This window comes from Canis lupus, chromosome 7 (genome assembly GCF_011100685.1).
Source record: "Canis lupus familiaris isolate Mischka breed German Shepherd chromosome 7, alternate assembly UU_Cfam_GSD_1.0, whole genome shotgun sequence".
Taxonomy (NCBI): Eukaryota; Metazoa; Chordata; class Mammalia; order Carnivora; family Canidae; genus Canis; species Canis lupus.
The window spans coordinates 42,392,470-42,511,562 of NC_049228.1; the positions used below are offsets into that span (position 1 = coordinate 42,392,470).

The window sequence follows — 119,093 nt, forward strand, 5'->3', positions numbered from 1 at the left end:
GGGTCCTGGCAGGAGGCCCCGCTGAAGCCCCAGCCATGGAGGGGTTGTTTCCTCTTTATTCACTGCTTGGGTGGTTTAAGGGGTTTCAAATGGCAGCCTTGCGTGCCTAGGGCACCATAAGTCTCTTCTGGGGCATGGCAGCGTGGTGGGAGACAGAGTTCAGCACACCCGTGTCCCAGCGTCTGACAACTCACCTTTTCTGAGCTTTAGTTTTCCTGTCCTTTGGTGTTTTTTTTTTTATATTTTTTTCTTTATTTATTTATGATAGTCACACACACAGAGAGAGAGAGGCAGAGAGAGAAGCAGGCTCCATGCAGGGAGCCCGACGTGGGACCCGATCCCAGGTCTCCAGGATCGCGCCCCGGGCCAAAGGCAGGCGCCAAACCACTGTGCCACCCAGGGATCCCCTGTTTTGTTTTGTTTTTTTAAGTTTTATTTATTTAAGTCATCTCTACACTTGACATGGGGCCCCAACTCACAACCCCGTGATCAAGAGTCACTGCGTCCCCTGACGGAGGCTGCTAGGCACCCCCAGTTTTCCTGTCCTTAAAATGTGGAGTTCAGACTGGCTCACCGAATCCAGATTGCAGGTCCTTTGAGGTGTTCCTGCAAAAACTCAGAGTGGCTTTAGCAGAGAGGACGGCAGGGAGCAATCAGGATTCATGGGAAGCAGGTTCCAGTGGTCAGAGCGAGGTGACAGTCAGACCCACTTCAAATGCCGGCCCTGCCAGGCCATGTGACTCTAATTGAGGGATGCAGCCTCAGTCTCCCCGTCTGTGCTTCCAAGGGCTTGGTGCTTGTATCACATGGAGAACGCTGGACGCAGTGCCCAACATATAGTGGATCCTCAGTAAATGGAAGCTGGCTCTCTCTAGTCGCTGCCCCCACGTGCCCGGCCCTCCATTAGGCCCTCCCTGTCACCATGTACCAGCCTCTGTCCCCTGTGGCCCTGGGATTTGAGAAGCCTGCAGCCTTGGCCCTCCCCCCTCTCCCCAGTGGGGCCCCAGCTGTGTGTGCCCCTCCTCCCACAGCCTCTTCCCTGTGCCTCCAGGCATGAGGGTATGTTTCCCTCCACATCTCCACAGCCTCCTGGCATTGAACCATATGACACTGGGTTATACTGTCCTATCTGTGTTACTGAGCCCTCTTCACATAGGGACACATGCTAACTTATGAGCTCCTTGGAGGCAGAGACTGTCTTTGCATCCCCAGTACCCAGGCTCCACCCTGGCACCCAGCAGGTGCTCAGTAAGTGTCGATGGAATGGTGGGAATGGCTGAGCCTACCTTTGCGGTCTTGTCTCTGGGTGGGGAGCCCCGGAGCCCCAGTGCGCTGGCTGCCCTGGTTCTTTCCCCACTGCCTCCTACCCCACTTTTCCCTGCTTCGCCAGTAGGAACCTACCCACTCTCCACGGTCCAGCTGAAGTTCCATTTCCCATATTTTATGAATATAGAGTGGGGAGAAGACCCAGTGCCTGCCACCAGGGAGGGACTCATTCTTAGGATGCAGCTCACAAGAGCCACAGGGGCAGAGGAGGGGCCCTCAGCCAGGACCTGGACTGCACACTGCTAGTTAGAGAACTACGGTGGGATGGAGTCCCAAGGGTGTACAGCTTAGTAACAGCTTAGTAACGAGGCACCCCCTCCCTCCTGTCATCACCCCCCACACGGCACCACCTGTACAACCCAGACCTCATCCAGCCTGACAGCAGAATGTGACTGCTTCACCTGAGTTCCTGTCTTATGTCCTCCATCTCCTCTTCTCTCCGGATGGATACAGGGTACTGGAGCTATGTGTGGCTGCAGCACCTGCGACTCCCAGCCCTTTGGCTGTAGTGTTTTAAACGAATAAAAATAGGGGCACCTGGGTGGCTCAGTTGGTTAAGTGTTTGCCTTCAGCTTGGGTGGTGATCCCAGAGTCCTGGGATTGAGACCCCACATGGGGCCCTCTGCTCAGCAGGGAGCCTCTTTCTCCCTCTGCCCCTCACCCCCACTCATACTCTCTGTTGCGTGTTCTCTCAAATAAATGAATAAAATCTTAAAAAAAAAACCTATATAAATGAATAAAATAAAATTACCAAAGCATTATAAAGGAAACCAATTATATGGAAACACAGTTATCAAAACATTTACATTTTTTGGTATTGTAATATATCTACTTCTTTATTAACACATTAAAAATAAGGAAAGTCTGGGATGCCTGGGTGGCTCAGCAGTTGAGCATCTGCCTTTGGCTCAGGGCATGATCCCAGAGTCCCAGGATCGAGTCCCACATCGGGCTCCCTGCATGGAGCCTGCTTCTCCCTCTGCCTGTGTGTCTCTGCCTCTCTGGGTGTCTCATGAATAAATAAGTAAAATATAAAAAAAATAAGGAAAGTCTAACAACTACGATCCTTTCGAAGTAGTGATGAGAGCAAATGGTGTTTTGCAAGATCTTCAAAGACTATAATACAGCCTGAAAACATCTGTGATTTCTGTTGGGTACAAAGACACAAGCCCTCTGAAAACTATTTTGGCTTGTTGCCCAAGCCCGTTATAGGATGTTTAATTTCAGTTACAGGTGAGTGAAAACAAAGATGTCATGTTCTTCCTATCTAGGTTCACAACCCCCCGAAGCCCATAGACCCCAATCAAGACCCTGATTGCAGAGTGGGATGGGAAGGAAGGAGACACCATCCTGAGCTGGGTGCTTCCTCTGCCATTTCCTTATAGCAGCCGAGACAGGTGTAGCCCAGCTCAAGTTCTGAGTAAGATGTGAGCTTTGAGGAGGGTGCTTGACTTGCCTAAAGGCAGCCGGGCCTGCGTGACTGCTCCCTGTTGCTCCTTCCACACACAGTTGCCTCCTCAAGGGAGACCCATGGCACTCAGTTAACCCTTGGGCCCCAGAGCCCACCCCAGCAGCCCCATGACCTGTGGAGTATAACCAGTGTCCAGAAGGGCAATGGCCCCTGGAATCACACACACTTTGTTATTTTTATCTCCAGTTTATTTTTTTAGACTAAGAGCAGAGTATGAAAGTCACAGCCAAAGCACTTGAAAAAGGCCCAGGAGGATGGGTGGGGCCACAGAAGGAGGGCAGGGCGGGGTTGTGGGTTTGGGTCCTGGCTGGGGGCTGGAGGGGACAGGGCGTCGTTGTCTCACGGTCTCCAAAAGTGTCTGTGCGTTGCATAGGTCTTGTCTTCACAGAAGACAAAAGAGGGGCCAGGGGGTCCCCCGGTGGGGGGGCCTAGCCTGGTGGGGAAGGGGTCTGAAGCTGGAAAGGAGGTCAAGGAGGGCAGGGGGTTGGGGAGAGAGGGAGTCTGTCCGTCTGTACATTATATATAGAGATATAGAGTCTGTACATGCCTGCCGGCACCCCAATGCCCACCCTTTGTCACCTTGTCCCCTGCCCGCCCCCCCCAGGGGTGTCTGCTTGTAAACTTGGATCCGATCCAAACTGAAATCCTGGGAGCGGGAGTGGGAGGAGGACGTGCTTATTGCTGTAAACAGGGGAAAGGGGGCAGTAGGCGCTGCCACCCCCTCGCCCATCTAGTCCTCTCCCTGTGTCCACCCCTAGAAGAGATGATGGGGGTGCCTCCCACACTTGGACTGGCTCTCTAGGTCTCTGGTGGTGACAACAAGGGAGGGTACCAGGGAAAGGTACCGGAGCCAGAAGGCCATCCGGGACCGTGGCCGTCCCTGTGTCTGGCCCACTACTGTGCCCTACATGGGGAGCGAGAGGGCGAAGGAGATGGGCACGGATGTATGCTGCAGACCACACTCCCAGCCATCGGAGAAGGGGTCTAGCCCCACACCCAGGCTTCCCTCGGAGAGGCCAGAGTCTCCCCACCCTTTGCCAGCCCCACGTCTCCCAGCTGAGGGAGGGGGCAGAGCTAGGAGGCCAAGAGCGTCATGAGGAAGAAGGCGATGCCCACAGCCAGGGGCAGGTGTTCCCGCTTGGGGCTCGTCCCGCTGATGCTTTTCTCCAGCTTGGGCACCTGGGGATTCTCTCCCTCAAAGTCCTCTGCGGGCAGATGAACAGAGAGGGTGGTGAGAGCTGGGCTGCGCGTGCGGGTGGGGCACGCGGCGGCGGCGGCAGCAGCAGCGGAGCCAGGATGGGACCACCCACGGGGCGGGGGTGGGGATGGGGAGGGATCCGTGCCCCGGGGAGGCATGCGAGGTGAGCAGGCACCGGGGAGGGGGCTGCGGTTCCAGCAGTGGCCACCAGAGGGCGCTGCGCAGACTCACCCAGCACGTTGATCTTCACCTGGGGACCCATGGTGAACTGGGGGAGGGTGGGGGCCGGCTTCTCCCCGGAGTGCGATGCTGCGGGGCGGGGTGCGGGTGGGAGACAGGAGGGGGGGGACAGTCAGGGCCAGGACCCGCCCACCCCCGCTACGGCTGGGGAGTAAGTCCCCGCTCCTGCACCCCCCCACCGCCCCCGGGAGCCAGGGGAGCCCCGAAGCAGGGAGCCGAGGACGGGGTCGCGGCCGGGCGCCGAGGGGACTCACTGGAGGCGCAGCAGACGAACACCTTCATCCGCAGGCACTTCCAGTGCAGGCTGTGGGTGGGCGTGGCTGGGGACGAGACGGGGCGTGAGCGGCGCTCTTGGAGGTCACGCCCCTACGCGTCTGGCACGATCCCCACCCTGGACACGGGTCACGGGGCTCCGCCGCCAGCCCTCAAGGGACCCTGAGCCTCGAGCTCCAGTCCCGGAACATCCCTCACCGAAGCCGTGACCCCGCGACCCCGCGGGGGTCGGACTGTCACCAACCCCGTCCGGAGCCGGAGCCCCGAGGCCGCACCCCAGTGTCACGTGCAGGGACGGAGGCCCCACTATCTGGCCTGCACTCCCACCACGCTAGCCTTTAGGCCCACCTCTACCCGGCCCTCCCGGAACCTTGGCCCCACCCCCGCCCCACCCACTGGCCCGCTCTGGCGGACGCGCTGTAGGCCCCGCCCCGGCCCCCGAGACCCCAACCCCAGGCTCTCTCCTTCCTTTAGGCCCCGCCCCCGCCCCCGAGACCCCAACCCCAGGCTCTCTCCTTCCTTTAGGCCCCGCCCCCGCCCCCGAGACCCCAACCCCAGGCTCTCTCCTTCCTTTAGCCCCCGCCCCACCCCACCCCCTGCCCTCACAAACTATTAGCCCCCGCCCCTGGCCCCACCCCCGGCCCTCACGGACATCCTTAGACCCCGCCCCGCTCCTCGGGTCCCAGGCTTATCATTCACTCTCCTGGCCCCGCCCCAGCCCCGCCCCCTCGGGCCCAGTCCTCTGGTCACTCTCCCCAGGCCACGCCCCTCCGGCCCCCTCATGCCCAGTCCTTCTGTCACTCACCCCTCGGCCCCGCCCCAGTCCCGCCCCCTCGGCCCCAGACCTCCAGTCACTCACGTCCCCGCCCCACCCCCGGCCGTCACTCACAGATGTAGTAGTACTCGTGGCCGGCGTGGAACTCGTAGCCCAGCGAGAAGGCGCTGTAGCGCTGGAACTTCTCCGAGAACTTGATGGGACTGTGGGGGGCGTGCGGGCGGTTGCACTCCCAGCGCTTGAAGCCTTGGCTGGCGTTGCAGGTGCGGTAGCCGGCGTGGCTCACCATGTACAGCACGTACTGCTCCGCCCCGCCCCCGGGGCCCGGGCCCGCCCCGGGGCCCACCCCCGAGCCATTGTAGTGAGGACAGTAAATGTCCAGGTAGTCGTTGACGTTCACCTGCACCGTGTAGCCCTCTCGTCGCAGGCTGCGGGGGAGAGGAAGCGGGTCAGACGCCCGCCCTCGTCCCACTGCCGCCAGCCCTACGCGGGCCTTCCCGGCCCACGCCATGTCCCGTCCTTCTCCCGGGGCCACCAGAGGGCAGCAAAGGCTCACGGAAGCCCGCCTGCTTCCACACCGAAGGGCGGGGGAGAAGGGAACGTACGCTTCGGTTGCCACAGAAACGGCGCAGGCCTCGGCGACTCCCAGACCTGGGCCCGGATTTCCTCCGTCCCTCCCTCAGCGTCCCCCCCCCCCCCCCCCCCCCCCGAGGATAGTGACAGGGGAAGGGAAGGGTGAGTGTGGCAGGGATCCCTTCCCTCTCCTGGCATGCTTTCCTGCCGCTGCCGGGCCTCCCCACGGACAGTCGGACAGGACCTGACCTCACAGACGCGCGTGTGGAGACCTCGTGCATGGGCACGCACAATTCCGTGGCGCACAGGCAGGCGGCACACACATAGAAAAGCTAGGCTGCTTGTGTGTTGGGCTTGCATGTCAGTCTTGGTTGACCCCAGCCATCTCAAGCTCTCCCTTCCCTCACTCCCTGCCCCCCAGACAGACAGACAGACACACAGGCACATGCTCCCTCTACAGTATTAACGGCCATTTAGGTCCCCAACAACGTGATACAACAGATTGGGGAGCTAAGGGACTCCACACCAAGGCTCCACGTACTATCATGCCAACCAGCTCCAACTTCCTCAACCTGGCACCGCTGCCCCCTTCGTGGTGTTAGGCAGAGTAGTGGGCATAGTGCCCAGACAGCATGGCTGTGCCTCGTACTCCTTTAATCCTTCTATGGGACACAGAAGCAGATGCTCGGTCCCTTGTAATCCCCACCTGCCTCTCCAGTCACCATCAAAGTGTTGGTCTTAACGCCCTCCATGGTGGTGCTGAGCCATTGCAGGAATGGGAGAAACATCCAGATGGAGAAAGAAATTCAGAGAAGTGGGCAGAAGTTCTCCCCAGTTTCCTTAGGGTAGGAATGCACACATCCAAGCAGGAAAAGTTGAACACGGCAGATGCAGAAGGCATGGGATACCTGGCAACATGAAACCACTGGGGTCCTTGGTCCCTGGGAATTCCCTGAAGGGAGGGACTGGCTCCCCATGTCACCAGGCCCCTCCCAGTTCCACAAACAGTCATTAGATCCACTAGGGAAATAAGCTTAGAGGCCTCTGAATTGAGTGGAGCCTTGGGGGTCCCTCCTCACCTTATCCTACTTCCTTGGCCTCCCTAAGCACTGCCTCCCTAAGCCTGGCAGAGAGGTGAGTGCTGGTGCTGGGGCACCTCAGTAAGAATGGGCACAGCCTCCTTGAGTCATCAGGAATGCCACCAGTCCCACCTGGTTCCCACGGGAGCGATGGGTCACTTAGGCCCCTCCCTGGCCTTGGCACTCAGGTGGGCAGGAGTCTCGGCCCCGGGCACTGGGAGCAGGAAAACGGGTTAGACCAGGCCTGGCTCCTGGCGCCATCTGGGTTTGACTCTCTATCCCCAGCTTCCAATTCTACTGTTCCTTCCCCACGGGCTTTGAGGAGGGGGCTGCCAGTGATAGGGTGCCAGGCCTAAAGCAGCTGCACAGCCACCCAGGGACTCTGTCCCTGAGCCTGAGCCTCACCTAGGTTTCCAGCCCTACTTTGAAGTGGCCCCTCCCTGGGGCAGGCCCAAATGCCTGGACTACACAGCCCATTCCAGCAAGGAATAAGCTAAGGCCAGGCCTACTGGGATAGGTGGCCTCAGTTTCATCAACAGGGCCGGGACTGGCTTTCCAGAAAGGTGGCTGGGTGAGCACCAATGAAGAAAAGCTATCTTTCACCCATATCTGGGCAAGGTGGCAGAAGCGGCCCCTGAAATGCCCCCCAAGCTGGGCACGTGGGAGGAAAACCTACTCAGGGAATGGCTGCTGCAGTAGGTATCTGACAGGCAAGGGGCTGGGTGCCAAAGTTCCCAGTCACAACTCTTGGGAGGCCTGAGTGAGGTATCTGCTTGGCTTGGGCACTTTCATTGAATCTGTCACCCTCCCTGCCCTGGCTGCTGCTGCTACAGGTCCAACAGGGCCCCCGGCTCACCATCCCTGGGGGTACAGGTGGGACCTGGGGGTTGGGGTATGCCTGCCCTGTCAAACACTTCGCTGTTCTTCTGCGCTTCACCCCCTACTACATTTGCAGAAAAGCAAAGGTCGGCACACCCCACCTGGAGGAGGAGCCCCCTCACCCCGTTTTGTCGGCTCTCCAGGCTCCCCCGCCTCGGTGTGCCTCGGGTACACATTCTGACCCTCTGCCTGCGACCCTCTGCCTGCGCGAGCCTGGGGGGTGAGCGGTGGGGGAGCAGGTAAGGAGAAAACCTCTCCCCGCGGGGCAATTAGGGGCAGGTAAACAGGGTGTGTAACAAGACCAGGGAGGAGGGAAAGCATCCCAAGTGGCCCAGAACTTGCCTAATCCCCGCCCCCAGCCCTGGAAGCGGGATGCAGAGCTGAAGAAGCGGAGGAGGGATGTAAAGACCCGACCCAGGCTCTCCTCCCTCCAGCGCGCCCCCGAGGCGGCGCGCCGCTCGCTCAGGCAGCAGAGGCTGGACCACGTGCGCGCGGCGTGGGGTCCGCGCGCCGGGCTGGTGGGGGTGTTGGAGGGCTGGCAGGGCGGCTCAGGCACTCTGACACCCCTGCACCCCGCCCCACCGGGTCCCGCCATCCCCAGCCCCGGGGCCCTGGGCTTCTCGAGCCGGCGTTGGGTGGGGGAGAGGCAGCACGCCCGCATCCCCGCCCCCTCCCTGCGACAGCGGCGGGCGGCGGCGAAGGTTTATTGATCTGCAGCGGCGGCGAAGAGCGAAGGACCCGCCGAAAGCGAGACACACAGAAACGAAGTGAGAGGAGACGCGCACCAAGTGGGGGGAACAGGCCTGGGTCCTCGGGAGGGGACAGGGGCGAGACAGCGAGAGGGGTGCGGGATCGGAGAGCGCGCCCTGGAATGGGGACGGAGAAAGGCGTGGAGGAAGGAGGGACGTGGGGGCCGATCGGGGAGCCCCCCCTCCCGCGGAGACGGCTCTCAGAGGCGGGGAGGGGTGCGGGGCAGAGGCCGGGTGTCAGGGAGAAAACACGCACAGAGAAAGACCGAAGGGGATGTAGTACAGCCTCAATAAATATTTGCTGAATGAACGTGTGAATGGAAGAGAAACCAGCAACAGAAGCATTCCAGGGAGAAAGGCATGGACATGGCTGGAGAAAGATATTCCCGAGGCTGCTGGAACTCGGGGCAAATGACAGCACCGGGCTCCGGCCGCAGAGCAGCGAAGCACAGGCTGGGGCACACCTTTGGCCATCAGCAGGTCCTCCCGCCCCCCACCCCAATCCAATTCCGGGCTCAGGGGATCCCTCGACCTCTCAGATTCTCTTTCTTCCCCCCCAGTATAGTACCCCGCATCCCTAGTTTCTGGGCCAAGCTGGGAACCGCTCTCCCCAATTACAGCGCATCAAACGGAGGGTCTATTGGGGGGCAGGGGCAAAAGCGCGACCGCTGTTCAGGGCACTGCTCCCAGGTCTGTCAAAGGAGGCCTCTGCACGTGTCCCACCAGCACCCTCCCACGTGATCCCAGGAGGTGGGGTCGCAAGACCCTCTCCACGTGACCCCAAGGGGCAGAGACCCTCGGCACGTGATAGGGGGTGGGAGCCCGGCGCCCAGCTCACGTGACCGGGGGGAGGGGGCGCGGGAGCCTGTGGCTCGGCCGAGCCCCGCCCCCAGCTCCCTGGCCCTTTCCTCTCCCGGCTCCGGAGCACGTCGCTCTCACGATTTATGGGGCCGCGGCTGCCGCAGTGAGGGAGCCGGGGAGCCCGGGCGCAGCGGCAACAAAGGCCGAGGCAGCGAGGCGGGGGCGGCGGCGTCCTCCTAGCCGGGGGCGCGCTCCCTCCCACCGCTGCCGGTCCAGACCTGCGGGGGCTCGGGGAAAGCAGAAAGGAGGCTCCCGGAACCGGGCTCCCCCACCCCCTCCCAGGGCTTTCACCTGAGCCCAGGTGTATGCGGGGGAGGGGAGCCCAATCAACAACATCCTCCACCGCCGCCCCCTCCCCACCCAGGCCGTTCCCGCAGACCCCCGGCTCCGGCTTCCCCTAAGAATGCCGGGGGGCCCCGAGGGTGGTGGGACCCGGGGCCCCTCACCTGCGTGCTCTCCACTCCCTGCCAGACTCGTGGGGCGGGGGGCGGACGTGTGAGTCTGGGGGAGGGGGACGAGCTAGATAGAACGGGGACTCACCACCCCCCCTGCACCCCCCAGAGTTCCGCGAGTCCCGCTCCAGGGGGGAGGGGCCTCATCCCCCACCCCCGAGGTTTCCATGGGAAGCGAGAGGGGGGCGTCGTTGGCTCATCCCCACCCCCAGTCTGACACTCCGGGCGCGAGCAGGGAGAGGGGGAGGCGCGGAGCCCCAAACAACAAAGAGCGGAGCGGCGAGCGGCAGCCCCTCCCCCGGGAGGTTGGGGGGTCGCGGCTGCCGGGCCCTCCCCGGACCCCTCCCCTGGGGCCTCGCCAATTGCTCCTGGGTCGCCCCCCAGGGTGGGGACCCAGAAGCAGTGCCGCGGCCGCCTGGGCAGGTGTGACAGTGACCCCCGCGTCCCTAGGGATGCCCCCAACACAGACACACACGGAGGCACCGCGCGGAGGAGAGGGCAAGGGCAGCGAGGACCTGGCCCCGCGGCCGGCACCCGGGGAAACCAGACGGCCGCCCTGACACCCGCCCAGACCGCGGAGGCGCCGGCGGCCACCCCAACCCAGACGCGACCCGCCACGCGGACAGCGGCCGCAGCCCCCTCCCCGCCCGCTTCCCGCTCCCACCCCAGACGACCGCCGACGCAGACACACAAATCACACACTCAGCCATACACGCGCACTGACAGCCGCGCACGCCTGCTCACACTTGGAGCCACACGGCGTCCCCAGGCCGGGCGTGTGTGTACGTGTGTGACACGCCGACATCTGCCTGCTCTCCTCTCTCACTGGCAACCCCGTTTCCATCCCCGCCAAGCAGCACCTCCGGGACCCCCACCTCGGCGACCCAGCCCCAGCGCATCCCTGCGGGGCTGCTCCCCACGACCAGGGCGACCCCTTCGGCCTCGTTCTGAGGAGGTGCTCGACCGGACTCCGGGCTCAGCTCTGGACCCCACTTCTAAAAGCAGGAGTCCGACACAGAGCCCCTTGAAAGCCTCACCGCCGAAAACAGGTCATCCCTGGGCCCCCTGGTGCGACGGCCCCACTCGGCTGGAGGGGGCGAAGATGGGGGGCTGTGCGGTGGGGACACGCCGTTCCAGCGCCGGGTGCGGTGTCCCCGAGCCGCCTCCTCCGCGCGGCCCAAGTCCTCGTAGACCTCCACAGCCTCTTCCAGACGCGCCCCCCCACCGCGAGTTTCACAGACGCCCACGGAGCGTGCCCTCCCCCCAGCCCCCGGCTCCCGCCCCCAGCCGGGCCTCCTGGGACCCCCACCTCGGCGGCCCTGAGGACTTCCTGCCCCCCTCCTCGGCTCCCTCTCTCGCAGACGCGGGACGCACTGGGCTCCCCGGGCCCCCGACTCACTGCTGGTTGGAGCTGTTCCAGTACACCGCATGCCGGTTTCCCAGTGCCCCCCCGGGCCCCTGGGCCAGCAGCGGCAGCAGCGGCACCGGCACGAGCAGCAGCAGCAGCAGCAGCGGAGCCGCCGCCATCCCCGGAGCCGCCGCCGCCGCCGCCGCCGCCCCCCGACTGAGCCCCGAGATCCCGGCTCCTCGCCTCCCAGCTCCTGCCGCCGCCGCCGCCGCCGCCGCCACCGCCGCCGCCTCCGGCCCCGGAGCCCTAGACCACGCCCCCAGCCCATCCCTCCGCCCTCCGGGCGCGCCCCCGACGCCCCGCCCCGGGCGCGCTCCCGCCTGGCTCCGCCCCGCTTGGGCCTGGGGCGCGCGGCGCTCGGGCGGTGGGGACTGTGCTGCCCCCTCGGGAACGGCCGGCGCGCGCCTAGTCTCTTCCTATCAGGTTTACTTTCTGCTTCCGCGGGTCCCGGGCCTTCTGCCGCCGAGTCGAGATCCCTGGAGAAAGACGAGGGAGGCCGGGCCGGGATCTGGATCTCGTGTGAGCACATCCTCCCTGCGAGGGGCTGGGGGTGGGGGGGGTAGAAAAGGAGTTGGGGGCCGGGACCGCTTCCTGAGTAAACCTTTCTGAGCAGCCCGGCCTCCGCCCTCCACAGCCTTCGTCGCTCGCTCGTGAAGGACGAGGTGGGTGGGCTCTTCAGGGTGGTGGGGAACCTGTGGGCTTCCCAACCCCGAGACCCCAGCTGAGCAGGACTTGTTTCCTAGGAGATGAGGCCGAAACGCCCGGCCTGAGGGTGCTGGAGGCGCCAGGACCGTCAGCAGGAGCACCTGCAGAGGATTCCTCATTGCACGCGAGCCGGGCCCCTCCCCGTGCCGCCGCTGGTGTCCTGGGCTTTGTCACTGTCCGACACGCTGACAGGAGGACAGAGGGCAACGCATCCTGGCTTCCGGCTATCACCAGCCCCTGTCCCCACAGTGACACCCAAGCACAGACATTACACACTCACGTTCAAGAGAACAGAAATGCAGCGCCCGACACAGACATTTACACACACAGATGCCCCGGCAGACAAACACAGGGAGCGGTGCTCAGACAACTAGAGAGCTGCAGACACGCAGGCACCATAGCACAACCCAGACCCACGGGCACGCGCGGCAACTCACATCCAAGCCCACACGCACCCTGACACATGCAGTTCCGTGTTCTCCTCTTCTCTCTTGTTTGCCTGGGAAGTAGACATTCAGGGAAAGGGTCTAGAATTCAGGCGTAGGGGGTGCCCACCCCTCATCTCCTCTCTCTTGGAGAGGCTCAGACTGAGAGTGAACAGGTCTCAGATCAGGTTCTGACAACCCACACCAACTGCCTGTACGAGGTGGGGAATGGTGGGGAATGGTGTGGTGCTCTTTTCTTCTTTACTTCAGGACAGAGGACACAGAGGCACCCTTCATCTGCTTATGTTTGCAGGACAGGGGTCCTGACACAAGGCAGCCTCGGGTGCCTGGGTGAGGAGTGAGGTGGCAGTGTCGTTTAGCATGGGCCTCATGCACCTAACTGTGCCAGGCAGGAGCAGGCCCTGCCCCCCCTTCAGCTCCCCTCCACCCCAGGAGATCTCCTCTCCCTTCTCAGGAGCCAGAAAATAAATTAGGCCCCTTGGGGTGGGAATGGGGGACTTTGCAGACAGCTCTCTCTTCCCCCAGACTCCTCATCCCCAGGGAGATTTGTTTCACCCAAGTGATGCTAACCTGCCTTCTCCAGGTGCCACAGATCCCCGCCTCTCCCACCCCCCACTCCCTGCTGCACAAAGGGAGGTGTCTCTGTAGACCCACAGGTGCTAGAGGGGCTGCCCAGATAGATATGTATGGGTAGGACCTTGCTGGTTTGGTCTAGGACTTCAGATTTTGTCTGAGAAGCCTAAAGTCCCTTTTTGGCAACTGGGTCCCACTTATGGATGTAGGCCCGTTTCTATAGGACCCAGATACTCCTGTTTGGGAACTAGCACCCCTACACCCACTCTCCATTTATGACTGAGCCCTTCTCTTTAGAATCTGGAGCCCTTTCTCTAGGATTTAAGCGGCTCTATTGAGTTTTTAAGTTCTGAGGCACTCTCTCTAGAACCTAGGCCTCTGTCCGTGGGATCTAGTACTTGATCTGGACCTCTATCCGAATCAGTTGCTGGCTGATTTGGGGTTCTGTGTATTTTAGAATAAGCACCATATATGCAGACCTTTGCAGAGGCGCATCTCTTTGCATAGGGCCTTAGTGCAAAAACAAGCATGCTGCTTCCTTCAGCAGGAAGCCCCAGGTGTTTCTCCATCTTGGTGAGGGGGGTTTGAGCTGATGCACCCTTTCCTAGCCCTGTGGGTGACTCCTTTGTGCCATGCACAAACGACAGCTATGTGGCTGTCCTGATGTGGGCTATGGCCTTCCAGTTAGGACTCCTATGCCTGCTTCCTGGCCTCCAGTCCTGGGCTCTTGGCTTTTCTAAGGACTGGGTCTCTGTGTTTAAGATCAGGCCACTGTTCACATGGCTGGGATCTGATCTAAAGCCTGGGCCTCTTTTTGTGGCATCTGTGGCATCGATAGGTCCTAGGCCTCTGTTTATAACTGTCACTCAGATGTTTCCTGACTATGATACAGAGTATGATGTATATTTTATGATACAGCACACATATGCATGCACACGTGCACACACACACTCACATATAACTGACACAGTAAGGGTCATGAAGCAATAGCGAGTCTTTTTTTTTTAATTTTTATTTGTTTATGATAGTCACACAGAGAGAGAAAGAGGCAGAGACATAGGCAGAGGGAGAAGCAGGCTCCATGCACCGGGAGCCCAACGTGAGATTCGATCCAGGGTCTCCAGGATCACGCCCTGGGCCAAAGGCAGGTGCTAAACCACTGCGCCACCCAGGGATCCCGCAATAGCGAGTCTTACTACAGAGGATGCACTTTGGTATTTTTCTCCTCTAGTTTTAAATCTTTTTTTTTTAAGATTTTATTTATTTATTCATGAGAGAGAGAGAGAAAGAGAGAGAGAGAGGGGCAGAGACACAGGCAGAGGGAGAAGCAGGCTCCATTCCATGCAGGGAGCCTGATGTGGGACTCGATCCTGGGTCTCCAGGATCAGGCCCTGGGCTGAAGGCGGCACTAAACCGCTGAGCCACCGGGGCTGCCCTTAAATCTTTTTTAAAATAAAAAAAAGGCTAGTTGAGACCCATAAAATGTATTCTTGATTTCACCACCCAAAGATGTCACAAGCTATAGTTTGAGATGCTGGTGCCCAAGGCCTGGGCTTCTGCTGGGCCCGAGGTTCTCTCCATGGGACAGGCCCTTTTTGCAGGGCCTCAGACCTCTTTTCTCCTTACTACAGGTTCAGCCTCATCTCCTTCTGATCTTGCTGGAGTACCTCTGGTTGCCATGTTCTCTCCAGGGACACTGAATTCAGACCTCAGGACCAAGGATGCAGGGAGTAGAACAGGTGGGGGGCAGAGGGAGTCCTCAGGCTATGTGGCCCAAAGTGGCTCCCAGGACATGGGGTGGCAAGCACAGCACTGAGCTGTGTTCAATAAATCATGGAGGCTAGGGCCTGGGGGAGGGGGAGACCAGCAGGGAAGGTGGGGCCATAGATAAATAATTCATTAAACAAATAAACAAGGAGCCTGCGATAGGGAGGACTGGACACGCGTGTGCTCAGGGGAGGCAGCCACCAGCTTCAGTCATGAAATATTCACAGGTTCTGCACCTTGGCCAGGGCCCGGGCATGTGCCCCAGAACAGGTGGGCTGTTTATACGGTCTTAGCATGGAGACCTTGGTGCCAAGGGGGAGGATGGTGCGTGTGTTTTCCTGACACTCCCGAGTGTGTTGTTGGCATGGCCATGCAGTGCACAATGTCCTGAATTGACATGGAGCCACAAGAAGCACCACACACACCGCCGTGTGGTCCAGGACATAGAACCAGGATACAGGGCTTAGTGGGTGGGGTCAAGGTGGAAGAAGCTCTGGCTCTGGTCATGCCCTGGTCCTAAGGAGCCCAGCAGGCTGCACTACCTGAAGTGGGGAGCATCTCTAGGTGAGCACCTCTGGGAGCAGTACCTCTGTGGGAACATCTCTGGGGGGAGCATCTCTGGGGTGTTGTGAGACGTGTGTGTGAATCCTCTGAATGTGCTTCCAGAAGAGCTGGTTTAGCACCTACTTCTCACTGCTTCCTCATCTGTAAAGTGGGGAAAAGAATACCTTCCTGGAGAAGTTGGTTGTGATGAGGATTAGGATCCATGAGGGGCTTGATTCATGGGGGTCTCATCACCATGAGTTTTATTTATTTATTTATTATTTTTATTTTTTTAAAGATTTTATTTATTCATGAGAGATACAGAGAGAGAGAGAGAGAGAGAGAGAGGCAGAGACACAGGCAGAGGGAGAAGCAGGCTCCATGGAGGAAGCCCAACGTGGGACCCGATCCCGGGGCTCCAGGATCATGCCCTGGGCCGAAGGCAGGCACTAAACTGCCGAGCCACCCAGGGATCCTCTCATTTATTTATTTTTATTAAAGACTTTATTTATTTATTTTACAAAGATAATGAGAGAGAGCACAGGCAGGGGGAGCATCAGGCAGAGGGAGAGGGAGAAGTAGACTCCCTTTGAGCAGGAAGCCCAACTCTGGGTCTCGATCCCAGGACTCTGGGGTCATGACCTGAGCCAAAGGCAGATGCTTCACCAACTGAGCCACCCAGGTACCCCTCATTTATTTTATTTTTATTTTTTTAATATTTTATTTATTTATTCATGATAGATACACACACAGAGAGAGGCAGAGACACAGGCAGAGGGAGAAGCAGGCTTCATGCAGGGAGCCCGACATGGGACTCGATCCCTGGTCTCCAGGATCGCGCCCTGGGCCAAAGGTAGGCGCTAAACCACTGCGCCACCCAGGGATCCCTTATTTTTATTTTAAATTTAATTTAATTTATTTACTTGAGAGAGCAGGAGAGAGAGATAGAGCACAAGCAAAGGAAGGGGCAGAGGAAGAAGCAGACTCCCTGCTAAGCAAGGAGCCAGATGTGGGGCTGATCCCAGGACCCCGAGATCATGACCTGAGCCGAAGATAGAGGCTTCGATGGCTGAGCCACCCATGTGCCCCTCATTTACTTTTTAAAAAGGCTTTATTGCTAAGTAATCTCCACACCTAAGTCAGGGCTTGAATTCACAACCCCGAGATCAAGAGTCACGTGCTCCACCTCCACCTCCACAAGTAGGGCCAGCCAGGTACCCCTCATCACCATGATTATTAGGGGGTTCTCTCCTGAGGGCTGTCCACTGAGACTAGCCCTAGACTCACTTTTCCATTCCTTCTCCTTCTCTCCAAGCTTCTCTAAAAGTTGTCATGGAGACAGAGCTGGACCAGGGCTTGGGGAGTGGGACAGGGCAGGAAACAATGAGATGGAATCAGGGGGAGGGGGGAGTTTCAGCCCAAACCTGGAAGTCCTCATCTTTGACAGTGTGGAGGGAGGGATCCCTGACCTTCTCAGACCACAGAGCCTCTTCCTAACCCCTAAAACTCTGCCTAGATCGAGACTCTCTTCTCTCTCCTGCCACCAAAACTGAGCTTTCCAGGAAGTAGCTTCATGGAGAGGGAAGTGGGGCAGAGAGGTCTCTAAGCCTCACAACACACCCCCACCAGGTCCTCATGGCCAGAACTCAGGACCCCACCTTCTGCCTAGCGGTTGAGAGGATCCCTGGTGAAGATGGCTATGTCTGGGCAAAACCTAGAGAAGTAGCACCCCAGAGTGGGTGGGGGGAATCCAGGCTGGAGGGAGCCTCAGAGGGCCAGAGTAGAGTACTGGGCCTCTTGGGAGGCTCCAGCATTCCCCAGCCTTCTGGAATCCTCTGGAGAGGATCTGCTCCACAGGAGAGCCAGCAGACAGGTCTGAGCTGGCCTGCTCCTCTGCAGACAGAATAGGTTGGGGGAGGGGGCCTGAGATCTTAGTGGGGAGTGGTGGCTATAACCCCTATGTCTCCTCCAGGGAGTCAGGGCCAGAGGGGACTAAAGCTCAGGTACATGCTACCATAGCTTAGGGTCCAGCCCTTTGCCTCCCTTGGCCCACTGCTGCCAACTGGGGAGCCAAGAGTCTGGGCCCCCAAGTGTGAAGAGAGTGCCTGCCCACTCCTTCCCAAAGAGCCAACATCAGTTCTCTGTACTCCCCTCCCCTGGGCTGGGCAGGTCCAGGCTAATCTGTACAAGAGCTTCGTGGCAAACACTGATCTGTAATAAAACCACAATGTGTGTTCAGGAGAAGGGATTCCAGACACAGAGAGATCCAGACAACACATGTACACATTCTCACACATATATACACATATATACATACATAAAATACAGCTGTGGGAGGGCAAACACTAGCAGTCCTGAGGACACACCTAAACACGGACTCACACTGAGTCACACACACACAAGCATTATTAGTTCTACACATTCCCTCCCTGCTTTAAACTTTGTCTTTCAAATCCATGTCTTCTCTGACAGCTCATCTTCCCATAGCTACATACGCTAGATGTAGCTCCGTAGTAGCATTTGCACTTGGCATTATAATTATTTGTTGGCCGGTTTGTCTTCCTGAGTAAACTGAAGATTCCTTAAGGGAAAGGATCTTGTCTGATGCAAGTGCATATCCCTAGCATGTAGCATGCAGCCTGGTGTTGAGTTGGTAGGAGTAGGGAAGTGATTCACAAATAATTGTTGAATTGATGCACAGAGGAGTAAGTGCACTCAGCCAGCAGGGATGCCCATGTCTAGAGCCCCTCAGCAGCACACAGGATAACCAGTGCCTCTGGTCCTGCCTGCTGGTTTCCTGGCCTCCTGGCCCCCTGACCCCACTACCTCTCGGCTTCTTCAAAGGGCCTCCTTCTTGGTTTGGTGGAAGACCATGAATCTGAGCTCCACCTGAGGGCTGGCAGGCAAGCTAAGGGTTAATGACACCTCATTAGTATTTAATTGGAGGAAGGAAGCTGCCCTGGCACCAGACAGGTGGGCAGGCCTGCCCCTTGCTGGAAGCAGGCATCCCTAGTTCCAGCATCCTGCCGGGTGGGTGGGTGATTTGGCCCTGGAGACCCTCAACCCAGCTGGGGCACCTCCCCCCACCATTTGCTTTGCCAATGTAGTCTCTAGACCGTACAGACCAGCCCTCCCCATCTGTCAACAAACATCCAGAGGGAGAGGCCGACTTCTTTCTGCTTTAGCTAGGCTGTGCCCCCTCTCACTGGAGGAGACACTGGAGGCTAGAAGGGGGGTGGGTAAGGCACAGCAAAAGGAGAGATAAATTATGGAGCTGCTAAGGGATAAAGTCGGGATACAGACAAGCGACAGGACTGGGGATGTGGCGATGTCTGCTCAATTTGACCTTAAATGAAGAGAATGCAAATGAGATGCAGACGATATGCAGAAGACCAGTAGGATTTCAGAATTAGCATTCCCGGTGGGTGGGGACAGCTCCGGCTCCCACACCCTAGACCCCAGACCCCAACACTGTTGCCAGCACTCCTCCCCTCCCCTTCACTGGCCATTACAGTGAGAATAGGGATCTCTGAGAATTACAGGAGCTTGGTTGGGCTAGGGCTGCAGGACAAGGGAAACTGAGGTCCACCCCAGTCTCCCCACCCCCAACCGCAACAGCCACCCAAGCTGCCACTGGAGCTCAAGCAAAGACCACTCTCAGGGTTATGATGGGACACACTGTCGGTTGCTATGGGGACCCCCTCCTCACGTCCAGGCGAACCAATGGGCATCACGGCTGATGACCTCATGCCCAAGGCCCCGGGATTCAATTGGCTTTTTGGAAGCCAGAGTGCCCCTCTCCAAATGCGTCACCGCTGGGAATCCCCCCGACGACCCCAGCTGCTGTGGCCTGCTGAAAGAAGGGCGGCGTGCTGGGAGCTCACAATTTGATGAATGAATGAATAAGCAAAGGAAGAATTACTGAAAGAGAAGAAAAAAGGGAGGGGTCACAGAAAATGACCAAAGCTCCAGGGTTTCACTTTTAGGGAAAGAGGGTGATTTGCCACCCCGCTCTTGGGAGGACGCTCTTGGGAGGAGACAGAATGAGGCAGATGACCAGGGTTTTCGCATGTGCTGGGGAGAGACTAGGGCGGGCCCAGCGAACTGAGGGCCCCACCCTGGGTCGTCTAGCGCCTCTGAGTTTAGGGGTTTGGTGACGCCCCAAAACTCACAGGCCTGCCCAGCCTCCTGGAACCGCGCCCCGGAACGCGCCTCCAGGCCTTCTCATGGGTCGGGCCCAGTCACGGGAAGGCCGCCCGGGCCCTTCCGCCCGCCTCGGCCCGTCTGGGGGGCGCGCCCCGGGGCTGACCCTGCCGAAGGCGCAGGGCCAGCTGTGAGGAAAGGACCGGCGGGCTGGAGATTGCGACCGTCGCGCCCCTGCCTGGCCGCTGGGGCGTGGGCTGAGGCACCTGCCTGGAGAGGGCAGCCCGGTGAGGGCGCGCATTCCAGTGCCGAGTGGGAGACAGCTGCCCCGGCCTCCCGCGCCCCCCGCGCCCACCTCGTCACCGGGAGGGTTGGCCAGGGGGTCTGGGAGGCTGGCCACAGGGTGAGACTCCCACCGTCCCCAGTCGCCCCCGCACGCCCCCCCTACGGCTCCTGGTGGGGGTGGCAGCAGTGCTCTCGGTCTCCACGGCCACTCACGGACACTCCCCTGGATGACAGTAGGGGCGCAGCTCGAACCCGGGGCCAGAGGATGGCGCCGTAGCTCATCCTCCAGCTCAGACGCCACCGCTCGGAGCCCCCTGGCCCTGCAGTCAGCTAAGGACCCTAGCGGGGCTGCGGACGCGCGAACACGCGGGCAACACGCGGGCACGTGCACTTCCAGACGAGGCGCTTTCCGAAAGGGGCCTCGAATGGGGGAGGGGGTGCCGGCGTCTGGCCCGCCCGCGGTGGTGTCCTCCCCCCTCACCTAGAGCCCGGGAAGCCACAGAAGGAGCGGGATCCGACGGGGTGTGTCCGGGGTGGGGGAGGGGCCTCGATTTGCAGAGCTCCCGCGTCTGTCGACCTCCCGCACCCCCCCTCCCCCCCCCCCCCGGCTGCCCCGCGCCCGCCCCCCGCTTGTTCACACGCCGCCTCTCGCTGCCGCAGCCCGGCCGAGCTAATCAGCACAACATCCACCTATCGATCGCTGGCTCGGTGCCAGGCGGGCAGGCACGATGCCAGCCGAGGCTGCGGGGCCCTGGGGGCGGTTGGGGCACAGCTGAGAGGGCAGCGGCACCCCTTCCCCGGGCCCCACCCAGGACACCGTTCATAAGGAGAGATGCGGCTGGGCTTGGGGGGACCACAGCCTCGCCTGCCAAAGATGGGAGAGACAGTGTGGGGCTGAGAGCGAGGGGCCCTCCCTCTTCGGCCCCACCCCCTCCTCCTTATAAAAGCAAAGAACAAAGAAACCGCTGGGGAAGGAGGCTTTGATCTGACCCCACCTTCCCAGTTCTAGGCCAGGCGCCTCCCAGCCCGCTCTTGGGGAGGAGGAAGGATGCCCAGTGCTCAGGGACCCAGGCATTCTGAAACTCAGGTGCTGTCCCTCCAGCAGCGCTGGATTTTGCCCAAGCGCCCTGCTTGAGCTACCAGAGTTTGGCCAGTGCCCCAAGTAGGTGGGCTGTCAGGAGCATCTGCCCCCTCCTTGGCACAGGAAGCCGGCTAGGGAGTGGGGAGAGGGTGCCAAGGTCTACAGCTGCTGCTGGCACCCACCGCATACTGCCCAGAGGGGTACCCACATACTGCCCAGAGGGGTACCCACCAAGGCCTGGAATGGATGGCCTGGGCACAGCTGGCATGGAGGTCAGGCCAAGTGAAGCTGAGAGCAAAGGCCACAGGGAGTCCTGGTGCCAAGGAAGGAGCCAGAGGGTAGTAGATGGGGGACAGCAACAAAAAGTTGGGTGGTTTATTGAGTGTTTGGTCCAGACACTTATAAAAATACAAACTGGCATGATATTCAATCTCATGGCAAGTCCGTCTTCATAGAAGACAAGTGAGTGACCCCTTGGGGAGGGGAAATGCTGCCCACAGGGTACCGGACACAGAGAGCAGGCCTGGGCTGCTTCTTTGCCCTGGTCTGGTGATCCACCTGTGCCCAGGTCTTCCATCTTGGCCCCACAGACTCAAGGGCTAAATCCCACTAAACCCCAGCAATTCTAGGGGGCAGAATGAGAACATCAAAGCAGCTGACAAAGACCCTATGTTCTGACCCTGGGCTCCAGCATGCCCAGGGCTGTGTGCAGTTGCCCTGCAGCTCCTCTTCAGCCTGTAATAAAGGGCCAGCCCCTGGAAGGCTCACCTCAGACCCTCTGACCCACCCCCCCACTCTTCCATTGTTCTGGCTGGTTGACATACCAGCTCAAGTGGCAGTGGGGGGGTGGAGGGCAGCTCCTGCGGGGAGTCTTGGGAGGGCTCTCGCTCCTGGGGGTGGCAGAGGGGTCCACTTGGCTCAGAGAACTCGCAGGAGACGCAGAATTGGGAGCAGCAAGAGCAGCAAGAGACAGAGGGGGCTGAGAGCACCCCCCCCTTGCCACCCTGACCTGCCGCTCTCTCCAGGGCTTCCAACAGGATGGGCTGATTCTGACCCTGTGAGGGAGGGGCAGTGCTGAGGGACCCTCCCCTTCAGGGACCCTCCCCTTCAGCGGCCTCCTTCCTTCCCTGGCCCTGGGCTCTTCACTCCTGTCCCAGGGTCCCAGTTCAGCTGAGGCCTGAAAGCTGTGGCCCTGGAGATAGCATGTCCTTGGCCCCGCATGAAAGGGTACAGTGGAAGCTCCCACAAAGATAAAGGGGGGGGAGAAGAGGCCACAGCAAAAAGCCCCACTTGGACCCCACAGGGTCTGGTGCTCCCAGATTCTCCCGTGCCTCCTTCCCTCCGAGGGCCCCATCCTCACCAGAAGGGTTGCTCCCCATACTCCAGCCCACTTACTGCTCTCCTTGCAGCAGACAGACACCTGGAGCCTCAAACACGTGCCAGAACTCTCTGGAGGTGGTACCGCTGGATGGTGGGGAATTGGGAGGAAGACATTAGTACAGGCGAGTCTGCCCCCCTTGAGCTCCTTCAGACCCTTCTGATCTGTATCTTCTCTCGGGCTCCCTGGAAAGCCTTCCCTGACTTCTGCTCCACACCCTGGTGCCAGGCCCCACCCGTTCCCCCCATCGTGTCCCCTTTCCTGGCTCCTCTTGCTTTCTCCTCCTTGCTGTAGACTCCTCCCCCACTGGAAAACTTCCCCCCACTGTAGACCCCCTACCTGCTGTAGACTCAGGTTCCCCTACTGTAGACCCTTCCCACTGTAGACTCTCCCCCCATTGTAAAGTCAGGTCCCTCCCACTGTAGACCTCTCCTACTGTACACTCAGGTCCCCCACTGTAGAATTCCCCCCTCCCTTGTCAACTCAGGTCCCCTGTAGACCGCCCCCCCCCCCCCCCGGGCTGTTGAGACCCCCCTGCTGTGGACTCAGGTTCCCCCTTCATTCCCAGACCCCTCCTTTCTCCCCAGCTGGGGTTCTCTGCCTTGACCAGGCAGTGGCAGGGTGCCCCATCCCCCGCATTGTGCCCTGGTTACTCACAGATGTAGTAGTAGGTTTCTCCAGGCAAGAACTCAAAGCCAAGGGAGAAGGGTGTGAAGCGTTGAATTTTTTCGGAGAACCGGACAGGTCCAAAGGGAGCAAAGGGGAGGGCACACTCCCAGCGTTTGAAGGCACCTGGGCCCTGGGCCTGGCAGGCCTCATAGCCTGGCCGGTCCACCATATATAAAGCGAATGTCTCAGGGCCGCCAGGGGGCCCTGGGCCCTCGTAGTGTGGACAGAAGATATCTAGGTAATCGTTGAGGTCCAGCTCGACCACGGCGTCTCCTCCCAGTAGCCTGCAGGCATAAGGCAGGTAAAGCAGGTGTGGGCTGAAGGGGCAGGTGCAGCTCGCCTGGGGCACTAGGGTCAGAAAGACCTCCCCGAGATACCTGCCAGCCTCTCCCCCACCCACGAGGGAGGGAGCAGCTCAGGAAGGCCTCAGTTTCCCAGCCTGACAATTCTTGAGACAGAGCCAAGAAATGAGGGAAGTAACCAATTCGCAGGCATTGGGGGGTGTAGGGACTCAGTGCCCAGGACTGTGGGGCTCAAGGGTAACAGGGCCACTCAGCACACCCTACATCTTCAGGTTGGCGCTGCCACCAGCTCTCTGGCTCCAGTGCCCAGCAGAGGGCCTGACATAGCCTTGTGCACTTGCTAGATGTTTGCTGGGCATCTGCTGCAAAGACACTGGGGCATAGGGGCGGCGGTGTGATCTGGGCCCGCAGTGCAGTCACCGGCTGCAGGGACTGAGGTCTCTTCGACAGAAGCAGGGGGAGGAAGCCTACTTGATAGCTCTCAATCCAATACTGACAAGAAGACTGACATCAAAAAAAAAAAAAAAAGAGAGAGAGAGAGAGGATTGAGAGGGGGGGGGCTTGTTTTTTCTTTTTCCTTTTCAGGACAAGGAAATGTCAGACATGGAAGGGAGGCACCTCCAGATATCCACTCATCTTTGGCCTACTCAGGACTCCCTTCCCAACCTCTTGGGAATGGCCTGTGGGAGCCAGGATGGAAGAGCTGGGATAGGTTGCCCCCCACAGCATTACACATTATGAGCCTCCTTCCGCCTTCACTACCACACACAGTCCAGCCTGACTTATGAGCGCCCCCTCTAGCCATGCCACAATGGGTGGTCTAAGGACCACCTGTATCTGAAGTTCTGATCAGAAATGCAGATTCCTGGGTTCAGCTCAGTGGGATAGGACCAAAGCTGAGCCTTGGTCTGATGGTTCCACAGCATCCCGAGCACCGGGAAATGGGTCCTGCCCCAACGCTCAATAAATATTTGCAGATTGCATGAATGAGCCAGAAACCTCAGGGTTGGGGGCTAGGAACCTGAATTTCTAACAAGTTTTCCAAGGGATTCGGAGGCACTGGTCTGGAACCAAGGGGGATGTGGCCCTGGGAGCACAATGGCTGTGATCACGTGCTGCGGGTATTGTAATGACCCTCTTCATGCCTGCCGGCCCTGGGGGTCTCTTGGGCTCTCAGAGGCTAGAGCTGGGGTCCCATCTGCTATAGCTAGCATCCTAGCACATGTCCTGGCACGCGGCACACTGCGTCCAAACGCTGGTGAGTGAACAAATGAACAGAGTCACAGATTGGCTTCGAGGAGAAAATCAGAAAGGCAAGCAGATGGAAAAGCAGAGAGAGACAGGGAGAACTGCGCAGAGAAATGAAAACAGTCCAAAATACCGAGGTTCAAAGGCTCGGGAGAAAGAAATAATAGTTTGTATCTGAACAGCCGACACCTCTCTCCCACACGCGACCTCAGCCCGCCCGCCTGATTTCCCAGAATACCAGGTGGTATTAGCCCATTTTACAGATGAGGTAAGTGAGGTTACGGAGTCAAACGACTTGCCCGAAGGTGATTCAGCTGGAGGAGCAGGGCCGAGACAGGACAGAAATAGAAGGACGGAGGATGATGGAGATGAACGCAGAAGCGAATGGGATCAGGAGGCCGAGCGAGCAGGAGGGTACAGCACGTTCTTTCCCGAGAGTGAAGCCCCCTCCCTTCCTCTCCAGACCGCCCGCCCCAGCTCCGGCCGGAGGCGGGTGGAACAGCGGGAGAGCAGGGAGAAGCGAGGGGGCGGGGCCCGGAGCGCAGGCCAGGGGCCCCCCAGCTCCCGGCTCCTAGATCCCACTTTCCGCTTTCGGAGCGGGGGTCCTCCGCCCGCCCCCCAACACGCGCGGGCGGGGGGAGCCTCGGGCGCGCCTCGCCCCTCCCTCCCCCTCCCCCCGCCGGCTCAAACAAAGGAGCCCCGGCGCGCGGCCGGGCCCAGGCGGCGCCGCGCACAGAACCAGAGTGGGGCGCGCGCAGGGGCCGGGAGCGCGCAGGCCCGGGCCGCGGTCGGCCGGGTTCGGCCCGGCTACCTGGGGTTACTGGAGTTCCAGTAGACAGCGTGGCGGAGGCCGGAGCCCCCGCGCAGCGGGGAGCTGAGGAGCGCGGCCCAGAGGACAGTCCGCAGCAGGGGCAGCAGCCGCATCGCCCCTGGGGTCCGCTCTGGTCTGGTCCGGCCGGTACCGGCCCGCTCCGCCGCCGCGGCGAGAAAGGTACAAAGTGGAGGTGGGGGGGTGCGGAACGGGGGGTGGGGTGCGGAGACTCGCGGGCCACGCCTCCGGGTAACTTTCCACCAATGGGGGCGCGCCCCCGCCTCCCGACTCCGAGCCAACTCCTGTTAACCCTCCGTGCGCCGAGGCGCACGCCGGGCTCTCCACGCTCCCACCCCGGCTGCCCCGCGTCGCGAGGGGCGGGCAGGGCCACGCGTGCACCGTCTGCGAGTTCGTTTTAGGGAGGTCGCGTCTTTCGTGTCTGCGTTCGTACCGGGTAGGGAGCCTCATCACACATTTGGAAGATTTAATAGGGGCACGCCGCCTTTGGCCAGAAAGAGGAAAAGTGGGGCACGCGCGAGGATCCACGAAGCCCGTCCGGGGCCACCTTAGGGGGTACTGCCCATCTTTCCTTGACCATCCAGGGGTAGCGCGAGGGGAAGGGACACATCGCCTCCTGGGACTCCCCCACCCGCCCCCCTTCCAGAGCCTTCGCGGGGAGCTCGTGCCCACCTGAGGGTTGGCGCCTATCTCTTCCCGCCCCACACCTTCGTTCTGGGCTGGGGGCTCGCGCGGCCCCATTCCCGAAGCTGAAATAATGAGGCGGTGCGGTGGCGGCCTGTACAAAGCACCTTTGTTCCCAAGCCCTCAGGTGGGGCAGGCGAGGGGGAGGCGGCAGGTGCACGGCCTTGGGATCGTGGGAGCCGCCGCCCCGCTCCGCCCCGGCTCCGGGGCGCTGAGAACACCAGCCAGATCCACTTTTCCCAGCCACTGGTCGGAGGGTGGGGACGGCGGGTCCAACAGCTGGGCCGCTTTGTGGACAGCCGTCCGTGGGGTCGTGCAGCCTTGAGGGCGAGGACTCGGCGGCAGGGAGCGGCACAGGTCTTACAAGCTCTCTGCAGTCCTGGCTGCGCAGAGTCGTCGCAGACCAGGCAGAAAGCTACCGCGAGCGTCCGGGGAATACACGCGGACCCAGCCCCGGACGCTCGCCCTCGTTCGAGGCGGCAGCGCCTCCTGGCGGCCAGCCCTGGAACCGCAGCAGGGCGCGCGGCCTTCCCGGAGCGGAGAAAAGTCCCAGGCACGCTCCCCAGACCTCACGTTTATTGCACCAGAGCAGGTACCGGCTGTGGGCACCCCCTCGGCCCAGTCTGGCACCCAGCCCCTCCCCACCTCCCGCCACAGGCTTCGTGGGCGGGTCGGCGCGCAGGAGTGCTGGGGGTCTGAAGGTGCCTACTCCGCAGCGACCAGGCTCCGGCTCCTTCGGTCATCGCGGGGCACTCCCAGGGCCGGTCCGCCCCTGGAAGTCCTACGTCGGGGCTGAAGGCAGCGGAACCTCAGCAGAGGTCAGAGGTAGAGCGAGGAGGACGCTGCTGGGGGCGGCGGCGCAGGCCTGGGGTGCGGGAAGCCCAGAAAAAAGGTCAGAAGTCCCCCTTTCCGCAGACCATTAGCGCCCCTCCGCGCCCCTCCGAGCCTACCTGGACGGTACCACTAGAGGCGGGATTCCAGCTCCTGGGCCAGGCAGGTCACCCGAAGGGCCCCGGCCCTGGGGGTTGGCAGGCAGTGGCTTCCTCGGGGGAGGGGGCTTGGCAGGCCCCTGAGGGTGAGAGAGAAAGCAGGAGGCTGGCTTGGGAGGAGATGTCATATTGCCCACTCCTGTTGCTGGGGGACCCCAGCTTGTGGGGTCGGCTCCAGAGGTCACCTTTGTTTCCACACAAACCTGTCACCGTTAAAGGACACCGGGGGTGTGTGTCCTCACACACAGAGGGGGCATCTCGCCATGGCCACCACTGCCAGGACAATAAGCACCACAGCCCTGGGTGGGGGAGAGGCTGCACCCTTCTCTCCCCACACTGTTACCTTCGGGTGCCTCACCATCGGGTCAGCGGGCAGAGGGCGGGTGGGGGGATTGGGCCGGTCAGCCAGCTCAGCCTGGACAGAGAGATGGGCAGTGCTGTGAGAGCATGGCCAGGGGCAAGTGAGCATGCAGTGGTTTTCTTGAGGGGTTCAGTTCAACATGCAAAGTCAGCCAGGGGGCAGGAGAGAATGGGGACATGAGCACAGGGCTTGGGGTTCTGCCAGCAGAAGCCTCAGGGGAGGAAGGGATGGGTCACAGCGGTGTCCCGGGCCGGCTGCAGTCCTGCCACTGACCACCAGGTGGTGGTAGAAAACAAGGCAGGAGGCTCACCCTTTGCTGCTGCTGGGGCTCAGAGTGTCTGCAGGCCAAGGGGCACCCTGGTCCCCTCACAGAGAGCGCTACTGGCAGGGGACAGGGGTGGGAACTGCAGCTGGGCACCAAGCCTCCCACCTGCCCTGGGTCAGGGCGGGGCCTGGCCTGGATTTACCTGGAGTCTCTTGGGCACAGGGTCAGGAGGCAGCGGTCTGGAGGGGGGTGCTGGGAAGCCAAGAATACCAGCCTGCTGAGAGAGCAGGAGGAGCAGGCAGGCAGGGTGGGGTGGGGAAGGGGAGAGGGATCAGAGAGATGTGAGCAGAGAGGGGTTAGTGCCTGGGGAGGGGCAGCCAGGGCCCCAGGGGAGGTGGAAACTGTGCATGCGGTTATTCAGTTGCATGCAGAGGGGGGTGACCAGTGGTGGGGTGAGCATGCAGACCACCTCCACACACATACCCCGTCATCAGCTCCAGAGGGCTTGCGGGGCGTGCAGCAGCCCTTCTACACATGGTGACCTGGGCCTCAGCAGGTAGTGGCATACTGAAGGCCATTTTTGAGCCCCGCATCCTCCAGGGGCCCCTGCTGGGAGCACCCACAGACCCACCTCTCAAAGCCACCAGCTTGGCCAGCTCAAAGGACTCAGCAGACCCTCCTAGGTGACTGCCCCTCCCCACTCCAGGCTGGATTCTGATTCTGGGCCTGCAGCTGGGGCAGGGGAGGGGTGAACGTAGGGGGTGTAGGAAGGGCTGGCCCTGGCTCCTCTGGCTGACTCCTGGGCCCTGGGGGTCTTTCTCTGCATCTAGGGCCTTTAGTACCCCCACCCCAGGGCCCACGTTAGATGCCTGGACAAGGGGGGCCTCTCTCCTCTGCTATCCATGACTTACCTTGGCCCCTGGCATCAGCAGGACCCTCTGTGGGGGTCCTGGGCATTCTGAGGGACCGGACTGGGCCGCTCTGACCATGGAGAAAAGCAAGGAGGGAGAGGGTCCAGGCTCAGACTGTGCTCTCCACCCACATGCGACCCTTGGGTGGGGTGGTCCCTTTGCAGCTCCTGGGAGAGCAGCTCATGTGCAGTTTAGGGCTGATCAGATGTGGGGAGGGCTCCACCTACTTAGCCCAGGGGCTCAGGGGCAGAAGTGGCCCTGGCTTCCAGCTACCCTCCATGGATCTGTGCGTAAGGAGTTATGCAGCACACGGAGGGGACGGAGGGTGCATGGGGTGGTCTGAGGGACTTTGGCGGGGGTGGGGCCAGGACCCCAGAGCTATTGAGGGAGCAGGTACCTGTACTGGCAGCTGGGCCCTTTGAGTTGACAGAGTCGTTGACGCAGGCGAGCACGGTGCCAGTAGCTGGCACCAAGCAGTACCAGGACTACCACCAACAGGAGGCTGAGGGGCAGCCCTGTGGTCAGGGAGCTGGTTGCTGTGGGGTGAGGGCAGGTTTGAAGGTGGGCAGGGCTAGGAATCCTACACCAGGGAAGGGGGAGAGGGTGGACATGGAGGTGAAGTGGTCAGAGGATGGGAGGGGGTGAGGAAGAGGTCAGGAAGGGGGGACGGTAAAGGCTAAGCCGTGTTGCCCTCCCGGCTGCCCCTGTCCCCCAGCTACCTCTGACATGGCTGGTGCAGTCAGGGGGCGCCCAGCCCTCCTCACAGTGGCAATGTCCTTTGCTGTCACAGACCTAGGGGGGTGACAGGTTGAGCGATGAGGGGCTCTGCACTCTGGGGTCGCATTTCCCTGTCCCCAGCTTTTCAGGATCTCCTATGTCTACAATTAGAAGGTGTGCTGGGGATGATGGGGTGGGCAGAGGGAGCCTGTGTCCATGCCAGAGGAAATAAAATCCACCTAACTGGGTTAGCGCCTTCTCCAAGCCAGGTCCTATGCCAGGCGCTCTCATGCTCATCTCAGGGATCCTGGGAAGTGGGTACTGTTATCCGCCCATTGGATGGCTAAGAAAAGCTCAGAGGGGACCTGAGGTTAATTATCTGGCCCAGGTTACACAGCCAGGAAGGAGTAGAACGAGGATTGGAACATAGGTATGTGTGTGTCCAAAGTCCACCATCACTGGCCTCGTTGGGGGCTCCCTGCTCCCCTCCTGTCTCCCCCATGCCAGCTCACCCCGTGCCCGTGACATTTGCTTCGACATTCCTGGGCACGCAGGACGTCCACAGGCTGGCACTGATGGTCAATGCATACCTGCCCCAGGGAGAAGAAAGATCACATTTTCACAAAGCTTTCCTAGCACCATGAGGCCAGGACGGCTGAAGCCACAAGCTGGAGAAGCCGAGGCTCACAGGATGACAGAACTTGCTATCTGAAGTATGAGTCTGAACCCGCCCCCCTTGCTCCCCAGAGTCTGAGCCTTTTACACTGGTGGCCAGTGAGGCCACGGCACTGCTTTCTGTGCCCCAGAGGGCCCTCCCCTCTTGGCTCTGCCCACTCAGATTGCTTACCAGGTCAGGACCACAGGCTGTGCCGGGCAGCGCCAGGAGGGGCTGGGCCACATCGTCACCCAGGTCCAGGTGGACCCAGCTGCAGTTCAGCCTTGGCTGGGTCCCGTTGGCTTCTAGCACCTCCCAGTGCAGATCCCGGGCTGAGCCCAGCAGAGGCTGGGCCTGACCCCCCTGGCACTGGAGCTGTCCACACATGGCATCTCTGAAGGAAGGGATGAGGGACAGGGTCAGGTCAAGGCTCCCACACACCCAGAGGGGAACCCAAGCTCCACACTTACTTAGGGGCACAGGACATGTAGCTGCCGTTAGGGCTGCGCCCACAGCTCCCAAATGCATCCCCTCGAGTATTGGCAGCAATGAGGCAAAGTGGTGCAGTGGGCTGGGCTCCTGGTCCCCAGAGAGCCTGGCACTGCTGGGCGTAGGAAGCACAGCGCCCTTGTACACACACAGCCTGTCCCCCTGCACATGGCTCGCCGTCACCCAGGCTGACATCAGGAGGGCAATGGGAGCTGTCTCCTGGACAGAACTCGGGTAAGTCGCAGTCCCCTCGGGCAGGACGGCACTGCCAGCCAGCCGGGCGCAGCTGTGGGGTGAGGGTGTAGCAGTGTGTGAGTGCTGGGCGGGTCCAACCAGGGCCCTGGGGGTCACCCTTTCCATCCTGACGCTCAGCAGATGAGCTTCGGGTGGCCGGCCAGTCTGGTCTGTGCCCACCTGGCAGTTTTGACAGCAGAGCCCATTAGATGCACACTGTGCCCCTGGCCTCAGCTGGCAGGTGAAGTAGTCACAGCAGGGGTCAGTGCAGTCCTGAGGGCAGAGCGATCTCGTATCAGAGCAGGCTTGGGAGCCATCCCTGCCCATCCTCTGGGAGCCCGACCCGGAAGGGTACACATGGCGAGGGAAAGCCAGAGCCCCACACTCCATGTGCCGTCCCCACAGACAGGGAGGTGTGCAGAGGGGTGGCTGGTCCCTTTAGAGCCACGCGAGGCTCTGGCTTTCCAGAGGGGTAGGAGGGGTAATGAGCCCAGGGAGGGGGTCATAGAAGCCAGTGGGGTGAGGTTCTGGGGGAGGGGCTCACGTCCGGGAAGCCACAATCACACTGTTCTCCAGGCTCCACAAACATATTCCCGCACACAGTGGCCATAGAGGGCAGGCTGGGAAGCCGTTCAAAGAGGCAGCTGCCCATCCCATCCAGGAGGGCTTTCTCCAGGGCCTGCCGGCTGCAGTTGCTGAAGTTCAGGCCCGGCAGGAAGCTGGGGATGGTGGCAAGAAAGATTGGGGCTGTGGTGGCCTCCTGCCCCTGCCCCACACCCCTCTTCCTCCAACTGCTACTCACTCTGTGGAAGCTTCCATGATGCAGCTCTTGGCAGGGGCCGGCCCGGGGCAAGGGCAGCTGTTCCCGGGCAAGTCGTGGTCCAGGCCCAGGCTGTGGCCCAACTCGTGAGCTATTGAGGATGCAACTCCCAGGACACTGGTGGAGTGGTCCTGGCATTGGGGAGGGGACACCCCAGGTCCAGCATCAGCCTAACTGCTCCTGTTCTCCCCATCTCACCTCATGGGCACTCAGCACTGCCTCTCTCCTTAATTGCTTCTAAATAAGAGGAGAGCCCAGGCATGGGTGGCAAGAGCCTGGGGATCTGGCTCAGCTCTGTTCCCTTCCCTTGCTCTGTGACCCTGGGCCCCCTCTACCCTTCCCCACCAGGGAATGGGAAGCCCTCCCAGGTAAAGACTGGTGAGCTAACAGCAGGGGCCACATCCCACAGCCCTGCCCCTAGGCCCAGAGCTTGGGGGTTGGTAGTTGGTAGGGGTTTTGGGGAATAAGTGGACCCCCAATGAGGAGTCCACGAAGGGGAACAGAGAGGAGACCTGAACTGGCTCACCATATTCACCCCTCCTGAGAAGTCAGGAGAACAGATGGAGTTCTGAACGGCCATGCCCACTGTGGGCCCAGAGAATGAAGTAGCACTGTGGGATTGTGAGGTCGAAGGTCAGGCCCAAAGCCATGGCAGCCAGAGCCTCAAGGCCTCAGACAGGGGCAGAGCTTGGGGATCTTACGTCACCAGCTGGGCACTGTCATGGGGCAGTCGAGGCAGCAAGTCCACCCGGCGCCAGTGGAGGAAATTGTCCAGTGTGAGGCCTGGGTCCTGGCTTATCTCCACCAGGTCGTGCTGGGTCCAGGCCTCCAGGCCCACTAACACCACCCGGACATTCAGGGGCCGGAAGAACTGAAAGAACTGGGTTCAGGAGAGAGGCCCCCACAGCCAGAGGGGAGGGCTAATGGGGTGCTGCCCAGCCCGGCACTCACTGTGTCCAAGAGGAAGGTCACTTTCAGCATGCGGTTCAGCAGCTGCTGGGAGTCCGGGTACCTCTGCGTCTGTGGGTCAAGAGAAATGGGCATGTGAAACAGCGGGGTGGGCAGGGGTCAGGGGAGGACATACAGGGGCCAGCAAGCTTACCTCAGAGTGATCGGCCACTATCACCAGCTCAATAATCTTGGTCTCTGCCACCACGTCCCGCCGCCGCTGTGGGCAAGAAGGAGCATCAGGTGCACCACAGGGCTGCCTGAGCTGTGTCCACTCCCACCCTGTGTGGCTCATTTTACAGATGAACCACTGAGATTCGAGGCCAGGGACTTGCCCAAGGTGGACCCAGATGTAGGCCATGCAGCTGGGAGTAGAGCCCTGCTTTTTCGGCTCCAAATTCAGTGCTTTTTCCAAATTAAAATAATAATAATAGGGGTGTTTGCCTCAGTTGATAGAATGCATGACTCTTGGTCTTGGGGTTGTGAGTTCAAGCCCCATGATGGGTGTAGAGATTACTAAAAAATAAACTTTGGGATGCCTAGATGGCTGAGTGGTTGAGCATCTGCCTTTGGCTCAGGGTGTGATCCCGTGGTCCTGGGATTGAGTCCCGTATGGGGCTCCCTACGAGGAGTTGGTTTCTCTCTCTGCCTCTCTCTCTGTGTCTCTCGTGAACAAATAAAATCTTTCAAAATAATAAATAAAAAATAAACTTAAAAAAATAAATAGCTAACACCATAATATATTCATACCTCAGGCATAGTTCTAAGCACTGTGCATATAGATTCAATTAATCTTCACAATAACCCTGAAAGGTAGTTTTATTATCCCTGCCTTTTAAATAAATTAATTAATTAAAATATTTAAATTTATTTGAGAGAGAGAAAGTGAGAAAGAGTGCGCTGTGCGCTCACAAGCAGGAGGGAGGGGCAGAGGGAGAAGCAGACTCCTCACTGAGCAGGGAGCCCCACGTGGCTGGATCTCAGGACTCTGAGATCAGGACCTGAGCCGAAGGCAGACACCCAACAGACCGAACCACCCAGGAGACCCTATTTTCCCCGTTTTATAAATTAGGAGATTGGATTCATAGTGTTTCATGACTGGTAATTCTGTATCATCCATGGCCAAGGGAGGCCTCTCCGCATTCAGAATCATATGATGTGGATTTTAGGCCAAGTACCTGCATGTATATCCTGGACATATCATTTATTAGTTGAATGACTTTGGGCAAGTCACTAACCTCCCTGAGCTGGTTTTCTCACCCATATGAGCTACTGATGGCACATCCCTCCCAGGGTTGCTGGGAAGAGGAAAGGAGATGGTGTTCACACAGTGGTGTGGATAATTGCTCCTTAGAAGGTTCTGGGGATAAAGGGCTCTGAGGGTCTGGGGCCTGGCCCTCAGGGACAACAGAAGCCCAGCCTCTTGCTGTTTGTCCTCACCCGAGTGCAGCTGTGGTGCTGTCCCGGGGGCTGCTCCAGGGGAGCCTGAGTGGGCCCAGATGCATGCCGGCTCAGGGCACAGGTGTGGCCTGGCAGGAAGAGGTCCTGGATCCGGGAGATGTTTGGGGGGGCCTGCAGGTCCCCAGGCCCAAGGTCTAACATATAACTTCTCTCTGGGGACAGGATCACCAAACCCCTGGGAAGACCCAGGAAGTCAGAGAGCCTCTCAGCTCCGTGCCTCATGCCCCTCACTGCCCCCCGCCCCTCCGCAGGGGAGGTGGCCTTGGTACCTGAGCCCCGAGCAGGTGCAGACAGAGACCCAGGAGCTCGCGTGGCCCTGCACCCTTCCCTGGTAGCAGCAGTTCTCCTACAGCAGAGAAATAGCAGTGCAACCTTGAAGGCCAGGCCAGGCTGGAGACCAAGAGGCTAGCCTGTTGGTGAAGATATGCTGTGTCCTCCTGAGTCCTATAGGGAGGGCGCCCTCGAGGGGCACACCCTCTTCTTCCCCTCAGGCCAGAAACAGGGCACAAGACTCACCAGAGTGTGTCCCTCACTGACCACACGGATGCCATCAGGCTGGTACCGCATCAGCCATGGGCGGCCTGGGACTTGGTCCCTGTGACAAAAAAAGGCAGGCAGCGACAGTTGCCTCCCTGGGGGTGGGGTGGGGGTGGGGGTTGGTGGGGTGATAGACTGAGGCCTGGCAGGGGTAGAGGGGTGGCTGGGGGCCAGCCTTCCCCCAAAGGCAGCAGAGTATAGTGGTTTGGTCACAAACTCTGTCAGGCTACCTGGGTTCTAATCTGGTTTTTACCACATACTTACTAGCTGTGTGACCTTGGGCAAATTATTTAGCCTCTTTGTGCCTTGACTGCTTCATATAGAAAATGAGGACGGTAAGACACAACAGCATCTACCTTACGGGTGGTTAGGTGGTTATAAGGATTGAATAAGTTCAGGTGCTAGTACCCAGCATGTAGTAAATGCTGAATGGGGGTTAGCCATGTTATCAATATTATTAACGTCATCACTAGCATTGTTACCTGTTCTGTAGCAGCTCCAGAATATGACTGTCACCATCCAATTCTAATTTGATCCGAAAGGCCTCAGGAAGATTGGTCTGTGGCAGCAGAGGGCATGTCACCTCCCTGGCCCTGACCAAAATGCCTATCTTCTCTAACCAGAAAACCCCAGGCCCTTAGGAGAGCACCAACGATTAGATCACTGGGGGGAGGGGGGGTCCCGAGGGAGGGGCCAGGAAGCCCTGCCCGGCCTGGGGCATTGTTCTGGGGGGTTGTGTGGGGAGGTCAAGGAAGGTATCTGAGCCGCCCCTTCTCGGCTTCCTGCCCAGAGAGGAAGCATCATGGAAGACCCAGTGCAGGCCCCAGCCCTTCCTCTGACTCAGCTTTAGAATTGGGGAGGGGGGGTGTTTGCTGTGGCCCTGACCTTCTTCAAGCCCCCCACCCCCAAACCCTGAGAAAATGGACAGAAGGAGACCCAGGCAGCAGGTCTGGCCTCGGGAGTTCCCCGGTGGAGATGGACGGCTGGGGTGGTGACAGATGTGGGAGCAGATGTGGAGAGAGAGGGAGGGCATAAGGGAAGCCAGGTGCTGGCCTGTAGCAGGAGGGGCAGCCAGACCAGGGTTGGCCATGCTACCCTGAGATCCCCCACCTGCTCCTCAGCCACACTGCCTGAAAACCAGGCTCTGTGGGGTGGCAGGGCTGTATTTCTTCCCTTGAGGGGAGGGAGAGGCTCACCTGAAGCATCTCTGCTAGGCTGAGCATGGGGTGGTCCCGAAGGATCTGGGGCTCCGAGGGTCCACCCAGGGCCCTCTCTGGCCTTGCATGCTCGTCCTCAGTGCCACCTGCAGGGCCCCCAGGACCCCCGAGAGGGTGCTGAGAGAGGTGGCAGCCGAAGCAGCATTGGGCACAGCTGGTGGCCACAGGCCCCCCCTTCTCTGCTTGAAGGACTCCTGCATTGCATGCTGGGACTTAGAGGAGAATCCCGAAGAGAAGGGGCTTCTGTGGGGCTTCCAGCTTTCACCCCAGTGCCCCACCTGCACCTCCCCACCCGGGGTGCCCATCCCAGGTCCTCCGGGAGAGCCCCCTTCCTTCTCCCCCGCGGTCACCCCCTAGGAACGCTGCCTCTCAAGCCTGGGCGAAGCCTGGTGGCCCGGTGCCCACTCACAGCGGAGCTGCCGGGAACGCCCATTTCTGGGTGTGCAGTGCAAACACCCCTCCCTAAACAACCCCCTACCCTGTCGGGCACACCCGCTCGCCGCTCGCCGCAGCCCAGCTTCCTCCCTGGGCACCCCGGTCCCACAATGGCCCTCTCTCCTCCGCCCAGCCCACCCCGCCTGCCCGCCCCCCCAGCCCCCAGGCCGAGACAGCAGCTGGAAGTGAAACTTCCAAGGAGGAGTTGGTGTCAGCCTCTTTCCTGGCTAATTCTCCCTCCCCCAGCTCCTCCCGCACTCCCTCCCGCTCGCTGCGCCTGGTTCCTGGTGGCATCAGCACCAGGGTGCGTGTGCCTTGGCCGTTCAGGCCCAGGATGGGAGCCCGGGAAGCCTCTCCGCCAAACCCTACGGGCCGTCCCCACTCAGCGCCCTGGCACTGGGTGGAATGGTCAGCTAGGCCCCAGAGGAGCGAAGACGTCGGTCCCGGGGCGCAGCGACCCTGTCCCACCATCCCGAGGGGCTGCTGGGCCAGGCCCTTCGGTGCCCGGCCCCGGAGCCTGGAAATGCACGGGGGGACCGAGCAGAGGATGACCGCGGTGGAGGGGGGAGCGGCATCCCCCTCCTTCTTTCGCCACTCCATCGCCGGGCCCTCAGGCCAGGACAGCGAGCCGGGGCGGGCCGCGCTCTGGTAGGGGGTCTCCGCGGGTCTCCAGCCCGCGCCTCCTCCCGGTGCGTCCTCCCCGCTCCGCCGCCCACGGCGGGCCGGGTACTCACCGATATCTGCGAGGGGCCGTGAGGTCAGAGGGCTGCCCGCGCCCAGGAGCCCCAGGGCCCAGAGCAGCGCCAGCCGCATGGCCGCGGCGCCCCGGGCGGGGCGAGGGCAGCAGGTGCTGGGCCGCGCGCCGAGTAGCGGCGGCCGCGGGGTCTGCCAGGCTCACCCCGTGGTGCGGAGACGCCACCAGGCCCCGCCCCGTCCCGCCCCGTCCCGCCCCCGCCCCGGGGGCTCCGGACCAGCCCCGCCCCCGGAGGGGCCAGGCCCCGCCCCCCGGAGACCCGCGCCCCGCCCCCGCGGCGTTCCGGCCGCTGCGCGCGTTGGGAGCCGAGGCCGGTCCTACCCTCTTGGGCGGCGCGCCTCCACCCGGCCGGGCCCGGGCCCGGACCCCATCCCCGCAGCGTGGCTGCCCTCCCGCGTCACGTCGGCGGCCCGAGGCTGCGGACTGCCAGTCAGACCCCTGGGACGCGCGGGCGTCTGGAGCAGACGGGCCTTTACTCAGCGCGGGGAGCGGGTGGACTGGACGCCCCTTCACTCCGCGTAGGTGGCGTCGTCGTTGCTGTCGCTGTAGGCGGAGGACGAGAGCTCCTCGCGCGGGGTGCAGGCCGGGCACCGCCGACGCATGTCGTCCCAGCACGACTGGCAGTACACGGCCCCGCAGTCCGGCGTCGGGCACAGGTAGGCCTCAGGCGTTTGCGGCGCCTGGCACACCACGCAGCGCTGGCGCAGCCAGCGGCGCAGGAGCGGGCAGCGGCGGTCCAGGACGGCCGCCAGGCCGCGGTGCTGCGGAGCGAGGGCGAAAGAAGGGGTGCGAGGGGCGCTGGAGCGCGCGCGGTGCCTGCCAGGGCCCACGTGCTGAGCGCCCTGGACTGCAGGGGTGCTGGGGAAGTGGGTCTAGAGAGCCTCCCTCCCCCCGCTCGGCCATGGAGAGGGAGGGAATGCAGCTCCCACTACCCCCCAGCCCGGAGCAGCAGCCACCACCACCTGGACTTTCCCATAGTCCACCTTATCTGGTTCTCATGGTGGGCTCCGATTATCGATTATCGCTGCTAGGTTCATTTGACAGGTGAGAAGCAGAATCTCACAAGGGTTATGTGAGTTCCCAAAGTGCACAGACAGTAAGCAAGCAAACCCGACTGGCCCCAGGTCCCCTGATTGCAGATCCCAGTCTGATTCAGAATGCTTCCACCCTCTTGCCAGCCAATTGCCAGGAATTCTCTGCAGGCCACTTTATCAGGGCAGTTTTTGCTCAAGAAACCGGAGGCCCCACTGCATGTCAAAGGCAGAATCCCTGGCCTTGGCCTTCAGAGTTTTCCACACTCTGGTCCCTCTCCAGCTTCTGCTCTAACTCAGCCCACCTTGAACTTTGTGTCTCCTGTATCAGCCTCTCAGACTCACCCTGGCCCTTGAGAGTCCCTTTGGGGGGCAGCCCTGGTGGCGCAGCGGTTTAGCGCCGCCTGCAGCCTGGGGTGTGATCCTGGAGACCCGGGATCGAGTCCCACATCGGGTTCCCTGCATGGAGCCTGCTTCTCCCTCTGCCTGTGTCTCTGCCCCTCTCTCTCTCTCTCTCTCTCTCTGTCTCTATGAATAAATAAATAAAATCTTTAAAAAAAAAAAAAAAAAAGAGAGTCCCTTTGGGCTCTGAGTATTTGCACGTTCTGTTCCCTTAGCTCCAGAGGAATGCCCTTCACATTTCTACCTTCCCACCAAAATCCAGTTTACTTCATGACTAGGTCATGGAATCACAGTACGTTCACTTTTTCATCAGATATTCGTTTAGCTTCTGTGTGTCATGGGAGATCTAGGCTCCGGGTGGGGTGGGGGTGGGGGAGGGAGTCAAGCAAAGATGGTCTCTCACTTTTACAGCTCTGTTGGGGCTGATTAAGAATGGCTGCCATGAGCAGCCCTGATGGCTCAGCAGTTTAGCGCTGCCTTTTAGCCCAGGGCCTGTTCCTGGAGACCCGGGATCTACTCCCACGTCAGGCTCCCTGCATGGAGCCTGCTTCTCCCTCTGCCTGTGTCTCTGCCTCTTTCTCTCTCTCTCTCTCTCTCTGTGTTTCTCTTGAATAAATAAATAAAATCTTTAAATACATGGAGCCCATTAAAAAAAAAAAAAGCCCTGAGAAACAAAGGGTTGCAGAAAGGGAGGAGGGTGGGGGGATGGGGTAACTGGGTGACGGGCACTAAGGACACTTGATGGGATGAGCACTGGGTGTAATACTATATATTGGCAAATTGAATTTAAGTAAAAAATATATTTTTTTAAAAAGCCCAATAGCCCTGTAAAACAGGCTCCTTATCATTTCTTTTTCAGATGAGAAAACGTGTGGAAAGGCAGTCACTTGCCCTGAGTTACATGGTGACAGCTAGTGTGTGCATGGAGCTTGCTAGGTGCCTGCTCCATGAGAGTGAGACTCCCTTCGTTTTTCCAACAACCAGATGGAACAGTAGTTCACTCTGTGTTCCAGAAGGGAAAAACTGACGGCCAGCATTTAAGTAAGTACTCCAGATCACAGTTGTCATGGCAATAAAGAAAGGAGCCAGGATTCAAACCCAGGCCCTCTGGCACTGGCACCTCACTGGCACCCCACTGCCATGCTATTACTCATCTCTGCACAGGCCTTACACATCAGTGCTTCAGAGGGAAAAACTGAGGTCGGGGGAGGACCACCAAGGTCATGCAGCTTAATGAGGAAGTGTGGACTGGGAGCTGGTTCTTCTGCTCTGTGCTTGTTCCTTACTCCACTTGGCCCTTCCCGATGCCTCCCTGCCTCCCCCAAAGACACTGAGCCTCTCAGTAGAACCTGTGGCTTGTGTTGGGTCACTTGTTTCTGGGGGAGACCCTTGCTTACTTTTAGCCAGACTGTACCAAATCTGATTCCCCCTTCCTGACTGCCTCCTGAGGGCCCACTGAGTGTCTCAGGCTGGGCTGAACCCTGGGGGACCGGAGGTGGATGCAGCCCTGACCCCAGGAGCTGGATGACCAGGGCCCTTGGCATGCATCACTTCAGAACTTGCTGAGCTCCGTGGGCTGGGCCCCTGGGGTTGGCCAGCCTGCTGGGAGGCTCCTCTTCCACGGTCCTCACAACCACAGGAGCCACGGGAGGAAGGCCTGGACTTACTGGAGGCTTCTGCTGTTGTGCCCGCCTCACGATGGCAGCCCTCCTTAACTTCGTAAAGGCCGCCCTTTTCCTCAGCAGGTCATTGTAGAGGAACAGGATCCTCTTCTTCTCTCGCTGCGGCCGGCCGGGGACAAGGGGTCAGTGACAGTGCTGCCCCTCAGGGCGGGGTTGCTGGGGAGTTTGTGGGAGGGTGTACCTTGGGGAAGTAGAAGGCTGCGATGACCCTCCGAAGTCGGTAGGCGAAGGCCTGGAGCAGGCAAAGGCACAGCAGCAGGCCCGTGGGGAGTGCGGCCCTCAGATAAGCCCTGGCATCCAGAGCCATGGGCTGGGGCAGGCAGGCTGGGCAGAGGTGGGCCCATCAGGGGTCGGCCAAGGCTGAGGGCAGGGTACCCCGCTGGGATGGGGTGCAGTTTAGACTTCCAATGACCTTGCCTAGCCCTCCCCCTGCCAGGCTGCACCTTCCACACCATAGCTACCCGGCTGTTGAGGCTCTGCTCAACATGGCACAGATGTGAGAGGTTTCCATCATGGCAGAAAGTTCTGTTTGGCAGTGTTGCTCTAAGGCTGGGATCCTTTGTCCCCAAGGCCTCCGCCCCTACACTGCTCTGACTCAAGGCTGCCATCTTCCAGCAATTCAAGTCTGACCGGACGTTTCCTGCTCTGATGCCTCTAACCCCAGCATGCTGACTGCCCCCCCTTGCCACACCTTGGAAAGACCCTGGCCCCCGCCCTCAATTCCTCTGACCCAGACTTTCAGCATCACTCACGCATGTTGTTTGATTCCACCACTGTCTCCGAGGAGCTGTTCAGGGCTCCAATGGTTTTCCGAAGAAGCCGGGCAAGCATGGAGTCCCCCCCGACTTTCACTTCCAATTTATGGCTGCCTGAGGTGTGGGAGGTCAGGAAAGGGTTGCAGTTTAGGGGATGAGGCAGGATGGGGACTGGATGTGTGTGGGGGGGGTCAAGACATAGATATCCTCTGCTACCCAGGCCCTCCCATCCCTCCACTGAGTGCTAAGCCCTCCCTGTGGCAGAAATAAAGGAGACCTGGAGACAGAGCCCTCCAGTGACAGCTGTCAGATTGCAGGGTTGAGACCCGACCCTGAGCAGGTCAGTGAGGGGCTGGGCCCCAGAAGGAGGTGCCAGAACTAAAAGAAGTGGCCACATGTGGATGGGCATCACTCACTGCGGAAGGAGTACTGTAGGAAGGAGTGGTGGCGGATGGTGTCAAAGATTGAGTAGAGAGCCCAGTCCAGGCCGCAGAGGAGCAGCAGCAGGAGCAGAACAGGCACTGTCTCCACGAGCTCTCTCACCTGTCAGAGGAGAGCAGGCCCTGAGCTGGGCAGCACCACCCGCCCTGCACGGAGGCCTCCTGATGCCTCTGCCTTCACCCTGCATGCCCAGCCTACAGTTGGCTCCAGGGGCCTCCCCCCACTCTATCCTCACCACATTTTTTGTTTCCGAGGCCTGCATGGTGGGATTATAGGGGAAGATGATGGTCTTCTCCTCGGCTTTGCGGAGTGGCAGCAAAGTCCGTTTGCCCTGGATAAAATGTCCACCCTGTGAGGGACACCAGGGCCCTCTCCCCTTGGCCCTCTGCCCTTCTGGAGCCTGAAGCCACAGAGGGCACACAGCAAGGTGCCTGTGGTCAGGGCTGTTCCCACTCACCAACTTCTTCCTGCGTTCATCAATCTGACAGAAGTAGGTGCTGATATAGATGTTGTCAAAGCGGATGTCGCCATTGTAGCTGTCCACATAGGAGAAGGACCTGTGCATGAAGACATCTCCATGTCCTCCAAGCTCTCTTCACCCACCCCCAACCACGGGCTTCCTGGATGCTCGGTCATTCCCCAGACCACCCAGCATGGCAGAGACACTCTGTCAGCAGCCTGCAGTCCGGTGCAAGGTGGGTACCCATACAAGCGAGGAGACACAGGTGAAAAGGCAGGGAGGATCGTGTGCCCGGGCGAGAGGGGAGCTTTCCCAGGTGTGGATCCAGCTGGCCAGATCTCAAGCAGAGGAAGCAGCAGGAGCAAAGGCAGAGAGAGGCGGGGAGCCCCTCAAGGCTACAGAACCACCAGCCATTACGCTGGACTCCCACATCCACCTCTGGACCCACCGGCAGTACATCTGGAGGTCACTTCAAACAAAACTCATCCCCCACCTACATTTCCCTCCTTTCCCGTAAACCCTTGAGAAAGCAGTGTTTTCTGTTGTGTGCTGGTAAGGGGCTCTTCCGGGTGCACGTCCCAAAGTCCCACATGATGCTTCGGTTTCCTAAGGAAAAGATGTTAATTACTGGGGATGTGTTTCAAAGTGAAAGTTACTTCAAATACTCTCTGTAAACTGTGAAACATGAGTTCCAGCGCCGTGGTACTAAACCCTGTAAAAATCCTCTTCAAAGGCCGAAAGCGCAGTAAATGCCGAGGCAGCCCGTGAGCGCCCCCGTGTGGCAGCCGTCCGCTCGCCCGCCCCGCCCTCTGGCCAGCTCGGGCCTCGCCGCCGCCGTGGCCAGGGCCCTCGCCCAGGCTCAGAGCCTGGAAGCCGACTCTGCCTCCTCCCTCTCTCCCTCCCTCCCTCCCTAAACTGGCTTTGAGACCTGCAGCACCTTTCCTCTTCCTGCCGCCATCTCGGGCCAGCTTCCTGCCACGCCCTGCTCCCCCTCAGGCTCTCTAACCCCTGACCCACCTTGGCCTCCCAGCCTGCAGCCTGCAGGGCTTTCCAGACTCTTCTGGCCACAACTGCTTCAGTCCCGTCCTTTAGCCCAGCCTCTGCCATCTACACCCCACAGAAGCAGTGATCTCTGCCCCAAAAGAACTCCTTCCTCTCCTTGACCGTGTCTCCCCACCTGCAGCCTTTTGAACCCCAATGATGGCCGTTGCAGGGGCATGTCCTCAGCTCCCACCCCTGTCCCCAGAGCCAGGTGGTAGCCAAGCCCTCCAACCATCTGTGTTTCCTGGGTGCCTCTCTGGCCTCCCCTAGACCACCAGCGTCTTGAGAGCAGGAAGACAGTGCCCTCATCTCTGTCTTCGCACTGGGCCCTCGCCCTCGGCACACACCTGCCCCACAGACGGGGCTCTGAGCAGGAGCCCCACCCTCCCCGCACTCCCCTTGCCCGGCATCTCAGGACTCTGGGGGCGGAGACAGGAAACAGGGTCCAGAGGTCAGCAGGGAGACCCAGTGAGGCCCAGGGCAGCCCAGCTGGACACCCGGCTGGGTGGGGTTGAGGACTTTGGTCCAAATGGAGGGAAAGTGGCTGCCAACACAGCAGGCGGCAGAAAATGAAAGCAGGGTTGGACGATAAAAATGGGCAAAGTCAGAGCCAAGGGGAATATGAAGGGCAAGAGAAAAATCAAAAGTCAGAGCTGAGAGTAAAAGAAGTCAGTGCTGGGATGAAGGCCAAAAGAGGCAGATAAAGGGAGGCCGTCTCCCTTTCAAGGTGGTGGGAGCACCGGCAGTGGGCAGCATGTCTCTGTGCTGCTAAGCCCCCTCCGTGGGGGCGGGGTCTTCTGTCAGGGACCCTGGGGCATCAGGGATGGAGGGCTCACGCGCGGAAAACCAGCAGGAAAGTGCAGGACAACAGTACTCGCAGCAGCCCCAGCGTCCACTCCAGCTGGGCCTCCTGCTGGAGGACATAGTCCTGCAGCTCCGCGCTCACGTGTTCCCAGCTCGTGTTGAGGCCCAGCATCCACGCCTGCTTTTCTTCCTGGTGGAGGGCACAGGTGCAGGCACGACCCTCCTTGCCATCTGCGGCCAGCCGCTGCCCCACCCCATGTCCCCCCAGCTCTCCCCAGGACCTGCAGGACCCCCGTGTGCAGAGACCTAACGCCCTGGGGCGCGGCACCCTCCTCCGCCCGGCCCCACTCCCAGGCTGACGCCCTCTCACACCTGGCTGACCTCTGGAACCCAGAGTCAGGCCTGGGCAGACCGCAGGCTGGCACTGCCCCCTCCCTGTCACCCAGCACCAGCCCCGTTCCGGCCTCGTTCTCTCCCCTACCCCTTCATCTCCTCATCTGCTTTGGCCATGCCCTGTGTCCTCCACCCACTCCCTCGCTCATCCCAGCCCCTGCCTCCTACCTTGAGGTCAATAGTGGCTGAAAACTCCCCACCCAGGTCATGGATAGACTGGTTGACAGAGTCATAGGTCTGCCCGAAGTTGCCTTCCACAGGGATGCGACTGCGGCACCACACCTCCATCGCTGTGGGGCGGGGGTACAGGTCAGAGTCTGGGGGCCTGTGCCCGCTTCCCACCGCCCACGTCTCCACCTGCGGTTCCTCTGTCCAACTATGTGCCGGTCTGCCCATGACCTCCTTCCTCACTGAGGCTTTCCCCTTTCTGCCCTGCTTGGATCTTGGGTCCCGGGAACAAAGCCCAATTTTCCCTCACTTTTCTCACCTATTTGTAACCATGCCAACTATGAATAGTGATGGCAACATTTATAAGAGAATTCCTTTGTATGTTACTTGCTTCACATGTATTGCTCCCTTAAATCCTCAGAACCCCCTAAGGGGATGAGGACTATTATTATGCCCATCCTTCAGATGAACAGACAGATCTCAGAGCCTGCCTGAGCACAAGCTGGGGGGCAGAGCCAGCCAGCAGAAGGGTTGGGGGTGCTGGTGCCCTCAGCATCTGTGCCCTGCCCATTTCGGGCTTTCCTACCCATATGCCCACCCAGCAGTCCCCGGCCTGGTGTCCCCACCCTCCCCTCACCCCACCGACCCCTGGCAATGCTGCAGAAAAATTTGAACGTCATGGGCAGGCAGAGCAGGTGGTTGAGCAGCGGAACCCAGATGCGCTGCATGCACTGTTTGTGTTTCTGGTCAAACCAGCGCTGGCAGCTGAGGATGGCCTGGTCCACCACATCTGCAGGAAGGGGCAAGGAACAGGTGAGGCCCCAGCCCCAACCTGGAGCCCCGGCCCCAGCCTGCGTCCAGCACGACCCTCACAGGAGCAGCGCAGCTTGGTCTTCAGCTCATACATCTTCTGTGTGGAGAGGTGGTACCTGGATGGCACAGCTCGGTACATCTCTCCACCTCGGGCTGTACCCTCCAAGCCCATGGAGTTCTCCAGTGTGTAGCCAGTCTCGCTGTTCACCTGGTCATCCAGGTCCTCAAAGGACTTGGTGATGTTCTGAGTCTCGGCTTTCAGTGAGTCTTTGCTGGCCTGGGGTTGGAGGGCAAGGAAGGAGCTGTGGTCAGCGGGGCAGCCGAGGAGCCCAGGCCCCTGAGAGGCCTCTCACTCTGTGCTCCACTCTTCAGTCCTCAGGGACCCCCGCTTCCTGTCACCAGTGGCCCCGGGTCTGCCCCTGCGCAGCTCCCAGCTTCTTGCAGGCCCCCGTCTCAGATCCCTGCTAGTGACAGAGGATTCCCAGACCCTTGGACTTCACACTAACCACCCAGACCCTATGCCATCTCCATGTCCCCAGTCTCCCCAACACCAGCCCGTCCCCCCAACTCCCCAACTCTCCAATTCTCCCACACCCCAGCCTCCAGTCCTCCCAGCTCAATTCTGTGATCCCTGGGGCCTCAGAGCTTCCTGACTCCTCAGGCCAAGGCCCCCGGTTTCCAGCTGCCCAGAGTACTGCCTACCCAGGTGTTTGGAAACGAAGGGTGGGGGCTTGTGTGTCCCATGACTGGGGGTGGGGGCTTCCCCGGCAGTTAGTGCCCAGGGTACATCCTGCAATGTTTAAGGACTGTCCTGCAAAAAATGCCAGTGGTGCCCCATTAGGAAACTGAGTCCAGGATCACAAATCATTCCGGGCCCCTGGGGAGTGGGGCCCAGGCCTTGCCCGTGCAAGGTCCTGACCAGCAGGTCCTTGAGCACTGCCCGCAGCGGGCCCACGGAGACGCGCCAGGCCTTGCGCGTGTTGTTGATCTGCAGCTGTACAGTGCAGCCCAGCGACGAGATCACCTCGTTGAGGTTGTTCCGCAGGTTGGCCGCCGGTCCTGCAGGAAGATGTCCTGGTGGGTCTCCCTCTGGAGCCAGCCACTTCCTGAAGACCCCCTTTGTGCCTGCTCTGCATACATGGACTGCCTTCTAGAATTGTACTGTGGTAGGACCCCAGAGCCTGGGAGCGGTCATGCCCTCACCTGCTGTTTGTGTTTACCTGGGTGAGGCATGGGGACCCAGAGATGCAGAGGCACTGTCTGGGGGCACACAGCGAATTGGAGCAGCTGGGATCAGACTCCCACTCTTCCTCCTTCCCTGGGTCTTACCGGATGGCCCCCTGGGATCCTTGCTCAGGTCACAGACTGCTACCCAGGGACACAGACTCACCCTCATAGATAGCAGCCAGGGCGTATCCCAGCACGAAGAGCCTGCCCTCTTTGCCCAGCATCTTAGGGACAAGCAGGAGGCTGGCACAGCGGATGTGCGGGGAGGTCCCCCAGCCCACGACCCCCAAGCCTGTTGGGAGAAACCAGCGGGTGCTGAGGCCAAGGGAGGATGCTGCCTGACTCACAAGGCTTAGCAGAGCACCCACACCCCAACTTCTTTCTAGCAGCATCACCACACTGCCTTTACCCCATTTACCCCAGCTCCACTCATCTGTGTACTGAGTGAACAGCCGTTTACAGAGCTGAGCTGTGTGGTGGCTCTGGAGGGGCTCAGAGAGACACCAGAGGTCCAAGAGCCCTGGTCAGTGACTGAGGGTGTGTGTGTGTGTGTGTGTGTGTGTGTGTGTGTGTGTGTACATGCAGGAAGGGGAAGCCGTCCTCTGTGCCAGCCAAGGTGCTGAGGGAGCAGGGAGAGCGAGAGAGTTCTGCAGACAGTCACTGGTACTCGGAGCCACCTTGTGGTTCCCAGTTTCCCGTGCTCTGACCCCTGCCCCTCTGGCAATCCCCGTCCCTAATGTCAGCCCTTAATCACGTCCCTCTCTGTAACACTCTGTGTTAGCAGTTTCATGTGTGTCTCCCTGTGGTCTCTGCAAGGAGACACAGAGAGCTCCTTGGAGCTCATAATGCAGGGAGAGAGACGGCGAATAAACAAATGACTACAACTCCGAGTGTTTCTCCTTCTCCGGGGCTGTGGGAGCGGAGGACGCAGGCGGTTCTGTGGGGAGGGTGGGGCCAGGAAGGCTGGACAAAGCAGCTGACGTGTCAGCTAGGTCTGGAAGATGAGTAAAGTAGTGAGGAGGCAGGACAGCATTCCAAGCCAAAGAGACAGCAGAGTTGGGCTTGCCCACTCTGGGATGGAGTGCTTGCCAGCACCCCCATCGCCTAAGCAAGGTCTGTCCATGCCCCTGGCCCTCGCAGGGTCCCCGTTGCCTTTCAGGGGGGCTACCTGGCCCTCTGCTTCTGTTCTCTCACTAACTTGCAGCCAGAGTGACCTTGTAGACACAGAAATCTGACCCTGTCCCTTCTCTGCTCCAAACTATCACTGATGTTGGACCACACTTGGGGACCAGTACAGGCTCCTTCAACATGGTATGCAGACCCCTGTGCTGGGGCGCCTGCCTAGCAGCTGCCAGGCTGCTCAGCCCTTTGCCTACCCTGTCCTCCCACACAGGCCTGTTGCTGGGCCTGGAGTGTGCCAAGCTCATTGTGCTTCTCCGGCAGCTCCCTCTGCCAGGAGCGTGGCTCTTCACCTGGCCAGCTGTACCTCGTCATACAGGTTTGCTATGATCCCTGTCTGGTACCACCCGACAGCTTGTCTGCCTCCTTCCTTGCTAATACAACTTGAGTTTAGTTCAAGGGCAACATCCTGTCCCTGCCCCACACCTAGGAGTGAATCTGGATCTGTCGAACCCAATCATGGTATAACCAGACATCAGAGGGGGTTTGTTCTGCTGTCTCATCTTCTGGCCAAAGACTCAGGCTAAGGATGGAATTGGCAGTAGTTGCCCTATACTCTACAGAGAGCCCCGTGGGGCTAGGTACCCTCTCTGAGCTCACCCGAAGGACATAACTAGTCTCTGGGATTTTCTGGAAGAGGAGACGAGCAGTTGGAATAAGCAGACATGGCAGGAGAGTCTAAAGAGAGGACGGGTGTCCAGTTTCAGGCCCAGGGGGAGACCTCATGGGCACCCGGCCGAGACTAGAGCAGAGGGGGAGGTGGCTTCTCTGAGCTGCACACCTAGAGCCCACAGTGGGAGGAGAGGTCACAGCAGTGCTGGCCAGGCCTCTGGGGATGGTGGGGGGGACGTGATCTAGAGCCTGCTTGCTCTCCATGGGGGTAGGGGGGTGGGCAGCTGCACATGCCTGCTTTCCCACTTTGGCAGGGCAAGGACGTGCACATCTTCCCTGGGACAAGTGGACATTTTGGAGGTCAGCAGGCCTTAAGCCTCCTGTGAGGTTCTCCGTCCAAGAGGGCAGCCCGTTTGCAGACAGCGACCTAAACATAAGGTCTGTGGGTGGCAGTAGCTACAAGACGTGAACAAATAGAACTACTCTCCACAGGAAACTGGACCTCAAGGTCCACACAGAGCCTCTAGAGAGAGACCACAAGAGACCCCGAGGCAGGACAGCTCTGCTGCCCAGAGGCAGTGGGGCTCTCCCAGGATTGAGGACTTTGGCTTTCTGTCCTTCTAATCCCTTCTGACATCAGAAGAACCAGAAAGATAAGGAAGTGGAGAAAGGAGGGTGGGCCATGTGGAGACCCCCCACCCTCCTGCCAGCTGCCAGGGGCCTGGGGATCGTGGTGCCAGGAGGGAAGATGCTAGAGAGTGCCATGAGGTGGGATTTGCATACACACGGCATCGGACCTTTCCAACCCTAGAAATAGTCATAATTATAGAAGCAGGAATGGGTCTTGTCAATGAAAACAAGCAGTAAGCAAAGGGTGCATGGGAAAGGCTGCCCGTGGGGGTAGGCTGTGGGTGGTTGGGTGTCCACACAGGTCGGTTCATTGAGTGAGCTAGCAAGGGCCCTACTAGGCAGGTGCGGGATGGACAGAATAGGCAGGCGCGGGATGGACAGGATAGGCAGGCGCGGGATGGACAGGATGGGGAAGCTAGCTGGGGGTCTGGGAAAGTTTTCCTCCTTCTTAAAAGAGACCTAAGGAAGGAATGTTCCAGTCTTCCAACATTGGGTATGAAGATGAGATGCCTGGACTTGCTGCAGCCACTGCATGACCTGAAGACAAATGGTCACCAGGTCAAAGATGGCAGGGAAAAGAGGCTGGCCCCTGGGTCCTTGGGGGGTGAACTGAATTGCTGAATTATCCAAATTCCAAAGACTGCTCAACCTTGAAACTTGTTGTTACATGAGATAATCAACTTTCTCTGTGGTTAAACCACTTTCAGGTGGGTTTTCTGTTCTCATAGCCTGACAACTGCTGACACCAGGCCCTTGGCCCAGTGTCACCTCCAAGAATCCTTTCCTGACTACTCAGCCCCTGCCTCCTCAGCCCCTTTCCCCTACACCCTCAGCTTGCTCTCTTTGTACCTCTTTTCACAGCAGCAGAAGTACTCTCGTTCCTTTCTTGTTCCTTTCCTGCCCAAGTCTCTCCACTGCCTCCTCCCCCTGTGACCCTATCGGCTGGTGAAGCCTTAGCTTGGTGCACACTGAATGAATGAGCAAATGAGAGAATGAATGAATGGATGGAACTGGGAGGAGCAGGACACAAGGTCAGAGAGGTCAGCAGACTCGGGACCTGGGGTTTGAGGGCATCACGTGGCTAACTCAGAGTCCTTCTCTGGGGAGGCTCCTGGAGGACAAAGACTGGGTTTCCTTCTGTAGACCGGGGCCTCTTCTCCCTGGATCTTCCCTCAGAGCCCAAGAGGAGACTTGGGCCATGAGGGCCACTTGGGACAGAAGAGACAAGGCCAGATTCCTTCCTGGGCACCTAGACTCTTGTGGCCCCACAGACCTCTGGAGAGTCCCTGTCCGTTGCCAGCACTCACCCACCAAGCTGTACAATGTCACCATCTTCTGATCCTCATAGATGTTCATAGGGTTCACCAGGAGCTGGAAGAGACCTGAGAGTGCAGGGTCAAGCCAGAGGTCGAAGGACAGGTCTCCAACCCACCAACCTCTGCCCCCCACTCACCCACAGCCAGGAGCCCTCCAGTGCTTGCCCCCAGCAGAAAAGCAGACACAGGGAACTCGCCCGGCTGGCGCTGCAGGAATCGGTTGCCCATGACAGGCAGCCCCCAGCTCAGGAGCTTCTGCAGTGCTGAGGGATCAGACAGGTTAGCCCTGCAGGGCCAACAGCCCATCCCTCTGGTGGGGATGTGCTTCGTTAGGATCAGGGGCCTGCAGGGAGGGGGGGAATGGCAGGAACAGGGTGGGGGAGGAACTGGATGGGGGGCATCCTGAAGGAGCATGGGGGACCCTGAGGACTCAAGGAAGGTGGGATGGAGATAAGAGGAAAGGGCTTGGCTGGAGGGGGGCACTGGGTCAGAGGGCTGGATGCTGGGGACCCATGATGCAGGGGGGGCGTGCAGGTGCGAGAGGAGAGACAGGGTAAGAGGCCCAGAGGGGCTGGGGCCCTGGGACAGGGCGGGATCTCTGTGACCCACTCACTGGTGTGGGGGACCTTCCCTTTTTGCCCGGTTGCTCCGTCCTGAAGAAGTCTGATGTCCATAAGTCTGCTCTGGGGACCCTCTGTTGTCCCACAAGTGTCCTCAAGGATGTCCTTGGGCACAGAGGTCTGCTTCTGTCCTCTCAGCCACCCCCACAGCCTGAGTGAGGTCTGTGTCTTCTGCCCTGAGTCTTGGGGAAGGAGATTAGAGTCTCCTGCCCCCTCCCCAGTCCTGAAGCTGGCTCAGGCACTCCAAGACAGAAACAGTCTGAGCCTCCGGAACTTTAGAATGTGGTGAGGAATTCCAGGACCCTGGAACCTGGTGGACATCTCCTGGAGACATGCCGACGTTTGGTCTCAGTAGCCATGCCCAAAGTCTCAAAGGACGTGGTGTACCCCCTGGGGGCAGAGGAGTCCAGCATGACGCGGGCTGCAGTCCGCAGCATGGGGGCATTTAGCCTGGGCTTGTCCTTGGCCACAGCCTACGGTCTCCTGGAGCTGCTGGTAGAAGGACATAGCCCCTGGGGCTGCCTGGTGGGCACCCTCACTCTGGCCACCTTCCTCAGCCTGGGCATGGGATTCTCCCGCCAGGTCCGGGTCACTGTCTTCCTGCTGCTGCCTCAGGCATTCTCCAGTGAGCCTGGTGCCAGGGGCGGGGTCTGGGGCAGGGGCGGGAGCAGGGGCAGGGGCAGGGTCTAGGGCAGGGGCAGGAGCAGGGGCAGGGTCTAAGGCAGGGGCAGGGTCTGGGGCAGGGGCAGGGTCTGGGGCAGGGGCAGGGTATAAGGCAGGGCAGGGTCTAGGGCAGGGACACGGTCTGGGGCAGGGACAAGGTCTGGGGCAGGGTCTAGGGCAGGAGCAGGGCCTGGGGCAGGAGGGATCTTGGGGGACAGATTTGAGGGAAATATTCTGGAAGCTTCTGTGAGAGACTTGCAGATGTTACTGTGTGTGCGGGGCTGGGGTCCTGGTTCTGATAAGCTGTCCACCCCAGAGCACGGCCGGACACTGCTGTTGGTGGCTGCCTTTGGGTTGGTGCTTCAAGGACCTTGTGCCAACATGCTGCGCAACTTCACACAGGCCAGCGAGGCTGTGGCCTGTGGGGCCGAACTGGCCTTGAACCAGACTGCGGAAGTGCTGGAGCGGGCCAAGCAGCCTCTTGTCAGTAAGGCCTCCCAGCCCCAGCCAGCCCCCACGTGCCCCTGGCTTTTGCATCCTGCAGCTCTCTGGCTCCATTCCTCTCTGCTCTTGGTGCTGGGCCCTAACCTCAAAGAGTCCAGTTAGATACCCTGATCCTTGCTCACTGGTCTGCTCTGCTGCCAGCTTGTCCACTTCCCAGACACAGGCGTCCAGGTGTCCCAGCTTCTAAGTGTCAGCCTCCTCTCCACCTCCTACCCCAGGAGCAGTGGTGAGAACCAGCCCCATATGAGTCCTACCCTTTGCCTCTCAGGTGCTCTGAGCAAGATTAAAGCCATTGCCCAGAAGACCAAAGCGGTGGCTGACCGGATACGCAAGTTCTTTCGGTCAATCATGGATGGTGTGAAGCATATAGGTCAGCACAGTTAGCATGTCTGTTGGGGGTGTGGTGTCTCTTCACCTTGTCCCTGACCCGGGTGCTGACTAGTCCCCACTGGATACAGCACAGCCAGGCCTCTGCCCATAGGCCTCTCTGGCTCAGGGTGCTGTCCTGCTGTCCCCGAGTGCCCAAGAGGACACTGCAGGACTGCAGGCCTGGGTACCAGCCCCGCCACTGTCCCCAGCCAGGGCCCTGAGGAACGTGTGGTATTGGCTCCTGCATATCGGCGATGTGTGCAACTCAGAGCTAGGCAACCCGTACGTGAAGTGTGCACATGTCTTCGAAAATGCCAAGGACAACTGCATGATGCTTATACCACGTGCCCACCACCTGTGCTATGTGTTCATGCCCTTCAAGCTAGTGCTCTGTGGACTCGCCAGTGGTGAGACAGCCAGGGCTTGGGCAGTACTGGGAAGACAAGGGGGGAGTTCAGAGGGCGGGGCCTGGGGGTGGTGGCGGGGGTGGGGGGGTGGGGGGGGAGTTCAAAGCCAGTGCAGAGGTGAGCGAGAAAATTGAGAAGCCTCTGAGCGCTCAGTCTCCAGAGGCAGGAGGGGCTGTGTCTCTTGGCCCTCCTGACACTCAGTCTCTGGGTGTCAGTGGTTCAGGTGTTCTGTGTCATCCCCAAGTACATCCAACCCTTCTTACGCAAGACCCTGGGCACCCGTGAGTGGCCCCCCAAGCTCCTCTGCTCCAGGCAATCTCCCCAAGTGCTCCTGGGACCCAGGGAGAAGATGGGGTGGGGGCAGGGAAGGTGCCCAGGAAAGTGAGGCTCAGCCAGGGGGCAGTGTCTCAGCAAAAGTTGGACTTTAGAGGACAGAGGAGAGGGTGGGGGGGGCTCCTGTGACCCCCACTCCCAGCTCCACAGTGTGAGGCGCCTTGGGGTCAGGCCTGCGGCACTATAGACTGGGCGGTGTGGACCTCGTCCCCTCCTCAGTCCACAGCAGGTCCTGGCATGGGGTCTTGGCTGGTGGGCGAACTGTGCCAGGGCCCCCTCCCCTAAGTATCCTGGTTCTCGGCCCCCCTGCACCTGCTGGCCCCAGCCGTGATGAAGTTAATTAACCGAGTACGACAGGAGTTTGAGTTCAACGTGACAGTTGCCCACCACTTCTCTGTGGATCTCAACGCCTCCCGGAGCTTGTCCCAGGTGGCTCTGGACCTCAAGGAAGCTGTCACCCTGAAGCTGTACCACGTCCGAGAGGCCCTGGCTCTGATGGGCTACACCACACCTCTGCTGCTCACGATTCTCTACCTTCAGTGTGGGACTGGGGGACTCGGGCTGCGGGGGGCCAGCCCCTCCCCGGGCCTCTTGAAGGGCTGGAGTTTGGGGATGTGCCTGGAGGGTGGGGAGGGGGGTACCCTGTGGGTTGGTCTGGTCTGGGTGCTGAGGGGCCACACGTGTCCTCCTTCAGAGCTCTGCTCTACCGGTACTGTTACCTGAACTGGATCAGTTACGACAACGTCTACATCACCAGCCGATTCCTGCACATGGAGGCTGTCCGCTCCAGGGCAGGACTGCCCACGGTGCTGCCACTCAGTGCCCACGAGGCCAGGCACTACATCCAGCCGGGTGAACACCCTGAGGCCTGAGGACAGAGGCCCCGATACCTCACAGGCCTGACCTGAGGTCCCAAGCTCAGGGGGCGCTGTCTTTGAGGGGTCCTCTTTCCACAAGGGGAAAGGAGAGCCCCACATGGCATGCACACATACATGACTAAGGGCACATGATGCTTCCAGGAGCCCCGGACGTCCAGAGAGAGGGAAGCATAGATGGGGAGTGGATGCCAACCAAGGGATGTGTGGACATGTTCACATGGAGAAGCAGCCTGGGGGGCAGGGGGTCAGGATGCCCCAGGAGGGATGGTCCCTCCAGCCTCAGAGCTCCTGCCCACCCTTGCCCAGAAGTCATGACAGCTTCCACAGCAGGTGGATAAGTAGGCCCCAGCTCAGTGGGGGGAGGGAGACCCCTCCAGGACCTAGAGTCTGGTGGGTGGGGGGTGGAGTAGCGTCCTCCTGACCCCCGTCCCCTCCAGGTTCCATCTTCCTGTCCCGGTGGGAACAGATATTTTATGTCTTGGCAATCTTCAACCTTGTCCGACACCTCCTCCTCGTGCTGCTCCTGGTCTTCCTGGATTATGCCGTCTTCTGGGTGCTGGACTTGGCACGGCACCAGCTGCAGGGGGAGATTGTGGCCCGCAGTGAGTGCCTAAACCTTCCTTGGCCCTCCCCCTTGCAGCCCCTTGGTTGGCGTCCTGCCTGGTCCTGGGAGAGTGCCTGATGTCCCAAGTCACTGTCACTCATTGGTCCTTGACTTTTCCCCTTGAACTCTGGGCTGTGCCAGGGTACCCCAGTGTCCGGTTCACAGTCATACCATACAGAGAAGTTAAAAACACAGAATCAGGAGTCGGACTGGCTGAGGCTCCATCCCTGTCATGCCCTCTGGAGGTGGTAACTTCGGGCCTGTTCCTTAATCCTTCAGAGTTGGAGTACTAGCCTCAAGCCCCTTGGGTTGCTCCAAGGGGCACGTGAGGCCGTGTGGGTGAGTGCTGGGAGTCCAGTGGGTGGGAGCATGCCGTAAACCACAGGGTATAAGTAATCTCATCTGTCCGTGTGCCAGAGGTCCAATATAAAAGGTTTGAAAAGGCCCCAAACAATCAATAAAGCACTGAGTCTAGTGCCTGCTACACAGTTGGTATTTAGCAAATGCTTTAAAACCAACGCTTCTGGGCCATTGTGGAAGCAGCGATGGACTCACTGACCACCAAGGCTGTCTGTAGTGTGGTAGCCAGGGCAATTCTGACCCCTGGAGCCAGTCCTGGGGGCCAAGGGCTGAGGTTAGATCCTGGGGCACTGCAGGTCCCCCTGGCTGGAGGTACAGGGCTGTCCACAAGAGGCACACTGCCCACCGGTGCCGTCTGGCCCACATGGCTCTCCTGCTGCTGTCATAGTCCCTCACCGCGTGCCTTTACACCAGGCCCCGTGTTAGTATCCATAACTGTGGAAGGCACCGGCTATACTGGGAATGTTTACCGTGATCTGGTGTCAGCGTTCGACGTCCTGCAGCAGAGCAATATCAGTATCTTGTCCCAGCGCTGCCTCCTGCGCCCCTCTGAGCCCAATAGCACCGGTTATATCGTCATTGGTAGGAACCACGCCCCCGGGAGGGTGGATAGACAGTGTGAGGGGCGTGAGGGATGCAGACCAAAGAGGGACTCCCTGCCCCTGCTGTCCCCGCAGGCATCATGTACGGCCTCTGCTTCTTCGTCACGCTCTTCGGCAGCTATGTCAGTAGGCTGCGGCGGGTCATCTGTGCCTCCTACTACCCATCCCAGGAACAGGTGACAGTCACAGCTGGTGTCCCTGCTGACCTCGGCGCCCCCCATGCCCACCCGTGAAGCTGGAGGCTGTCTGTCTCTGTCTTGGTTTGGGGAGCTGAGGGTCTCAGCAGCACCAGTCCTCTCTCTGGCTGAACTCTAAGCAAACCACCCAGTCTGCTGGTCTTGTGCCTGATGGGGCCAGGGGAAATGGCACCCCTTGGCGCAGGGTTTGCTGAGAGGATCTGGCCCCCAATGTTTTGTTGAAAGCTTGTGGGGTGGGGGCAGTGTCCGCATGTGCAGGTGTGAATGGAAACTCAGCACTTGTGGACTCATTCACTGAGCACTTGGCATAGGCCTGTAGCGGCACTGGCCCCCAGGGTGCCAGGGTGAACCAGACAGGCTGGGGCTCACAGCCTCAAGCCAGGCCAGATAGGCTTTTGACAAGATATTACAATTAAAAAGTGTTTTTGTTAAGGAATGAATGAAGTGCTATGAACACCTGGAGGAGAAAATAGGTAACCCCGCCTAGGGGAGCCCAGAGGCTTCCCAAAGGAAGGGGCATTTGAGCCAAGCCTAGAGGGTTCCATAGGAGTTCGACAGAAGGCAAAGGTAGGGAGTGGCGATGCAGGCAGAGAGCATTCCAGGCAGATAAAATGGGATCAAGGGGGATCCCAGCCCTGATCTCCCCTCCACCAGGAGAGGATCTCCTACCTCTACGATTTACTTCTGAGCCGCCGGAGCAGTCCGCTGGCTGCTCTGCACCGAACCGTGAGGCGGCGGGCAGCTGACCAGGGCCACACAAGTGTCCTCCAGGAGCTGGCCACACGGTGAGCCCACTGTCCTCCCTAAGTGTCCAGAGGTTTGGTTGATGAGGGTGCCCATTGCATGAGATCCATGTCCTGAGAGGGAGAGTCTCAGATGAGAATTCCAGGGGTTGGGGAGTGAAGGGGGGATGAGGGCTGGAAGCAGAGGCTGCTGCTGCCCCACTCAGAGGAATGGAGGGGGCATGGGGTGTGGGGTCAGCTGGTGGGGCTGGCCAGCTCAGTGTCAGGGTCCCTCTTCAGGTTCTCCTGCCTGAATCCGGTTGTCAGCCACTTTTGGCAGCACCAGGACTACTGCCTGGGCTGCGGGCAGCCCCACGCCCAGGAGGACACAGAGAACTTTGTGTCCTGCAGTACTCCAGGCTGCCAAGGTGAGACTCCCGGGCCTCAGGCCTCTCCCTGATGGGATGTGACAGTCACCCAGGGTCCTTCCTCTGTGGACTTCCGGGCCCGTCCCTTCATCACTGTGCATGTTCTCTTGGGCTCACCTTCACCCAGTTTGCCATAATTCCCCCAGTGGTAACAGAATTCATTCATGAATAGCCATTCATTGCGGCCGCCCCTGCGTGCCCCTAGACAAGGACAGTTTCTCCCCAGGGCTGGGGGCGGGGGAGCTTGGCGGGTGGGTGGGCTAGCTCAGATTCCCCTCCTTCCCTCCTGGCATTTTGCAGGTCTCTTCTGCCCCACCTGCTTCCGTCTCCTGCACAACACCTGCTCGGTGTGTGCAGCTCCCCTCTCCCACCAGGGAGACCTGGATCTGGAGCTGTGAGTGTCCAGTGAGATGGGCTGGCTGCGGTGTGTGGGGGCGGGGGGTGGCCACCCTCCCCCAGGATCTCTGTGGGCCACCTGATGGGAGGTTTCCCAGGGACTCCAGTGACGAGGAAGGCCCCCGCCTATGGCTGGCAGCCGCCCGAAGAAAGGACCGGGAGCAGGAGCAGTTACTGCGCAGGCAGCTGCAGGAGGCCCTGGGCAAGACCCTCTCTTCTGAACCTATCCCCAAGGTAAGGTGAGCAGAAGCAGGACATGGAGCCAGGGAGGCCTGAGCCTGTTGTCACATGTGCCACGGGTTTCTTGGGTGCCTGGGCCTCTACCAGAGCTGGGCACAGAGGTGAAAGGCAGGGGCGGAAGGAGATCTGTCTAGCGCCTGCCCTTGGCGCAACAAAAGGCAAGGGTGATAGCAGTGCACAGGGGTTCCAGGAGGGCAGCCGGCAGGGCAGGCAGCAGGCAGAACGACAGGTTTGGGACGGGGCTGTGTTAATGAAGGCTTCAGTGAACAGGTGAAAAGAGAGGTGGGTTTGGGGGCTACCTGGGTGTCCATTGGGCTGACGGGCAGTGGAGAGCCTTCCTGGGGAAGCCGGTGTGAGCTTGGAGAATGGGCAATGTTTGGGGGGGGGGGGGCAGGGGGAGCCTAAGGGAGGCCATGAGTGTCTGTCTGCTGAAGTCGGAGGGCACTGAGAGGAGCTTGGCAGTCAAGGGGCAGAGAGCTGGCTGAGTGCCCCACTTGCCACCTGAAGATATCCAGGAAAGGGACACATTTATAGTTGTCTTCTAAGACAATGAGCTAAGAAGGCAGGGGGAAGCTGATGTGGCCTCAGGACGGAGGCCCTGAGGATGGGGGGGGTGGTCATTGGATGAGGTGGTGCTGGTGGAGAGGAAGAACGGGTGCCAGGGCGAGAGCAATTGCTCAGTTGGAGAGCTTTGGGGTATCTGTAGGAAAGCCTGCTGGCGATGCCCAGGGCCTCTGACGCTGTGGTTGACTTATTATTACAGGCTCTAGGGGAGAGGCAGGGAAGCAGAAGGCAAGGGGGAGGGGCAGGACCCTGGGGGGGCTCAGGCAAAACCAAACAAGGAAGAGGCTCCAGCAGGCAGCAGGTGGGAGCCAAGCACAGTAATGCTGTGAGAGGGGGCAAGGAGGGGGCGGAAGCCTGGTCAGTGAATTTGGCGGCTGAGACATCACTGGAGTGGCTGTGGGAACATTTCTTGTGGTCCCAGGAAAGCCCAGACCAGACTGTAATGGGTTGAAGGCTGACAGGTAGAGAAGATGCAGAAAGAAATAGTATGGGGCTCTGTATCACAGCCACGAGAAGCTTGATCACTCTCTTTGCAAATAGAACTGTTGGTGTTAAAAAAGGAAGCTTTGCTGATGGAGAGGAGGGAGTTAGTGCAGCATAGCAGAGGCAGAGCTTGCCCTAGGCGCGCAAAAGGGCTTAGGGTTACCGAAGTGAGGGAGGGCTGGGCTTTAGAGGTGAAAGAGGGGCCCCAGAGGTGGGGTCCAGGGCCAGGCGGCCAGGGCACCTCTGCGCAGGGGGGAGCGGTGTTCCTCTGAGCAGAGCTGAGCCTGCTCTGGTCTGGCAGCCTTCCTCAACTCTGAGAGATGGGGGGAACCCCGCTGAGAGAGCAGAGAAGGGGCTGGGAGTGGAAGGTCAGAGGGAGGGGGTGGACAGCACTCGTCCTTGGTCCTGTGAGAAGAAGCTGTCTGGAGGTGAAGGGATTGGCAGGTGGCTCTCAAGCCTCAGATGATGTGCGAACCACAACCTGTAACGACTGACTCCTATATGCTCGAGATGCAGCTTTCTTCCGGAAAAGTGATCTTTTGAACAGGACTCGAGGGCTGAAGGCTTTTCTGGGTGGGTCGGGGGAGGGATGTGATGGGGAAAGAATTGAGGTATCTTCAGTAAGAATGATAGGACTGGCCTGGGAGCAGGAGAGGGACTGACACCAGTGGGGAGTCCCTGGGGAGTCCATGGTCTCTGTTTTGATGAAGCATTAGAGCAGAGTTCGTGGCCAAGAGGGACACAGAGAACGGGTTGTGGTTAGGGAAGATTCTGGGATAGATGCAGAGGGCAACCAAGGTTGAAGGGGTGTCCCAATAGGAACAGAGGCAGACAGCCTGACAGCCACAGTGGTCAAGGATGGAAAGCCTGGAGAGGTGGGTGATGATGAGTTAGTCTGGTACTGGCACCCTGGGTGGTGTGGCAGGTGTCTGGGGAGATAGCTGCGGCTTCAGGGGGCGGGGGGCAGCTGCCTCCAGGGCCTGGGGGTGCAGCAGCTGGGGCCTTTGCTGTATGCCATGTACCAGCCAGGTACTTGGGCAGCCTGCATACCAACTGCAGTGGGCATATGTGGTGTGAATGCCGCAAGGGGTATCGATGGGCTGAGAGGTTGGAGGGGATGTGAAGCTTTATTTTCAGAACTTCCTAAGGGCTCACTGAAGTTAAAAGTGGGGTGGTGGGGAAACTTGAGCCCTGAGCAGGTAGATGCACCACCCAGGTCACTGTCGGTTCTGCCCTTACTAGCCATGTGACCTTGAGCAAGTGACTGCCCACAGGTCCCTTGGCATCAGCCTAAAACTGCGGGATCTCCAGCCATGGGCCGGTACCCCGCGGGGGTCTGTGAGAGCCGCAGAGGCTGGCAGATCTGGGCAGGGCAGGGATGTGCCTGTGGAAACAGCCTCGCTGACAGAGCACTCCCTCACTGTCCTTACTAGTGACCTGGATGAGAAGGGCTGTTGGCAGAGGACACACAGGTGGCGCCCACCTGGGGTCCAGTCTCTCAGGATTCCCATGCCCCCTGGCCCCACAGATGACCTCAGAAATCCTCTGCTCCCAGTTCAGGAGCCCAGCCTCTCAGCTTCTAATCTCCCTGCTCCTGATCCCTCCCACCCACCCCCAAAATAAAGGAACCGAAGGCAGACACGACTGTGAATCTTAAATTATTATTATTTCTTCCTGTCGCTTACACCCAAGGTGGGGGCAGAGGAGAGGAGGGAAGAGGAGAGGGGGGAATCGCCTCTCCCCCTAAGGCACTGAGTGGAGAAGCCGCAAGGGGAGAGGGGGAGGTCACATTGTCCTCACTCTGTGGGGCTAGGCCCCTGGTCTCCCCAGCCCCAGGCTCCCCCAGCCCCTGAAATGCTAAGATGAGGCCCAGGGCTCTGGACCTCCCCCAACCCCAATATATTACATCATCACTTTTTAAATAGATACAGGGACTGGTCCCGCTACCCCCTCCCTGTGACGCCCCCCTCACTATTGGGGGCACCTGGGCAGCTGTGCAAATGGGCATGAGGGTGCATGGGAGGAAGGGAGAGCACCGGGCCCCTTAGCCTGCCCCTGCTAAGGAGGGGGAGGGGCCGCCAGGCCGGGGAGGGGGATAGTGCAAGGCAGAGCCCAGGCCACCACGCGGGGGGGAGGGGGGGGCGGCAGCACCCAGCGAGGGAGGGGGGCAGATACCCCCACCCCCAGCAGAATTGGGTAGTTAAAAATCTGAAACTAGATTTCAACAAGACCGACAGAAGAGGCTATGTACAGAACCGGGGTGTACTCAGTCCTAAGGGAGGGGGGCGGATTCCTCTCCGGGACCCAAGGGGCGGCGGGGGGCCGGGCCTGGGCCGCGCTTCCCAGAGGGGCGCCCGCCGCTCGCCCGAGTGGCCGCCAGGGGGCGCCCGTCCGCCCGCCCTCCGCCCCCTCCGCCCCTCACCCCGTCCCCCAGCCCGCGCCGCGCCAGCCCGGGGGCGGCGTGAGTCAGGGGCGGCCCGGCGGCGGCTGCCGCTCGCACCTGGGCGGGAGGAGAGCAGGGCAGGAGCCACCCGGCCCGCCCTGCCCTCTGGCCCCGGGGAGGGAGCGGCGGGAACAAGACATTCCCTGCCCGGGGACGCGGGAGGGGAGGGCAGGGACAGGGCGGGGAGCCGAGCGGAGCGGGCCCCTCCCGCTGCCCCCAGGGGCGGGCGAGCCGCTCAGGCCACCCCGCCCCCTCTCCGTCAGGACCCCGTGACTCAGCGCTCGGAGCCCGGCGGGGGGTGGGGAGGGGTGAGGTGGGGGGGGCGAGGAGGGCTCCTTCCTGCGGGCCCAGTCCCCCAGGCTTTCCAGCTTCTCCCTCGCCTTCCCCCACCTACCCTTCCTTCACCGGTCCCCTTTGCATAATTCACTGCCAGGAAAAGAGAACAGAAACCAGGAAGGAGGGGTCTCGGAAGGGAAGGGAGGGGCGGCCCTTCACCCCCGACACAGCCAAAACCCCTGGGGGCGTGGGGGCGGGGTGAGGCTTTGGTCCCGAACCCCCCAACCCCTAGAAACCCGCATAGCCGAAGAGGGACACCACAAGTCAGAAATACATTATTGCTTCTACTCCCCAGGAGCAGTCGGGTACAGGGACCCCACCTTGACGATAGAGCTGTAAATAGGTACTATCCCGTATCACTCCTCGGGAGATCACCCCAATCTGGGGGGCCTGACCCCACAACCTTCGCAGCTTGGAACTGGAATGAGGGCTCTGGGGGGAAGGGGTGGATTTCTGAGGCCAGGGAGGCCCAGCGCCCTGACCACAGCTCTGTGTGTCCCGCATGCTCCCACTGCTTGGCATGGGCGCCTCACTGCTCCAGCCGGGCCGCTCTGCCCTCTTTAAGAGGACTCCATGGCCCCTTCAGCCTGAGGCGTACTGGGTGCCCCCTCCTCTTCCTCCTCATCAGGGTGCCCCAGGGTGGAGACAGGGGGCCCAGTCGGAGCTGACTGCTCCCAGAATCGAGCCAGAGAGAGGCGGAAGGTGTCCAAGTGGCCATTGGAGAGGTCGAGGCCAGCAGGGGAGGGGGCGGTGGCAGAGGGCGGCGGGTAGTGGGGTGGCGCATCGTCCTTGCGGCGCCTCCGGGTGCGCACCTCCAGGCAGTTCTGGCCCTTGAGGTGGCGCTGCAGGTGGTCCTCCTTGGCGAAAGCCTTGTGGCACAGGTGGCACTCATAGGGCCGGTCCCCCGTGTGCAGGTGCATGTGGTTCTTGAGGTCATAGCTGTGCAGGAAGCGGGCTGGGCAGTGCGGGCACGAGTAGGGGCGCTCTCCCGTGTGCTTCCGCATGTGGATCTTCAGCTTGTCATTCCTGGCCGGTGGCCGGGGTAGGGGGAAGGGCAAGGGAGCAAGTCAGGATGGGACCACCCCACTCACTTTACTGGCCAGGTTCCCAGGTCTTGTCCCACTCCTGCTGCTCCCCCACCCCTGCCCATTTGTTCACCTCTTACTGCAGGATGCCCTGGTTGACTTCCCCAGCCTCCGTTGGCAGGGCCACCCTCTCCTCTGCCTCCAATACTGAAGTTTTCGTGCGCCAAACCCACCTCCCTTGCCTCTTTCTCCCAGACTCCCAATTTTGGTGTCTCTGGTCACTCTGGTGACCCCTGGGCACCCCAGGCCTTCCAAGACCACCTGCTTCCCCAGCTCGGGTCTCATAAGTCCTCTCTCCCTCCCGACCAACCTGGTCCCCTCTTGGCCCCTTCTCCCCTGGTGCTCACCGGGTGAAGCGGACACCGCACACTTCACAGGCGAAGGGCTTCTCCCCCGTGTGGGTCCTCATGTGGCGTGGCAGCTTCCCTGCCCCATGGATGATCTTGTGGCAGACTGGACACTCCTGGGGCATCTGGGAGCGGCGTTTGCGCACCAGCTTGTCCTGGCCGTCTAGGCCCGGTGCCAGGGCGTCCTGGTGCAGTGAGCTTAGGTAGGCCATTAGGTCAGGATCGATGGCATCCTCATCTGAGCCCAGCTCCTCGGGGGACAGCGGGGTCCCACCTCCCTGTGCCATCCCATAGGCAGAAGGGTACACCAGCTCCTCTTCTTCTTCCTCACCCTCATAGGCCTCGTAAGTCAGGGGCCCCTCCGGGGGGGAAGCAGTCCCTGCTGGGGGGCTGTAGCTCTCCCCCAGCCCGCTGCCCGTGTTGCTGCCCACTCTGCCGGCCACCTCGTCCTCCTCGTAGGTCAGGGGGTGGGGGGCGGGCACGGTGGGGGCTTCGGGCACTAAGTGGTTTGCCCGGGCCCCCTTGGTCTGCAGGAAAGCTTTCCGGGGCTTGCGGCTGCGGCGGGCCACTGGCCGGGGCAGGGGCGGGGGCGGGGGCGGGAGGGGGACCTGCGGTGGGCTGTCTTCACCGTTGGGCACCCCAGAGGCTGAGGCTGTGGCCGTGGCGAAGGCCTCCAGGTACTGGCGGGCTCGCTCGCAGTCGTCCTCATCAGGGCTGGGAGCTTCTAGCCCACTGCCCTGCAGGATCTCCATGCAGGCTGCGATCACACACGGGATCTCCAGCAGCCGTGCGGCCTGCAGCACCGCGGGCATGTTGGCGCTGCTGGTGGTCAGCGTGGCCGTGTAGGCAAACTCGAGCAGGGCACCCAGCGCCTCCGGCCCCACAAAGTCCAGCTCGCACACGCCAGTGCCTGCTCCCCCAGCGGCTGTACCGCCGCCCCCAGCCCCCATGAGGGCTCCGCCACCGCCCTCAGTGAAGAGCTTCTTGAAGTAGTGGCTGCAGGCGGCCAGCACAGCACGGTGGGTGCGGTATTCAAGGCCCTGCGTCCGGATGGTGAGGTCGCAGAGGTGGCCCAGCTGGCGCTGTTCATTGAGGCAGCTCAGGAGCTCACTGCTGTGGTCTGGGAACGGGATCCCGATTAGGTCGTCCTCGGGGCTCCCCATCTTTTCCTGCAGGGTGGAGGGGGGAAGAGATTAAGAGCTCCCAGGAAGGAGCCCTGGTGTTGGCCAACGCTTACTGACAGTCTTCTACGCTTACTGACAGTCTTCTACGTGCTTTGCAGCCAGGTTACCTTCCACAACCCTCCGAGAGACTGGTTAACATCCATTCCACAGACAGAGGTGCAGACAGAGGAAAGTTAAGTGCTGAACAGTGCTCAAACCTAGACCCCAGACCCTGGTCTCTGGGTCCCGGGCCCAGAGGCTGTTTCCCACTGTGGTCCTGCCTGCCTCTGCGCTGGGAAGGCCCCCAGGGAGCTGAGCCTTTGCTAGAGACCCACTCCCCATGCCTTTGGAGGGAGCATTGGGCAGGGAGGTGGGTACCAGGGTCCTGACCCAGGCTTCCTGAGGTGGCTGAAGGCCTCGGGGCTCAATTGTCTGTGAGTAGGGTGACAGTCCATGCTGGAGCCTCCCCACAGCCAGAGAGGCCAAGGACGAGCTGGGATTCACACTGGACCTAGGTCTGCTCCAGGCATGGGCCAGGTACTTTCACTGTAGGGTCTGGTGCTCTGTAAGAGGCTATGCAGACTCACCAGGCAGCTTCCCAGAGCTTCACCTTCACCCTCCTCCTTCTCCCCTCCCCCACCTACTAAAAGTTCATCTCCCCTTTTAGATTCCACCCCCCCCCCAGGCCAAAAGGGAAACACAGCTCCCAGCATCTCTCCCCCCCACATCCTCCCCTCCCCCAGGGGGCCAAGGAGCAGCCACCCTTTGCTGGGGTGTCGCTGGCTGGCTCGGGTGCTTCCTGCCCCGCACAGATAAGCATCATCCCCGCCCCATCCCCCACTGCCAATAGGCCCAGCTCCAGTTCCAGCCCTCCCCACTACAGTTACCACCACCAGCTCTCCCTCCCCATTCTTGGCTAGTGGGGAGAGCACCCCCCCTTGCACTCACTGGCCCCTCCAAACAGCACCCCCTAGGCTGGTAGAGTGAGGAGGTCTGCTTGAGTCCCAGGTCTGCTGCTATCTTGCTGAATGACCTTGAGCCAGTCCCTTCTGTCTGTGCAAGGGTCTCCTCAGCTGTACAAGGCGTTGGATGGAAGTGGAAGTCCCAAGAGCTTAGCCCCTCAGCCCTAACATTGTGTGGGTGGGTCTGGAGCCAGTGGAGACAGAGCAGGGTGGGCAAGAGCTGGGCTCTGGAGCCAGCCAGGCTCAACTTTGAGCCCGCACTCCCTGTGACTTCAAACATACCATCTCATCTCTGAGCCTCGTTCCCGGTCTACAGCACCTGGTCTACAGCACGGGATAATCCCACGGCTGTGGTGACGGTGAATGAGAGCATGTGGGGCACAAGGGCTGACATGCAGTAGGGGCCCAATAAACATTCTGGCCTTGGGAGGGAGAGACAAGGCCTCGCCCAGGGGCAGATTCCACAGCAGCGCAGATGGCCTCTACTGGGAACCTGCTTTGGGACAGCTGGGTCTCCCTCCCTCAAATCACCCCAGAGTCAGCTTACTACTGGCTAAGCGACCTTGGATAAGTCACTTCCTTACCCCAGGAGGCCACCTTCCTCCTCTGTAATATTAAAGGCTGATCTACATGGGTCCTTAGGGAGAGTCCCACTGACCCTGGTCAGTGTCTTTGACACTCCCCAAAACTGCTCAGCCCTGAGGGGAAAAGGTTTTTTTCAGGGAGCTGGAGGAGTCAAGGGCCACAGCTTTCGTCTTTGAAGTACAAGAATGGCATTGTCTCTGCCTGCCTCCAAGCCAGTCACCTTCAGTGGGACATGGGGGCTCCTGCTGGGTGTGTGGGGGGAGGGGACTAGGGAGCAGCACCCACATGTCTCCCTTTTCCTGACAGGTGCCCCCAGGTGCTCCCAGCACCACCGCTTGCTCCCACCTGCAGTCCCCATATCGCTTCTCTCCCAGGAATGATCCCAGTTCCCTTTGGCTCTCCTGCCCGCACTTTACAAACAGAACAAGTGGCCAAAGGCCCAGGTCTTGGGAGCAAACAAAAACCGGGTGGGCAGCAGCAGTGGGCACCCTCCTGGGCCAAGGCAGGTCCTGGCCCTCCCTAAGGGGATGGGTGGGGCCGTCCTCACTGTCCATTGGCCTGGAGCTGGGCACCCACAGGCACGTGGCTTGCCCCATCCCTCTCCCTCCTTCCCTCCCCACCCATTCCTGCTGCTAAGCCCGCCTCCTTTCTCCCACCCCAGGGCTGGTCTCCGCGGCAACTTGGTGTGGCAGGGTGCTGATTGGCTGACCTGGCTGTCAGGTCACAGGCTCAGGCTGGTTCACCACGCAACTCACACAGGGCTTGGGCAAGGGTGGGTGTTTAACCCCTTAGGCCCAACTCCAGTGCCCATGGCCACGAGGTAGCAAGGAAGGAGGGGAGAAGCACAGGACACACGTAGGAAGGAGAGGTGTTTGTGAGGTTCTCTAGCTTCTGGGAAACTCCCCCAACTCTTACCCAGGGCTCCGGCGCCCATGCCAACTTAGGTGCTGTCTGGAAATGATGCTGGTGCCAACCAGGCCAAGGGGGCACTCCTCCTGGTCCCATCATCTGGGGGTGGGGTGGGGCACCAGTGCCAGGATGCCCACCCCACTTTGGGCACCCTTCCCACATCTGCATCCCAGAGTGCCCAGCTCCCTGACGCCCCATGAGGGCGGCCCATCCCCACCCAGCCTGGCATGCCCCCTCTTGCTAAGGCCTTGTGGGCATGGGTGTGTGTGGTGGTTGGGGGGGCAGCTTGTGCCAGGGAACCAGGCAAGGTCTGTTTGGTCTGTTTGCCTGGTAGGGGGAAGAACTGGGGGCCCCGCCCCATCGCTCCCCCTTTCCTGCCACCCCCCCAGGCTCCCCTCACTGTCAGGCCTGCTAGACCGGCCAAGCAGGTGGGCAGCTCTCTTGAAACTGGGCCCTGAGTCAAGCCTGCCCCATCTTTGGTGGGGGGAAGACTTAGGGGTGAGAAAGGTAGGAGGGGGGCCAAGGTGGGAACTCCTATGGTGTACCTCAGTGCCCTAGGGCACCTGCCAGGGTGTGTCCAGCACTGTGAAGCGCACTGGGCCTGACTTGGAAAGGAAGGGTCTGGAGCTCTTTCCAGGGGCTGACCTCAGGCAGTGTCCAGTGAGGGCTGGGGGCACCAGCACCCCAGGTGCAGAGGCTTCAAGCAGCTGGAGAGCAGGGACACAGCCCCCAAGGGGCAGATGAGTGAGGCTGGCCCCCCTTCCCCACACCCTGGGGATTAGGGGAGTGAGGCTTAGTGTGGGGGGCAGCGGGCGGAACCAGGATTAGCGGCAGAGAAAATAGATATGGGGCTGAGATGCAGGCACACAGACCCCCCCCCAATCCACCAAGGGCTTCTCCTTCTCCAGGTGCAGCAGCTCTCTGGAGGGAGGGTGAGGTCTGGCTGTGACATCCTCCTCCAGGGTGATGGAGGCCCGGGGCATGGCCTGGTGCCCACCCCCCACCTTGGCTAGCTACCCCTCCCTCTTACTTCTTTCTCCTTTCTGCCCCCCACCCCCACCCCAACTCCAGCCTCAGGTTCTCTTCCTGTTTTTTTGGAGCTAAGTTTGCACGCAGCCAGGGTTTTGGCCTGTGGCTGGACCAGGGGGTGGGGAAGTAGGGCAGCCGGTCCAAAGTCCTCAGGGACCCAGGAATCCTAGCTCCTCAGCTTCTCCTACCCTTCCCAGGGCCCCTGGAGCCCAGGGGCTGGGGCCATCTGGACTACCCAGTTGGGAAGGCCGGACGAGGGGCTGACGGAGTCCCCTGGAGGACTACATGGGTGGGCATGGAAGGCGGGCATGGAAGGCGAAGCCCCCTGGCCAAAGATGTAGGGCCTGGACACACCCTCTATCTGCACCCCAGCCCCTCCCGGCACCCCAGCCCCTCTGGGCCAGTGCGTGGCCTACCCATCCCCCACACACCGCTTCCCCCTCCTAACCTCACCACCCCCAGCACTCACACTTCCTGGGGGCCAGGCGGGGAAGGGAGACCGCAAGCCACGAAGGGGGAAGGAGGCCAGGGGAGTTGGCTGCTTCCCGGTGCTGTGGGGGTTAAGCCTCTCCTCCCTGAAAATCCCCAATTCCTGGTGCTCCTCAGTGCTCTCCAGTGCTCCCCAAGATGAAGGAGATCTCAGTGCCCCTGCATGTTTCCTCTCCCTGACACCCGCCCTCAAGTGGCCAGTGGGCCACACTGGGGTGGGGGGAGGTAGTAGAGGAGGGCATGGGCCACTTTCCTTCCCCAGCCTTACCCCTTGGGGACTCTTGCCCACAGTCCCCCCATTCCTTGACCTCCTATCCCTGTCCCCTCTCCGCCAGACATCATATGCTTCCCTTCCTTCAGCCTCGGCCAGCCTCCAGCCTCTGGCCTCCGCTCTAGGAGTCTGTGGCTCATGGCCCCCAGGAGCCACCTCGCCCTCTCCTTTCTTTTTCTTCAGGTCTAGACTCCAGCCTCTCCCGCTTTCTCCATTCCACCCTGCTCCGAGCATCCCTTCCCTTCTCCCCAGGCGGGTGGGCAGGCAGGCAGGCAGAGAGGCCCAAGGAATCAGATCAAGGAGCCAGGCCTGCCTTTCAAGCCCTGGTCTTGCCATGGGATGGCCACATTCAGCACACCCAGGCCACCCTTCTGGAAGAAGCACAGGATCAAAATTTGGGGGCCAGCTGGGGAGGATGGGTGGCGGGGGTGGGGGCAGTGCGGAGAGAGCGGATGTGGGGTGGGGTGGGGGGACAACCCAGGCCTCTCTGCCTGTCAGAATTTCCAGCCCTGGAGCTGCTGGGCTTTCCCCAGAGGGCACCCACCCTGGGCCAGGCGACAACGCACCTGGACAGACCCTGGACATTAGGGCTCCCAGCGGGATCTGCCTGGGCAGTGCCGGCTTCCCGTAGGCCAGAAGAGCCGGCACAAGGTGCCAGGGTCTGCCCGGTGCCCACCCCCTCCCCCCAGCCTAGCGTCTCAGGCTGGGTAACCGAGCTGGCTGGTAACCCCACACCCGCCAAGCCGCGGACAGAAACCTGAGCCCCCCAGCCCCAGAGGACACCCCAGCCCGATCCCCAGAGCCCGGCTCCCTGCCAGCCTGTCCAGCCTCCTGTCCTGGCCCAGCAATCCCTCAGCTCCTGTCAGCTCCTTCTGCTCCCCTGCCCTCTGGGTCCCCTGAGTCCTGAAGCTTCCACACACTCCAGCTCTCCGGACCCTCAGCTCCCTAAACCTTCCCCGGGGGGAAGCTTGGACACCCTCTTCCCGGCTTGTTTTGCAGTCCCTCTCTGACCCTTGGCCAATGCTAGGCCTCCAAGCCTCCCCTGAGGCCTGTTCTCCCAAGGCAGAGCAGGGCCTACTCACCTGAACGCGGAGGGGCCTTGCCGGCAACTCCTCTTGGCCCCTGGGGGGAGCAGGTTGGGAGGGTGGGGGAGGGCGGGCTGGGGGGGGGGAGGTGGGGTGGCTGTTCCCCGCTCCAGCTCCCTCCTTCAAAGGGGCCGCCCACGACCTGGCCCAGCCCCTCCCCCCTTCAGCCTTAACCCTCTGGGTGCTGTCCCCCTCCCCCAAGCTGGGAGGGAGGGGTTACCAGAGGGCTGGCAGCGTGGGAGAGGGCCTAAAGTTTTGCCTGTGGTGCCCGAAGCCCTAGCTGTACCCACCCCCGCTCGTCCTCACTCAGTCCTGAAAGGGGAAAAAGGTGAGCGTAGGCAAGGTAGGAGCTGGGACAGTCCAGGAGGACAGAGGTGAGGAGGAGCTACGGGAGAGGCTGCTGGAGGTGGGACCAGGAGAAGGAAGAAGGGAGGGGAGGGGACAGGAGGTGGCCATGGCCAGAAGAGGGAGGAGGGGAGCCCTTGGACAGTCAGTGCCAGGGGTGACAGGTGCCCAGGCCCCGGCCCCCAGGAGCACACGGCACTACAGGGGGCCACAGGGAGGCCCTTCAGGCTCCTGTGGGCCCCCGAGACCCCTGGGAGCTGACCAAATCCTCCCCACCCTGTACTGGGCTGGGGCCCTCAGGGGCTGGGCAAGGCAGCACCCCGCCCTCCCCATGCCTCACCCCAAACCCACTCACATACCACAGTTCCTTGCCCGGGCGCCAGCCCCTGCCAACCAGGCCAGGGGGCAGCCCTTGTGCCAGCCCCCAATGGCCAGGGGGATCAAGGGGATGGAGCTGGCCCGAGGGGGGTGGACAGATGGGGGGGAGCTGTGGGCACGGAAAGAGGAAGGAGCCAGGAGGGGGCATTTGCTGGGAAGCCTGGCCCCACCCCTTGCGCAAGCTGCTGCCACCCTGGCCGGTTGGGTGGGACCCGCCTGGGCCTGAGGGGCAACTCAGGAGGGCTCTGAGCCCAGAGATGGGTGGGCCATGAAGTTCCACTGAAACACCTCCTAGGGTCTCTTATTCCTGGAATGAGAGGTGCCCAATGTGCCCTAGACACGAGGCCAGTCCAAGTCCTCCTGGGTTGAGGAGGACCACTGAAATGCCCCCTAAAACATCTCCTCCCCTTTCCCCCCAACAGCTGCTGGCTCTACGCCGCTGGCCTGCTGCCCCTCACCAGCTCCCGGCCCGGTTGGCACCTACCCACCAGGATGCTGGCAGTCCTGCCCTCCTCTCCCTCCTACCCTCCTGCTCCCAGCGCCCCATGCCAACTGTCGGCCTGGGGTGGGGGAGGGTTACCCCTGTGTCATGGTGCCAGTCAGGCGGGTCCAGTCCCCCAGGTCCTACAGAGAAGGCCCAAGACACTGTTCTGAGCCATCTCCTCAGGAGGCTGCACACAAGTCAGGGCCTATACAGAGAGCCCAGAAGACGATGGCCAGCCCAGCAATCACTTACTGAAAGCTCCATTCCCCAAGGTGGGTGCCAGCCTCCTAGCATTCCCTCTGCCTCAGCATTTGCTTGGGCACCAAAGTCCCCATGATTCCTGAAAGCCCTGGTGCCTGCAGCCTGTGAGGGCCTGGGGTGGGGCTGCTCTCTGCCCTTTGATCGCCATAAAGGCAGGGAACCAGCCTAGAGGGCAGGGAAGGGGTTCATGGGGCCCCTCCATTTTACTCCTGCCAGGGGCAGCAGGGTAGGGTGGGGGCATCTCTTGGGTGGGGCTCTAAGGTAAGAATGGTAGCATGTCCTAGCAGAGGAGAAGGAGGCGGGTGGGCATGAGTACCTGGTGTCGTGTGGACATAGGATGGTGAGAACAAGGTGGGGGCTGGGGTGAGATGCAGAAGGTACCCATGTCCCAATTCATCCAATCCCATCCAGCAATGTTTCCAGACTTAACCCTATTGAGAGAGCAAGGAGGACTACAACTCCCAGTATGCACCACAATTGTTCTGCATGTACCCTGGGAGTTGTAGTTCCCAAGAGAAGTCCTGTGTTCTCCCTAGAGCCCTGCTGATGGGGTGGGGAGGGCAGAGCAGTAGTTTGTTCAGAAATCTCCAAGGCGACTGCGTTTAGAAGAGGTAAAAAGCTAAGAGGTCCGCGGTGGAAGGGGAGAGGACCCCTTCTCCCAGGCAAAGGGGAGGAAAGGAGGAAGGAAGGAGGAGAGGATGTCTGTTGAAAGGGGCATATGGGTGGGGAGGGGTGTAGGGGGGTGGAAACAGGAAGGAAACTGAAGCCAGAGACATGAGGTCGAAAGCAAAGGCCTGGTAGAGCCGTACTCTGAAGCCTGGCAGGGACTGGGAAGGCATAAGAGGAATTAGGGATGCCAACTGGTGGCAGATCAGTGCGTTTGTTGGGGTCCCGGGGCCCCTTCGGCCCCTGGATCTGGCACAGGTACTTGCTGGCTTGGTTCTGGGACGCTAGCAGGCAGAGGAAGAGGTGGTAGGGAGAGGTCAGGCCAGGCCTAGTGGGCCACGTGCTGGAGGGAGGTAGGCAGGGGTTAGGCCCAGGTGTGAGGTCAAGGAATTATGCCCACAGAGGAGGGTGCTACCTTCAGGGCCAAGGCCATGGCATCTGGAGGCCTCAGCGAAGACAGGGTGACATTGCCACAGCCACCAGCCTCCCGCCCAGCCCTACAGAGGGGCAGGGGTGCAGTGAAGAGGGCAGCCCTCTTTGGTCTCCTTGTGGAATGTGTTAAAGGTAGCTCTCCCTTGGCCAGGCAGCCTGTGAACATTAGAGGCGGCAACTCGGCAGCCCAGACAGCACTGAGTGCCTTTCCTTGGAGGGGGGTGGGGTGGGGTGTGTGGAGGTCAGAAGTGGGCAGAGGCTGTGTTTTGAGGCAACTTTCCCTAGGCTTCCCAAGGCTCTGAGACAGATGCTTACAGGCCCCAACTGAGACTCCTGCCAAGACCTGAGTATGACTGGGTGTGCTTGGAGGGGGTGGGGGTCTTCCTCGCCCCTCCAAAGCCCTTGATAGTGGACGACAGTCGCTCTAACCCCTTCCCCCCAGCCCCCCAGGCCCGCCTTGGCGCTTGGCCGCCTGTGCGTTGGCAGGACTGGGGGTGGGGGGGCAGCAAGGCAACTTCAAACTGTCCGGGCAAAACGTCAAGTTTACTCACGAGTTTACTCAGCAGAAGGAGGGGGGAAGAGGCTCGAGAGGGCACACCCCATGCCAGGGTCCTATCCGTCTCCTGTCCCCACCTTCCTACCCCCATTCTCCTCTTCAGCCCTGGGCCAAAACAGCCATAGGCCCCAAGGCTTGGTGGCAGGAGAGTCTCAACTCTCAGAAGGTCACGGAACCAAGTAGGCCAGAGGCAGGAAGCCCCGAAGCAGAATCAGAGGCTCCTGTCAGAGGGCAGTGCTCTGTCCGGAGCCCATTGACTGCCCATCTTAGGGCCTTGGCCTTGGACTAGAACTGGGTCTCTCGGCCACCAAGAAGGGGGCAGTACCAAGCCAGACTTACTGCATTTGAGTGGTCCCCTGGGCAGTGACTTCTGACCCCAGATGACCAGTCATAGGCAGTGCCCCAGGCAGCACAGTGCCATCTGGGAGGCCATAGGATCAGGGGCTCGTTCTCTCAGCCTTGGCTGGGAATGGGGGGCCAGCACCCTATCTGACCTACTTCCCTTTCCTCCCCACCTGCTTTCATTCTCTGCTGCTCTCCCCCAGCCAGCCTTCACTGTCCCCACCCCAGAGGCGCTCCACCCCCCATGCCCGCTGGCCCCCTCCCCCACCCTCCCCCAGGGTGCCAAGTGCAAGCACACAAAGGGCCCGATGGTGCATTGTTAGCCCAGCCCCCGCTGCCCGCCGCGCCCTCCCGGGGTCGGGCATGAGGCCAAGGAGGAGCTGGGGGCCCTGGGTGCCAGGGGGCACCACGGGGAAGGGGGAAGAGGTCAACACCTGTCTCCCAGCACTAGGGTCCATATCAGCCAGAGCTGTGTGGTGATGAGAGTGCCCTGGGAGAGCAGACCTCTGGCCTGACACCTGAGCCTGGTGGGCACTGCCTTCCTCCCTCCCCAGAGCCCCTCTGGAGGACAGTGACCCCTTTCTGACCCCTGTGCTAAGGCTAGGGGGTGTGGTACCCAAGGGAGGGGATAGTGCCTGGGGGTGCCAGCAGGCTGCATCGTGCCTGCAGCAACCATTAAACAGAAGCACGCTGGGGGAGCTGGGGTCCCGGGGGCCGGGGCCAGGACGCAGTGACAGAGATTTCTTCTTGTTTCATCAGCTACTCCGGGGGGAGCCCCCTGCCCTTCTCCCCAGTCACCACAGGCAAGGCGCAATGAGTGCTGCCCAGGCGCAGTCACAAATTTGGCCCTCCTGGGCCTTGCATGGCCCTCCAGGCGCCCACTCTCCCCCACAACCCAATGGCCACCCCATGCCAGCTCTGCTAGCAGTGCCAGGCAGGTACAGGGGTGACCAAACCAGTTGGTGTGTGGCGGGGGAGCAGGAGGCAACCCCATAATCCTCCAGGCCTCACCCTCCACAGCACAGACACCCTCAGGGAACAGTGAGTCCCCATCCTGGTTTAACCCCTCACTGCTGGGTCTGGCTCCCCCCCCCCCCACCCAGGAGCTACCTCCCTCCTCCAGGGATAAGTTGGGGGAAGGGGGAGTCGCTACGCTGACTCACTCCCATTCTCAGCTGCAACTAGGGGTCTGCAAGGCGTTGGGGCGGGGGTCAGTTCAAGAACGCCCTCCACCTGGCCCGGAAGCCAGGACAGCCTGCTGGTCTCCCCCTCTCCTCGGCACCCACTTCCGGTGTCCCAAACTAGGTCAGCAGCGCTCGTTTCCTGTGGGTCAGCTAGCACCCGCGCCTCTGCCCCTCCCCTGCTCCGGACCCAGGCTCCCCGCCCCCCCCAGGGCGCCCCGAGGTCTCACCACGTCTCAGCCGCCCTTTGATACGTGGGGGTTGTGCGGGGCGGGGGGCAGGGGACCCGCCCTCTCTCCAAACAGCAGCAGGGCCGGGGCGCCTGGGCAGGCACGTGTCCGGGCACAACCCGCTGCCCACGCCGCCCCCCCACTCCTGCCCCCCCCCCCCGCCCCGCTCTGGCCGGGACACGTCGCTCTCTTACTTGGGGTGGGGTGGGAGGAGAGAGCGAAGGCTGGGAATGGAAAGCAGCCCCCCCACCCCTTTGAATGGCAGCCCTGTGCCAGCGGCGCTCCCAGTAGCTTCCACGACTAAACAGTAGCGACCCCCACTCTGGAGGGGCAGGTGCGCGGGCGCCGGCGGGGGGGCGGGGGTGGTGGTGTAGAGGTCCTCCCGGCCCCTCGCCCTTGCTCCGGCCCCGGGAGGGTGGCGGCGGAACCCGCGCCCGCGAGAAGGGACCGGGACCGAGGGCGAGCCCCACTACTGGACACGGAGCGCGGCTCCGGAGGCGCAGGAAACCGAATAGTCCAGCCGGTAACTTCCCCCCCCACCCCGGGCCGCGGCGCCTCCTGCGCTCCCCCCGCCCCCCGCGCCCCTGGCCCAGGTCCAGCCCACCGCGCCAGGGGGCGCGGGGGAGGGCGCCTTGTCCCAGTTAGAGTCCGTCAGCGTTTCCATTCCCTCAGCCCGGGCGGATCGGGGGTCTCCCCGCAAGTCCCAAAGGAGACGGGGGAGCGCTCGGCGCCGCCTCACCCTCTCTCCATCCCGGAGCCGCCGGTCGGTCTGGTCCCAAAAGTGCAGAGAAAGTTTCTGGGGGCCCCTCCGCCCACCTTTCCTCGCACTTAAAATCGACTCCAAAGACGCGGGGTGCGGGGAAGGCGCCGGGAAGAGGAGTGGTGGGAGTCGGGTCTGCATGCGTGTGTGCGCGCGTGGGGGGGTCCCACTCACAGGACAGACGAAGGACACTGCAGTAGTCTCGCGTCCGGGGGACCCCGAGCCGGGGACAAAAGTAGGGTCCACTCACCTCTCCGCCTTCGGGTCCGCTGGCCGGAGCCGCTGAAGCACGGGGTGTGGAGAGAAGCGCGTCCCCCGCCGGCCCGGGGGCTTGGGGCCCTGCTCCGGTCCTAGTCAGAAGGCCGCGGTCAGTCGCTCGCCGCTCTCTGCTGGGGGGCTCCTCCTCCGCAGCCCTCGGCCTCCTCCTGCCGCCCGCCCCCCCCTCGGCCGCCGAGAGCCGTACATTCACCTGGCTCCCACCGCCCCCCCCTTAGGGCCCGCCTCACCTGTCCTGCTGTCTCACCTGTCCTCCCGCTGGCTTTCCCCCCATCCCTCCCCTCCCTCCCCCCGCCCCCTGCCACCCCCCAAACTCCCCCCCCAACCCTTAGCAACACCCTCTGTCACTTCCTGGTTTTTCACCCGCCCCCCAGGTCCCCCTCCCTCCGCCCAATAAGGATATAAACTTCAACCCCTCGGTCCAGCCAGTCCCTGCGGGGCGCAGATGGGTCCCTCCCTCCCCTGGCGCTCCCTTCCACTGAGCTTCTACTCTGCTCTCCCAGCCTTGGCCACCCTCCTCGTTTTCCCTCCTTCTCTCCTGCGCTCTCTTTCTCCCTCCACCTGCCGCGGTCCCTCTCCCCCTCCCTCTCCCTCTTTCTCCTCTAGCCCCTATCTCTAGCAGTCCACCTTAACTCGGGCTCCACCCCCGACCCCCATCCAGCCCTCCGCGGCGGCCCCGCCCCGCCCCCTGCGCTCCGCCGCCCTGCCCGCCCATTGGGCTGCGCACCCGCCCGTCTCAAGTGGGTCCCGCCCTGCGTTCCGCCAGGGAGGGGGCGGAGCCGAGGGGCTGGCCTGAAACCTGGAGGAGGGAAAGGGGGAGGGGCAGTGTCCGCAGTGGCCCGGGAACCCAGCGCCCCCATCGTGGGCTCTCGGTCTCCACGAGGGGCTTTTGTGCAGTCACCCAGTCGGGAGGGAAGGGTCTGAGAGGTTAAAGATAGGCCGGGTGGGGGTGAGGCGGGACTTAAGGGATTGAGGAAGGGGGGGTCCCGGGAGGGGCTATAATCAGGTCAGTGCCCCGGGAGGTAGGGGGAGGGGAGCCGCCAGGCCTTGGCTCCGGCTCCTACGCCCCTCCCCGACTCCGAGGGCGCGGGGGAGTGGGGGCTGCGGGCACTGTGCATCCCTCCCCACGCGTGACGGCGCCCCGCGGGGAGGGAGTGGCGCCCTGGGCCAGCAGCCTCTGCGCCCCAGCCGGTGCCCGCTGCGGCCTTGGCATTGTCGGAGGGGAGGGGCTGGGCCCGCAAAGGGGGAGGGGGAGGCGCGCTCGCGCGGTTGCTCCCCGCCTCCATTCCGCCTGCTCCCTAAGTGGAGAAACTGAGTCTCCGCGAAGAAGGGACCTCTGGACCGGGATTCATTCGGAGACCCCGGTGGCCAGGGGAGCCTGGGCGTTTCCAGATGTGTGTGGGGGGCGGGGTACGTCCTCGACGCCCCCGCCGGTGAAGAAGGCAGCCTGGGGGAACGCGTCCAGCAGTGGACTCGTCCAGCGGCGCCCGCCGCGCTCTGTACCCGGACGGCCCCTCCCACTGGTGTAAAACGGAGTCAAATCCTGCTACCGCGAGCCAGGTTCCGTTCCCCGCAGCCGGCCGGGCCGAACCGGGGCCGAACCGGGGCCGACTGGCTCCCGCTTCCCCAGCCCCCTCCGCGGGGGGCCTCCCTCCCTTTCCAGCAGGTGGCTCCGCGCGACACCAGCTCAACCTGTTGGACCACAATGGGCGGCGCCAGGGGGCCCTGGCCCTCACCCGGGCTGACCCGGGATCCCCGCGCAGGGGGAGGGGCGGAGTCCCGGGTCCTCCCTCCCTCTCCCGCCGTGACTCAGCCTCGGGGCCGCTACCCTGCGCCCCAGCCAGGGGCGGAAAGTGTGAGGCGCTCCTGAGGGCCCGGGCCAAGCCAAACAGCCCCCCACCTCAGACATTATCTCACTGGAGAATTAGGGGGGCTGTAGGAAGGAGGGGGTAGCAGCAGGCCTGGGGCGCTCCCGCTCGCAAAGTCCGCTCCAGGTTTTTCTATCGTCCCTGCTCCCCTTGGGCCCTGCGGCCGGTCACTGCTCCGGGTTTTCTTCTCGGCCCCGCCGGACTGTCTAGTCGCTGAGCGCCGGGAGCGGCGGGGTCCAGGCCAGGGTTTCTCCCTCCCTCTCCTGCCGTCGGGATCGCGCTGGCCTAGGGAAGAGTCGTGCTGGGGGATAGACGGCAGTGCCACGGAGAGGGGGCTGCTGCTCGGAGAAGGGGGCAAGGCCCAGGCAAAGGAGGGCGGGAAGGTGGCTCTGGCAGGGCAGAGCCTGGGTGTCCAGAGGCAGCCCAAGGGCGGACGCCTTGGCACCAGACCCTAGGTACGGAGAAACGAGGGGCGCCCCGGGCCTCTGGCCGCCCCGTCCACCCTCGCCTAGGGTCGTCTCCGGAGTCTTGCTGGACCCGGGCTGGACCTGCCAGCGGTGGGACCTAGAACCTCCTGTCTGTTCCTCCGCGACAGCCTGCCCCCGCTCCCGCCAGCACCCACGTTTCTCTTCTCGTCCATACAGCTTCCTTGCAGGCGCAGAAGTCGGAGGGGGGATCCCCGACTCGAAATTCCCGCCTTCCCTCTAGCTCCTGGCTCCTGGTTAGAGCCACTGAGACTGCAGCAGCCCAGAAAGCCCGACTGGGGGCTGCGCCCCCTTCCAGGAGCACTCCCCACCCCCTCACCCCGCCCCCAGCGGGGCCCCAGGGGGCCTGTTGCCACGCCCGCCCTGCCACCAGGCCGGGACTGGCACCGAGGTCTGCAGGGCAGGTGTGGGGCCTACAGGGGCCTCCCGGGGAGGGGGCGGGCATCCCAGATTCGCACATGCAGACCTAAATCTCAGGCGACCAGCCAGCCCTTAATTTTGAGGGGAACGTCACAGGAGATGGGTAAATCCCGGAAAGTGAGACGTGCTTGACGGTGCGAAGGATGCCAGCCCGGGCTGGGAGTTCATCCCTCCTCGCGAGGGCTGTGTACCTGGGGGCCGGGGGCGACGGCTCCGGTGACAGCCAGGTGTCGGACTGGCCACGTGCGCTCAGGGACAGCTGCAGGACAGTTAGGTGTTTGCAGAGCGCGCTTCTGGCGGAAGAAGGGCTGGGCTGTCTGGGCAGGGTCCTGAGTGAGTGGGTCTGGGGGCCTGTGTTGGAAGATGGGCGGGGGTTGCTGAACTAGAAGCCGAGCGTCAGCTTGCCCTGGGCGCCCACCTCTTCCCCGCTCCCCCCGCTGCCCCGGCTGCCTCCGCTTCCCTCGAAAAACCCGCCGCCCAGGAAACCGCTGGGGGCGCTCAGACCGCAGCACCCCCCCGGTCGCCGCCCCCCGGCGCCCCCACCGCGACCGCCCAACCCACCTGAAGGGGCCGTGGCTGCCAGGGTTGCCCCTCCCGCCGACTCCCCCCCACACCTGCGGGCGCACTATTTATAACCCAGCGCCTATTCCGGGCCTCTGGGCGGGAGCCGGCTGCGCCTCAGCGCTAATCGTCTCCGGGATCTCTGCGCCCCTCAGGGCCGGGGGAGATAAATTTAGCCTCAGGAAGCTCGGGGAACAATTTCCAAAACTCCACGTCCCGGAACAGGCGAAACAGAACCCCTGCGCCCTCGGCCTCGGAGGGGCGGCCAGCAGGCGGCGCAGGTGCCGCGGCCCCGCGAGCCGTGCGGAGAAGCCGGGGCTGGTGGAGGACGCGAGGGTCGGGGGGCGGCGGCTCCGGCCGGGAGGGGCCGGAAGGACGCGCAGGGCAGGCTGTACAAAGTCTTAGCTGGGAGTAACCGAGAAAGGGCTTGGGGACTTCTGCCCTTCGAAGGGGGAAATAACTGCTATGCAAACGAGATGCAAATAGGAACGCCAGGAAGCGCTGGTGCCCTTGGGGGTCTGCGCTCCCGCGTGGGTGAAACCACGCCGCACCCCTCCATCCCTCGGCTTCGGGGCGTTGCAGGGAAACGGGCCCCTACCAAGATCGTTAGTAAAATAGCTAGTTTAGTGCGCGCGGCTCACAGACCCTGTGGCCAGGACCCCTGTCCTCCACTTGCCTTTGGCACACCATGTCCGCCGGAATCCGCTGGGAATCCTGGCTGTCAGGCCGCTCCTCCCAGGGCTGTCGCGTTTAGGGGTCCTTTTCAGCTTCGCGGAGGCTCAGGCCCGGTTTTATCCCGCCCTTTCCCTACCTCCATGTGGCCACTAGAGGGCGCCCGGGCGCCCGGGGTAAGATCTTCCCTACCGCTCCCCTCTTCTGCCGCCCACGCCCTGCCCTGAGCTCCTGAGAGTGGTTTGGACACTCCAGACCTGAGCTTACCCTCGCTCTTTTTCCCTTGGAGAGGAGTGGGCAGGTGTAGAGCAGGAAACCATCTCCTCGCTTGTGTGGACGCCCACAGGAGCCGGGGAAAGCAAGTACAGGAGCTGTGGGGAAGTGAAGTGGAAGTGGGGGTCACCAGGTGGGTGCAGATCATGGCACTGGTCTTCTTCATGCATGGCCTTCCTGGCCCCATCTCCCAGGCACCGGTTCAGAAGAGGAAGGCTAGCCAGTGGAGAGAAACCCTGGACTTGAGATGAGGAAATCTAGGTTCACCGCCTGACCACCCCATTGCAGTGTGCCCTGGGCATGACCTTGGACGGGTCGCTTCTCACCTCTCTGGGCCCATTTTCAAGGTGGCAATGACTGACTGCCCTCGCCCTGCCGCCTTGCAGAGTGGGCCTGCGTAAGTCTGCAAGTGTGTTGTGGAGTGAGGAGGGCTCTCAGAGGGTGCACAAGCTTTTCGTTATTCTCCCACCCTCTCCTCAGCCTCTCCACCTTCAGGACTCTCTTGAAAGTTGACCCTGTATGTGGGCCACCTCATGTCACTCCCCTTTGCCCTCTTTCAACGTCCCAGGCCCCGCCCCCTTCCATCCACCACTGCCCGGGTGCTCTTTCCTGGACGTCCCCACCCCTGGCAAAGGCCCTTGGACTCAGGACCCTCAGACTCCAGGATCCACCTGCAGGTGCCATCCCAGCTGGTGGGTGTGGGGGCTAGAAAGGAAAAAGAGGCAGAAGGCCAGAGCTGGAATCAGGGTGGGGCTCACCAAGCAGGGTTCGGGCTACCAGGGGGAGGTAGGAGCTCCATATTCATGTGGGAAGGTGAATTATGTGCCTCCTCCACTGCTAACTGCTCTGGTTGCATTGAGGACTTTACCCCTTCCCACTGCTGTGCTCTGGGGGTTAGGTGGGCTCAAGGGACCAGGAAAGAGCACTGACTTGATTTTGTGGGGGCCTAAGGAGGGTGGCTAAGCTGCTGGGGTGAAAAATCACCTTGAGGTACACCTGGCTGGCTCAGTTGGTTGAGTGTCAGGTTTTTGGTTTTGGCTTGAGTCATGATCTTGGAGGTGTGAGGTCGAGCCTGTGTTGGGGATACTTGGGATTCTCTCACTCTGCCTACCCCCCCCCCACGCTTACGTGCATCCTCTCTCTCTCTCTCTCTCTCTCTCTCAAATAATCTTTTTTAAAATAAATGAAGGGATCCCTGGGTGGCGCAGCGGTTTGGCACCTGCCTTTGGCCCAGGGCGCGATCCTGGAGACCTGGGATCGAGTCCCACATCAGGCTCCCGGTGCATGGAGCCTGCTTCTCCCTCTGCCTGTGTCTCTGCCTCTCTCTCTCTCACTGTGTGCCTATCATAAATAAAAAAAAATAATAATAAATAAAAAATAAAATAAATGAAGAGTGGAGCACTGTGGAGTACTGTGCTACTGCCAGAAGGACGGGGGCAGGCTCCACGTGCACTGATAGGAATCCTGTATGGGCCATGCAGAGGGAGGGATATGGGGCTGTGTGGAGAGCGTGTTGTCAACTCACAGAGTACCAATGGGTGGGGGTGCCTGGCTGGCTCAGTTTGGGGAGTGTGTGACTCTCTCACTCTCTTTTTAAGCAGGCTCCACACCCAGCATGGAGCCCAATGCAGAGCTTGAACTCAGAACCTGAGATTGAGATCAAGAGTTGGATGCTTAATTGGGCCACCTAGATGCCCCAAGTGTGTGACTCTTGATCTTGGGATTGTGAGTTTGAGTCCCACACTGGATGTAGAGATTACTTAAAAAAATTTTTTTTTAAAGATTTTATTTATTTATTCATGAGAGACACAAAGAGAGAGAGAGGCAGAAACACAGGCAGAGGGAGAAGCAGGCTCCATGCAGCGAGCCTGATGTGGGACTTGATCCCAGGACTCCAGGATCATGCCCTGAGATGAAGGCAGATGCTTTAATCGTTGAGCCACCCAGGCATCCCCCACCCCGCAAAAAAAAGCTTAAAAAAAAAAAAAAAAAAAAAAGAATGTGTATGCATTCAGGCCAGCCACTTCTCTCCACCACTATAGTTAAGACACCGGCTCTGAGCCCCTGACATGTTGGCCTCCTGATGGGGCTCTCCTGTCCTACCCTTGCTCCTTAACGTCTGTTCTCAACACAGTAGCCAGTGTGAACACCTTGCAGTGGCGTTTTCATTTCACTTGGCATAGAGCTCGGCCCTATGTCCCCTGGCTTAGAGGCCCTCAAGGACCTGGCCCACAATCTGGCCCATACCACCCCAGTCAACTTGTCCTTTTTTCCATACACCTATCACCTAATAACATCTCTACACTTATTTTATTTGTTTCTATTTTATTTTCTGTATCTGCCCACGAGAATATAAGCTCCGTGAGTACAGGGGCCTATTGTGCTCCTGCTGCGTTCAGAGCGCCCAGACCAGTGTGCAGCGGATGCTCAGTGACATTTGTTACATGAATGAACGCATGGAGATGCAGTACGTGTGCAGACTATCTCTGGAATGTTCTCCAGGAGCCTGGCAAAGCTAACTCCTGGGCAGAGCTGGGGGCGTGTGGGGGTGGGAGACTCACTTCTCACCAGCATAGCTCCTCACTCGTCTTTACAAAAGGAGGTGTATGTCATCTTTACAAAAGGAGACAAAACATGCCCAGAAAAGCTGAGTTAACTCAGAAGTTGGGGGGGCACTGGTCTCTGGGAGTAGGGAGAGTGCCTGGTATAGCATCCCCAGGCCTAAGCCCCAGGAGAGGAGGGGGAAACAGCCAGCCCCAAGCGGGCCCAGGGCATGTGAGCTCAGGCTGGGGTGGGGGGTGTGCGTGGGCCATGAGGTCTGCTCAGCTGGTGTGTACCTACCCCCAGGGTGTCCTTCAGGGAAGCATGTTGGTGGCTGCCTGGGAGAAGTGGAGCACCTTTGTGCATTCTGGCTGCTTGTGCCTGTGCTCTGTGCTAAGCCCCAGGCCACCCAGGTCCAGGTCTTTTCCCAAGATCTCCAGAGGCAGGCAGCAGGCCAGACCAGGTTTTGGATTTGGGTTCCCAGCCCCAGGCACAGGGCTTCATAGACCCCACCCAAGCTGGATCCCTCCGTACCCACCAGGCCTTTCCACCCTCCACCTTCCCCACCCAGGTATCAGTGAGTCAGAAAACCTGGTTTTCAGTCTCAGCTCTATCTCTATCCAGGACAACCTCCTTCCCTCCCTGGTCTGTACTCTGGCTCCAGACCCTTCCAGGACTGAGTTTTTCTGACATTTAGGACTTGAGGCCTCAAGGCCTATTTATTTTATATGTGTGTACACACACACACACACACTTCATTGATTCTCAAACACAGATATTAGGGGACAGGGGACAAGCCCATTCCTGGCACTGAGAGGATGGAAAAATCAACCATCTGGGCTGGTGGGCTCCCTGTGCCAGGCCTGGAGACGGGCCAGGTCCTGCAGCAGTCTTCCTGGGGTCATAGCCAGCAGGCCAAGCTCCCATGCCCCGGAGGTCTACCAGAGGTGGGTGCGGGGAGCAGAGGCCTAGGGACGCAGGACTGGCAGACAGACGGCACAAACTGGAAGCAGGACGCATGTGTCACTCGAAACTGTGGCCCATCCTTGGCCAAGCAGCTGGTCCTGGGAGTCCTGCTGGGGGCCAGGCTGGGTGCTAGAAGAGAGAAGGGGAAGCTGAGGGGCAGGCTTCAACACAGTGGGGTAGCCAGGCCTCCTGTTTGCCCTGCCCCCCTACCTGAGCACCGCCAGCTGCCAGCCTCAGGGAGGTTGTCCCCCTGTCAATCCAGCAGCTCTTTGATACACCAGCAGCAGAGGATGATATAGGCAAGTTCCTTCAGGGTCTGCTGCAGGCCCTCCCACCCCGTGCCCAGCTTCATGACAGGCACCCGGAGACCAGTGTCTCCCAGGGCTCGTCTGAAGGAGAAAGGGAGGGCGTGGGCCAGGGGCTGTGTCTGGGGCTGCATGTGGCCAGCAGCTCTGAGGCATGCGGGAGCCGCCTCTAGTGCCTTTTATCCATGGCATCCCCACCCCCCAGACCTCATGACTGTGGGGACAAAGGCCCCGGGGTCTAGCACAGGGAAAGTTCTGGGCCCCAGAATAGGCTGAGTCAGCCTTCCTGGACAGGGATGGAGGCTGGGCTGAGGAGGCGGAGGGACTGGCCACCCCATCTTCCAGCCCCCGCGCCAGGCTCACTTCCCTTCCTCCAGCCTGGGTCTGGAAACTGGGGCCCTGCCATTGCCGCCTCTTCCCCCAGTGGCTGCCAGGACTCCACGCTCCTGCCCTCTCCTGTCCTCGGCAGGCTCCTGCTGGGGGGCTGGCCTTCAGAATCACCAATGGGAGTGCCTTTCCAGTCTGTTCTGCACACGCCCCCACCCCTGGCCCCACTGACCTGACAGGCAGAGCCTGGCCCATGTCTACTTCTCCCATCCCCAGAGCAGGAAGACACAGCCACAGCATCAGCCCAGGAGAGGCACGGTTTATTGACAGGTTACACCCCAGGAAGGCCTCCCTCCCAGCTCCTGGAGCGGATGAGTGCGAGGTCATGTGCGGGAGTTCCGCTCCTCCTCTTCGTTCTCAAGTAGGTAGGCAGGACGGTAGGTGGGCTGTCCCCCTGGGCTCAGGCACTTCAGGGCTGGGTTCCTCACCGTGTTCTCTCGGCCCCCCAGGGACGTGTAGCTGAACCGGGAGAATGGAAGCAGGTGGTGGGTGGCTCTCCCTACCCCACGTCCCCCCCACACCCACACTCTCTCAGCACTCTTACCCTCGGTCATATAGGATGCAGTACGGGACAAACAGCTGACGCAGGAAGTCCCAGATGTCTCTATAGGTCCAGTCCTGGGAGGTGAGAGTGTAATCACCCATACCCCTTTCCCACACTTAACCCCTGCCACCTGGGGAGGGGTCCTTCCTAGGGCTCTTCTGCCTCTCAGCCTGATTCTCTGCCACAGTTTGTTCCTATAAGCCATGCCACATGCAAGACCAAGCCTGCATCCTGGCCCTTCCAGCCCCAACCCACAGGTGTGTGTGTGCCAGGGCAGGGACGGGCTGTCTGTGCAAGCCAGTATGGTGCAGCACACATTGTACTTAATTTTTAAAATGAAGATTTAATTCACATGCCACAGAATTCTTCCTTCTAAAGTATACCATTCAGTGGTTTTTAATAATTCCCTATTTTGTTCTAGTAAGTGACAGTCTGAGTATAGTAAGTGGCTAGTGGCCCCCACACTGGACAGCACAGAGCTAGCAAAACAAAGCACAAGCCTGCCTTTAAATCAGTGCTAAATAAGGCCTGGTCAGAAGGCTGACCCACCAAGCAGCATAGCCTCCCCTGGACGCTGGGGTTCTTTATCTGAGCACCCGGCTCCGACTTCTCCCACACCCAGAAGCCAGGGTGCATGACCCACAGGGATCAGGGGACTGGGCTGGAGGCACCACAGCCTCTACCCCGTTACCAGCAGCGGGTTGACACGCATGAAGGCAGGCCAGCCGGGGTCAGTGGGGCTGAAGGGGCAGAGGCTGCAGGAGTAGGGGTCTGTGCGGCGCGTGCCCATCAGGACAGCCTCCAGCTGGGGGTGCCGCGCCTGCAGTTCGCTCAGGGCCTGCTTCATGTCGCCCTCAGCCTCCAACACCTGCAGATTATACCTGTGGAACGAAGAGGGCTGTGAGTCAGAAGTGGGCACTGCCAAGCTCCCCTGGAGCCCCCCGCCCCCCCAGGCCCCTAGTACCTCTTGATGGTATCCTGGAGGAACTGCTCCAGCTCGGGGAAAGGGGAGATGCTGCGGATATACAGGATCTGCAGGGGTTCCTGAGCATCGGGGCATTTCCTGGGGGGGGGGTGTGTGGTGTGGAGGAAGGATGCATAGGCTTTTGGGGAAGGCAGGGAGATGCTTGCTCAAGCTTGCACTGTTCTCCTTGGTCCCCGGAAGGACCCTTATCTTTCTCATCCATGACAACCACTTCCTATGTAAAGCCCATCTTGATCTCTCACTCCTCGGTCCTGGAGTACACAGCCTATCTCAGGTATGTAAATCTCACCTCCCCAACAGGACCATGAGCTCCCTTCACAGCCACACATCCAGGGCTGCACCATGGCAGCTGCTTGATAAATGTGGTGGGGGACCACAGCTGAGAGGTCACCAGGGCTGCTTCCTCCCAACCCCATTTGCTGACCCCCTTCCGCTGCCTGCCTGGGGCCACCAGAGCACCTGTGAGGGCTCAGCCTGGGGTGCAGGCTCACCTCTGCACGGCCGCATGGAGGAGGTGCAGCAGTGCGGTGCAGTCCTTGCCGCCATTGAAGCCCACACAGAGGTGGGTGAGGCCATACTGAGCCAGGGCACCCTCGATAGTCTGCAGGGCACCTGCCACCTTCTTCCCCAGGGAAGACTCTGCAAGCAGACACACGAGAGGCCATCACATAGATACACGTGACTGGTGGAGGGCGGTGGGGGCCACGCTGCCCTTGCTTAGTCTTTCTTGACTTCCAGTGTGCGTTGTGTAATGTCCAGACTCCTGCACGCCCCTTGGAGTGTGCCCCCCTGGGCTGTTCAGCTCACTCTTCACCCCAGTGTCTTCCCTCTGGGGGCCCTGGTTCCCTTCCTCAAGCCCCACACTATTTGCTCTCACCCAATCTGGCTGACCACCCCACATGTATGTTACTTGCCCAGTAGACTGTATCTAGTAGATGCTCAGATCAGGGCTGCTCTACCTGCTGTGGAGGCCCCATGGCACCCCCATCTCCTGCCCAGGCACCTGTGTGATGCCCACCTCTCTCGTTATGCTGGGCCTCTGAAGGGCATGGCATACAACTGTCTTGTTGGGGTATAACCCTCACACCCAGCATGGTGCTGGTGACAGTCGGCACTCAGTCTACACTTATGGGAGCCATCTTCCACCCGCTCCTGGACTTTCAGGAAGCCTCCAGCAGCCCCCACATTCCTAAGCCCAGGGAGGCCCCCCCTAACCCAGGCCCCTACCTGACTCTGCCAGTTTATATACGGCCTCACTGGCCTGCTGCACAGCATCCGGCACATAGGGGACCAGTGACCCCGGGGGAAGATGGGCAGTCAGGTAGGCCAGGCATTCTTCCAGGGGCCCTTCCTCCTCCGAGTCCAGCGTCAGCTTCACCTGATAGTAGTTGCTGCCCCAGTCAGGGTAGGAACCCAGGCCAAGCTTGCGCCCAAAGTGGGCCTGGGCCTCAGCCAGGATGGGGGCGATAGAGGCCTCATCAGCGGCCACATAGAGCTCCCGCAGGTGGAACTGCACAGCTGTGTTTTGGAACAGCCCCTTCAGCCCCTCCAGCACCCTCCTTAGCAGCTCGGGAATGCCTGGGAAGAGGTAGACGTTTCGGACGGAGACCAGCGGGAATTTGAAGGGCTGGCCCGTTTGAGGATCTGTGCCGTAATGCAGGCGGGCAGAGGAGGGCACCAGAGACAGCTTCTCCCAGCCCTTCCCTCCTAGGGCTTTGATGGCTGCTTCCAGCTCCGGGTGTGGCTTAAGCTCATCCCCGAAGGCCTGTGCTACAGCCTCAAAGGTTACATCGTCATGAGTGGGGCCGATGCCCCCTGCTGTGAGGACGTGGGTGAAGCGGCTGGAGAAAGAAGTGATCTCGGCTGCAATCGTGGTGACCTCATCAGGGACAACAGAGACGCGGCACACCTGGACCCCCAGGGAGCGCAGTGTCCGGCACAAAAAGTAGGTGTTGGTGTCCTGAGTGTGTCCCTGAGAGATGAGATAGTGACAGTGAATATCAATGCGGTGGGGATGAAGGGCAAAGGGGAAAGGGTGACAGCTGCATTTTCCCAATGCTGGGGCACTGTGCTCTTTGGGGGGTACTGTCTTGGGCTGCCAAAAAGCCTGGACTGGGGGATCCCTGGGTGGTGCAGTGGTTTAGTGCCTGTCTTTGGCCCAGGGCGCGATCCTGGAGACCCGGGATCGAATCCCACATCAGGCTCCCGGTGCATGGAGCCTGCTTCTCCCTCTGCCTGTGTCTCTGCCTCTCCCTCTCTCTCTGTGTGACTATCATAAATAAATAAAAATTAAAAAAAAAAAAAAAAGCCTGGACTGGGCACAGGAGTGAGAAAATCCAGCTGAACAGTCAGGGGTAGCATGATCCACCCTGGGCCTTCTTTGCATTTGAACCTTGACCTCAGATATGCTTATGGATTCCACGGTCAATTCTATTGTGGATGACTCATCCACTACCTCACCAGTCCTGCCAGTTTCAATCCCCTGGCTCCCCGCACTTACTAGGCATTTCTACCATATTCCTGGCTGTTGTCACTTTGGTTAGTGGCATCCCCAGACACTGTCCATAGCCAGTTGGGCACTTCTGTTGTCAACGCTACTGAAATGTCTCCCCACTTCTGCTCTCTGTCCTTACTACCACCACGCAGGTCTTTGGCACCTTTTATCTGGACAGTGGTGACAGTCCCTGGCCAGGCTCCCAGCCGCCAGCCACAGTGCTCTGACCCAGGCCTCCTGACTAACCTTTCTAATGTGCTACTGTGATTGCACCACTCTTGGGCTCAAAAGCCATGTGTTGTTTCCAACCATATTCTGATTAAAGTTCAAATTCCTCTGAAGAATATTTGAGGCTGCCTGTCTACGGGTGTAGATCTGACGCTCTTCCCTGGCCCCATCTCCTTCTGCTTCTTTACAGGGGGCTTCGTAGGTAAGGGTTGCTCTGGAGGAAGAGAGAATGGGCTTGGAATCCCAGCTCTACCACTCCTGAGCTCTGTAATCTTGGGCAAACTTCTCAGCCTCATCATCTAATAACTGAGATTTATAATAAAAGTATCAAATCTCATGGGAATGCTCTAAGGATTAGTTAAGACCGCGTATTGATATAATAAGCACACTGCCAGGCCCCAGTAAGCACTCAAAAAACGGGTCAATATTAGTTATTACAAGCCTGATGCCATGACCTCTCCTAAGACTTCCCTCATTGTTCCGAGGGATTTCCTCCATCTAGTCCTCTCCTGTTTTGCTTACTCATGCACTGCACCTCCTTCACGGGATGGACTCCCGCTGGTTCCTGTAAAGCCCTCCTACCGCTATGAAAATGCTTGGCAAATTGTAGCAACTTTGCTGCAAGTTTTCAACAGAGTAACTGGAAGAACATGTTGGACCCACTACAGGGACGTGGTGGGCAAGGGGGCGCCCCCGGTCGGCCTCCCTCAGCAAGGTGCAGCAGGCTCTAGAGGACGGGCGGCGCCCACCCCCCCTCTCCGTCCCAGACACACCTTGAGGATCTCATCTCCAACAATGATGATGCCCGCCGTCACGCTGCGCCCTGGGGGAGGTGCAAAGGCCCTAGATGCCATGGTCCTGCCTTCTCTGCCCCTCTGCACGGCCCTCCAGTAGCCACCCAGGGCCCCAAATAGGGGTCGGAAGCAGGGGAGTCGCGCCAGGTCTACAGGGCACTGGGGGCCATAGCCTGAAAACAGGGGGGTCTGGGGTCAAGGGAACCTGGAGGAGCCAGAAGGGACACGGGGAGGGCATGAGGGCACGCTCTTCCTCAGAGAAAGACCTCGCCAGGCCCCTGACAAGACTTTTATCCCTGCCTCTAAGAATTGCGTTCTCAAACCCCAGCCCCGGCCTCTTCGCATGCCTTCTAAGCTCGGCTACAGTGTCCTTAAAATGTCCTGTTCTCCGAGCACCCACAGCTGAGCGCGGCCACCTGCACCTTTAAAGACCTCTTCTCTTCGGGGCACCTGTCCCTTTAAGCGTCTCGCCCCCTCCGCCCGGGACTGGAGCGCAGGCGCCCCTCCCTCAGGCGCCCGCACCCCTTCTGGCCGGAGCCCCGTCTCCCCGCCCCGCTGCAGCCCGCCGCGCTCTCCCAGGTCCGCACCTGCCTCTCGGGCCCTTCCCCGGCTCGTGCCCTCTGCTCCCGCACGTCTCGAGCGACATCCGCACGCAGAGTCCCACCCCAGACCCGCACCTTCTCACGGCGGTTGGTCACCGTGGCTGTCGCTCAGACGGCCTCCAAGGGCCCATTGGTGCAGCTGGCTGTCGCTCGCCCGCCTTAGCCAAGGGCGGGAGCAGCGCCGGTTGCTATCGGCGACAAGCACGTGGTCACCACCCGCCCGGAACTGCGGGGGCGGGACCAGCGGGCCTGGTGCGGGGGGCGGGGCCAGCGGCAGCGGTGCGAGGCGCTGCTAGGAGCCGCGAGCGGAGGCGTGACGCTCGCCTCCATCCCGTTAATACATCCTCGCGCGCAAGTGCTATGCGGCGCCCACTCTAGTTCTAGGCACTGGGGCTGCCCAGGGCTTCGGTAGCGCGCGCACGTTGGAGACACCAGCAAGGAACACCTTGGAAGGTAGGAGAACTTGGAGGTGAGCTTTTAGGGTGTGGAGCGCTCATACCCCTCTATAAAAACGATGAACCTACATACCTGACCCCTGCCTTGCTCCACAAAGTGGTCTGAACACCACCTTTGCCCGATTATTGGTCTTACAGGTAAAGTGAGGGCAGTGACTAGGCAGTGCCGTGTGTCCACTTTGGAGTCTCACATCCTGGATTATTCTCATTTCAGTTGCTTTTGGTCTAAAACTGCTTAAATTTTAATGTTTCATCCGGGATCTTTTTTTTTTTTTTTTTTTTTTTTTAATTTTTTTTTTTTTATTTATTTATGATAGGCACACAGTGAGAGAGAGAGAGGCAGAGAGACACAGGCAGAGGGAGAAGCAGGCTCCATGCACCGGAAGCCCGACGTGGGATTCGATCCCGGATCTCCAGGATCGCGCCCTGGGCCAAAGGCAGGCGCTAAACCACTGCGCCACCCAGGGATCCCTCATCCGGGATCTTTTTATAAAAAATATAAGTCCTCCCTGTGCCCAAGGTGCAGCTTGAATTCACTACCCAGAGTTGCATGCTCCACGGACAGAGCAGGCCAGGTGTTCCTATCTGGGACCTTCCTAATATGCTGATTAAATTTCCCCTATTCAGTTGGGGTGGGAGCCTGAGATCTGCATTTAACAAGCTCTCGTGCCATGCTGATGCTGATCTGGGTCCCTAGAGTATGTTTCCTGTAGTAAACATCTAAAACCCATCACTTGGAGAGCAGTTGAACCACATCCACCCTCATTTTACTCTTCTAAAGCCCAAGATAGATGATGCCCATTTTACAGATGGGCAGCAGGCTAAGAAAGGTTAAGGGATGCCACATAGCAACTACAAAACACTAATGTGAAAGAGCCAGGCTTCTAGACCATTCTTTCTTAAGTAATAAACCCTGTGTGTGTGGTTTTTTCAACAACCGCCAAGAGTTGCATGCTCTTTGGACTGACCCAGCCAGATGCCCCTCAAAAAAAAAAAAAAAAAAAAAAAAAAAAAAATTTTTTAAAGGCAAAACAAAAGTTCCATTTGCCTAATGATGTAAGTCACATCATCTTTACTAGTAGTATTGGTAAAATCTGACTACCCCTCCCACAAAAAAGCTCTGGTCCAATTCTTTACCAGTGGGTTAAGCTTGAGGGGTCGCCAGGATCATCTGGAGAGCTTGTTGAAACATCACTAGGTCCAACCCTCAGTTTCTGATTCAGTAGGTCTAGGGTGGAGTCCGATAATTTGCATTTCTAACAAGGTTCTGGTGACATCAAGCCTTCCGATTCAGGGACTGCAACTGAACTACTGCCGTAGGAATAAGTGGATGGAAAATAGGAAGATTCCTTTATTTAGTACTACTGTTCTCTCCACCCAACATGGGGCTTGAACTCACAACCCAGGGAACTGAGCTGCCTGCTCCACCAATGGAGCCAGCCAGGTGCCCCCTGGAGAAATGTTTTCTTAAAATACAGCTTACACCAGTTTTCTCAAAGGTTAATCTCCAGCTACCTGCATAAAAATTCTTGAAATTCCCACATCCAGGCTACACCCCCTACCAGTTAAGTATCTCTAAGGAATGAGTTAGGTGCCAGTACTAGCCACTAAAAACAGCACAGGCTTCTGCCCACTGCCCTCCTCCCCTACCCCTCACAGGTAACAGGCCTCAGGTAGGCCCCAGACTTAGGCTGGGCAGGAAGTAGAGCACAGGAGTAGCCTCCTCCCTTCACCCTCGTGTGCCCTTCAAATATCAAGACTGTGTTAAGGGCAGCATCCCCGACTTTAGGAAACACTTTGTTTTGATGAGGTGATGTTTCTATATAACTTCTATCTCAGGCTAACAAGGCAACATATATTTCAGATGCTTGAAAGAAAGTCTGATTAAGGGACGCCTGGGTGGCTCAGTGGCTGGGCACCTGCCTTTGGCTCAGGTCACGATCCTGGGATCTGGGATTGAGTCCTGCATCAGGCTCCCTGAGAGGAGCCTGCTTCTCCTTCTGCCTGTGTCTCCCGTGAATAAATAAATAAATCTTAAAAAAAAAAAAAAAAGGCCTGATTAAAATAAATTAAAAGCCAGTTACCTGAATGTTGAAATAAACCTCATTATCAACAAAGAGCTGAACTTCATTATCTAACCCAAAGGAATATAATCAGAAACAGGATACTGAATGTAATGCTTACCTTGAGAGGGAAAAAAAAAAAAAAACACTTTACAATTAAAGAATTAGATTATAAAAAACTTCCTCTTTAATCAAGGCTTTTAAACATGGAACAGATTCCTTGAATAAAATGAAAAGTCTCCAATATATTGAAACATAAACCACCATACATACAACACCTGGCAGGAAAAAAAAACTGCAAGTTTACACAATCCCCGTGACAGCCATGGCCTATCGTCAGATGCTTCCTCTATGTACCAAGTGTGCTCTGCTGGGTACACAGCTCAGCTGAGGCTGCAGCCCAAAGAGCACTCAACTGGCCGGGCCATGGTGCTGTTGGCTCTGCTCAAGCAAAACAGTCAGCAGCACAAACAGTGTACTGAACATCCTTTAAATATCAAAGTGAGAAAACAAGAAGGCAACATAATGATGTTATCAGGAAGATGTTAGCAAGCGACGACAGCTGTGTAAAGCTTGAGGCTGGAAAGTGGCTGCCAGCTTCATTTCTTCGGCTTCTTGGGCAGTGGCCGTCGGAACAACAAGATGTGAGGTTCTGAAAGAGTGACATTGAAGAGACACGCTCACCCTGGTCTCTGCAGTGTGTAGTGCGTCCCCTTCCCATTTCAGACCTTTAGAACTACATTAAGATGTAAGCATATGGCCTCAGAAGCAGACCCTAAAGCTGGGCCTGTCTGCTAAGCAGAGAACTATTAGCATCAGTTCCTTTGCTGTGTTTGTACAGCCCCCCCATCCCCTGCCCACCTCCTTTATTAGATTTGCCTGGCTGCTTGTGGGTCTGGTGTCTTATCAAGAAATATACTTCCCTTGGCTTATTTGGGACACATCTGAGAATTTGCTTTCTCATGGAGAATGATGCAGGATCCATAACCTCTACCAGGGTGTTTGTGGCCTTAAAAAGGGTGACGGGTGTGTGTGTGTGATGCTCAGACTGAATTAGAGATTGAAAGAGTTTTTTCAGGGACAGGTTGTCTTCTGAACTTCCCAGTACTTGACTCTTTTTTGTCACTCTGATTTTTAAAAAAAATTTTTTTTAAAATTTATTTATGATAGTCACACAGAAAGAGAGAGAGAGGCAGAGACATAGGCAGAGGGAGAAGCAGGCTCCATGCACCGGGAGCCCGACGTGGGATTCGATCCTGAGTCTCCAGGATCGCGCCCTGGGCCAAAGGCAGGCGCTAAACTGCTGCACCACCCAGGGATCCCATCACTCTGATTTTTCTAGGTGGCTGGTGAGGAACCAATAGACCACCCTCACCTCTATTTCTTTGGGTTATACCATCTTATCATTCCTCTTTTCCTCAGCCAAGGAGCCCTAAATGGTTGTTTTCAGCCATCGCACCGACCTGGTTCATGGATCATATAATGGACCCATCCCTGACTCTGCTGAACTCCAAGATTCCTCCATTCAGATTCAGACATCAGATGGGTTTTAGGGACCAGCTTGGCTATGTCCTTGGGCAACATGACATGCCTGTAACAGAAACACGGAGGGATCACATCAGTACTGGGTGCAGTTGTGTTAGACAAATGCTTGTGTACAAAGCCAAGAGAGCAAAGAAAAGAAAAAATTGGTTCCCAATGGGAGAGTTTATGTACTCTTATCATGGGGCAGAGGCAGCTAGAAATAAAGGCCAGATTATGCAAATCGTCCCCCCAAGTATGTTAAAAAGCACGCGTGAGTAACTCAAGTGAACAGGCGCTGTGGACACCGCGCCCCTGCCTTCCTCCAGCTCAGTCTGCTAGCTGATTAGAACGATCTAAGGGCAGCCCCACGACACTCACAGCGTTAATTATTAAAGGTAGTTTTGAAAACGGCTGGTTTTGTGGAGAAGAAAGGCCTCTTGTGGAGCGCTGTGAGGAAGAGCCATCACAAGGATGAAATGTGAATATCTTCTCCTCTGAAATGTACCCTCCATTTCATTTTCCCAACTCTGAAAAGAGTTGCCATGAGACTCCTCTTGGGAAACCCCAGGTTTTCCTAACCAAGGATAAATCTCCTTTCATGGCAAAAAAAAAATCCTTACTCTCACCTGAGTTGGGCTACTCCAGATAGACCCCATCATGCTCAGGGAAAACACAGTAGGTGTGTACTAGTAGCAAATTCTTTCACAAACAGCGTCTTCGATCCCTAATCGGACCCGACCGACGCCCCCCAACGCCAGCGCCCGGACTTACAACTTCGGGGAGCTGAAACTAGCTCTGCAGAGGTGGCAGCGCACAGTCAGCGGCGGAAAGAAACCTAAGTGGCCTGGGTCCCCCAAGGGTCAGCACACGCCGAGTCCCCGGAGCCCCGCACTTGGCCGGGAAGGAAACGCAAGCCTGCCAAGTCTCCATCCCACGTTCTTCCAGGAAGAAGCCAAAACGGCACGCGGGCAGCATCCTCGCTCTTCCCTGGTACTCCTCCTGGAGGGGCGGCGCTGCCTCCGTCACACCGTGCCCGGGCGCAACTCCCGAGCCTGCGGCGCTGCGTCGCCGGGTCAGACCTTCCCACGAGCCGCACGCCCGCGCCCCCTTTCCCGGATCGTTCAGCACCGCTGCGGCCACTTCTTTCCAGCACGCCCCAGCGGGCAACCTCCACGTGCCCGGGGAAGCTCCCAGAACGATCCAGAACCCCGCATGGTGCGGGGTGCGGAGGCCTCGAGCTCTAGGCACGCCCCCTCCGCCCGCTCCCCGGCGCGGGACACACTGCGGTCCGCAGCTGTCCGCGCCCTCTCGCCGCCAGGCCCTCGCGCAGGCGCCCTGCTACGCTCCGCGCCCGCGCCCCGGGAGTCCCCCGCGCATGCGCCGGTCCTGTTGCTTCAGCCCCGGTGACTAACTCCTCTTGCCCTCACTTGTCAAAGTTCACGACCTCGTTATGGCCCCCGCGGCGGCACTAACCGGTACTCGAACTCCTCGTCGTCGTATTTGTCCGAATAGTAAATCTGTTTGTGCGACATGATCACTCAGCCTGAGGACCGTCAGGCCCACTCCGGCAACCTCCAAACAACTCCCAGCAGCACGCGCTCCCACCCACTTTGGCCTAGCTTTCAAACACGCCGCCCGCGCTTCCTATTGGACCCCATGGTTTAAGGCGGGACTACTCCACCTTCAAGCCGCCGATTGGTTTAGATTTGCTTCTGTTCGAGTCCTTATTGGACCGCGCTGCTTACGTTAGTCAAGAATGAGCGTAGGGAAAAAATATGCCTCTAATTGGCTATTCCTGCCCCCGTGCGCGTTCTCGCATTGCCATTGGCTGATTCGGCAAAGTGGGACGGCTGAAGGAGGGACGCTGAGGTAGAGGGTCAGGGGTTAGTGAGGCCGGAAGTGAGTGCAATAAAGTTTCTTCAGGGAGGCCAGGCCGGGGAGAAAGTTGGAACGGCGACCTAAGGAGGCAGTGGCGTGATCCGGAACCAAATCGAGCCGCGGTGCGGTGCGGAGACTCCATGAGGCCCTGGTGAGTTAGGTCTTCTCCCTCTCCTAAGGTGACCCATTCCTCCACCCCGGAACCCCTCTCCCGGGACCCTACTTCCGGTCTTCATGTGCAAGTCCCGCCCCCTGAGACCCCCCTCCCCGGAAGTCCCACCCCCATCTTCAGGGGGCTCCCCGAACCCCGACTTGTTTTCTGTGTATTGTCCACGACCCCACCCTGCTGCCCAGCTTTCCTGGAAGTCCCACCCCCGAACATGCTTCCAAGTCCGACTGTGAGAAACCTGACGGTAGTTCTCTGAGTTCCGATTCTTCGCCTTCTGGCGACGGGTCCCCCAGGAGGCCAGAGCCCCGCCCCTCCGAGGCCCGGCCGAGTGCCGGCAGCCCCGCCCCAGAGGCTACGCCTTCCGAGAGGCCCCGCCCCCCGCCTGATGGCGTCGGGCGGTGCTGTAGCCTCGCCTCTTACAGTGCCCGGTACCCGTGATGTGGGGCCCATTCCCCCTGGGCAGCGTCCAGAGTGGGGCGGGCTCCGCCCCTCGGAGCGCTGTGGTAGTCCCGAAGCCCCTTGCTGACACAGCTTCTCTTCTCCTTGGGCTTGGGGCTCAGCTCTGCGGAGCCAGTGCTTCTGCTCCAGCAGGTGGGGCGAGCCGGGCGAGGTCAGGGGCCGCCCTCCGCCTCCCTTGCCCCTCCCCCTGCCCCGCGGAGAGGGGCCTGGACTTGGGGTTTGGCGCCAAAGGGGCCGAGAGACTTGCTCCTGGGTTCCCAGCCCAGGACAGACTCCGCCCCAGAGACAGCTGTAGGGCTAGCACCCGCACCTCGGGAGCTGGTAGGGCCGTGAGGTTGGCGTGCAACCTGCGGGTGCACCAGGAGCTAGAGTGTCCTGCTGCCTGGAAACGGTGGCCTGGCGTGGGTGGAGGGGACAGTGGCCTTTTTGCTGTTTGAGTTTTTTTGTTTGTTTAGTTTTTTGGAAGGGACTCCCCAGCCCCCGCCGCTTCTTGGGCTCTTCCCCTCCCCCCCAAGCAGAGCTCTTGTCTGGGCATTCCTCCTGGTCCCGCTTGCCCAGCCTTCCCTTCTGGAAACATTCCTGAGGCTTTCGCCATTTCCTGCTACTTGCCTCCTCCTCCCCGCTGGGCTGAGAAGCCTGGAGCAGCTCCTCCCCACACACCCAGCCACACTGACTCCCTGTAGGCCATCTCCTTTCCTATGCAAATTTAAAGAGCCCGACTTCCTCCTTCTTTCCTTCCTAAGGCCCACACCTGTGGGCGGGTCCTCGCTTCTGGATTGTGCAGACGCCGGCAGGGGAGGACGTCCTGGCCTGTGTGCAGGGGCTGCAGAGGCCAGGGTAGAAGCCTTTCCTCCATCCCTTTAGGCCAGAGAGCTAAAGGCCAGGGGAGAGAGTTGAGCACAGTATCTAACACGATTTGAGTGTTAGTATTATTAGCTACTAGTTTGCATCTTTGTATCTTCTGCAGTTTAAGAATAGGTAATTCCAAGGTGAGCATAGAGGTTGTATTTATCTCTAGTGCTTTTTTGGTGACTTTGCCTCTTCCTTCAAGGTCCCCTCTAGTGGAGCTGGAAGCTGTGCAGAAGGGATGGGCCCCAGCCCGTCCCTGGCACCCCGGCTCAGATTTGTCTTCCTCTCCCTCTGTGCTTTCATGGCCTGTCCTTTCCTCTCCCCACTTCTCTTGGAGAACTGTTGTACTCTCCCACCTCCTCCAGTGAGACTCTACCCCTGGTGTTGGGTGCACTGTGCTCCCTGGGCACACCTAACCTTCTCCACTTAAGAGAAGGAGTATGAACATGCCTGGCAGGACCAGGAAGCCAACCCTTGTGTCAGTGCCCTGTCACCTATGTGACCCAGGAAGCCGACCCCTGTGTCAGTACCCTGTCACCGAATTGCCCGTGACAGCCTGCTTTGCTAACTAGACCTGTGGGATGGGGTACAGAAGAGTGCTTGGCTGTGGGCTGCTGCCCCTGGCATGGTAGGTGCCAGCCATGGAGGGCAGGACTCCATCAGCCCGTCCCAGGCTCCAGTTCCTGCCTGAAGGTTCCCTGGTGCACCACCCAGGTTGGACTTTGTTCCCGTTACTTCTCCAGCTTCGTGCTTCCTCTTGGGCCTTCCCTGCGTCCACTGGGACCACTTGGATGCTTTCCTCTTCCCTTCACCACCTGTTCCCAGCTGTGGTAGCAGAGGGCGCTAATGGCCCAGGCTCCCCAGAGCCACCACCCCACGGTGTGATAGGGCTGGAGGAGGGGGGGCATTCCAGCAGGACAGGAACAGAAGTGCTGAGCTCAGGGGTCCCCTCCTTTCCACTCCCAGCTCCCTCTGTTTCCTGTCCCGGTCCCCCTACCCTCCCGCAGCTTCCTGCTCCCTGTGGCCTGCCCATGTCCTGTGTGGATGGATCCAGACCTCTTCTTATTTCCCTCCTTTCCTTCTCTTTCCCACATCCTTCCTTCCCACTCCACTTTACTCCTCCCCAGATTACTGGTGGTTTGTCTCGGGGCAGGGTGGGGGCACCGAGAGCTTTATCCCTGCCAGAGTTCTAGGCTGGGGCTGCTGTGGGGGCTTAGCCCCTTGGAGCCTGTGAGTCAGCACTGTCCTCGGGATTGGTCTCTGGCCTTCCCTCCCCGCCCCTGGGGAGGAGCCAGGCTGCTTCTGGTCCAGCCTGTTCTCTTCTCCGCCTGGGAAGAGGCTCCACGCTGGGCGGGGGATGGGGCCTGAAACTATCTGGGTCTGAGCCTGGGGCCGCTGGTGCCACTTGTCACTCTCCCTCCCCAGGATCCTTGAGATCCCTGGGCCATAGAATCCGAGCAGACTAAAGGCCTGGGGATGCCCCTTGCCTGGCCCCCTTGCCCTGACTGGCAGGGGGGCCAGGCTGGGCAGCAGCCTCCCTCTCACTGCAGCCATGGATCTCCTGCCCCCCAAGCCCAAGTACAATCCACTTCGGAATGAGTCTCTGTCATCGCTGGAGGAAGGGGCTTCAGGGTCCACCCCACCGGAGGAACTACCTTCCCCATCGGCCTCCTCCCTGGGGCCCATCCTGCCACCTCTGCCTGGGGATGAGAGTCCCACTACCCTGTGCTCCTTCTTCCCCCGGATGAGCAACCTGAAGCTGGCTAACCCAGCTGGGGAGCCAGGAAGGGCCTCTAAGGATGGGGAGGGGACTGGAGGGGCCGCCGTGCTGGACTCAGCCCCCCTGCCCCTCCTCCAGGACATGAACAAGCTGAGTGGAGGAGGCGGGCGCAGGACGCGGGTGGAAGGGGGCCAGCTGGGGGGCGAGGAGTGGACCCGCCACGGGAGCTTCGTCAATAAGCCCACACGGGGCTGGCTACATCCCAACGACAAAGTCATGGGACCTGGGGTTTCCTACTTGGTTCGGGTGAGTGAATGTCTCCCATTCGGTCCTCCCTGCTCCCTCCCAGACTCCTTCCTCTGCTCACTCCAGCTTTGCCGAGCTGGGAGCCTCTCGTTTTCTGCTCTTGCCGGTACCTCCCTTGGTTTCAGGATCGCTTCTCACACCTCTCTCTTCCCCTTTCTTATTCTGCGGCCCCTCCCATCCAGCTCTGCCTGGGCCCCTTACTTCTGGTGACTCCCCCACCCTGCCATGCTTAGCACAAAGCCCAGCACGTTGCCACCCTTAGTAAGTGTGGGAATGAGCGGTCCTGATTGTATCCTCCAGCCTCCTCCCTCTGGGGATGTCACCTTCCCCACCCCCCACCCCAGTGCCCATCACTGTCCTCGAGATCCTCTTCCCAGATGTCCAGGCCCTCCTGGCTTGCTCGATCCTCCGCCCCTCATTTCCTGTGGTCTGGCACATTGTGGGTGTAGCCGCAGGCTGTGGGCAAAACTTGGTCTTCACTCTTCAGAGTCAGCCTTTTGGCTAAGATCAAGTGTAGGAAGCACTCAGGGGAAAGGCCTGGGACTCTTTTTGTGGAGGGGGTGCTGACTCGTTACCTTCCTTTCCTCCTTTCAGTACATGGGCTGTGTGGAGGTCCTGCAGTCAATGCGTGCCTTGGACTTCAACACCCGCACCCAAGTCACCAGGTTAGTGGGGAGGGGGCAGACTGGGGATTCCTGAATTAATGAGGGGAGAGGGGGTACATAGGGGAGTGGGCTCCTGGATCAGTGAGTATAGGAGGGAGTGGGTCTTGGTCACTTGCTAGTGATGGCTTACCTTCAGGGATAAAGGATTGAGAGAAAGTTAGGGGAATCAGTCTAAGTCTGAATGAAAAGCAGCACCTCTCTGGTCTGGGACCTTCTTATTTATCCAGTCCTGTGTATGGTGGGAGAGGTGGCAGAGGCAGCTGGCAGCTGGAGCCTGAGTATAAAATGGGGTGGATGGAAGATTGCTGCTGCCTTTGGGATGGAATGGGACATTTGGTCGCTGGAAGTAGGTGGGGCCAGACTCACAGAGGCCCTAACCCAATCAGCCAGGAAGTGGCCTCTCCGTGTCATCAAATATTAAAGGCCTTTAATTCAATCCACCATGACAAAGAGCCTGGAGTGCCCCTGAAGTCTGGCCTGGTCTTCCCCTCCCCCTGCCCTGTGGCAGCCCCAGCTGAGTGGGAGGCAGGCTGTGGGTCTGAGGACCCCTTTCTCTCCAGGGAGGCCATCAGTCTGGTGTGTGAGGCTGTGCCCGGTGCCAAGGGGGCTACAAGAAGGAGAAAGGTACCTGGGGCTGATGGGGCTGGGGGCACTGCTGGGAAATGTGGAGGAGCAGGGGGAAGATAAGTCTGGGACCTGTGGGGGGAAGGCCAAAAGGCGGAGGGAGGGGGATTCGTGGTGTGGGGAGCCCCCAACTTCTGAGACTCTGGGCCCTTCCCTAGCCCTGTAGCCGCCCACTCAGTGCCATCCTGGGGAGGAGTAATCTGAAATTTGCGGGAATGCCAATCACTCTCACCGTCTCCACCAGCAGCCTCAACCTTATGGCCGCAGACTGCAAACAGGTTGGTGGGGTTGGGCAAGGGGGCCAGAAACACTGCTGGGAGAGCGGAGCGGGGACCTGGCCACAGGGCCAGGAGCTAAGACAGGAAGGAAGGAGGAGCATAGGAGGACCTGGGCTAAGAAGCCAAAAGGGTGGGACTGACACTCCAGGGCTCCGGGCCCGGGCTGGGGGTGCCCAGGAAGGCCCCAAGGCTGCCTGACCTGTGTTATTCCCTTCCTTCTCTGTACCCTGCCCTAACCCTCAGATCATCGCCAACCACCACATGCAGTCTATCTCCTTTGCGTCCGGTGGGGACCCGGTGAGTTGGGGAACAGGGTGGAGGTGGGGGAGGAGTAGGGGCCATGCTGTCTGGAAAGAGGGTGTGCTGGGGTCCAAGTGGTGTCTGGAAAGGACCAGGATGTGTAGGGGTCAGGAATGAGGTGGGCTGGAAACTGGAGCTAAGTGGCTTCTTCTGACCCTGCCCACCCCAGGACACAGCTGAGTACGTCGCCTATGTTGCCAAAGACCCGGTGAATCAGAGAGGTGAGGCGTGGTGGGGAGCGCTGGGTGGGGCCGGCTGTCCGTGAGGCAGGTGAGCAGGACCTGGGTAGCTAAGTAGGGCTTCGGCTGGGAAGATGAGGCCCCTGACCGCGCCTCCTCCCAGCAGTCCACCAGAACTCACTGACTGCCTTTACTGTGCCCCCAGCCTGTCATATCCTGGAATGTCCCGAAGGGCTTGCTCAGGATGTCATCAGCACCATCGGCCAGGCCTTCGAGTTGCGCTTCAAACAATACCTCAGGAACCCGCCCAAGCTGGTCACCCCTCATGACAGGTGAGCGGGTGCGCAGGGTATGGGCAGCTCCTAGGCACTAGCTGGAACTGAGAAAGCAGGTCTGCTCCACTGCCCACGCTTGAGCTCAGAGAGGGTCAGGGGGAAATAACCTGTGTGCCTGTTTCCCACTTCCTGCTATTCTTACGTTTCCTGTGGCCGTCAGGAAAGTCTGGCCAGGTCCTGCCTGCTTCTGCAGGCCCGCTCTTCCTCTCGTATGCCAGGCCACCGTGCTGCTGCTCTGCCCTTCTGTCCTCAGCCACCTCACTGCTGGCCTGTCTCTCTTTCTTGACCATTTCTCCGTCCTTATTTTTTCACTTTCTTGCCCATAGAGCCATCAGGAATTTGGGTGAGGGAGGGTGTCTTTTTTCCTGAGATCTCGACCTTTCTTTCCCACCTTAGATCAGTAGCTACTGAGTATTTAGAGGAGGTTAAAATATTCTGGAGTGCATCCCTTCTTTCTACTGTGTGCTTCCCCTTCCTCTTGGGAGATAGCATAATAACTGAGAACATGAACTTTAAATCAAATCTGATGTTACCATTCAGGTCTGCCACCGTTTAATTGTGAAACAATAAGCAAACGTCTCCACCTCTGCTCCTCATCTCACCTGTATCACTGGAGAAGGGGGTATAGATACCTTGCAGGGCTGCCAGGGGGATAGAATGCCTGTGTGTAGGAAACGCCCAGACTCAGGCCCACCCTGCAGGAAGTACCCAGTCCATGGCCACTGTCTGTGCCCCCTTGTTCCCTCCTGTCCCTCTCAGGATGGCTGGTTTTGACGGCTCAGCTTGGGATGAGGAGGAGGAAGAGCCACCTGACCACCAGTACTATAATGACTTCCCGGGGAAGGAGCCCCCTCTTGGGGGAGTGGTGGACATGAGGCTTCGGGAAGCAGCCCCCCTGGGGGCTGTTCGGCCCACCCCACACGTTGTCCAGACCCCCAGCCACCTGGGAGCAACGCTGGTAAGTTATTTGGATGGAGGTGGGCTGGGCCTGGGATGGGAGTGGCCAATTTGGGCTTCTGGTCTCATTTCATTTTTGTTTCTGCAGCCTGTGGGGCAGCCTGTTGGGGGAGACCCAGAAATTCGCAAACAGATGCCACCTCCACCACCCTGCCCAGGTGTGAAGGGAGCTGGGAAGGGCAGAGTCAGGGGTGTGGAGGCAGGGCTGGGGTCACGGTGATGCCTCTGTTTCCTTATCAGGTAAAGAGCTCTTTGATGATCCATCCTACGTCAATGTCCAGAACCTAGACAGGGCCCGGCAAGCAGGGGGTGGGGCTGGGCCCCCCAATCCTGCCATCAATGGCAGCGTGCCCCGAGATCTCTTTGATATGAGTGAGTGCTTCTCTCTCCACTCTGCATCTCTGTCTTCCTACTCCCTGGGTTCCTCCCCTTGTGTCCTGCTCTTTCCTTCCCGGCCTCCCCTCCCTGAAAGTTTGGGTCTGGGTGTGTGTTGTGCCAGTTGCCTCTCAGGCCTCTCTCTGAACCCCCAGAGCCCTTCGAAGATGCGCTTCGGGTGCCTCCACCTCCCCAGGCGGTGGCCATGGCTGAGCAGCTCCGAGGGGAGCCCTGGTTCCATGGGAAGCTGAGCCGGCGGGAGGCCGAGGCCCTGCTGCAGCTCAATGGGGACTTCCTGGTGCGGGAGAGCACGACCACACCCGGCCAGTACGTGCTCACTGGCTTGCAGAGTGGGCAGCCCAAGCACCTGCTGCTGGTGGACCCGGAGGGTGTGGTGAGTGTATCAGGAGTTGGGGGGGGGAGGGCGTGGCAGAAAGGAGGGTGCAGCATGCTCCATGCAGCTATGCGTCTTTCCTCCCTGCTTACTGCTTTTCCTGCTTGGCAGGTAGATGCAGGCATTCTTCCCTTCTCAGACTCCTGAACCTGAGCTCTGTTCCTTTCAGTCCTCAAATGCCCAGCCCTGAAGTGCATTTGAGCTGGGTGTTCATTTTGCCTGAGCCCCTCTTTTGATAAAGGAGGAAACCATCCTGGAGAGGTGGCAATGCCCTTCACCTGAATTGACCCCCTCCCTTCCCACTCCTCAGGTTCGAACAAAGGATCACCGCTTTGAGAGTGTCAGCCACCTCATCAGCTACCACGTGGACAATCACTTGCCTATCATCTCTGCGGGCAGTGAACTCTGTCTCCAACAGCCTGTGGAGCGGAAGCTGTGATCCATCTCAGTGCTTTCTCCCCGAAGGGGTCCTTCCACCACTTCCACTCTATTCCTTGAGTCTCAGGACCTCATTTGAGGGTGTTCTGTGGGCTTGGCCTTGTTGTGTTGGAGCTGGGGATAGTGTGGACATGGTTCAGCATCCAGCTGAATGAGAGGTTTTGTCAGAAGCCTGGGGTAGAATTTTGTTTCTCCCCAAACCTTACCAAAGTATTAATGTACAGAGTGGCCCCCTTCCCTGGGCCCTTCCTGTGCCAATCTGATACCCCCTTCCCCAAGAAGGTGGGTGCTTGAGGCCTAGGCAGTGTGCCTCCTTGAAGTGAGAAAGGCCTAATGGGGCAATCACCTTCCCAGGGAAGGGGACTGAATCACACCTTTGGTCTATTCCTGGGCTCAGGGTATCCCAGACCCCTCTCAACAACTCTCCCTCCCAGTGGTTAAACTTTGTGCCTTTGACCATCTTCTAGGTCTGAAGACATTTTATGCAAAGAATTCTTGAGCCCCTGAAGTGGAGGGTGGGAGTGCTGACACTTTCTTGGCTTCTGGAACCCTGTCCTCTCATTGCTCAGCAACCGCTCTGCTTTAAGTTGGGAGACCAGAGGCAGGAATGGCAGCTGTCCCCTCTCCGGGGGATAGGCAACCCTTAGAGATTGCCTCAGAGTCCCTCCTTCCTGGCCAGCGGGGAGATGGACCCCTCCCTTGCTCAGTGCCTCCTGGCCAGAGGGGCCCCTCACCCAAGGGGTCTGTATATACATTTCGTATGTCGACCCATCACCCCCCCTCACCCCTCCCATATTGCCTGCATGTTATGCTCTACAGCCAAAGCATAGTCCTTGGTCCTGCAGCCTCTACCCCTGCCTCCTCCTGCTGGGGTGGGTGTGGGGGGCGGGCAACTGGACTCTGGCTTCCTGAACTGGTAACTGTGCCAGGTGAATTTGTGGAGGCAGGAATAGGGGCATTGAGACTAAAGCAGTAGACAATCCCCAAATACCATCGTACATTTGGGACTGCATTTATTTTTATTTTATATGCATATATTTTAGGGCTGTAGATTTCCTTATCTGTTTTCCATGGCTTACCTTGAGCACAAAATGATTATCGACGACAACGTGTACACAACGCCTCTGTGACTTTTCAAAGCCCCCTTCCAGTGATTGGTATTTTACTCCTCCCAGCCTTTGAGGCAGGGGGAGCCCCCCTCAGCATTATCTCTAAAGGCAGAGACCTGGGGCACGGCGGGCGGGGAGGCCCCCGGGGCGCACCAGGCCTCACCCCTGAAGTGACAGCCCCCTGGGCAGCACGCCCTGCCCCCGCACTTAATGTCTCAGCCCTGGGTTTTTCACTTCCTCCGATGCGTCCATGGCGCTCACTTATACCAAAGGGAAATTCTCTTCATTAAAGTCCCTATTTCTTGTACCTGCGGCCTCGTGTCCCTGTTGCTGCCCTCCGGGGAGTTGGTGGGGGGGCCCTTACCGCATGGACGTGTCCCCGCCCCGCCGGGTGGTCCGGCCCAGGCCCCGCCCCCTTGCCCGCGGTGGTAGCGGCGGCGCCGACTTCCGGTTCCGGCTGCTGCTGGTGCTGCCGCTGCTGGTGCTGCCGTTGCTGCTGTTGCTGCTGCGGCCGCGGGCGGGCGGCTGACGCTCCGCTGGTCCCTAGCCTCGCCGCCCGGCCTGGCCGCTCCTCGCGGGCGCCCCGACTCCCCTCCCCGCGATGGTGCCGCCCGAGGGCGCGTCCGTCCTCCGCCGCCGCTGACTCCGGCCCCTCCGCCCCATGGCCGCCTCGGCGCCGCCCCCACCGGACAAGCTGGAGGGAGGTGGCGGCCCCGCACCGCCCCCTGCGCCGCCGGGCACCGGGAGGAAGCAGGGCAAGGCCGGTGAGAGCGCCGAGGGCCTGGGCCGGCCGGGCTGGCGAGGGGCCGGGGGTGGGCGGGGAGGATGGGGGGCAGGGGCTCGAAGGGACGCTAGGGCTGGAGGAGTAGGGGTCGTGGGTCACCGATGGAGGACCCCGGGTCTGGGAGACACTCGGACTGCAGGAGCCCCTGGGGGAGCGGAGGGGTAGGAAGAGGCGGCCGACGTGCGGTCGTGCGGTGCGGCTGTAGGGAACCTTTGTTCGTACTCGTTAAGTAGATGAGCCAGCGCGTGTCCAAGTTAGCGGGGCTCCTCCGGGCGCGTCCATAGGGAAACGTGTGTGTACCCCTTGTGCTGCGCTTCCAGGTTTGCAGATGAAGAGCCCAGAAAAGAAGCGGAGGAAGTCCAACACTCAGGTGAGTGGTGCCTGGTGCTGGGGGCACTGCTGGCTCCCGCTCCGGGACATTTGTGTCTTGTCTCCGGCGCACGGACCAGAGAAGGCTACTCTGCTTCTGGCCCCTTCCCTCCACTTTCTAACGAAGGGGGGGGGGGGGCGCGTGGTGAGGCCGTGGGACCACAGACCCCATCCATCAAGGGTAGAGTTTTTCTTGTCCTAGTTCCTCTTGGTGACGACACCTAGCACTTCCCGAGTTTTGTCTAGAGACTTCTCCAGCACTTGGTGTGAACCGTGATTTAACAGGTTTGGGAGATGGGCATTGTCCGTTTTTACAGGCGAGGAATCTGAGGCCTTAGTGCAGTACCTGCTTAGGGGTCTTGAGGGTATTGGCTGTTAGCTGGGGTTCCAGCAGAGTTCTGCCTGCTTTGTCCACCCTCTGTTTCTCTGTGACAGTCCAAGGTCTGTCTTGATTTAGATCTGAGCTGGCTGCTACCAGCGTCCGGAACACGTGTCTCCTCTGCTTTTCTGGTTTATAGCTGTGTGTTTCCTTTTGTGACCCTCCTTCCCTCATCTGTTCTCCACTAGGGCCCTGCATACTCACACCTGACGGAGTTTGCACCACCCCCGACTCCCATGGTGGATCACCTGGTTGCATCCAACCCTTTTGAGGATGACTTCGGAGCCCCTAAAGTTGGGGGCGCAGCCCCTCCATTCCTTGGTAGTCCCGTCCCCTTTGGAGGCTTCCGTGTACAGGGGGGCATGGCAGGCCAGGTACCCCCAGGCTACGGCACTGGGGGTGGAGGGGGTCCCCAGCCTCTTCGTCGACAGCCACCCCCTTTCCCTCCCAACCCTATGGGCCCTGCTTTCAACATGCCGCCCCAGGGCCCTGGGTACCCACCCCCAGGCAACATGAACTTTCCTAGCCAACCCTTCAACCAGCCTCTGGGTCAGAACTTCAGCCCTCCCGGTGGACAGATGATGCCAGGCCCAGTGGGGGGATTTGGCCCCATGATCTCACCCACCATGGGACAACCTCCCAGAGGGGAGCTGGGCCCCCATTCTCTCCCCCAGCGCTTTGCCCAGCCAGGAGCACCTTTTGGCCCTTCTCTCCAGAGACCTGGTCAGGGGCTCCCCAGCCTGCCCCCCAACACAAGTCCCTTCCCTGGTCCGGACCCTGGCTTTCCTGGTCCTGGTGGTGAGGATGGGGGAAAGCCCTTGAATCCGCCTGCTCCCACTGCTTTTCCCCAGGAGCCTCACTCAGGCTCCCCAGCTGCTGCTGTTAATGGGAATCAGCCCAGTTTCCCCCCAAACAGCAGTGGGCGGGGTGGAGGGACTCCGGATACCAACAGCCTGGCACCCCCCAGCAAGGTGGGTGGGGGCTCAGGCCCTCAGCCTCCCCCAGGCCTGGTGTACCCATGTGGCGCCTGTCGCAGTGAGGTGAATGATGACCAGGATGCCATCCTGTGTGAGGCCTCCTGCCAGAAGTGGTTCCACCGAGAATGCACAGGCATGACGGAGAGCGCATACGGGCTGCTGACCACCGAGGCCTCTGCTGTCTGGGCTTGCGATCTCTGCCTCAAGACCAAGGAAATCCAGTCTGTGTACATCCGGGAGGGTGTGGGGCAGCTGGTGGCTGCTAACGATGGGTGATGCTGGCCAGGGCGATGGTTTCCAAGTCTGGCTCTTGGCCCTTGTTTCCACTGGCTTCCCGTCCCTGTTGGGCAGAAACATGGTGGCTCCTGGGGGCAGAGAAGGAACCGAGGTGGGCAGGCAGAAGAGCCTGGATTGCTCACTTTTCTGGAAACTTACACATACATGTTGAGATCAACAGAGATCCAGGAAATCAACCCTGCCCAGCATTGTAGTGGCTCCAATCTTCAAAGGCTGAGGGATGAGGCTGCCAGAGAAGAGAGGCTGGGGGGAGATGTGGAGGGCAGGGGTCTCTGTGCAGATGATGGACGCCCTAGCACCTGTGCCTAACACTCCCATCTAGCCCCGCAGCTGCAGCCTTAGTTTTTGGAGTGAAGTGTTAAAGGTTTCTGGCCAGAGGAGTGGGGGTCCCATCCCTGAAGTAGCCTCATCATGGGCTTTAGTAGGAGACAGCTTTAGGGAATAAATGGGGAGTTTCCCTATTTCTCACCCTCCTGTGGCTTCCTCCCAAGACCTACCCAATTCCTCCCCCCTTGAGAACCAAATAGCTTGAAGAAGCAGGAGAGCTCTTGGCTGGGGCAGTTTCTTGGTGATTGGGGCTTCAAGAGTGTGCATAAGAGATGCTGTCTGGACCCGTGTCCCTCATACCAAAGCCATTGGCCCTTTCTCAGCCCCTCAGGCTTTTCTCCTAATGACCACATTTTTTTGCCAAAAATTGGGACACTTGGCCTGACAAACCAGAATATTTGAAGTTCAGACTGTCCTGGAACATGGACTCTGGCTTACCAACCTTTCTGCCTCCCCTGGTTGTTGCACAGTAGTGTCCACTCTGGTCTAGAGCTTTTGGCACCTGTATTCTGCATCCCTGGCTCGATTGAAGGAAAGCCTGGAAAGGCACAGAGCTCTTATACCTCATCTGATAGAAGGATCCCTGCTCCAGCCTATGGGTGAGGGAGGCAGTGGGACGGTCATTGCTGTGGTTCTGAAATGCAGTCCAGAGTCTGGATGTATTTTGCTTCTCTTTCCTTACCTTTCTGTATATCTTCTTGGGCCAGGTGATCTAGGAGCTCTTATTCCCCTCAGCCCGAGGCCTGAACTGGGCTTCGTGTGTTAGTATTTTATTTTATAGGCTCTGCATGCCAGAGATGGGCCAGGGGCTGGTAGGAAACTTGAACTGCAGCTGGCTCTCTTGCTTCTCATGCACACATTCCTCAGTGGGGTGGAAGGCAGGCAGCCACGTGGCCCAGAGAGTTGCTAGTGGTCGGTCCCCTGCCCCCTTCTCTTGGACCCTAGCATGTGAAGAGAAGACTTACGCAGGCATACCGCAGACTCTTCTGCCTGCCCAGCTGGAGCCAGCAAGCCAGCAAGTTTTGAGGCTGTGGGAAAGAAGTGAGGGGGATCTGGGCTTCTCTCCCCACCCAGTTTTGTGTTGTGTCCTGGTTCTGTTGCCCCTCTTCTATCTGTTGCTATTTTTGTGATGTCTTCCTCCCCACCGCCATCTCCGCCTTTTTGTAAGTGGCTCCTGGGAGAGGGAGTGCGTCAATCCTTCTCTTCCTCTCACTCCACTATTTGGAAGAAAGTGGGGGTGGCAGAGATGTGGGGGTGGGGGTCTTTTGTACGGTTGGATTAATAAAATGACTTGAAAACCCAGACAAGGACTCCCGGCTGTTTGTGCGCACGAAGGTCACCTGTGGGAAGGATGCGCGAGTGGTGAGGCTCCGTACGTGCCCGGGGGTTCTGGAAGCCCCGAGCGGTCCCGGGAAAGCCGGGGGGCACCCCTCCCCCCGCGTCCCTGAGAAAGCCTTTCCTTTCTGGCACATTCCCGGGCCGGGCCGGCGGCCAGGGCCTTAGGGACAATGCAGCTGGTGCTTGCTGCTGGGATTGGCGCCCCCCTCCCCCCGTTGTTCGGCTGGCGGTCAGGTGTAGGGGTTCGGAGGTAGGGGCCGGGGAGCACCGCCCGAGAGCTATTTTAGCAGCTCAGCGCTCGCCCAGTCCCCTCCCCCGCGCAGCTGCGTCAGTCCCGTCTGTCTGTCCGAGGGCCGACCTTGCCCCTTGGTCCTGCTGTCTCGGGAGGTGACCCCGTGCCTTCCGTGTCGGGTCTTCCCCCCAGGAAAGTAGGGGCAGTGTCTGCCGGCGCAGCACAGGGGCCGGCAGGTAGGCGAGCTCGGGTCCCACCCTGCGAGGCCCTGGCGCCCCCGGCTCTCGACTCGTCTCTTATTGGCCAAAAGTTTCCGCCCCCCCTCAGGAAGTCGGCTTTCCATTGGCCAGTCCCGGTCACGTGAGCCCCTCCCTCCCCGCTCCCTCCCTCTGGGGGCTGGAAACCCCGGGAGGCAGCAACAGGTCTGGCGAAGACCCGGGGCGCGACCAGGTGAGGCCCTGCGGGGCGGCGAGGGGGGCTCCGGGACCCCGGTGGGCCGGGGGGGGGGGCTGCCGGGCGTGCATTCCGCCGGGGACCCGGGGCGCGTCCCGGGACGGGAGCCGGCGCTCTGGCCCTGGGCGGGCGCTGCTGCAGAGGTTTGGGGGCCCCCCTACGGGGCGGAGGGTGGCTGGTCGGAGGGCACGGTGCCCCCTACGGCTGCCTAGTGGGAGCAGCAGAAGGGCCCGGCAGGCCCGAAAGCGTGTTTCTGTTGGCTCCTGCCTAGATGTGCGTGGGGAGGGGTGAAGGCGGCGAGGCCGGCGGGGAGAGGTGAGAACCGGCGAGAGGGCAGAGGTTGGGCTGAGGAGGAACTTCCTAATAAGGCGAAGAGACGCTGGCTGGGGGGCCGGGGCTGTCTTTTGAGAAATGGGACCAACCCATCGGGAGGGTCGGGGACCCTGAGGGCTGGGGTTACAGACGGCCTCCTGTTTGGGTCTCAGAAGTGTGGGTCCTGCTGACCCAGATACCGTGGCTAGTTTCCATGGAGACGGTGGGTCTGACATCACCCTGGTTGCCATGGTGCCTGGTTCTGGAGGACCAGAGTAGGCTGTACAAGGCCAGAGATAAACAGGGACTTCAGCCTGAGCTGCTGCCACTTCCTTCCTGCCACCACCTGTTAACAGCCAGGCAACCACTGGGGATGGGGAGAGGGTGGCCAGAGGGCTCTGGGGAGGTCCTGTTGGGTGTGCTATGGGGAGGCCCTGCAGTCATTCTCCCATCTCCTTGTGGAATGGCTGCTGGTGTCCGGGAGGCAGGTGCATTGGGGAAGACACCGTGAGGGCTCTGTCCCAGCTGTGGATCTGGAAAGGCCAAGGTTATTAGGGCCCTGTGCAGGACTTGCACCAGGTCAAACAGAACCGAGGCCGCGGAGGGGGTCCCCAAGAACTGCCTCTTCCCAAGCCTCACTTCCCTTCCTGGGGTTTGCTCACAGAGTCCTTTCCACTTGCTACCCTTTTGGCACCATAGGAAACAGTCCCTTATCATCTGAAGGACCACAGTCCAAGGCTGAGGGGGTCAGCTCATCTGTCCCTCCTGCCTTGTGCCAGGTCCCAGCTGAGGGGACAGTCCTGGCCTTGACTGACAGGACAGGTCTCCCTCTTCCTACCCTGCTTTGTGCCAGGCTCTGGAAGCTAGAGTGACTTCCCACTGCTGTCCTGCCAAGTCAGAGATCCTGCCAGGTCAGAGTGGATTAGCAAGGGGCAGGACCACAGCTCTGTTGTCTGTGGTTTTGCAAACTTTAAAGTTTATAACTGATAGCTGCCATTAAAGCCTTTCCCACTGGGCTTCAAGTTCCCTGAGATGAAACTCTGCAGATCATAAAGAAAGGAAACAGATTTTAGACCGGAGAGTCTGCATGACAAGGAGATTTACTGAGGGTACAGCGAATGGATCTAAGCTCTGCCAGCTGTTCTCAGGCCTGGCTGCACATGAGGACTGCTTGGGAGGTTTTAAAAAAGACCCAGGCCTGAGTCTGACCCTGAAACCAGTCAAATCAGAATCTTAGGTGATTCCAGTGTGCAGCCAGTGTTGAGAATCCTGAACCAGGGCTGACAGTGTGTGGACACTCTAGTCTGAAGCAGGCCACCGGGTCCTATCTTCTGAGCCCTGGCATAGGAGGTGGTGACTTTGGGAGAGTCTGGGTGATTCTCGCTCTTCTCATCAGCTGTTCATGCTTGGCACAGTCAAGTTAGCCAGCCTATATGGCCTTTGTGTTCTCTGACTCTAACCTGAGGGGGCTGGCCTGCATGGCCCCCAGAACCTGCCCAGCCCTGAGCTTTGACCTTTCAAGGTCAGTCCAGAGTCCCCAGGCCCCGCTGGTCCCCAGAGAGGTAAACTTCTCTGTGACTGTTGGCGGGTTTTGATTTGCTGAGAAGAGGTGGGGTGTTAGGGTTCAAGGGGTTGGTTCTGGAAGCTGCAGCCCAGCCTTGGGGACCCAAACAAGGCTGCTCTCTGCATCCTGCCTTTGCTGAAGGAAACTGGGTCTTGAAGAGCATGTTTCTCTGCAGGTGGCAGTGACGCAGCTTCTGGGACCTCTGCAACTATGGCTTCCTACCCAGGTTCTGACAATAGCTGGGTGTTTGCCAGCTCCGAGGTAGGAAGAGCAGGCCTGGGAGCCCCGTGGAAGAGAGGTTCCTGCAGGCCTGGGCTGCCTTCAGGGTGTGTCCCCTTCCTTGGTCCTGATGGTCACCTGAATCACCTCATGCTGGCTGCAGGGGAGCCCCAGGGGCTGGAGGAGGGAGATTAGGCCCCAGGAGTCAGGTGGTAGGACTTGGACCATGCCCTGAAAGAAGGGTACCCTTGGGGTCTGCTTTGAGAAGTAGGGACCAGCATGATCAGAAGACCCAAGGCAATGATAGGAAAGCCATTTTGGGGAAAACTGAGGCAGCCCATGGGATGAGGTGGTGATGTGGGTTAGAAAGTGTTGGAGTATCCCAATGGGGCCTCTAAAAAAAAAAAAAAAGAATGTGTTGGAGTGAAGCTGGGGGCAGAACCTGGGGACCCCTGAAGACCCAGGCACGCAGACCTCTTCCTGAGGGAGAATCACAGGAGGGCTTTGGGTCACAGGGACTCAGTACAGTGATTGCCTTGGGCGGAGGGTGAGCTACCCTCTGTGTGGCCTGAAGAGGGGAGTATTTGGAAGGTCCTGCAGTGCAATTGGTGGTGGGCAGGGCAGGAAGCCAGTGGACTCCTGTGTCCCTACAGCCAGGGAGAAGGGAGAAGGGGTCTGGAGAATGTTTGGAAGGCACCCAAGCCCTGGTGACCTGGTGTGTGAGAACTGCAGGAGGGGAGGAGGGGGGGAAGAGTGGGGAGGAGTGGGAGTGGGGATGCTGGCCTCGGGGAGGGTGCTGGGGCAGGACACAGGGACTAGGGTACATGGGCAGTGGAGGACGGACAGCGTGCTCCAGAACCCTGGACTGTTTTTGGCTGCCTTTGCTGACCTCTGGGCGTTGGACCTTCCTCCTCCCCTGTGAGAGGGGTCATGATTCCTGGCTTATAGGGGTGGCCAGGAGAAAACGGTGGTTTGAAAATTGCAAAGGAATGTACTCAGGCAGAGAACGATTCTTAGAGGGGTGGTGGGAACCCTGGGCAGGGGAGCGGGTGGTGGGCCTGCTGAGCAGGAGTGTCCAAGGATGAAGAGCCCAGTGTTGGTGGGGGAGGGGCCAGGGTGAGCTGTCTGCAGGGAGAGGGGGTGTGGGGGACAGTGGAAAGGCTGGAGAAGCCTGGAAGATGCAAGTGAAGTGAGCTGTTCACAGTATAGACAGCTACACGGAAGCCCACGGGCCACAACAGTGGCCTTGAGGCCCTGGGGGTCTTTGACCTCCACCTTCCCACTCATCAGCAGGTTTCATTGATGGGGAAATGGGACACCCAGGCTTCAACCAGCTTCTTTGGTGGGGGCGAGGGTGGGGGCACCAGGTTGGTATGTGATCTTTGGTCCAGTGGCATGTTTTCACTGAATAGAAGCAGCCTCTGGAAGGTTCCTTACAGCAGTAGTGAGACTAAGAACAGCCAGACACTGAGTCAGCCAACACCCCCCACCCAGCTTGCATGGGCTCACTCCTGGGTGTAGGAGATTTTTGTGAACTGGGGGTGGGGGTTCTGAGCAGACCGCCTCCCTGTGATCTTGGCTCCATCCTGTTGTGCTTCCCCTGGAGCAGCCTTCTGCTTGCACCCCTTCCTCCAGAGCCTGCCCGTGGAGACCCTGGGCCCAGAGTCCATGACGGGCCTGGAGTCCATGATGGACCCAGAATCGGACAGAGCGTCCCAGGCCCTTGGGAGCCCCTCCAGGGCAGCTGCGGAGGAGTTAGCTGGGGCTGAGGATGGAGGAGGTAGCGGGCCCTCCTGGAGGTGGGGGGTGGCCACCTTCCTCTGTGCTGCGGGGTGCCCCAGTGTCCTGGGGGACCAGGGTTTTGCTGCCTCTTATCTCTGGGGCTAGTCCGGGTCTAAAGTCTTCTTGCCTCCACCTGCCCTGGCTTTTTCCTGCCCCTTACAACCTGGTAGGGCCTGCCAGAGTCAGAGGGCTGTGTGGGAAGTTCATTTGGGGGGCAGTGGTGTTTTTCCTGGATCTTTTCTTCCGCCACAGAGACCCTCTTGCAGAGCGAAGGCTCCCAGTCTGGTCCCATTCTGCCAGAGAAGACTGAGGCCGAGGTGGGTGGGGCGGGGTGGCGGGGAGTGGGGAGGTACTGGGGAGTGGGTGGGGCCGGGGGGGGCAGCAGGGAGGGCCTGGGCCTGGTCATGGCTGTGTCTGCTCAGGCTGTCCTGGAAGACGATGGCTGCACCAGGGAGCCCTCTGGCCTGGGAGACACGCTGGTGCAGGGTGACGCAGAGGAGGCCCCTGTGGTGGCAGGCCTGGGACCAGACACAGAGGACCTGGAGGGTCAGAGCCCCCCACAGAGCCAGCCTTCATCTCCTGATGCATGTGAGAACCACCCCTGTGCCCCTCTTCATTCTCCTCCTGGAAGGAGTGGGGGTCCGAGCGCTTGGTGCCCAGCATGGCTCTGGTCCAGGCCCTAGGACTTAGCAGCTTGGTGGTCCCCTTACACTGTGTATGAATCCTCACCACTACCCCTCAAGACACTGAGGCTCAGAGAGGTTAAGTGACGTGACCAAGGTCAAGTAGTGGGTAGGTGGCAGGGCCTGGGGCTGCTGGGATCTTTCTCCTCTGCCTTGGGGCTTCTTCTTTTCTTGCCTCTAGATTCAGGGGTCAGCTCTGGGCTCCGGAGATGAGGAAGGGCAGGCAGTGCATGGCCTCTATGGGAGGCAGTCCTGTCTGAGCCAAAATGCCAGTCAGACCAAGAGAGTGGGTAGAGCAGGTGCCCCCTTGGAGGGGGCAGTTCCATCAGGGGACAGGTTGAGGGAAGGGTCACGTTGGAGGTGATACTGAGAGATAGTGGGTTCTTGGTCAGTAGGGTCAGAGGATGAGGACATTCCAGGTCAAGACTATCACATCAGCAAAGGGATGGGGGCCACCTGTCCTGTGCTAAGGAGGTTGTGCCCCAGGCTTGTGGCAGCAAAGTATAGGAAACCATTTCTGTTGAAGGGGAACCAAGTACAGGGAAAGGCTGAGGCCTGAGGCCATTTAGGGGACCACTGCAGTGCTCATACAAAGCTGCTGAAGGCCCCAGGCGGGCATATCCGAGGCATGTGCTGTGGAATCGTCTGGGTGTGAGGTGAACAGGGAGGGTGTACATAGCCACATGGTGGCTGGGGTGCCTTTCTCTGAGTTGGGGGATGAATACCAGAAGAGAATGGAGGACAGAGCATTGGGAGTTTGGTGCCCAGGTGATACCAGGTAGGAGTGGCTGGTGTACAGTCTGTTGTTCAGGTCAGGAACTAAAGACGGGGAGCTCGTCTGCTATGGAGGGAAGTCTGTGCTGTGGGTGATGGTGTGTGGAGATGGCCAGCCCCTGAGCCCCCAAGCCCAGAGGGGCTGAGAGGCAATGGCCCGTTGGGACAGGAACTGCCAGAGGAGCTTGAGGTGAGGCACGTGTGGAGGAAGGATGGTGCTCGTAGGGTAGAGCTACTCCTTGAGCTCACAGGTTGGAAGGCTGGGCAGGGCAGTCACAGATGCCCAGGCGGACGTGGGCAGCATCTCTGCTTGTGTCCTGCTTCTGGTCATCTCACTGCCTCGTCCCTCTCCCTTCCCCCAGCTTGGCCCATGGAGGAGGCCGGCTGCTCCAGCAGTGAGGATGACACCGATGTGGATGTGGAGGGTCTGCGGAGACGGCGGGGCCTAGAGCCTAGTGCTCCCCAGCCTGTGAGGCCCCTGGGTCTCGATGGCCTGGCCAGAGGCGAGGGTGCAGGCGGGGAGCTGAGCATCTCTGTCAACATGTGCCTCCTTGGGGCCCTGGTTCTGCTGGGCCTGGGGATCCTCCTCTTCTCCAGTGAGTGGTGCCTCCCCTACAGGGGCCTGGGCCTCCCACCCCTCCCGACCCCTGCCCCATTGTCGGTGAGCCTCACCACATTCCTCTGTCTCCATCCTCAGGTGGGCTCTCAGAGTCGGACAGTGGTGAGTGGGGAGGGGCCCTGGCTGGTCCCTGTCCAGCCCTGAGGGAGGCTGCTGGGAGCGGTTCTCTGGGGCGGCAGTGGGGATGATGCTGGGGCTGTCCACCCATTACTCAGTTACTGGCCTTTTTGGCTGCTCGTGGTGGCCTCTCAGCCATGGGGTCCAGGGCTGGCGCAGGAGGGCGACTGGCTGTGTGTGGAGGTCAGGGAATGGATGGGAGAGTGGTTTTTGTGCGCTGGGGCCAGTTTCAGGACCTGGCTTTCCCACAGGGCCCGCAGAGGAATTGCAGGTCCTCCCGGATTCCCAGCTGGACACCGAGGTGCGGGTTGCTGTGGGGGACAGGCAGGTACGTTTGGGTGTGCCCAGAGCTGTGTGGGGCCTGGTGGGGAGGCTCACTGCTTGCCTGGGCTGTGGCGCAGTGGGTGACTGGCTCCTTTGCCCCAGGATGAGCTGAGGCAGCATCTGCAGGCTGCTGCACCCTCTGCTGGCGTCCCCAGTCTGCAGAACATGGCCCTCTTGTTGGACAGGCTGGCCAAGGAGAACCAGGATATCCGGTTGCTACAGGCCCAACTGCAGGTAGGCACACGTGGGAGGGTGGTGGCTAGGTTGGCCCTCCTTCAGCCAGGCATCTATCCCCTGTCCTCCCCCAAAAGAGGTTGTCTTTGCTAATCCCGTAGCTCAGCCCTCTCCCGTCCTCTGGTGTTGGGTCATCTTCCTAAGGCCCAGGCCCAGAACCATGTGCCTGTTGCACGAGGCATGCCACCTCTGATGGATGGTTCTGGTTTGCCTGAACATGGGCATGGGAGCATGGGACAAACAGGCCAAGGCCCAACAGACAAGCAGTGCGGCGATCTGCAAATGATATCTGCTCTGGGCCTGGGAGGTCGAGAGGGCAGTGAGAGCCACGTTGGGCTAATCTTAGGACACAGAATTCAAAGTCTGTGAGGGAATTTGGGGATCCCAGGTCTGGTGCAGGTTGTGGATGGCAAAGAGAATGAGAACTACTTTCTCTGAATGGTGCAAGTCCTGCCTGCTATCCTGGAGTGGACATCCCTGACTGGGCACCCTCCACCCCAGGCCCAGAAGGAAGAGCTGCAGAGCCTGATGCAGCAGCCCAGGGCCCTAGAAGAGGAGAATGCCCGCCTCCGGGGGGCTCTGCAGGACGGCGAGGCCTCCCAGCGTGCCCTTGAGTCAGAGCTGCAGCGGCTTCGGGCCCGGCTTCAGGGGCTGGAGGCTGACTGCACCCGGGGCCCAGATGGCATGTGTCTCGATGGGGATAGAGGCTCCCGGGGCAGTGGGCTCACTGGGGAGCCGAGCCCTGGCCTCCTGGAGCAGAAGGAGCGTCTGGAGGCCGAGGCCCAGGCCTTACGGCAGGAGCTGGAGAAGCAGCGCCGGCTGCTGGGGTCGGTGCAGCAGGACCTGGAGCGGAGCTTGAGGGGTGTGGGCCGGGGGGACGCCGCTCGTGCCAGCCTGACTGAGCTGGGCCACAGGCTGGTCCAGAAGCTACAGGGCATGGAGAAATGGAGTCAACACCCTTGGGTCAGTGCCAACACCTCAGAGGCCAGGCCCCAGGAGTCCCGCTTCCAGAGTGCCAGGGAGTGGAGTGGGAAGGAGAAGTGGCAGGATGGGCAGGGGGGCTGGAGTGCTGATCACTGGAAGCAGAAGAAGGAGGGGTCTGGCTGGGAGAGAAAGAAGAGCTGGCGGGGTGAGGAGGACAGGGAGCTGGCAGGGAGGTGGAAGGAGGGCAGGCTGAGGCTGGCGGGCTGGGGCGGCAAGAAGGACGGCAGGCAGCAGGGCCCCAAGGAGCCCCCTAGGAAAAGTGGGGGCCCTCACTCCTCTGTGGGGAGGCAGAAGCACCCTCAGTGGAAGGAAGGGGCTGATGACGGGCATGACCTTCCGCCACTGTGGGCAGAGCTGTCACGGCACAAGTACCGGGCACCCCAGGGCTGCTCGGGTGTGCGCGAGTGTGCCCGGCAGGAGGGTCTGGCCTTTGGTGTGGAGCTGGCCCCTGTGCAGCGACAGGAGCTGGCCTCTTTGCTAAGGACTTACCTGGCACGGCTGCCCTGGGCTGGGCAGCTGACAAAGGACTTGCCCCTCTCGCCTGCTTACTTTGGCGAGGATGGCATCTTCCGCCATGACCGTCTCCGCTTCCGGGACTTCGTGGATGCCTTGGAGGACAGCCTGGAAGAGGTGGCTGTGAGACAGACTGGTGATGACGATGAGGTGGATGATTTTGAGGGCTTCATCTTCAGCCACTTCTTTGGAGACAAATCACTGAAGAAGAGGTGGGCAGTTGTGTTCCCGGGGAGAACGTGCGAGGGAGGTTTGTAGGGCCATGGGCCCTGGCTCAGGGTCTTTAGTTTGAGCCAGTGTTAATCAACAGCTGGTTGCCCTTGGAGCAGTGTCCATCTCTATCTTCCTGGAGGTCGGAGAGCTGCCTGTGCTCACCCTGTAGTAGTTCTGGGCAGTTCCCTTTTGGGCTGGGGGGATTTTTCCCCGAATTGTTCTGCCCTGCGAATACCTGCAGTGCCTGGGGTGAGGAAGGTCATTCCATTGCCCTATTGCCCTGACAGGGGATGTCATCCTGGGATAGTGGGTCTGGCCCTTCCATGTGATTGCTGGTGGCTGCCGTGGAGGAACAGGCTCCCCTGCCCTCCAGGAGCCCCTTCTCACTGTGTGGCATTGTCCTCTGAAAACTGTTTCCTTCCCCGCCTCCCCGTGTCTCTCCACAGGTCAGGAAAGAAGGACAGACAGTTGCAGAGCCCAGGGAGGGGCTGAGGCCTGGTGTCCCCTCACCCCGGGAACCACTGAATGGTCCTCTCCTCTGGCTCCTATGAGAGCAGAATCTCTCAGTGATGCACTGATGCCGCTTTTGCTAGAGAAAGGCCTTAGCTGGATCTGCCTTGCTGGTTACTGCATGCAGGCTCTGATCCTGTCCTTGCGGGTGGGAATTGTGATTCTTCAGCCTCACAGCTTCCATCCTCCTGTGTGTGTGCCCCACAGTGCCCCCCTGGTTTCATGCACTGACCCATGCCCCCTGGAATGAGCCTAGACCTGCTGGCTGGATGCCCAGGACCAGCGCTTTCCCAGGGGTTTTCTTAGATTTGGACACAGCCACCCCCCAGGGGTGAAGTCCCCCTTTTACCCCTGCTTCTCCCAGGGCCCCCCTCCCTGTGTGAATGGTAGGCTCCCACCCCTGTAAGAAGCTGTTGGAGTTTTGGTGTGGGGCTTGGACTCTCTCACGGGGGGGGGGGGGCTGTATCTAAGCATGGTACCCCCACACCCTCTTTGTCCTCCACATCCCTCTCCCAGCCACCCTTGGGCCCTTGGGGCTGGAACTCCCCACTTGGTGGCGGCCACCTTGGGGCCCCTGGGAGAAGTAGAAAACGAACACGGGTTTTGGAGTGGGAGCCTCAGGCTCGCGGCAGGCCGAGTGATGTTGGGCAGGTTAATCCCTGGGAACTTTAGATTTCTGATCCTCAAAATGGGGGATTGGACGGCTGGGAAGAGCTGAAATAAAGCACAGTGAGCACAGTGTCTACTCTGTATTTGGCACTGCCTGGAGGGTGCAGAGGAGGGAGGGGAGGATCTCCACCAGGCTTCTGGACAGGCCCGCGGAGGCCACTAGGCGGCGCCCCGGCTCCACGTTTCCTGCAGATCTCGCCTCCCCGCTCGGTGTGCACTGACTGGGCCCCTGCCCCGCCCACCTGCGCGCTGCCAGGACCTGGACCCCGCTGGCCCCTCCTCCGAAAGTCCTTCCTGGATTGCCTTGGACGTCCGCCGCCAGTGTAGGGGTGGAATGACGCGTGGTGTGACATCAGGAAGGGGGGGTGCACCAGCAGGCTCCAGGAGGGGGCTGTGGTGGGTGGCAGGTACTTGGGGGTGCCGCTGGCTGCTAAAGGGCTTTAAGCCCACGAGCTCATCTGAGTGGGCTGGGGAGGGCTGGGGGGCAGGGGGGGATGGGACTGGAGGCCGTGAGGCTGGGTACCCAACCAGCAGCACACCAGTCCACCG

The 119,093-nt window shown here is 60.0% G+C and overlaps 12 protein-coding genes and 2 long non-coding RNA genes across 48 annotated transcripts; 6 read left to right on the forward strand and 8 right to left on the reverse strand.

Moving 5' to 3' along the window:
- Window positions 1-2,967: 2,967 nt before the first annotated feature.
- Window positions 2,968-11,446, reverse strand: EFNA3 (ephrin A3). Of its 2 annotated transcripts, XM_038543148.1 has the most exons (5): window positions 11,276-11,437; window positions 5,398-5,711; window positions 4,490-4,555; window positions 4,227-4,304; window positions 2,968-4,002 (listed from the first exon to the last, which is right to left on the reverse strand). In XM_038543148.1, exons 1-5 carry the CDS (start codon window positions 11,401-11,403, stop codon window positions 3,872-3,874), a joined length of 717 nt encoding a protein of 238 aa, XP_038399076.1. In that variant the 5' UTR covers window positions 11,404-11,437; the 3' UTR covers window positions 2,968-3,871. The 2 variants fall into 2 exon arrangements, with proteins under 2 accessions (XP_038399076.1, XP_038399077.1); XM_038543149.1 differs by lacking the exon at window positions 4,227-4,304 and having other exon boundaries at window positions 11,276-11,446.
- Window positions 6,001-8,353, forward strand: LOC119872568. Its single transcript, XR_005362375.1, has 3 exons — window positions 6,001-6,990; window positions 7,891-8,053; window positions 8,174-8,353. It is a non-coding gene; the product is annotated as an uncharacterized LOC119872568 (long non-coding RNA).
- Window positions 11,447-21,173: 9,727 nt separating the features above from the next.
- EFNA4 (ephrin A4) lies at window positions 21,174-25,435 on the reverse strand. Of its 2 annotated transcripts, none has more exons than XM_038543179.1 (4): window positions 25,236-25,435; window positions 22,863-23,158; window positions 22,223-22,291; window positions 21,174-21,882 (listed from the first exon to the last, which is right to left on the reverse strand). In XM_038543179.1, the coding sequence occupies exons 1-4, from the start codon at window positions 25,346-25,348 to the stop codon at window positions 21,746-21,748; spliced, it is 615 nt and encodes a 204-aa protein (XP_038399107.1). In that variant the 5' UTR covers window positions 25,349-25,435; the 3' UTR covers window positions 21,174-21,745. The 2 variants fall into 2 exon arrangements, with proteins under 2 accessions (XP_038399107.1, XP_038399108.1); XM_038543180.1 differs by lacking the exon at window positions 25,236-25,435 and adding an exon at window positions 23,441-25,029.
- Window positions 25,436-26,491: 1,056 nt separating this feature from the next.
- On the reverse strand, window positions 26,492-36,847 carry ADAM15 (ADAM metallopeptidase domain 15). 20 transcript variants are annotated; one of them, XM_038543157.1, is made up of 23 exons: window positions 36,711-36,847; window positions 35,521-35,627; window positions 34,807-34,883; window positions 34,304-34,382; window positions 34,057-34,133; window positions 33,767-33,962; window positions 32,481-32,546; window positions 32,330-32,398; window positions 32,080-32,249; window positions 31,905-31,989; window positions 31,361-31,509; window positions 31,103-31,277; window positions 30,739-30,831; window positions 30,306-30,610; window positions 30,028-30,229; window positions 29,693-29,770; window positions 29,183-29,255; window positions 28,861-28,999; window positions 28,464-28,533; window positions 27,755-27,826; window positions 27,270-27,341; window positions 26,888-27,129; window positions 26,492-26,802 (listed from the first exon to the last, which is right to left on the reverse strand). In XM_038543157.1, the coding sequence occupies exons 1-23, from the start codon at window positions 36,787-36,789 to the stop codon at window positions 26,757-26,759; spliced, it is 2,721 nt and encodes a 906-aa protein (XP_038399085.1). In that variant the 5' UTR covers window positions 36,790-36,847; the 3' UTR covers window positions 26,492-26,756. The 20 variants fall into 20 exon arrangements, 18 of the variants coding, with proteins under 18 accessions (XP_038399085.1, XP_038399084.1, XP_038399080.1 ...); XM_038543156.1 differs by having other exon boundaries at window positions 27,755-27,829; XM_038543152.1 differs by having other exon boundaries at window positions 27,755-27,829; window positions 35,521-35,735.
- Window positions 36,848-37,011: 164 nt separating this feature from the next.
- LOC119872569 lies at window positions 37,012-46,831 on the forward strand. Its single transcript, XR_005362379.1, has 2 exons — window positions 37,012-37,386; window positions 39,023-46,831. It is a non-coding gene; the product is annotated as an uncharacterized LOC119872569 (long non-coding RNA).
- On the reverse strand, window positions 37,109-50,892 carry DCST1 (DC-STAMP domain containing 1). Of its 2 annotated transcripts, none has more exons than XM_038543177.1 (15): window positions 50,298-50,892; window positions 49,822-49,947; window positions 49,676-49,750; window positions 46,111-46,239; window positions 45,640-45,779; window positions 44,781-44,997; window positions 44,554-44,697; window positions 43,908-44,029; window positions 43,379-43,536; window positions 41,277-41,598; window positions 41,017-41,143; window positions 40,598-40,714; window positions 40,027-40,169; window positions 39,831-39,944; window positions 37,109-37,491 (listed from the first exon to the last, which is right to left on the reverse strand). In XM_038543177.1, exons 1-15 carry the CDS (start codon window positions 50,356-50,358, stop codon window positions 37,240-37,242), a joined length of 2,247 nt encoding a protein of 748 aa, XP_038399105.1. In that variant the 5' UTR covers window positions 50,359-50,892; the 3' UTR covers window positions 37,109-37,239. The 2 variants fall into 2 exon arrangements, with proteins under 2 accessions (XP_038399105.1, XP_038399106.1); XM_038543178.1 differs by having other exon boundaries at window positions 37,112-37,491; window positions 41,499-41,598; window positions 50,298-50,890.
- DCST2 (DC-STAMP domain containing 2) lies at window positions 50,598-59,688 on the forward strand. 8 transcript variants are annotated; one of them, XM_038543172.1, is made up of 17 exons: window positions 50,598-50,799; window positions 50,887-50,929; window positions 51,284-51,454; window positions 51,740-51,841; window positions 52,050-52,247; window positions 52,463-52,528; window positions 52,906-53,119; window positions 53,275-53,432; window positions 53,600-53,788; window positions 53,896-54,060; window positions 54,837-55,004; window positions 55,100-55,200; window positions 55,876-56,006; window positions 56,244-56,371; window positions 56,672-56,765; window positions 56,866-57,006; window positions 59,488-59,688. In XM_038543172.1, exons 1-17 carry the CDS (start codon window positions 50,662-50,664, stop codon window positions 59,675-59,677), a joined length of 2,397 nt encoding a protein of 798 aa, XP_038399100.1. In that variant the 5' UTR covers window positions 50,598-50,661; the 3' UTR covers window positions 59,678-59,688. The 8 variants fall into 8 exon arrangements, 7 of the variants coding, with proteins under 7 accessions (XP_038399100.1, XP_038399098.1, XP_038399101.1 ...); XM_038543170.1 differs by having other exon boundaries at window positions 50,598-50,929; XM_038543176.1 differs by having other exon boundaries at window positions 50,599-50,929; window positions 56,866-57,001; window positions 59,488-59,624.
- Window positions 59,689-61,097: 1,409 nt separating this feature from the next.
- On the reverse strand, window positions 61,098-74,969 carry ZBTB7B (zinc finger and BTB domain containing 7B). 3 transcript variants are annotated; one of them, XM_038543183.1, is made up of 4 exons: window positions 74,917-74,969; window positions 74,644-74,743; window positions 62,266-63,434; window positions 61,098-61,859 (listed from the first exon to the last, which is right to left on the reverse strand). In XM_038543183.1, the coding sequence occupies exons 3-4, from the start codon at window positions 63,426-63,428 to the stop codon at window positions 61,394-61,396; spliced, it is 1,629 nt and encodes a 542-aa protein (XP_038399111.1). In that variant the 5' UTR covers window positions 63,429-63,434; window positions 74,644-74,743; window positions 74,917-74,969; the 3' UTR covers window positions 61,098-61,393. The 3 variants fall into 3 exon arrangements, with proteins under 3 accessions (XP_038399111.1, XP_038399109.1, XP_038399110.1); XM_038543181.1 differs by having other exon boundaries at window positions 74,900-74,961; XM_038543182.1 differs by lacking the exons at window positions 74,644-74,743; window positions 74,917-74,969 and adding an exon at window positions 68,756-68,817.
- A 7,278-nt stretch (window positions 74,970-82,247) lies between these two features.
- Window positions 82,248-83,312, reverse strand: LENEP (lens epithelial protein). Its single transcript, XM_038543193.1, has 2 exons — window positions 82,666-83,312; window positions 82,248-82,584 (listed from the first exon to the last, which is right to left on the reverse strand). The coding sequence occupies exon 1, from the start codon at window positions 82,892-82,894 to the stop codon at window positions 82,709-82,711; it is 186 nt and encodes a 61-aa protein (XP_038399121.1). The 5' UTR covers window positions 82,895-83,312; the 3' UTR covers window positions 82,248-82,584; window positions 82,666-82,708.
- Window positions 83,313-83,386: 74 nt separating this feature from the next.
- FLAD1 (flavin adenine dinucleotide synthetase 1) lies at window positions 83,387-88,871 on the reverse strand. Of its 3 annotated transcripts, none has more exons than XM_038543188.1 (8): window positions 88,780-88,871; window positions 88,172-88,397; window positions 85,904-86,648; window positions 85,168-85,315; window positions 84,656-84,754; window positions 84,383-84,572; window positions 83,692-83,765; window positions 83,387-83,606 (listed from the first exon to the last, which is right to left on the reverse strand). In XM_038543188.1, exons 2-8 carry the CDS (start codon window positions 88,250-88,252, stop codon window positions 83,471-83,473), a joined length of 1,473 nt encoding a protein of 490 aa, XP_038399116.1. In that variant the 5' UTR covers window positions 88,253-88,397; window positions 88,780-88,871; the 3' UTR covers window positions 83,387-83,470. The 3 variants fall into 3 exon arrangements, with proteins under 3 accessions (XP_038399116.1, XP_038399117.1, XP_038399118.1); XM_038543189.1 differs by having other exon boundaries at window positions 88,172-88,365; window positions 88,780-88,857; XM_038543190.1 differs by lacking the exons at window positions 83,387-83,606; window positions 83,692-83,765 and having other exon boundaries at window positions 84,389-84,589.
- A 2,609-nt stretch (window positions 88,872-91,480) lies between these two features.
- On the reverse strand, window positions 91,481-94,466 carry CKS1B (CDC28 protein kinase regulatory subunit 1B). Its single transcript, XM_038543192.1, has 3 exons — window positions 94,310-94,466; window positions 92,776-92,903; window positions 91,481-91,964 (listed from the first exon to the last, which is right to left on the reverse strand). Exons 1-3 carry the CDS (start codon window positions 94,366-94,368, stop codon window positions 91,912-91,914), a joined length of 240 nt encoding a protein of 79 aa, XP_038399120.1. The 5' UTR covers window positions 94,369-94,466; the 3' UTR covers window positions 91,481-91,911.
- Window positions 94,467-96,085: 1,619 nt separating this feature from the next.
- Window positions 96,086-104,178, forward strand: SHC1 (SHC adaptor protein 1). The gene is made up of 12 exons (XM_038543187.1): window positions 96,086-98,217; window positions 98,812-98,882; window positions 99,443-99,506; window positions 99,665-99,784; window positions 100,028-100,081; window positions 100,254-100,305; window positions 100,469-100,595; window positions 101,358-101,556; window positions 101,644-101,713; window positions 101,796-101,927; window positions 102,086-102,324; window positions 102,635-104,178. Exons 1-12 carry the CDS (start codon window positions 97,744-97,746, stop codon window positions 102,761-102,763), a joined length of 1,731 nt encoding a protein of 576 aa, XP_038399115.1. The 5' UTR covers window positions 96,086-97,743; the 3' UTR covers window positions 102,764-104,178.
- Window positions 104,179-104,477: 299 nt separating this feature from the next.
- PYGO2 (pygopus family PHD finger 2) lies at window positions 104,478-108,308 on the forward strand. Its single transcript, XM_038543191.1, has 3 exons — window positions 104,478-104,635; window positions 104,976-105,025; window positions 105,592-108,308. Exons 1-3 carry the CDS (start codon window positions 104,533-104,535, stop codon window positions 106,654-106,656), a joined length of 1,218 nt encoding a protein of 405 aa, XP_038399119.1. The 5' UTR covers window positions 104,478-104,532; the 3' UTR covers window positions 106,657-108,308.
- A 584-nt stretch (window positions 108,309-108,892) lies between these two features.
- PBXIP1 (PBX homeobox interacting protein 1) lies at window positions 108,893-118,616 on the forward strand. 2 transcript variants are annotated; one of them, XM_038543184.1, is made up of 11 exons: window positions 108,893-109,024; window positions 111,079-111,164; window positions 112,758-112,902; window positions 113,157-113,221; window positions 113,327-113,492; window positions 114,724-114,957; window positions 115,059-115,082; window positions 115,349-115,425; window positions 115,524-115,655; window positions 116,157-117,364; window positions 117,812-118,616. In XM_038543184.1, exons 2-11 carry the CDS (start codon window positions 111,114-111,116, stop codon window positions 117,855-117,857), a joined length of 2,148 nt encoding a protein of 715 aa, XP_038399112.1. In that variant the 5' UTR covers window positions 108,893-109,024; window positions 111,079-111,113; the 3' UTR covers window positions 117,858-118,616. The 2 variants fall into 2 exon arrangements, with proteins under 2 accessions (XP_038399112.1, XP_038399113.1); XM_038543185.1 differs by lacking the exon at window positions 108,893-109,024 and adding an exon at window positions 109,667-109,699.
- The last annotated feature ends 477 nt before the right edge of the window (window positions 118,617-119,093 follow it).

Excerpts from the sequence above, each read along its gene's own strand:
- DCST2 (XM_038543170.1), top strand. The coding sequence starts at position 50,662 with ATGCCCAAAGTCTCAAAGGACGTGGTGTACCCCCTGGGGGCAGAGGAG. Across the intron at positions 53,433-53,599 it reads CAGGCACTACATCCAGCCGG|GAGCCCCGGACGTCCAGAGA; the intron begins GTGAACACCCTG and ends TGATGCTTCCAG. Across the intron at positions 55,005-55,099 it reads CACCGGTTATATCGTCATTG|GCATCATGTACGGCCTCTGC; the intron begins GTAGGAACCACG and ends CTGTCCCCGCAG.
- ZBTB7B (XM_038543181.1), bottom strand. The coding sequence starts at position 74,943 with ATGGGGGGAAAGCCAGCGGGAGGACAGGTGAGACAGCAGGACAG. Across the intron at positions 74,744-74,899 it reads CAGGTGAGACAGCAGGACAG|GACCGGAGCAGGGCCCCAAG; the intron begins GTGAGGCGGGCC and ends CCTTCTGACTAG. Across the intron at positions 61,860-62,265 it reads TGCGGTGTCCGCTTCACCCG|GAATGACAAGCTGAAGATCC; the intron begins GTGAGCACCAGG and ends GCCACCGGCCAG.
- LENEP (XM_038543193.1), bottom strand. The coding sequence starts at position 82,894 with ATGCAGCCCCAGACACAGCCCCTGGCCCACGCCCTCCCTTTCTCCTTC.
- DCST1 (XM_038543177.1), bottom strand. The coding sequence starts at position 50,358 with ATGGACATCAGACTTCTTCAGGACGGAGCAACCGGGCAAAAAGGGAAG. Across the intron at positions 39,945-40,026 it reads CAGCCTTCTACTTCCCCAAG|CGAGAGAAGAAGAGGATCCT; the intron begins GTACACCCTCCC and ends GGCCGGCCGCAG. Across the intron at positions 37,492-39,830 it reads CACAACAGCAGAAGCCTCCA|CACCGCGGCCTGGCGGCCGT; the intron begins GTAAGTCCAGGC and ends CTCGCTCCGCAG.
- FLAD1 (XM_038543188.1), bottom strand. The coding sequence starts at position 88,252 with ATGGCATCTAGGGCCTTTGCACCTCCCCCAGGGCGCAGCGTGACGGCG. Across the intron at positions 86,649-88,171 it reads TTGGAGATGAGATCCTCAAG|GGACACACTCAGGACACCAA; the intron begins GTGTGTCTGGGA and ends CTCATCTCTCAG. Across the intron at positions 83,607-83,691 it reads TGCATCCTATATGACCGAGG|CTACACGTCCCTGGGGGGCC; the intron begins GTAAGAGTGCTG and ends CTCCCGGTTCAG.
- SHC1 (XM_038543187.1), top strand. The coding sequence starts at position 97,744 with ATGGATCTCCTGCCCCCCAAGCCCAAGTACAATCCACTTCGGAATGAG. Across the intron at positions 100,306-100,468 it reads AGACCCGGTGAATCAGAGAG|CCTGTCATATCCTGGAATGT; the intron begins GTGAGGCGTGGT and ends CTGTGCCCCCAG. Across the intron at positions 101,557-101,643 it reads GCCACCTGGGAGCAACGCTG|CCTGTGGGGCAGCCTGTTGG; the intron begins GTAAGTTATTTG and ends TTGTTTCTGCAG.
- ADAM15 (XM_038543150.1), bottom strand. The coding sequence starts at position 36,789 with ATGCGGCTGGCGCTGCTCTGGGCCCTGGGGCTCCTGGGCGCGGGCAGC. Across the intron at positions 33,963-34,056 it reads TGCACCTGCTCGGGGCTCAG|GGGTTTGGTGATCCTGTCCC; the intron begins GTACCAAGGCCA and ends GGGTCTTCCCAG. Across the intron at positions 26,803-26,887 it reads CCTCTAGTGGTACCGTCCAG|GCCTGCGCCGCCGCCCCCAG; the intron begins GTAGGCTCGGAG and ends CCCGCACCCCAG.
- EFNA4 (XM_038543179.1), bottom strand. The coding sequence starts at position 25,348 with ATGCGGCTGCTGCCCCTGCTGCGGACTGTCCTCTGGGCCGCGCTCCTC. Across the intron at positions 23,159-25,235 it reads TGGAACTCCAGTAACCCCAG|GCTACTGGGAGGAGACGCCG; the intron begins GTAGCCGGGCCG and ends TTATGCCTGCAG. Across the intron at positions 22,292-22,862 it reads AGAAACCTACTACTACATCT|CGGTACCACCTCCAGAGAGT; the intron begins GTGAGTAACCAG and ends CCCACCATCCAG.
- CKS1B (XM_038543192.1), bottom strand. The coding sequence starts at position 94,368 with ATGTCGCACAAACAGATTTACTATTCGGACAAATACGACGACGAGGAG. Across the intron at positions 92,904-94,309 it reads GACGAGGAGTTCGAGTACCG|GCATGTCATGTTGCCCAAGG; the intron begins GTTAGTGCCGCC and ends TTTCTGTTACAG. Across the intron at positions 91,965-92,775 it reads TTATATGATCCATGAACCAG|AACCTCACATCTTGTTGTTC; the intron begins GTCGGTGCGATG and ends TCACTCTTTCAG.
- EFNA3 (XM_038543148.1), bottom strand. The coding sequence starts at position 11,403 with ATGGCGGCGGCTCCGCTGCTGCTGCTGCTGCTGCTCGTGCCGGTGCCG. Across the intron at positions 4,556-5,397 it reads CCACGAGTACTACTACATCT|CCACGCCCACCCACAGCCTG; the intron begins GTGAGTGACGGC and ends TCTCGTCCCCAG. Across the intron at positions 4,003-4,226 it reads GGTGAAGATCAACGTGCTGG|AGGACTTTGAGGGAGAGAAT; the intron begins GTGAGTCTGCGC and ends ATCTGCCCGCAG.
- PYGO2 (XM_038543191.1), top strand. The coding sequence starts at position 104,533 with ATGGCCGCCTCGGCGCCGCCCCCACCGGACAAGCTGGAGGGAGGTGGC. Across the intron at positions 104,636-104,975 it reads GAGGAAGCAGGGCAAGGCCG|GTTTGCAGATGAAGAGCCCA; the intron begins GTGAGAGCGCCG and ends CTGCGCTTCCAG. Across the intron at positions 105,026-105,591 it reads GGAGGAAGTCCAACACTCAG|GGCCCTGCATACTCACACCT; the intron begins GTGAGTGGTGCC and ends GTTCTCCACTAG.
- PBXIP1 (XM_038543184.1), top strand. The coding sequence starts at position 111,114 with ATGGCTTCCTACCCAGGTTCTGACAATAGCTGGGTGTTTGCCAGCTCC. Across the intron at positions 112,903-113,156 it reads TGGGGCTGAGGATGGAGGAG|AGACCCTCTTGCAGAGCGAA; the intron begins GTAGCGGGCCCT and ends CTTCCGCCACAG. Across the intron at positions 115,656-116,156 it reads TGCTACAGGCCCAACTGCAG|GCCCAGAAGGAAGAGCTGCA; the intron begins GTAGGCACACGT and ends CCTCCACCCCAG.